This window comes from Rattus rattus, chromosome X (genome assembly GCF_011064425.1).
Source record: "Rattus rattus isolate New Zealand chromosome X, Rrattus_CSIRO_v1, whole genome shotgun sequence".
NCBI lineage: Eukaryota > Metazoa > Chordata > Mammalia > Rodentia > Muridae > Rattus > Rattus rattus.
The window spans coordinates 5,955,229-6,099,407 of NC_046172.1; the positions used below are offsets into that span (position 1 = coordinate 5,955,229).

At 38.6% G+C, this 144,179-nt stretch overlaps 1 long non-coding RNA gene and 1 pseudogene across 3 annotated transcripts; one reads left to right on the top strand and one right to left on the bottom strand.

Moving 5' to 3' along the window:
• Positions 1-8,664: 8,664 nt before the first annotated feature.
• LOC116888273 lies at positions 8,665-82,896 on the bottom strand. Of its 3 annotated transcripts, none has more exons than XR_004386297.1 (5): positions 82,718-82,896; positions 80,592-80,691; positions 78,049-78,129; positions 12,061-12,228; positions 8,665-9,558 (listed from the first exon to the last, which is right to left on the bottom strand). It is a non-coding gene; the product is annotated as an uncharacterized LOC116888273 (long non-coding RNA). The 3 variants fall into 3 exon arrangements; XR_004386298.1 differs by having other exon boundaries at positions 79,858-80,691; XR_004386296.1 differs by lacking the exons at positions 8,665-9,558; positions 12,061-12,228 and having other exon boundaries at positions 77,622-78,129.
• A 15,816-nt stretch (positions 82,897-98,712) lies between these two features.
• LOC116889167 lies at positions 98,713-99,475 on the top strand (annotated as a pseudogene).
• Positions 99,476-144,179: the final 44,704 nt, after the last annotated feature.

A 144,179-nucleotide genomic window follows, 5' to 3' on the forward strand; every position in this document is an offset into this window, starting at 1 on the left:
CTAAGATGGGATAATCTTGATTTAACCAAACAAGGATATTTTCAAACCCTCCATCTACTGTAACAACGATATCTTGTTTTCTAAAGATTTTTCTAAAATTGAAGAATAACCAACATGCAATAAACCACACTAATTAAATTAGATGATTGGGAAGTTTGCAAAAAGAATCGCCCATGAAACATTAACATAAATAATAAAGTGAAATTATCCACTAGATCTGGTTTCCTTTTGCCCTTTTGCAACCCTTCCCTCTTGCTACCCACCCCTCTATTTACTACTTCATATAATCACTTCTGTAATTTTTGCCATGAACAATTTCTAGAAATTGATGTAAACAGAATTACATAGAGTGTGTTCTCATAAGGGCCCTCCTTTTATTTAAAGTAGTAACATGTTCTATTACTGAGCAGTATCCATTGAGATACATTGTTCTCCCATTAACTTGAAGTTCAGCATTTGTGCTTTTCTAGTTCTTAACCATAACTAATAAAACTGCTGTGAGCATTCATGTACAGCATCGCTTTCTTGTCTCTCGAAATGGGACATCTGGGTCACATGGTAAGTGTGTGATTGACATTTTAAGAAATCGTTAAATTTTCTTCTAAAATACTTTCACCATTTCACATTTCTTCTTAAATATCACTGAGAGCCCTAAATCCGTGCATCCTCAACTTCTACTTGATAGTCAGCCTTTTTACATTTCAGCCATTCAAAGAAAATGTAGTTATTACTTCTATTTCCTTAAAAACTAATGATGTAGAACACCCTCATGTACTTATCTACAATATATAGGTATCTTCTTCAGTGAAGGGTTTGTGGAGATCCTTTGCTCATGTTTTAATTTTGCTGGTTTTATTATTGAAAATGTTATCAGTTTTCATGAGTGGTTGAAGGCTGGAAATAAACTCAATCAGATTTTACAGAACTTATAGTACACAGTAAATAAAAAAGCCACAAAAGATTTTCTAAAGCCCATGCTGAGCTAAACTATTCTGTTTTTGATGAGCTTGAAACTTCTTCAAAGCTTGCAAAGAATTTAATTATTTATGTGACCACTGCTGCAAGATCGAGAACATAATTATTGAACGTGGTAATCCTATGTACTACAAGATATCTAAAAGTGCCCCTTGGTTATTCCTCAGAAAAATTACACAATTTTTATCCATAAGTCACATTTCAAATCATCTCCTAATCATATTATAGTCTCACTGGTTCTATTTTACATAAATAATTAATACTTTTTCTTATTCAAACTCAGACCAACATCCAAAAGTAAATGAAGTTAAAATCTGTGTCACAATGTTTGTGTAAATGGTGGCAAATAAAATGTGACCTGCCAACAAGAACAGGACTTCCCATTGAAAATGTGTTAGGAGCAGCTAAATTTGTGGATGGTTCTAGGCATTGCTCTAAGGGAAAATAGGCCTTGGTTCTGTTGTATGGCACCACCAGGTCGGAGCTCAATTGTTACAGTTGATGTGGGTTTCCTTTTAGATGCCTGGAAAATGACTCTGCTGACCACATCCACATTCTGAAATACTTTTTGAGAACTTGTAACCAAACTGCAGGAACTGACTCATTTTGCAGTGCCCAGCCACCACACAATCATTTCAAAGAGACTCAAGTCAAAGTCAGAAACACCAAGGTTTCAGAATACAGGCAGAAAGTTGTCTGGATTTACATGGCAGGAGGGGGAAGTCCCAGGGTACAGAGGACAAACAAGAAGGACCAAGGTGAGGGAGATTAGGCCTCGGAGGAAGGACACAACAATTCTTACAGACAGAATGTGTGCTGTTGTCCTCAAGGCAAGAGGCAGCTCTCTATTTCTAGATGTAGCTTTGGTGGAGAGATATACACAGGATGATTCGTACAAAATGGTGTCTTAAAAGGCCATTCTTGAATTCCCCATCCTCTTCAGTTCCTCAGCAAAGTGATGCTCAGTCCTAAGCACTCCCTTGCTTCATAGGATGGAAGCAGGAATGGACAGTATGTCTCAGACACCAGGAATAATGAAGGGCTGACAACTAGGCTTGGAAGCAGTGGTTTCATTTCTACTTACCCACAAGTAAAACAGATTAGTCAGTTTCAATCTAAGACAATGATGCTATCCAGCCCAGCTGAACAAAACCATAAATAACAAAAGCAGTAACTCTTTTATGCAGATGGGCCCCTTGCTTAACAAAAATATAGAGGTTAACAGGAATGCATCACTAACTAGTCAGGCCAGATATAAGAAAGTTTGGATAAGGGCTCAGGTATCATGAAATAACATCTACTCAGGCAAGATTTATGAATAGCTATCAAACCCATTTGTTATCAGGCATGATCTAGTCCAGGTGTCTATATAATGGTGTGCATATCTTTTATGTCTGTTCTCACCCATACCATATCTCTTAATATGCAAACTCCCAGATGAGAGTAACTGCATATACTTTAGGCACAAATCAAGACTTTCAGTATCAGATTAGAAAAAGAACAATAAGGAGTCATCTGTCTACCTTTTGGGAATGGCAAGTAGTTGTTTTCAAAACAACTTTAAGAGAAAAGGTATATGAATTACCACCCTTCCCAATTCATTTTATTTTCTTAGGTTCCCTTTTTGTCTCCAGTGGGAAAGTCAGTATGCTTTAACAATTCCTAACTTGTGAGAAACATAATTATATATATTGGAAGCAGTGGTTTCATGACTCCTCTAGGACCTCCCTACTTTCTACACTGTCCATTTTTCTATCTTCCTCTTGGCTCCATATGCAACTCATCCAAGGAAATAGATGTGCTCATAAAGTCCCAAGCTTCCCCCTATTTCCACACTGAGATCCTGAGTCAGGTCAGGGAAGGATGAAAGGCAGCAAATGTGCCCTTTCTCCCCCACACCACACTGTTCCCAAAGTAATATATATATATAGAACCGAATATAAAACAGAATTAGTGGAAAAGATAAGTTGCTTCAAGTTCAAAACAAAATGTACAAAGACATGCCACATGAGAAGAGAGTTGCAGATAAATATAACTCAATCAAAATGCACCACTTTTAGACAGTCAAGCTACTAGTCACCTCTCTGAATACAGAGGATAGGAAGAACTACCTATATTGAGCTTCTTCATCTTTGTTTACTAGGAGCTTCATAGTAATCACCATAACTAGAATCATGAAATCAGCATTTTACTAAAAGAAAGTCTGCTACAATTTACATCCACCCTGGGTTCATACAGTGTAATAAGATTCACCTCTCTAGGTTACCTATGAGTATCACAAACATCCTTGGAAATATCCCTCTTTTAGGTAGTAACTACATCCTACCTTCCAGAAACATTTTGCTACGGAAAACAGATTCCTAAATGATTAATTTGATGTGTCCATTGCAGTTCTGTTTCTTCCTAGAATAATTTTCCTCTGACTACCACCATTGCTATCTCTCCTCTCTCTGTGTTTCTCTGTATAAATGTCATTATATCAGAGAGGCATTACAGTCAGCTGTAGATAAGCAGATGAATTCTCTAACCCGACACTACTCCCTCTCTATCTGGGTTGCTTGTGCTTTCTGCCATGACATTTACTAACATCTGCCATATATTTATTATCTTCCATCTACCATATGAGCAAGGACTTTGTCCACTGCCACATTCTCAGATGCAGAACACTAAAAAGAACCTTTTCTCCATGTGGTATCTTTGCCTATTGATTCTCCTACATAGTTATCAAGTGTATCAAGTGTAGGTGGCTCCTGAGACAACTTTTATCAACACCTTACTAAAAAAGTCTGAACTTTAAGGGTCAGGAGTAAAGGGGTGAATGAATGATCCATTTACCCAGTGTTAAGTGAAATTGTACACAGAAGAATGAAAGGAAGGAAGGAAGGAAGGAAGGAGGATGATAGAGAAGAATGAAGGAAGGGAGGGGGGGAGAGGAGGGAGGAGGAGACATACACACAGAGAGAGAGAGAGAGAGAGAGAGAGAGAGAGAGAGAGAGAGAGAGAGAGAGAGAGAGAAGCTTTTTGATAACTTCCCCATCATACAGGGACAGAAAAGCCAAGAGGAGTTATTGGTGCATGGTTGCCAAACAAAATGTGGGAAAGTAAGAAACTCTGTTGACTAATTTGTTTGCTTACCTCTGATCTACATGTGTTTCCTAGGAATGCAGATCTCACAATTCACACTGAAATTGTGTCTTTTCAATGTTCTTTTCAATGTCTTATTGGATAAAAGATGCAGGTCAGCCTATTTCATTGAAGAAAATTTGAACGATTATTAAAAAAGAATCTGTGGGCGGTGAAATCCAGTTTGAACATAGTACTGAATTACAAAGTAAACCCTGTCTTCATGAAGAATATTCCTGACTGCAGTGTGGTGAAAAGTACCACTTGCTCTGTAGTGTTAGTAGTATTACATCTTCCTCTTCCCACTTGCAAAAAAACATCCCTCCTTACTTTTCACAGCTATACTTGAAGATTGAAAACAAATAAGCAACAGCAACAACAACAAATCAACCAACCAAACTTTACCCTCAACCTTAGATCAGAATCAGAATTCAAGTTCATTTTAAATTATTTATCTTTTAGGAAGGCTTCTGTAAATATTTACTCTTCTGTAGAGAAGTGGTTTGAAAGTTTAAGTGACATGAAATCAGATTTATAATTTGGTCATGAAAGAAGGAAGTCAGTAAGTCCATTCAGCCAGCCATTTTTGCTATATAGTTTTCTCTCCCAAGACTTCTTCTTCATTTAAGCAAGGAACCTGGTTGACAGAAGATGTTTAACTGTCTGTGAGAGTTACAGCAAATGAAAAGCATCAAACAAAGACCTTTACTAAGGAAAAAAAAGGGGCAAAAGTAAGTTTATAACTTACAGCTACTCCTACTCTATAAAACTTTAATCCCGTTTTATAGACTTTTATCCTATCCCTTTTTTTTTCTTTCTTTCTTCTGTCTGTAGGAAGAGCTTGAATGGGTGAAAATAAGGATGAATGAATGAACAGAAAAATGATGGAATGAAGGGATGCCTCATTTGCATGTCTTCCTAGAGGTAGGATTAGTTCAAGAACAATGAAAATTTTAAGAGATTCACAAATCTTTAAACCCATGGCCTTGGATGGGCTGCCCTCACCTGCCCTCTACACTGAATTCTTAGCATTTACATCATTTACATCGAGAGGAATGTATCATCCTTGAAGCTACATTTCCATAATCTGAAACTAAACTCCTGGTACAAACAGGACATTTTGTTTTTCGTGGGCATCAGTGGCTGCTTTTAAGCTGTTCCTACAGAAAGCTTTCAGAACTAGACGGAGGTAAAGGAAGCATATATTCATAAATACAGATTCTGGTTCCCTTTACCTTTCTACCAAAAGGTCACCAGTGATTCAAGTGTTCACATACTTCTTCCCTCCACCCCCACATTCAAGTGAAAACTTGAGGGGGAAAAATAGGGGAAGTTAGATGAGTAAATTTATTAGTGCTTTAGATCAACTGAAAACAAGGAATTCCCCCTCCTGGATTTCAGTGGCTTAATTCTAACTCATAAAACACCAGTGACTAAGATAGTTCCCACTGATTTGTGAAATAAGAAGCAGAAAAAGTCAACTGTGTATTTCAACATTGAGAGGCCCAGGTCTGAAATATGTTACACTTTCTACAACAGAATTGAGAAGATCACTACTGAAACTTTTGGCTTCAGCCAACTTTTACTCTGCCTTTGGACCCAAATTACTTCCCATCTGTGCAGCCAACAGCCTATTTGGATTCAGATTCCGTTTCCACAACAGACAAGTGGCCTGAAGTAAGTTCCTTTGTTTCTCTGTTCTTTGGGCCCCTCACCTATAAAATAGATATAACGCGATAGTACCAACAACTTGCTATGAGGATCTACACAAATCATTGCCAGTAGACTATCTACAATAGCAGCTACCTAAAACACACTCAATCTACAATGAATAGTAGCCAAAACTTTTTGCAATTTTAGTTAATCTACTATGCAGACAGTCACATAGAGTTTACCATAAACACATAGGCCTGGAACTAAACTGAAATGGTTTGGGGAATACAAGTGAGTAGAGAACCATCACTTCAGGTTCCCTAACATGTTTTTTTAAATGTAGGATTAAGTAAGTGTGAGGTCACATAACTCACTATCCAGGCTCTGTGATTTAGAGAACCCAATAGACTCACTTAACTACCAAGGGGAAAAGTAAGCTTAAAACACAAACAAACTTGTTCCCTAACCTTGGGCCTCTTACAGAATAAATAGCTCAGATTTGGAGGTGATTTTGTACGACGCAGGTAATCAAAACTATCAATGCAAGCAGCAAATCGTGGTTGGGTCTACATAAATTTAACCTATTTTTCTTAGTTAAGAACTCTACCATTGTTTGTGTGTGTGTGTGTGTGTGTGTGTGTGTGTGTGTGTGTGTGTGTCTGTCTGTCTGTCTGTCTGTCTGTCTGTCTGATGGGGGTACCAATGGATTCTCTTTTTAAAATATTTTTTCATTTAAAAAATGGTGAAGGCAGAAAAAAAACCCTATAACATTAATAGCAAGGTCTCAGCAGAATGAGACAGATTTACTTTAGAAATCATTTTTTTTTTAATGGCAAGAAGAATATGCTTTAAATGAAACCCTAGCCTGGCCTTCATTACAGACAATTCCACCCTGCACTTCAAAAGAGTTATTTTAGTTTTTACGTACAAAGTTATCACTATATTTAGATTAGTATTTTAAAGTGATTTCAAACAAAATAGGTGCTATTTATAATAGCTATTTACAATAGCTATTATAAATGTTTATAAGAAAAGTAAATGTTTATATTGTTATACTGACTTAAAAAGACATCAAATCCAACTTTTGTATGCATCAAATATTTTCCTTCAGAGAAACTAAGGGAAATGAGCTATAGTCCTATATTTATATAACATAGTTTACTGCTAATAGCTCGTGTGCTGTGCTTTATGTCTAAGAGTAGTCTAAATAATTTAAAATGTATAAATTATAATAAACAGAGGAGTGAGAGATAAGTTATAGCTTGGAATCCTAACAAGTTGAGCCAGCAGATGCTAAGATTAAATCACTGAAATTTTAAATATATAGTCTGTATAACAATTGTTTTATATTGATCATTTTTCAAAGAAACAAGGGTAGTTTACTAGGTAAGTAAAAGATATTTTAGATGAAATATATGTTCTAATTCAGCTGCTCATCTTTGAAAGTAGTTAATAAAATGACATTACTTTGCATACCCTCCTTAACTCTTATTCTTCCTGATATCCAGAAAATAAATGGACAATCCTTAATATTATATATAGAGTAACTACATTCAAACTGGTTTAGGTTTTTCTTCTGAATAAAAACACCTATCCTCCAAATTTAGACTATGTAATCGAAACAGTTTGTTTAGGAGAAATAAGTTTTCAGAACTATTACTATAAAAACCAGTACACAACAGTAAAAAAAAATAGTCACCAACATTTTTTTTTCTTGTCTATAGCATTTTGAAATGGACATAAGGAAATCAAGTTGAAGACAGACATCAAAATATAGATCCAGAAATCTTTAAGTGTGTTCAGTGCCAACAATACCAGAAGCAGTTGACTAAAATGGCAAGCAAGGACATAAACTGTACAACATGCCAACAGGAAGTAATTGCTGAAACCCTAAACAGGGAAGAAGTCACAGTAACATAAAATGGGGAGGTTTAGAAAGAGTTTATTTTTAATGACTAGAAACATATAGGAACAAGAGAGCCACTTTGTACATGTTTGTTTGTTTGTTTGAGAAACACTTTTAGAAGTCTCCTTTTCTAGATTCAATCATGCAGTTCAATTTCCTGGGGCTGCCCAGTTTGCCCAAAGGCACTTACTTACTTTGCCCAGCATGACTCTTAAGCTAAAGTGTCATTCCCTCTAAAGTGTCCCTTTCTCCCTTAACGACCTAGACAGCTTTCTGGGTAAAAAGTTTCAGAAAATAGATATGAAAAGACTTTTTGTAATTATATGCAAAAATTCCTTTGGAGTTAAAAAAATTTTATTTCTTTTGTCTTAATTTGTCCCAATTAAAAAAGTAGACTCACTGAGAAGGAGCTTGGATTCATGAAACTCCTGTAGTCCACCCCACCACAGACCTGTGAACAAACATTTCACACAGGGGAGAGAGGACCCTGTTAATGACCACAGTGGTAATATCACCATCACCTTCACAGGACATAGGCACAGGGCAAGCAGGAATGCAGGAAACAGGTGACACACCCCTCTGACTCAGCCAAGTTTCACTGCTTGCAAATCCTGGCTCTATTATTTCCTTCCTATATCATTTTGGGAAATTGGCTTCACTTCTCTGTGCACTATTCTCTCTACAGTAAAATGGAGTAACAATCATACTGGCCTTTCAGTTAATACATGTAAAGCGTTTTACATTAAAATCTATCTCCTGGGTAACCATTAGAAACTGGTCAGCACAGAACTAGATGCCGGGGATATATTTAGAAAAATATCTAACGTATAGCATGAGTTTAATAAACAGTAATTCAAAAGTCAAAAAGTCTTATCTGGCACTCTGATGCTCATATTACTACAAATGTTTATAAGGAGACTGATTATTTAACATACATACATGCATACATATATACATACATACATACATACATACATACATATACATACATACATATGTAACTCCAGGAGAGGTCTGGTACTCTATTCCAGAATCAAGTATGTGAATATTTCTCTGATAAAGCATACAGACTTAGTGAGCTAAATAAAGACTACAAGTGGCCTCATGTAAGCTCAGGTTAGGACTTGCCATCAGTTTGTGATATGAACTTTTTCTTTATTTGTCAGAACCTTTTGGACTTTAGAAGAATTGGTAGGTTTCTCTTTATTAAGTAAGGGATAACCTTCAACTAAAATTTTTCTTCACTAGTTCTTGAGGTATGAGTAACAAAATAAATTGCTAAAACCATTGTGGAATAGAAAATACCTTCAGGCATGGAAAATGCAATAGTGCATAATTAAATCTATGGGACATATTAGTCTAAACAGTCTTGCTCTGAAACAGTGTTTCCGAGATTCTCATCCTGCCAATTCATTCAATAAACACCTCTTAAAGTCTCTTTTTAAAGAATGTTAAAAGATAAAATACTTATGACTGCTTGATAAAATGCTCCTATTTATTCCATAGGAAAAAAAAGACAAAAGCTAGGAAATGCCAAATGAACAGTTGGTTGGAAAGCATGTGTCTCATAAGAACACCGAAGCCTCCGCAGTCATCCTTAGAGGGAGAGGAATAAATACTATACCAAACTGGTAAGCCATCCTGCTGCTACCAAAGGAATTCTCTCCACATTGCATTTGAAGGAAATATTTGCAGCTCTTCAAGAACTTACAATAATTGGTTCAAGATGTTCTTCTCATGGCTGGTCAACACTGGATAAAGGGTGAGCACAACCTCATGGAGGTTGACTTTTACTCATTACTCCGTATGTTGGTACTTATCTCTCCCAATTTTTTACATACTGATTTTGTATTATAGTATGGCTTCCTTCAAGGCCTATGCTTCCCACTTCCATGGTGATCCTGTATACAAAGGCAAGTCGAGAAGACCCAAAAGGAATGGAGATCATTATAATGACTCATGATTTTCCCCCTTCTTGTTATACTTCTACTCATTAAGACTATAGCAGGAGGTCTGAATGACATTTATGAACTGAGACCTTAAAGCTATATTTCAAACCAACTACTCAGTTGTCAGAGAAAAAATATTTCAAGGCTTATTTGGGTTCTAACAAATAGCTGTTGTTGATTTAAGGCCCCCCTTTAAAGTAAGCTCACACACACACACACACACACACACACACACACACACAGACACACACACACGCACACACACACACACACACACACACACACACACACACACACACACACACACACACACACACACACACGCACACACACTACACACACACACACACACACACACACACACACACACACACAGACACACACACACGCACACACACACGCACACACACTCACACAGACACACTCACACACAGACACACACAGACACACACACAGATTTGAAAGTATACAGTATACTTATCAAATACTATTGGGTAGAAATGATTGAGGTATATCTCTTAAATGGCGTCCTTTAACATTGTTGTTTTGCAAAACCTCAAAGATCAAATATGCTAAAATACCAGTATCTTCAGGAAATCTGGGAGAGAATTCAGAACAATGCTTTTAGATATACATTTAAAAATAATAAACTCAGAACAAAGAATGACAAATTAAATTTTAAAGATGAAGCTTTTGGGACATACTTTCTAACATTTACCATTCCAATTTTTATTATATCCCATTTTTATCACTTAAGACAATGGATTCTAAACGTCTGAAGAAAATCTAAAGCTTTTATATACTCTTTTTCCTATCCTGCATGTATTTAGCTCAATATTAAATTACCATGGTTTTCTACCCAAGTATTTACATGAAATACGGAAGTAAAAATAAGTATTAGTCGTTGAATATATACTAGCAGTAGGATATAAATTAACTAGAAATACTATCATGCTTTTTCACCATTTTTCTGTCTCCTCAAATCTAGAAGTTCATGTATGTCAGGAGGGCACGCCTTAATTAAGCCAAATGACATGTGACATCCATATAAATTTGCAATGCCAATGTACTGATTTATGGCTGGATTTGCATCTCACAACCATGATTGTGTTTTAATGAAACTGAAGTCTTGGAGATATTAGCCTAAGAAAAATGATCTCCAAACCTTTAAAGTATGTGGGTGGGACATAATTTATAGATTCCAACACACTCACCTTCTTCTTCCCATCTGCAGCCCACTCAACTAACAGAAACCCACAGTTCTGCTACCCTGTTATGGCTTTCTTTTGTTAAGTTGAGAATTTTATGATTTCAAAAGGAACAGAATGGGAGCCAGAAGTCAAGAATGTACATTCAACTTTAAATTTAGTTGGAGGTACTTAACACAAAATAAATAATATTACATTCTTTATAATTCAAAGCCCAGTTCTGTTCATGTCAAAATTGGACATTTATACTCAGAAATGAAGATTGCCCACAATACCTATATGTAAGTACTGACACTAAAAATATTTCCATCTAAATTTACGTAAGTATATATCACATCATTACTTCTACTGACCAATAAGAAACAGACAAAAATCAAGCAGCCACCTATTATCCTAATCTGCTTGTTGGACTCAATCTTTATGCAATCTTATTTCAGCAAAGTCACGAAGTCAAACATTCACACTAATATAAAACTGCTATCTCGGTGTCCTTTGGAACACAGATATTCACAGCTTTACTGTCTTTTTCTGGAATAGGAACAGCTCAGATTCAAAACCGGAAAACTGAATTTTACATTTCTGAGAAAAGAAGGAAGGCAGGAACATGGGTATCACACCATTAAGAGTTAGTTGCTCATCACCATCTTGAAAATGTTATGTACTGTATGGAAATCAGCACCCTTTTGCTTTACTAACGTAATCAAATAGAACAGTCTTAAAATCATGACATGAATGCAAAACAAATTCTATGACAAACAAAATCTGCCGTTCACAATCAGATGTTTTGGGTATACTGCTTCAACTTTCATTTTGTAAAGATCTAGATAAAATAAGACACAATGGGAAACAAAGGAGCCGACTAATTCTGAAAGTATCTCTTCAAATTTCAACTTGCTAGTCAGACTGAATGCAAATCTCTATCCATGGAAAGTTAATGTAAGTAACTCAAGCAAACAGCCCATTTTGATTTCATGCTTTGCCCCACTGAAAAGGAAATCACGTCCAAAAAGTAAGATCTAGTTCTATTACATATGTTTGGCTGAACTAGTAACACCCAGCTCATTTTGTTAATTACCTGGTTCCTTCTCAGCCTTTATGCTTTACTATGGGGTTACCTGCTTGTAAAATTCCTACCTTTGTTTATATATTCTCTGTTCTACACACTTTTTAGGGGTTTGTGAATAATTTTGCAATTCTCCCACACACCATATGATATCTATTAGGGACAATGCCACTTTTCACTTACCAATTCTGGAAAATGCAGTGTTTCCTGGTAACAGAATGCCGGGAGCTTCCGTTTGCTGAAACTCCCTCTTCTCAGCTTGGTAAATCTGATTATAAAACGCCTTTGTTCTGCTCGCATAAGTCACTTCTTTCCACAAAAGTTTTCTAACGAGTTATCTGCATTTCATTCCTGTGACAAAATGAATCAGACAAAAGGAAAAAGGGGGACAGGGAATAAGTCCATACAAGTTCTTGGCACACATTTTCAGCTACATTTTTCTCAGTTTAATCAGTAAGCTGCATTAAAGTGACAGTTACCAGTTCAGGAAGCCAGAGTTTGATCAAATCAGCTACAAGCAATCTCAGTGTCTTGCTGGTGTGCAGACCCCATGGCTGCAGTCACTTGGTCATCTATCACATGAGGAATCACTGGACAGTCTCCACCCCCATCCTGCTCCTGATGAGCAGCAGCCAGCGGGAGAGTGGAAAGTGGACAGTCGTCTAACCCGGGACTTCTTATAGGGACCTGACAATTAGCTGCTGACCAATGGCAACCAGCACCTAGTACCTAAGTCACATGACAGGGAAGTCCCTATGCCTGTAAAATTTTTGAATTACTGGGGTTATACAAAGGACACTCATTCAGGAAAAGGTGGGGTTCATAAGCCGAAACAGAAAATGCCCTGGCTGTGACAACTCGAGCTTTAAAACAAGTAACACCCTAACCTCACCCAGACAGAGAAGGAGCTGAGACCCAGCCAGGATGGGAATCAGAAGAATGTCTGGCATGTATTAAAAAATAATCCCAAAGCAGAGGCTGAGTTTAAAAGCTCAGTTGAGCTATAAATGAAACTGCTCATCCCGCTTCTGACAGTCTCTCGTACAATTTCACATTCTAAGCTTCATTCTGCACAGCTCCACAGAGGCTTGCAGAGCCACCATAGGGAAATGGGTGAGGTGCATAAGCCTCTCTTCCCTTCGCACAAAGGGTCCCAAGGGAAGATTCCTAAGTCAAACACATTTCTTTTTAAAACAATTGTAAAAATTAAGCAAATTTAACCATACTTGGGATAAATCTTTATGCTAACTACAAATCATGCCCCCTTCCATTTTCATTTGTCCATATCAAGAATACTCTTGTTAAGTAAACAACCCACTTCATGAAGTAGCTGCCAATTTATTTTAACACCCCCAATTTTTCTTAAATACCGCTTATGTCTCAGAAAAAAATTCAATCACAAACACCCTTACAATTTCTTCATTCTTTGAAAATAGTACTTACAAATATTCTTTGTTTGGATCTGTCCATTTCTTCTCCCCCTCCCCCATCATCTATAGTCAAAACACGGGCTCAACTTCTTCTTTTCCAAACCAGATGCCTAATTTTACTCAGGCAAAGCTGTAGTTTTTTTTTTTTTCTCCAAGGCAAGCCCAGAGATAATTGTGCTGCTTAATATTCCGAATTTATGGAAGGAAGCATAATGTCAAACAAAACCAGGTGATGACTCACATCGCCTCCTGGCCATATTTCTCCCAGAATGGGAGGGTAGTGGGCACAGCCCATTTGGATGTGACTCAGTTTTATTAGACTGGAGGTTGTAGTTGATCTGACAAGCTCCCTTTTTTTTTTTCTTTTCTAGCTCATACATTAAGGACCAGAAAGCATGTTTTAATGGGTTTCAAAGCATTCAATCAGGTAAACAAGAAAGCTCTGAGATTATATTTTAAGTGTCAGCTAAGCTCTGGCCCTTTCTAATATGTAATGTTTCAGAACCATATGCTGTAAATTTTACAACTAAGGCCACTAAACAATCAAGTTCACACAACAGTGGAGAAAAGGTTTTCTACATACAGGTCTTCTGCCTCATGTCTTTACCATGGGAGGAACCCAGTTTTAAATCTCTTTTTCGGGCCCATGTGGCAGGTTCTTCAGGAAGTGGTCAGGGACATGAGAGCCGAGCCGTGTAACAGGCTTTCACTTTTGCATGTACTGCAATTTGCACTCTAACCTGAGTCATTCACATAGAATCACCAATTCTACAATGGCCCCACCCCACCCCAACATCTGAATAGTCTTTTGATGTCAACTTGTTTAATAGCTGAAGACAAAAAACCTTAAAAATCACCAAATAATCTCTGGGGAAATCCCAATCAAGTAAACTGCTTCTAAGTCTCCTCTTCAGTATGATGTTTAACTACCATGATGAGAGTGGCATTACATGCAAGGAATTAATTACTCTCAGGTATTTGGGAGATAGGAAGAAATGGAATAATAAGTGCAAACCTCCCCCCAACACACACACAATCTGAATGGCTCAGGCAAGCAGTCAAACTACAGTTATCTCTTTTCAGCATACTTCCTTTAACCTTGAGCAAAGTCAGCAACTGCTTTGACAGAGGCTTTTACTGTTGATTAAACCTTGATGGATAACTAGTTATGTTACAATGTAGGACATACCTTCTATTTTTAAAATACAAGGCAAATAGCGAATTCTCCAACTCACAGATGAAGACACAGAAAAGATACACACATGGAAATATTATTTAAAAAGCTAATACGGAAGTTGATCATTGACTTTATAAATATATAAAAAATTCCCTGTAAGTTTTTTTTACTGAATAAACACCAATCCAAATTTTCATATAAAGATTCAGATTTCAGAAATGAAATTTAAAAACTACTTGGAAGTACATCTCCAAATTATACTAAGTCTTTATATTTTAAGTACATACACATATTTCTCAACTACTTATTAAAACCTGTTCATATTTCAACAGGGATATATTAATCTAGCCACTGATATTTTCTGAGTAAAGCTTTATTGGCTTAGAGACAGTTACCTTTCCATGGTACACAGAGAACATCAAGTCTATAATTACTTAGCTTCCAATGGAAATTAACACACAGTGTGAAAGCAGACACTAATAAAAATCAAAGAACCAAAACTCTGGCCTCTGAAGAAACCTATAACATCTGTTAAAAGTCTGTAGAATGGCTAGTGTTTCAATTCCGGTTTCTCCAGCCCTTCAGCTTTGCACCTGAACTGAAAAGGGTTGACACGGTGTTTGAGTCACACACAGCAGTTATACTCTCACTTAAAAATAATATTTAAAACTACTTTATTAGTGATGACAAACATCTGACCAAGCCATCATTTCTATAGAGCATTTCAGAATCTGTTGGGGCTTTTTTCCATTACATTTTCTGGAGTATCCTTAAAGTCAGTGCAGAAGGGAGCTATGACCAGATGGAACCAGTCAGAAAAGATATTCAGAAATTCCCATAGCAGCCCAAACATGATGAGAAAAAGCCCGCCTTCCCGCACACAAAGGAACATGCAAGGTTGTGTAGGGTTGTGGCAAGAGGATAAGGAGTTAGTTCAAGGCCATCCTAGGTGAAACCCTGCCTCAAAATTAAAACAAAACAAAATAAAACAACAACAATAACAAAATAGAACTTTCATTCTTGTTGGCCCAGACATCAGAACTGTCACTAGCCAGGAAAAGATACATGAGTCAAAAAATTGGAGGAACATTATAGTCCTGTTCAGGGTAGAGCACTGTCCTGGGCACAGTGCAGAGCACCTCCAAACAGCCTCTAATCAAAGGGCAAAAGAGTACAGACCCAGAGTAGACCCATGGTCTACTCTTCTGCTTTGTCTTGTTTTGTTTTCCTCCACAAGGCCACCACATAAAAGCCCATGACATTTACCCTAAGGGAAGCCCAAGTAGTTAGGTGAAGAACCTCAGTATATGTTCTCTGTTAGATTGTCTTTCATTAAGATATACATAAATGGGAGGAGAAGCCCTTGGAACTGCCAAGGCTCGGGTGCCCCAGTGTAGGGGAGTGTCAGGGTTGGAAGGTGGGAGAAAGTGGGTGGGTGGATGAGGAAAGACCCTCATAGAAGCTGGGGGAGGGTGTGGGATAGCAGGTTTCTGGAGTGGAAAGTGGGTAAGGGTTAACATTTAAAATGAAAATTTTAAAAATACGATAAAAAAAAACTAAAAAGAAAAAGATTAAAAAAAGAAGAAATTCTACTTCTGAGTACTCCAAGCTCTGGTTCCATCTGAAAGCTCTATGAAGCAGTTCAACCATCCCATAAAGCCTCCAGGAGCAAAAGCTAATAGTTTTCAGTCAACATGTAACAGAGTTGATGGATAATTAAAAAAAGACAGCAGGCAGACATCACTGAAGTACAAGTATACTTTAAAAATATGCAGATCCTAGGCTCTCCTGAAGAGCAAAGAGCAAGCAACCAATCCAACCTGTCTTTAACGTAATGGGCGCTAAGACAGCAAAATGGAGGGATGGTGGTGATGTGGGAAAGCTCCAGGACTCACTGCTTTTGGTGGGACCTTGGGTCAGAGGTACATATCTGCTTCAATTCTGAACTAAAAGGTTGTTTTTGGAGAAACAGCAGAGAGTTCTCTCTCTGCCAGAAACCCAAAATACCAAACAATGTGACTCTTTCATTTCTAGAAACCCCAACTATAGGTCAAGGTGAACACAAAGAGCCCAGGATCCAATACTGGCCCTGGGATGGTATTGCCTATAGGAACATGGGGGGAGTCACTTCCTTTCTGTTTTTCATCACCTGGAGAATTGGCATAAAGAAGAAAATGCTGGGACCAAAAAAAAAAAAAAATCAATCTCTCCTTAAGTAATGCTTACCACATTACCAAGCCTGAGTAGCTACCCCCAATAGTTCTCTTCCAAGGGAGGCAAGAATAGCCTCAAGCTTCCATGTCATACTGTCCATTCAAGCAAATTAAGTGACTTCATCAATTATATTTTGTAACAATCAAAAATCTTTGGAGAATGTCAAGTATGACAAGGCATGTCCATAGTTCCCTGCCTTGGGAAGCAGAAGCAAGAGGAATACACACTCGCTCTGAGCCACGGAGTGCGATCCTGGCTACAAAACATCAAAAGTCCATTTCTTATTTAGCAAAGTATAAAAAAATTTTATATAAACTATACATCAAATTAATGTGCTCTGAAAGTACTTTGCACCTGAACTGAAAAGGGTTGGCATGGTGTTTGAGTCACACACAGCAGTTATACTATCACTTAAAAATAACATTTAAAACTACTTTATTAGTGATGACAAGCATCTAGTGATGCTATACTTCTGAAAGTATAGCAAAGTACTTTCAGAGCACATTAATTTGATATATAGTTTACATAAAATTTCCAGGATCATAATTCGGTATGTGCCTCCATGGCTGGGCAACATGAAATGCCTTGACAAACATGTACACAAACTACATGAAAATTTATGTAGGACACTGGGAGCATGTCTTTATGAGGACTGGACTGTGCTCTAAGCTTTTCATGTAATAGAAGGAGCCGCCTGTCTTTTTGCAGTGATTTCACACAGAAGCTGAATATTTCACTTAGAAATAAAATTTCTTTCTCCTGTCCCCCACATTTTAAAGAACTAACTGGACTCAGTTCTTGATGACAATAACATGGTGGGTGGGGAGGAATACAGGGAGTGGGCAGGGTGGGAGAAGAAGAGGGGGACAAGGAGGAAGAGGAAGAGGAGAAAAAGAGAAGGGAAAGAGAAAGGGGCCAAAATCTGAATCATGCCATGTGAATAATCTTAGGTTTTTTTCTTCTTCCTAAGGATATAAATCAAATTAAGCTTGTTTTGCTGTGGGCGAAGGAAAGAGAATACATTAATATCATGAATCAGAGCAATTATCAACTATGTAACACTCATTAAAAGTTAACTACAATCACTGCTTTCTCACAAGCTGTCCAAAAAATGCAAGAACACTTGTTAATCAACATAATCCTTGACAAAAACCCCTCAAGTTTCAATTAGATTATAACCTTCTTCTCTAAAAACAATAAAATTATTTTTGCACATATATTTCAGAAGCAATATTTACTTCAGAGACCACTGTGAGACAGTTTTTTTTTTTTTTATTAACTTGAATATTTTTATATACATTTCAGTGTTATTCCCTTTCCCCAGTTTCGGGCAAACATCCCCTCCCTCCTCGCTTCCTTATGGGGTGTTCCTCCCCACCCTCCCCATTGCAACCCTCCCCATTCAGTCTAGTTCACTGGGGGTTCAGTCTTACCAGGCCCCAGGGCTTCCCCTTCCACTGGTGCTCTTACTAGGATATTCATTGTTACCTATGAGGTCAGAGTCCAGGGTCAGTCCATGTATAGTCTTTAGGTAGTGGCTTAGTCCCTGGAAGCTCTGGTTGCTTGGCATTGTTGTACATATGGGGTCTCGAGCCCCTTCAAGCTCTTCCAGTTCTTTCTCTGATTCCTTCAACGGGGGTCCCGTTCTCAGTTCAGTGGTTTGCTGCTGGCATTCGCATCTGTATTTGCTGTATTCTGGCTGTGTCTCTCAGGATCGATCTACATCCGGCTCCTGTCGGTCTGCACTTCTTTGCTTCATCCATCTTGTCTAATTGGGTGGCTGTATATGTATGGGCCACATGTGGGGCAGGCTCTGAATGAGTGTTCCTTCAGTCTGTTTTGATCTTTGCCTCTCTCTTCCCTGCCAAGGGTATTCTTGTTCCCCTTTTAAAGAAGGAGTGAAGCATTCCCATTTTGATCATCCGTCTTGAGTTTCATTTGTTCTAGGCATCTAGGGTAATTCAAGCATTTGGGCTAATAGCCACTTATCAATGAGTGCATACCATGTATGTCTTTCTGTGATTGGGGTTAGCTCACCAGGATGATATTTTTCCAGTTCCAACCATTTGCCTACTTAATTTCATAAACTCGTTGTTTTTGATAGCTGAGTAATATTCCATTGTGTAGATGTACCACATTTTCTGTATCCATTCCTCTGTTGAAGGGCATCTGGGTTCTTTCCAGCTTCTGGCTATTATAAATAAGGCTGCGATGAACATAGTGGAGCACGTGTCTTTTTTATATGTTGGGGCATCTTTTGGGTATATGCCCAAGAGAGGTATAGCTGGATCCTCAGGCAGTTCAATGTCCAATTTTCTGAGAAACCTCCAGACTGATTTCCCAGAATGGTTGTACCAGTCTGCAACCCTGCACCAACAATGGAGGAGTGTTCCTCTTTCTCCACATCCTGCTAGCATCTGCTGTCACCTGAGTTTTTGATCTTAGCCATTCTCACTGGTGTGAGGTGAAATCTCAGGGTTGTTTTGATTTGCATTTCCCTGATGACTAAAAAGATGTTGAACATTTCTTTAGGGTGTTTCTCAGCCATTCGGCATTCCTCAGCATGGAATTCTTTTGTTTAGCTCTGAACCCCATTATTTAATAGGGTTATTTGTCCCTCATGTCCCTTTTCTTCTTGAGTTCTTTGTATATTTTGGATATAAGGCCTCTATCTGTTGTAGGATTGGAAAAGATCTTTTTCCCAATCTGTTGGTTGCTATTTTGTCCTAACCAGTGTCCTTTGCTTTTACAGAAGCTTTGCAGTTTTATGAGATCCCATTTGGTAGATTCTTGATCTTAGAGCATAAGCCATTGGTGTTTTGTTCAGGAAATTTTCTCCAGTGCCCATTTGTTTGAGATCCTTCCCCACATTTCTTCTATTAGTTTGACTGTATCTGGTTTGATGTGGAGGTCCTTGATCCACTTGGACTTAAGCTTTGTACAGGGTGATAAGCATGGATCGATCTGCATTCTTCTACATGTTGACCTCCAGTTGAACCAGCACCATTTGCTGAAAATGCTATCTTTTTTTTCCATTGGATGGTTTTGGCTCCTTTGTCAAAAATCAAGTGACCATAGGTGTGTGGGTTCATTTCTGGGTCTTCAATTCTGTTCCATTGGTCTATCTGTCTGTCTCTGTACCAATACCATGCGGTTTTTACACTATTGCTCTGTAATACTGCTTGAGTTCAGGGATAGTGATTCCCCCTGAAGTCCTTTTTTATTGTTGAGGATAGTTTTAGCTATCCTGGTTTTTTTTGTTATTCCAGATAAATTTGCAAATTATTCTTTCTAACTAAATGAAGAATTGGATTGGTATTTTGATGGGGATTGCATTGAATCTGTAGGTCGCTTTTGGTAAAATGGCCATTTTTACTATATTAATCCTGCCAATCCATGAGCATGGGAGATCTTTCTATCTTCTGAGGTCTTCTTCAATTTCATTCTTCAGAGTCTTGAAGTTCTTGTTGTACAAATCTTTCACTTGCTTGGTTAAAGTCACACCGAGGTACTTTATATTATTTGGGTCTATTATGAAGGGTGTCGTTTCCCTAATTTCTTTCTCGGCTTGTTTCTCTTTTGTGTAGAGGAAGGCTACTGATTTATTTGAGTTAATTTTATACCCAGCCACTTTGCTGAAGTTGTTTATCAGCTTTAGTAGTTCTCTGGTGGAACTTTTGGGATCACTTAAATATACTATCATATCATCTGCAAATAGTGATATTTTGACTTCTTCTTTTCCGATCTGTATCCCCTTTGACCTCCTTTTGTTGTCTGATTGCTGTGGCTAGAACTTCAAGAACTATATTGAATAAGTAGGGAGAGAGTGGGCAGCCTTGTCTAGTCCCTGATTTTAGTGGGATTGCTTCAAGTTTCTCTCCATTCAGTTTAATGTTAGCCACTGGTTTGCTGTATATGGCTTTTACTATGTTTAGGTATGGGCCTTGTATTCCTATTCTTTCCAGGACTTTTATCATGAAGGGGTGTTGAATTTTGTCAAATGCTTTCTCAGCATCTAATGAAATGATCATGTGGTTTTGTTCTTTCAGTTTGTTTATATAATGGATCACGTTGATGGTTTTCCATATATTAAACCATCCCTGCATGCCTGGGATGAAGCCTACTTGATCATGGTGGATGATTGTTTTGATGTGCTCTTGGATTCGGTTTGCCAGAATTTTCTTGAGTATTTTTGCGTCAATGTTCAAAAGGGAAATTGGTCTGAAGTTCTCTTTCTTTGTTGGGTCTTTCTGTGGTTTAGGTATAAGAGTAATTGTGGCTTCATAGAAGGAGTTCGGTAGTGCTCCATCTGTTTCAATTTTGTGGAATAGTTTGGATAATATTGGTATGAGGTCTTCTATGAAGGTCTGATAGAATTCTGCACTAAACCCGTCTGGTCCTGGGCTCTTTTTGGTTGGGAGACCTTTAATGACTGCTTCTATTTCCTTAGGAGTTTTGGGGTTGTTTAACTGGTTTATCTGTTCCTGATTTAACTTCGGTACCTGGTATCTGTCTAGGAAATTGTCCATTTCCTGAAGATTTTCATGTTTTTTTGAATATAGGCTTTTATAGTAAGATCTGATGATTTTTTGAATTTCCTCTGAATCTGTAGTTATGTCTCCCTTTTCATTTCTGATTTTGTTTATTTGGGCACACTTTCTGTGTCCTCTCGTTAGTCTGGCTAAGGGTTTATCTATCTTGTTGATTTTCTCAAAGAACCAACTTTTGGTTCTGTTGATTCTTTCTATGGTTCTTTTTGTTTCTACTTGGTTGATTTCAGCTCTGAGTTTGATTATTTCCTGCCTTCTACTCCTCCTGGGTGTGTTTGCTTCTTTTTGTTCTAGAGCTTTTAGGTGTGCTGTCAAGCTGCTGACATATGCTCTTTCCTGTTTCTTTCTGCAGGCACTCAGCGCTATGGGTTTTCTTCTTAGCACAGCTTTCATTGTGTCCCATAAGTTTGGGTATGTTGTACCTTCATTTTCATTAAATTCTAAAAAGTTTTTAATTTCTTTCTTTATTTCTTCCTTGACCAGGTTATCATTGAGTAGAGCATTGTTCAATTTCCACGTATATGTGGGCATTCTTCCCTTATTGTTATTGAAGACCAGCTTTAGGCTGTGGTGGTCCAATAGCACGCATGGGATTATTTCTATCTTTCTGTACCCGTTGAGGCCCGTTTTTTGACCAATTATATGGTCAATTTTGGAGAAAGTACCATGAGGAGCTGAGAAGAAGGTATATCCTTTTGCATTAGGGTAGAACGTTCTATAAATATCCGTTAAGTCCATTTGGCTCATGACTTCTCTTAGTCTGTCTACGTCTCTGTTTAATTTCTGTTTCCATGATCTGTCCATTGATGAGAGTAGGGTGTTGAAATCTCCTACTATTATTGTGTGAGGTGCAATGTGTGTTTTGAGCTTCAGTAAGGTTTCTTTTACGTATGTAGGTGCCCTTGTATTTGGGGCATAGATATTTAGGATTGAGAGTTCATCTTGGTGGATTTTTCCTTTGATGAAATAAAGTGTCCTTCCTTATCTTTTTTTTGATGACTTTTAGTTGAAAATTGATTTTTATTTGATATTAGAATGGCTACTCCAGCTTGCTTCTTCTGACCATTTGCTTGGAAAGTTGTTTTCCAGCCTTTCACTCTGAGGTAGTGTCTGTCTTTGTCTCTGAGGTGTGTTTCCTGTAGGCAGAAGAATGCAGGGTCCTCCTTGTGTATCCAGTTTGTTAATCTATGTCTTTTTATTGGGGAGTTGAGGCCATTGATGTTGAGAGATATTAAGGAATAGTGATTATTGCTTCCTGTTATATTCATATTTGGGTGTGTTATGTTTGTGTGCTTTTCTTCTCTTTGTTTTGTTGCCAAGACAATTAGTTTCTTGCCTCTTCTAGGGTATAGCTTGCCTCCTTATGTTGGTCTTTACGATTTATTATCCTTTGTAGTGCTGGATTTGTAGAAAGATATTGTGTAAATTTGGTTTTGTCATGGAATATCTTGGTTTCTCCATCTATGTTAATTGAGAGTTTTGCAGGATACAGTAGCCTGGGCTGGCATGTGTTCTCTTAGGGTCTGTATGACATCAGTCCAGGATCTTCTGGCCTTCATAGTTTCTGGTAGAAGTCTGGTGTGATTCTGATAGGTCTGCCTTTATATGTTACTTGACCTTTTCCCTTATTGCTTTTTAATATTCTTTCTTTATTTTGTCGTTTGGTGTTTTGACTATTATGTGACGGAGGTGTTTTTTTTTCTGGTCCAATCTATTTGGAGTTCTGTAGGCTTTTGTATGCCTATGAGTATCTCTTTTTTTAGGTTAGGGAAGTTTTCTTCTATGATTTTGTTGAAGATATGTACTGGTCCTTTGAGCTGGGAGTCTTCACTCTCTTCTATACCTATTATCCTTAGGTTTGATCTTCTCATTGAGTCCTGGATTTCCTGTATGTTTTGGTCCAGTAGCTTTTTCCGCTTTACATTATCTTTGACAGTTGAGTCAATGATTTCTATGGAATCTTCTGCTCCTGAGATTCTCTCTTCCATCTCTTGTATTCTGTTGGTGAAGTTTGTATCTACAGCTCCTTGTCTCTTCTTTTTGGTTTTCTATATCCAGGGTTGTTTCCATGTGTTCTTTCTTGATTGCTTCTATTTCCATTTTAATTCCTTCAACTGTTTGATTGTGTTTTCCTGGAATTTTTTCAGGATTTTTGTGTCTCTCTCTATGGGCTTCTACTTGTTTATTTATGTTTTCCTGGAATTCTTTTCAGGCATTTTATGATTCCTCTCTGTGGCTTCTACTTGTTCTCTAAGGGAGCTCTTCACGTCTTTCTTGAAGTCCTCCAGCATCATGGTCAAATATGATTTTGAAACTAGATCTTGCTTTTCTGGTGTGTTTGGATATTCCATGTTTGTTTTGATGGGAGAATTGGGCTCCGATGGTGCCATGTAGTCTTGGTTTCTGTTGCTTGGGTTCCTGCGCTTGCCTCTCGCCATCAAATTATCTCTAGTGTTACTTTGTTCTGCTATTTCTGACAGTGGCTAAACTGTCCTATAGGCCTGTGTGTCAGGAGTGCTGTAGACCTGTTTTCCTCTCTTTCAGTCAGTTATGGGGACAGAGTGTTCTGCTTTCAAGGCAGTAGTTTTTCCTCTACAGGTCTTCAGCTGTTCCTGTGGACCTGTGCCTTGAGTTCACCAGGCAGGTTACTTGCAGCAGAAAAGTTGGTCTTACCTGTGGTCCCGAGGCTCAAGTTCGGTCGCGGGGTGCTGCCCACGGGCTCTCTGCGGTGGCAGCAACCAGGAAGATCTGCGCCGCCTCTTCCGGGAGCCTCCGTGCACCAGGGTTTCAGATGGATTCTGGTGCTTTCCTCTGGTATCAGCAATGAGTGTAGAGAGCAGTCTCTTCTGGTTTTGCAGGCGTGTCTGCCTCTCTGAAGGTTTAGTTTTCCCTCCCACGGGATTTGGGTGCAGAGAACTGTTTATCCGGTCTGTTTCCTTCAGGTTCCGGCGGTGTCTCAGGCAGGGGTCCTGCCGCTCCTGGGCCCTCTCCCCCGGGAGCCCAGAGGCCTTATACAGTTTCCTCTTGGGCCAGGGATGTGGGCAGGGGTGGGCAGTGTTGGTGGTCTCTTCCGCTCTGCAGCCTCAGGAGTGCCCACCTGACCAGGCGGTGAGGTCTCTCTCCCACGGGGTCTGGGAGCAGAGAGCTGCTGCGGGCCGGGATCTGCGGGTGTGGGACTTCCGGTAAACACAGGACGTGCCCGGTCCTAGAGGAATTCTGCCTCTGTTTGTCCCGATTTCACCAGGCAAGTCACTTGCAGCAGATAAGTTAGTCTTACCTGTGGTCCCGAGGCTCAAGTTCGCTCGCGGGGTGCTGCCCACGGGCTCTCCGCGGCAGCAGTGACCAGGAAGATCTGCGCTGCCCCTTCCGGGAGCCTCCATGCACCAGGGTTCCAGATGGATTCTGGTGCTTTCCTTTGGAATCAGTAATGTGTGCAGAGAGCAGTCTCTTCTGGTTTCGCAGGCGTGTCTGCCTCTCTGAAGGTTTAGCTCTCCCTCCCACGGGATTTGGGTGCAGAGAACTGTTTATCTTGTCTGTTTCCTTCAGGTTCCGGCGGTGTCTCAGGCAAGGGTCCAGCCGCTCCTGGGCCCTCCCCCACGGGAGCCCAGAGGCCTTGTACAGTTTCCTCTTGGGCCAGGGATGTGGGTAGGGTGGGCAGTGTTGGTGGTCTCTTCCGCCTGCAGCCTCAGGAGTGCCCACCTGACCAGGCGGTAAAGGTCTCTCTCCCATGGGGTCTGGGAGAGAGCTGCCAGGCCGGGCGAGAGACAGTTTTTTTTTTTTTTTTTTTGCTTTTGAAGTTTAGTGACAAACACACAAGGGTAATACTAGGTAGAAACCAGGAAAAATTACAGAATTGTAAGATTGATTACTTAGAAAATAACTTTAACCTATCAAAAGCATCCCACTGGAAATGGTGACTACACTAGTGGGACAAGGTGAAAGTGAGCATCTCCATCCTAATAGTTTGCAGTAAGAAGAAAGTTACCTCATGAACCTTAAACTCAAATACATGACTTCTCAGGACTCATGGACTGGTGTATTTATTAGGAGTAATTGGAAAAAGGTAGACCCAAATCAAATACAAATCAAGCTACTAGAAATATACACAGGAGTATTACGTAGAGGAGGATTATCACTCTGAAGGCACACCTACAATTCCAGAGCCTGGACACAATGGCAGGTGAATTGCTAAGTTGAAGGCCAGCCCATATATGCACAGTAAGATTCTTTGTTAAAGGAAAAGTGGGTATCTTGAAGAAAAAGCTTTTAACCCACCAAATTAGTATCTTCTTGTCTGAGGCAAATATAACTAAGGAGTTAAAGGGGCATATCCTCTCCTTGGCAATGTTGAATCTGAAACCCAGGTACTCAGGCGTGCTAGCCAAGTGCTCTACCACTTAGCTATGCTTGCTGCTTTTGCTAAACAAAACAATGGAGCTAACAAGACAGTGTTTTGTACAAATACAGTTCCTTACAGAATGATCCACAGAGATCAAAGAGGACAGTGCTTTTATCACATTGTTGGGTTTTTGAAAGTTCATTTCTATTTATAGGATAGTATTTTTGTACTAGTATCCTTAATGGAGTCTCAAATTATTTCAAGATAACTTTGAATATGCCAAGGCTTTTAAGTTTCTTGGGTTCTTTGTATTCCTCGATTTAGAAATTTTAGTTAGTAACAATGAGATCTTTGTGGATAACAATTTGTACACTCAAGTTTACCAATCTGCAAATGGGTCTGAATAACAGAAACAAATCTTAGGTTTATATAAAATGAGCCACATCTCTTCTTAGCAATGTACCTATCTACACCCTTAGCCTTCAAGTTCTCTGCCAAGCTTATATGACTTATTTTTTCAGTCAGCTTTCTCCAATCTCATAATCTTAAATTTCCTACATAACAGAAACAATACCCTCAAGTCCAATTTTGCCACAACCTATTCTTCTGTAACTGCTGTAAATGGATAAAAGAAATTTCCAATTCATATTCTAATGTTTCTCCCCCCACCTCCCCCCTTTCTCTCTCAAATAATAAAATAGTTTACTTCGTTTGCAAGCACAAGGATCTAATGTCAGTCATTAGAGTCCATGTAAAAAAGGTTGCACAAATCTATAATCCCAGTGCTGGGTAAGCCAGAACAACTGCCTTCCGAGGGTACACTGGCTAGCCTGGTCTAGCCTACTTTAGTGAGCTTCAGGCTAGTGACAGACCCTATATCAAAAAAAAAAAAAAAGATGGATGCTGCTCGAGATGACAAGTTCCACCCCTGGCCTCCACACATGCATGTGCACCTATGCACACATAAACACATACATGCAGATCTTCTAAATATTGATTCAAGGGGAAAACGGTGAAAAGAAAAAAATTAAGACAGATCTCATCGATCTCCAGAGTAAAACACTCTAAACAGAAGAGGCACCGAATAGTCTGCTTAGGTACTTTCTGTTCTATACTACACTAAACATTTGGAGTGGAAGCCAGGATGGGTATAGGGGTTGCCAAGCATTTGTCAAGTGCTGGAAATCACGGGTCTCACAAGCACCATGGATTAAGTGGAAGTGAATTCCAGACTGTTTGTAATTGATCATTAAGTATGCAATAAGAGATGAAAAATATAGTCCTAGAGAAGATGAATCTGGTTAAGGGCGGTAGATGTGTGGGTGGTAGAGTGGTGATCTTTGTTGGGAGTTAACAAAATAAAGGAGTCAGTAGAAGCACAAAGCAAAAAAATGGTGAGTAGGTAGGTCAGCATTCCAATGCCTCTCACAAAACAAATCACATCTACTCTTGAAATCTGGCTTTGATAGGTAGAGAACAGTGTAATGCCAGAAAACACAAATGAAACAGAGTAGGGAATTAAACAAAATAAGAGAAAGGGAGTTTCATAGACAAGGGGTGAAAGCAATTAATGGTCCTATTGAGTAGTGACATCTCTACATGGTACACATGCATAAAGGTTCAATGGGTTGCAGTCACATATTGGTGGCAATCAGCAGTTGTCTAATTGGACTTATGCTCCACTCAACAGAAGGGAAATTATTCCTGGTACTAGGGATTTTGGTCCTATCCCTTGAAGCTGACTGAATTTATTTTGACCTTCTGCCAAGCCACTTCCTCTACTATGATTCCTCACTACATTCTAAATCTTATCTTTATACCCACAAATAAGTGTAGCTACCACCCCTCATCAAAGAAGCCTTTCTTTATAGAAAATGGAGACCATCACAGAAAACCACAATTGGACACAATACAGAGATGAACAGACCATGGAAAGCTTACACCTAGTGGATATGAATACATCACACCTCCTGCATCTACAGCTCAGGGAACATAGAGGACAAGGAGGAAGAAAGATTCTAAGAGCCAAAATACCAGGAAGCTTGCTGTGAAAAGCTTGTCTAGAAATTGGCAGAACAATGGCATTATCAATGGACATGTTAACATGGAGGTGGGTGTTCCATCCCTAGACAAAGAACTACAGGTAACCAATGAATGTTGGGATGAGAATCAGCCTCACCCAGGGATGAGGCCCCTCATTGGTTTTCCAGTCCAGAGCCCTGCAGTCATATACACACCATAAACAAAAACTGACTTGGTGGATGTTATTTACAAATATTTGTGCATACCACAAACATATATGTAACAATAATAAAAGAAAAAGAGGTGATCAACAAGAATGAAAAGGCCGTATAATATTCAGTGTTGAGCAGATAACAACTGATGTCCCATCCAATTTTAGAAATGGTAAGATCTCAGGAAGTGTCCAAGAGAAATCCCCCTAGACTCTGAAAAATATACATACATGTTGTGTTTTCCTCTCCAATTGGGTGAATCCACATTCCTTATCATCTATTTCTGACCACACTGTCCAGTACACACATTCAGTCATTCAAAAATCTTACCAAATACTCTGTAACTCTTAGGTACTGTGCTGGGTGTAGGGAATATAGTCTACAGTTTCCAGACTATAGGAAAAAGAAATAGAAACAAAGAAATACAAAGTAGACTAGCTAGTGATAAAGTGCTCAAGCAGAATATGGGAGGTATAGGGAGAGGCAGACTAAGTAGTCATGGGATCAGATTCTATAAATATCTGGGCAGTGAATGAAGAAGGCATGGCAGAGAGAAAAGAACGGGAAGTGGAAATATATCTTCTCAGGGATTAGATCAGTAAAATGTCTAGTGTCACATATCAGGATGAAGAGGTAGAAAGAAGAAAGAAATGAGTCTGGTTACACTGAACAGGCACAGGGAAGCAGGTTACAAAGGGCTTCCTGGAATAGACTAATTCTTAGCTCTAAGATACAAAACCATAGAAAGTTTTGAGTCATGAAAGTGAGTTATTCAAGGATTTTTGGAGGGTGTTTTATAGCAGCCTTCTTTTGGTTACTATGGCAAACTATTTGACATAACTTACATAAAGGTTTTCATTTGGCTCAAGTCTTCAGGTTTTAGGCCACAACTGGTTTGTTCCACTACTTTAGGTCTGTGCTGAGAGTGAGGGCTGTTAGAGAAGTAAACGTAACATGGAGGACTGAGGCCTTTGAATATGAAGAGGTCAGAGCAATAATAGGGAGCTCAACAAAGGTGTGCTGGCTAGTTTTAATGTCAACTTGACACAAGCTAAGGAAACAGGCTAAGTTGAGGAAACATGTCTCCATGAATGACCTCAATGGCTACAATAAGCAGGAAAAGTGCCATGGAATATCTCCCAGAGAGTTGGCAAGTACCAGAAAGTATCTACCCATAGCCATACAACAAAATCTGACTAGAGTTCTTGGGAAGTGAGGACATAATATCTTACCATCTTACCTTGAGGACTATATAGAACATAACTGCACATGAAATTATGATTGATTGATTGATTGATTGATTGATTGATTGATTGATTGCAGGAATTCTACATTCCTGTTGCCTGAGAACAGCAGCATCAAAATGCTTAGGGTGTTATCAAGGAGAGACACACAAAAAGCTGGGTTACCTGAATTAGTTTATGACAGATAAGGACAGGCGAATGGGTTTCAGAACACATATTGCCCAGGTCAAATGGCAGCCCTACCCAACTCAACTGGTTACAGGATATATTACCTTGGAATTAGCAAGAATTAGCATAAGAACCTTTCAGGAAAACCACAAAAACAGAGCAGTAGAATGTTACCCAACGTTAGGATATCAAGTGTATGATAAAATTTGAGAGCAAAAATTCTAAAGTTGCAAAACTAACTTTTAGAGTGTTTCAACATGCCAACACAGCTGTAGTGAAGACTGAATACATACAATTCACATTTTAGAAGAGAATAACTGGAAATAGATTGTACCCTTGCCTCAGGTCCCCTTTGTCCGTGTCACCTCTGAGGTTCTCTTCTGGAACTACAGAGGAAAAATGACATAAAACACTGTCTACTAAACTGCTGAAGAGACTGTATCCTGAAGGGAAATGGCCCTCTGAGTGGCTCTCCACTGTGAAAAGAGACAGATCTAAGCAAGATCAGCAAGATTAGGTTTAGCAAGTAAAAGAAGGCCACCAACTCTCAATTTTACACCTTATCATGTGATTTGGAGCCCCTGTATAAATACAGGATTTTTTTTCTTGTTTCTCATCTTTCTTTTGTTTGGTTCACTGCTATGCATTTGTGGATTTTGAGGTGCATGTCTACAGCATTGCTGGGGATAGTATATTTAAGCAAGTGTCTGACAACTGAACTACATCTTCATCCCTATAAACTAAGAATTCTAAGAGGAGTGTGGTCTCTACACAAAAAAACTCATCAATACATCATCCCTCCCTGTCTTCCCCATCTCAGGTGACTAAGAACTCCCAGTGATAACCCAGTCATGCCTGTTCCCACCTGTTCTACCCCAGATGGAAAGAAACTGGTGTTAGATACTAAATAGAATAAGATGGCATAAACCGGTTTCCATTTTCAAAACTCTAGTATTAAACAAAGATGTGCCCAAACAGAGGGAAATGATGTCTCAGCATATGAAACTGTGTACTTGTATCACCTATACATGATGTGTTCTGAAGACCACAGAAGTACATGTTCTTGACAAAGATAATTTTTATTGTAATTAACCTTACAATGTGCATGGCTAGGATCTGGGACAGGAGAAACATAAATGATAGAGACCTTGCCCTTCAGAATTCATGATTCATAAAGACTTAGTACAAAAGTGAGGAAAGATCAGACCTGGTATGTAGCTCTGGTCCAGTATGTAAAATGGTATAATACATGCAAATCTCTAGGCTCTATCCCTAACACCACAGCAAACAAATCAGGAGGAGACTGTACCTCATCTAAAGAAGCATATGGAAATCAAAGGAACAGAAAGAGCACCTTCAGCTTCTCCATGCTTTCTTCAAGTGATCTGGGGGATGGGAAGTGAGGTGGGTGGGTGGGTAGCCCAACATTGTAACCTGGACTAAGGCAAACTTCCTGTCAGAAGCTAGAAGAGCCCTGCTGGCAGCTCTATTCTTTGCTGCCTGCCCCAGCCTCAAATTCCCATAGTACTCAGCCTTCAGAATACTCAAGTATGTGTGCTGAATAAGGTGAACAACACTTGATTGAGCTGCAAGGACTGCCAAGACACAAGGGTGAGCTAGGTGTAATACTGCAGGAGGGCCTGAAAAGAATAAAAGAACATGACTGGCAGAGATAGAAGACGCAAGGACTTGTACCAATTTCTTTGTTTTTGCTGTTGCCTTCTCCCTCGTATCCCCTTCTAAAGACAGATCATCTCTGTAACCTAGGCTATGTTTGAACACTATTCTCCCACTTCAACCTCCCCCACATGCTGGATTTACAGGTGTGAAGTACCCCACCAGCCAAAATGACTTTTAGTCTTTGTGCTTATGTTTCTATCCCTAAAGAGAATGAAAGAACTGCAGGTGTGGCCAATGAGCCACACAATGGTGACCTATAAAGAGCTCCATAAAGAGCATATCTCAGGCATTATCTACAAGTAGGGAGTGAGTCCTGCATCCCTTCTCAAGCCAGTATCCTGACCCAGATCTCACCTAAGATACCTCATCCCACAGAAAGTTCTCTGTGAGAAGAAACTTGTGAAACAGGGAGATTTCAAGCAAGATCCCTGTCCTAAAGTCCAAAGCCATTAATACCAACAAGAGATGGAAGTAAGCCAGGGCTGATAATGGGACATGGACTCTCTTTACCAGAAAAGGCAATTCTCCACAGCCCCATCTTCTTAATTTAACCATGTATGGACACAGGTCCAAGAAGCCCCATATCCCAGGTTAGGGATAAGAGGGGATTATTTGTTTTGTTTTGTTTTGTTTTGTTTTGTCACAGGGTCTCTCAATGCAGTCCTGGATGTCCTCAAATTCACTATAGATAGATAGATAGATAGATAGATAGATAGATAGATAGATAGATAGATAGATAGATAGATAGAGATAGATAGGCTGGCCTGGAACTCCCAAAGATCCGCCTGACTCTGCCTCCTGAATGCTGAGACTAAATGCACATGCCATCACACCAAGTCCAACTTCCCAGATTTTCAATCAAGAAGCACACCATAGCATTTCTAAGTATATAGAGTTAAATAACATATAGAGTTCCTTCACTGCTAATACCTTCTTGCCCATGGTCTAACATATGTTTGAGCTAAAAATATAACATAAAATCAGTAAACAAACCAGATATCACATTAAGGAGCAAATTATATGCCAATGCCTTTCATTTTTCCTCCAGCAAGATAACTGGAAGTATATATCTGTAACAGAGTTCTGCCTAGCATATACAAGGACTAGGATTGAACAGGGGCACCATGTGCTACAATCAAACAAACAAGCAATAACCATCACCAATAAAAGCCACTCCGTGCTGTCAGCAGGGAATATTTATACAGTTTTAAGTCAAGGTGATGAAGTATGGCATGTGTCTCTAGACTTACAGTAGTGCTAAGATGTGGGCTGGGTGCCTCCTCAGTTACTGGGGGCATTTATTAGTGTATATGTTGCATGCATGTATACATGTGGGTGAAGGCCAGAGTTTGAGGTCAAGGATCTTCCTAGACACTTCTTTCTATATTATTTCTGAAATAGGGTATCTCACTGAACTTGGAACACATCAATTCAGCTAGACTGGCTGGCCAGCAAGCTCCAGGGATTCACCTGTATCTGTCTCTCTAGCACCAAGGTTCCAGCTGTGTGCTAATGTGCCCAGCTTTTGCATGGGTGCTGCAGATCCAGCCTCTGGTTCACATGCTTATGTCACAAGTACTTTACCAACTGAGCCAGCTTTCCAGACCAAATTTCAAGGTTATTGAGTTGGACTGAGTGAAACTTCTATCAAATGGAGGATCCTACAGGTGGGAAGGAAACAAATCTCTGAAGGTATTAAGAGACTGACTTCTTGGAATTGGAGAGATGAATCTGTGATTAGGAGCTCTTCATTGGACTTTTGGAGAACAAAGGTTTGATTCCCAGCAGAACAAAACTACAAACATAGGAGCTATGGGATCTGATGCCCTCTACTTGCTTTTGCAAGAAGCAGGCACACACTTGGTTCATAGACAAACATAAATGCAAATATTCATACACATAATATTAAAATCTTAAAAGCATTAAAGACAGTGACTACAACCATTAAGTAAGAACCTTAACTGGAGCTTCTCAACAAAGACCAGCGTCCTTGAAATGAGCAGATTCTAGGAAAGCTAAGACCAAATAGTCTTTTTTTTTTTTTAAATCCACAGAACTATGGAGTTTATACTACAGAAGGACAATGACCAATGTAAATTAAACTTTAGAGGACAGGAAAAGAATAGGGCTGAAAGAGATAAACGGAATAGGCTACATAAGACAAGCTCATGCAGTGAAGGATTTCCAGCAGCAAGGTCAAGATGAATCATAATTCCCTCACTATAGCTAATAGATTTCCATGAATGATCCTCCTCATTTATATTCCCTTCATTTTCCATGCTTGCCACAGATAATGAATCAGTTCTACATGCTACAAGCTATTGCAGGTATACCTCAAGTTATGGTCAGATCTTTTCCTCCTTCCTTTCAAAGATCAATGTATTATCTACAATGTTTTTTTCTCCTATCTCTGAGACAACATCTCTTTATAGCTCAGCTAGGCTTTGACCTCATAGAGATCCGCCTGTGTCTGCCTCCCAAGTGCCGGAATTAAATACATTGGCCACTACCACCTGGATGCTTCTGCTTCTTTTAAAAACAGTTTATAGTAGAAAACTTCAAATTACATACAAAAGTTAAAAGAATAGTATATAAGGTATACCTGTACCTAAATAAATTTCATTTTTTTGTATAATAATAACAACTATAACAATCTCACCTCAGATGGTTAAAAATACACGAGTAGGCAAATAAATATGGAAGCTCATATGTAAACCTTTCTCAAGGAAACAAATAGATTTTGTTTATTGTTTGTTTTGTTTTGCTATTGTTTTTCAGACAGAGTTTCTAGTTCCAGGCTAGCCCAGAACTCACTATGTAGCTCAGGCTGGCCTTAAATTCACAGAACTCCTCTTGCTTCACCCTATAGCTGTTTGAGTTATAGGCTATAGTCATCACACCCAGTAAGAGATTTTTATTTTTTAATTGCATTCATTTACTGTGCACTATATGTGGGGACATATGTTATGGCATGAGTGTGGAGGTCAGTGGACAATGTGTGGGAATTGGTTCTGACCTTCTATCATGTGTGTCTGAGGATCAAAACAGGTTGTGGGGCATACACCAACTCACCAACCTGAAATAATTTTAAGATAATTTTCTGGAGTGTTTGGATTTTTCTCATGGTTAAAGTTAAATTATTATCAGATGAAAGTTAATCTAATTCAATTAACTGCATCATTAATCTCTGGGTCCATAGTCCACATTTTTCTTTAAAGATATGAAAGTTTATTTTTAAATAAAAAGTGATTCTTTTCTATTTTCCCATACTTCTTTGTTGTTCATATGTTTAGTAGAGTCATGTTGGCATCTTCTTTAACTAAAATTTGAAAAGAGCACGGATCATTTTTCAGATATCAAAGCAGATGCCATAATTTAAAAAGGAGTTATCATTTCTTCTTCCAAGGACTAGAATAACCTGCATTCCTTGTATAAAGCCAGCAGCCTTCAGCTCTAATTAAGCCTCATCCTTCATTTACTTTGCATCACTGCTCCTAAAGTTCCTAACTCCCTGTTTACTAACCATGTCTCACTCAGCACAGTGACAGTACCTCCTCTTACCGAAGAAGGATGACATGTCTCCAGCATGCTGCAGAAAGTAGTTCTTCTGGTGCTCAAAATCCCTACATTGTCCAGTGGCTGCAGGAAGTCCATGTTCATTCTCTTGTCTTGTCCACTTTAAATCATTTTTAGATGACTTTGCTCAACATGAATATGGCATAAACAGTTTGGATCATTAAGAAACAACTTCATGTTGTATAAAAACATAATTACTTTCTTTAAATATTTTGGGGCTCCTGAGTTGCTAATCTGCAGCATTGCAGGTGTACTCTCCTGTGCTGGAAGATACTTCGGGTATGCCAGACAAACAACCATTAGTCCATGTGAGTCTCTTCCCTACTGTGCCATTCATCACAAACTTTACCTTTGATTTCTAAGTTTCTCCTCTCCTACAAACTCTTCCCCCACCTCTTCACTGAGGTTTTAAACTGTGGTAAGTATTCTGAAATGTCTAATAATGACAAGATCATACTAGAATTCTTGGTTAGGTTCTTTTACAGCTTTGGCCTCTTAGGATACTATAGAAGAGAAAGGGTTGTGGGAGGTGGATGAACATACTGGGCCTCTAAACTGCTATCATCTTGCAACCCAAGGTACAATCTAAACACATAAAACAGATCTTTGTGGAGCTGGAGAGGTGCCTTAGCGGTCAAAGGCACTTGGTTCTCTTCTGGAGGACCCAATTTTGATCCCCAACACCCACACCAGGTACTATATAACCACCTATAGTACCAGTTCCAGGAGATCCAACACTCTCTGCTATTCTCTATGGGTACCTACACACATGGTGCACATAAAGTCACATGGGCACATGTACAAAAAAAAAAATGAAAAAAATAAATCTTTTAAAATAGATCTTAACAATTGGCTTATATTAATATTATGTGTGATGCTCACAAAGCAGTCTTCTTACAGTATGATACATTTTTCTTTGTCATCCCACTGGTTTTTTTGCTTACCCACAATCTCCTTAATGCTAATTAATGCTAATCCAATGTAGTGCTCCTCAGTGCTTTATGTTACTTAAGGCTCAGAGACAATTTAATAGTGGCCTTTACATATCTATATAGTGCATTCAGACCTGGTCACCTCCATGACAAAGAGCTCTAGGCGAAATAGAAGACACCTATGTGTTGGGGGGGAGGGGCTTGAGAAAAATAGAATAAACCTATCCTAAACATGAAAATGTTTTTAAAGGTAGCTTACACCTAAAGCTTTAATGGTAGTGAACTTCAGTGTCTATTCTTTATGATGTCTCTTCCAGGAACCTGATTTCTAATGCAAGCTCATTAACTTCAAAAAATGGCATTATATCCAAACTAAAGACCATATTTCTTAGGAGAAGTTATGGCAACAAAGTTTGGAGCAAAGACTGAAGGAATGACCATTCAGAGCCTGCCACACCTAGGGATCCAGCCCTTATATAAACAACCACCAAAGGTAGACAATATTGAGAAAGCCAAGAAGTGCAGGCTGACAGGAGCCGGATGTAGATCTCTCCAGAGAGACACAGCCAGAATACAGCAAATACAGAGGCAAATGCCAGCAGCAAACCACTGAACTGAGAACAGGTCCCCCGTTGAAGGAATCAGAGAAAGAACTGGAAGAGCTTGAAGGGGCTCAAGACCCCATATGTACAACAATGCCAACCAACCAGAGCTTCCAGGACTAAGCCACTACCCAAAGACTATACATGGACTGACCCTGGGCTCCAACTGCATATGTGGCAGAGAATAGCCATGTTGGGGCACCAGGGGAAGGGGAAGCCCTTGGTCCTGCCAAGGTTGGACCCCCCAGTGCAGGAGAATGTCAGAGCCGGGAGGCAGAAAGGGGGGGTGGTTGGGGAGGGGAAACACACTTATAGAAGAAGGGAGAGGGAATGGGATAGGGGGCTTATGGATGGGAAACTAGGAAAGGGAATAATATTTGAAATGTAAAAAAAACAAAACAAAACAGAAAAAAAAAAACCCCAAACAACAACAACAACAACAAAAAGACCGTGCTTCTACCTTCTATAATTTCTCATCATAGAAAGGATTCTTAAGTTTTAGGAAGAAACTGAACTAAATAAATACTTCAAGTGCCTTTTCCACTTCAATGAACCCTCCCAGGCAATCATAAAGACACAGAACCTTAACAAGGATGTCTAATAATAGCAGCTCATATACCCCCCTCCAGTACTTACAACCTCCCACCCAAGTTTCTATGGTGATTTTCACTTCTCTCCCTCATTCCTCCTAGCATATTGTATAATTTATTGGGGATACATAAAATACTGAACATTTAATGCTTTTCATAATAAATTTTTCTCTTAGAACTGAAAATTTAGGCCAGAGACCTCTATAAGATCTTAAATTGATAAAGAATGGTTATGAATCCTAGGATGCTTTTCTAAGATTCTTTACATTTTACACTCAGGAAACACTAGAAATTGCTCAAGTGAACGCCAAGTTTCAGCATGCCATGGAGTTGGAAAATCACCAGTGAAATATTAATTACAGCTTAAATCTGACATATACCCCCCTATGTTCCCTGGGTACAATATATTTCCGTGATTAAAAATACATTCTGTTTCCTCAAAGTGCAAATTCAATCTATCAAACTACATGATAAGACCATAAAGCTGCTGAAATTCTGTAACCTAACCTGCTAAAGGATTGTGAACAGTGCTTCTCCAAGGAAAAGTTGAAAGAAATCTAGTGTATCCTTTACAGCCATCCACATCTGAAAATTACAAAAGTTTTTAAAATCATTCCCAATATAACTGCTAAATGTGAACAGGACCACAAATTCACAATCTAAATTTACATCTCTATATGTGTTATAAATGACACCAAAATAAAAAATTTCTCTTGTACTTCTACGAACACCAGAGTATTTAAGAGGTCTGCAAGATCCCTGTAAGCAGATATTGGCATAAACTCCTGCATACTGTAGGTTATAGCTTTAAAAGGTGTCATAGGAAAGGCATATGAAATGCTGTGGTCTCCACCCACTGCCACTTAAGACTTACTGCCCACGCACTGCACAGCCCCTGCCAGCATCCTGCATCCACCCTTTCTTTCAAGCCTACTACATTAGGCCATGGAAACTTAGGATATGTGGCCAGAGGCCCCTGCTTTGAATCCAGCTGGCCTGCCACGTGGCATGGACATGACCTTAGTCACACTTCCCCTGACATCCTGTGAGTGGGCTCAAGTTGGAACCAGACCTTCCCACTGTGTAGCCTGCCCTGATCCTGAAATGCAAACCCCTGCTCCCTAAAACATTCCATTCTCCCTTCTACAGCAGGGCTTCCTGTTCCCCACCCCTCAGGAACAACAGGTCTTTGAGTATCCTCACCACTCTGGGAACACCTTATATCATTTATTTCATCAGTCCCTATCTTACTTGAGATTATCAGAGAAGCTTGTTCCCAGAGCCTCACTAACCACTACAGTCACAATAACTATTTTATAGGCATTATAAGCATATTTAACACCTAAATTCCAGATGTGAGCTTATGAAACACGCACAACAAAACTCTTCTCATGAAAGAGGTACCTGTTCATTCAGCAGAGAATGAACTTACTATATTAGTCACAGAAGCATTATCTCCACAGTCCTTTTTCTAAACTGGAATGAAAAGATTTCCCAAATTCTTGAGTTTGTCTGGGCCTGATTGTGCATGCCTATAAACCCAGCTACTTGGAAGACTGAGTCACAAAGACCCTAAGTTCAAAGGCTGCCTAGACCACAGAGAAGGATCTTATCTCAAAACAAAAAGTAAAAAATAAGAGTAGGCATATAGTTCAGTGGTTCAATCCTCAGTGAGGATAAAAGAAAGTGAGAAGGAAAATCTCTAATCTCTCTCTCTCTCTCTCTCTCTCTCTCTCTCTCTCTCTCTCTCTCTCTCCCTCTCTCTCTCTTTCTGTGTGTGTGTGTGTGTGTGTGTGTGTGTGTGTGTTTGCTTAGGTTGGAGCAAAAAGCTTTTTTGCATATTAGGCAAAATCTCTACCACTGAGGTATACTCGCAGTCCCTTTGCCTTAATAGTAAGAAAAAGTAACATAAAATATTAATAAATTTCTCCATTCCAATGTAGTTACTGAGGCTTTGTTTATGAGCCAATAGAACTAGGACTGCTCAGTGACAAAAGTACACACATCTTCCTCCAAAATTTTGAAAGTAGAATGTAGGAATTATTTTTCAAGCAAGGATGCAAAGCTTTGAAAAGCTACAGTCAAGGAGCAGTGTATGCCCACACCATTTAGCCTCATCATCATCAAATTCACAATCCAACACAAATGGAGTCTTTACATTCTGTCTCCTATCTTAACCAGGGTTTACAATTATAAAACCTCATGTCATTATAAAGTTGCGTGAGGACTTTACAGTCAATTATAGCAGACAGCCTACAAAAGACAACCAGAACTTGAAATACCAACAAACTGGCAGTATCCATTATGCCCAAACTGGACTCAACACACAGTTACCAGACACCAGTTGCTGGCAGAGGAGAAGCAGGAGATAGCCATAGCTCTGATGCTTGGAGACATGTGGGGGGGGGGGGGATGCGCGCGCACGCGCGCACGCGTGTGCACATGTGTGTTTGTAAGCCTCCATGTCCCTCCTTCTCCCTGCTATCTGAAGCTACTACCATGCCCAAAATATCCCAGTGGTGTATATGACAGCCAGCAGCAAGAGAAACTTGCAAAGCTAAAACCAAAGCTCCCTCTGGGTTTATCAGAACTGTGGTTCTGAGAAGGTGGGGCTGAATCCCATTATGGCTTGCTGTCCAGTCATTTGGCTGCAGAAACTTAGGCATTGCTGTGCACTTCATGACAGATGACATTAACTGAAGTCCAAGTTTCCTGGCCAAATGACCAGTAACAAAAGTCCCATAGAACTAGAAGGGATCTAAAAAAAAATCACAGAAAGGAGGAGCTTAGGAAACAAATATACCCACTAATTCTTATAAACACCCAGGCTTACATCTCAGGCTTGAATACATAGATCTCATCAGAAATAACCTACAAAGAATTGGCAGTGAAAGTGCTGAGACTCCAGATTGACCATCTGGAGTAGATACACTAAAGGCAATGGCAATGGATGATACCACAACCACAGCTTACTGAAGGTAAAATAGTAATTGCTCACTGGGCCTAACCCTGTCAACTGCAGGATAAAAGGAAAACACAACTATCCAAAGAGTTAAATAAAATCCAGTCTCAAAATATCCCAGCTATAATCAGTATTACTCAACATGAAAGGATAACACATGCTAACACAAAAATGGCTAATCAGAAAAGTAAGGAAGATATAAAGAACTGTTGGAAATCTGAGAACTTAATAACCAAACAAACAAAACTTGGAGATAGAGCCAAATGTTAGCTCATTTGAACAGTGAAGAGATAAAAGATCTGAAACAAAGCAAAATAGAACCTCAGATGTCAAGAAAATAGTAACAGAAGGTCTGCCATGTTGCATGGGAGAATGGTGGGGAGAAATGATACTGTTGAGGGAGAAAAAGTTGACAACATATTGGCTGAAGACATATATTTCACAGGCTATGGAAACACATAATTTCAAAAAGTAGAAATCAACCTTACAAAGAGTAATCTCAAAAGCTGAATGAAACTCATTAGAATAATCCCAAAGAAAATGAAGTTGAAAAGTAGATAAGATAACTGATAGTTTTCTGTTGTACAACTTTATCTGAACAAGTCAATATTCTACTCAGTAATATACAGAAATAGAAAACTACCAATTAATCAAACCTTAATACTTAAAAAATATTCTAAATAAATACAGAATATGCATTCTTTAAAAGGAAAACAAAATCTTTATCTAGATGGACTATGTTCTGAAGATGACTTTAAAAATCCATAAGAATTAAACTAATACAAAGTATACCTTGTGTTCAAGATGAACTTAAATTAGAAATCAATAGCAGAAAAACAAAAGGAAAATGTCCTTGGACATTTTTGAAAGTTAAACATGCTTCTAACCTATGGATCAAAAACCCCACTGTCTTGATGGAACAAAATAAAAATACAACACATCAAACTGTGATGCATCTAAAATTGTACATATGGGGAAATTTACAGCATTAAATCTTTTAATTTGAAAAACACATACTTGCGCGTGCACGTGTGTGTGTACATGCGCGCACACACACACACACACACACACACACACACACACACACACACACACACCCCACAACCTATTAATACCAAGAAGAAAAAGAGAATAGCATTACAGATCTCTAGATATTAGAAATGGGATAATACAAACAACTCTACATATTTCATGAAGACTGCTTGATGATTTCTTTTTTATGTTCATGAAAGGTTTTGGTCTTTTGAGTGTTATTTTTAAACCACCAGGTTCAGGTTACTGCAGTCCTTATAAAATAGGTCAGAATATTTTCTCTCTCTTTTTAGAAGAGACTAAAATAGGTGTTCTTGCTTCCTTAAATGTTTTCACTAGATAATCCCAACATCAAGATTGGAAAATTCAATTTTTGAGAGATTTTAAACCATGAATCCACTTAGGGCTACAACTATTCATGTTAACTATTTGCAATGATTAATTTTGATTACTAAATTGGCTGAACTGAGAAACATCTATAAGATTAAACCAAAGGACAGCTCTGGGAGAGTCTGTGAGCACATTTATACAGAGTCCTTTTTAATTGATCCAAATGGTTTTACCTATTAATGGATGTAGAAATCTAAGTAGGGTATCAGGAGGTGGTAGAATTAGACAAGGTAGGATTTGGTTGGAGGAATTTTAACATTGGCTTTGTGTCCTGTAGGCAGTATATTGCTCTGGTTCCTACATGCTACTGGTCCACTGATGAGCCAAAGTAAACATTTGTTTCCTGAAGTTTTTTGTCAGGTATTTAGTCACCATGATAATAAAACTAATTATAACACTATTTCATCAGAAGGAACTACTAGAGACAATCACAAGATCCACACCAATTGAAGAAGATACCTTCTGATCTGGTATCTTCTTAATTATTACAAAAAATTCTCCAGTCTTTTAATAGAAAACAGAAAGTGGGGTGGTTTTGGGGAGAGAAGGTAAGAAGATTAACACACACTACTGTGATTATTACCATAGCAATCCAAATCCCTCAGAGTATAGGAAATATTTTATGAAGTGAAGAGGAATCAGTGTGGCTGGAAGTAAAGACAAGAATAGGTTATGCTAGAAGAGGCACCAGTTCTAAGAATAAAGCAGGCTGAGAAGACCAAGGAATTCTCTCAATACCTTCTCAAATCAGAGAAACCGTTTTTTTTTTTTTTTTTTTTTTTTTTCTGAATCAATTCTGGGACTCTCCTGAAATTATTCCATCATCCATACACCAGCTCTCTGGTTATTATCGTATTTTTTGTCTATACATACCAAGCAACTTACTGTATTCTTTATTCCTTTGGAGGAAATTTAACTTCTCTAGAAGTTTGAAAAGCACTGTTCTCAGATTTCCCACAGGGGGTGACTTCGAATTCTGCCATAGCTTCCTCAGGAGAGCTATGGGTCAGCCATACCCAACCCAAGGCAGGGACTTGTATAGAGTCTGTTGAGATTTGGAAAAAAAATCACGGTAGCCAACTGACTGGCTACAGTTCTCACTTAGACACAAACAGAGACTCATAAAGTTGAAAGCAACCTCATAAATCTCCTTGACCATGCCCTTACTTCACAGATGAGGAGATTGTGGTTTAGCTACAGGAAGTGATTAGTCCAAAGCTGCATACCTTCTTGAGGTAAAAAAGAGATTGAACCCAAGTCCCAGTGTCTCAGCACAGTGGCCTTTATACTACAAATAAAAGCAAACATTGAACAGCTAGTAAATATGAAGCAATATGCTGTGGGGGAAAGAAATTTACTACCACAGAATTTGAATTTTAGTGAATAAATATATCTAATTACTACACAGAAACTAAGAAGGAGATGAGTATTAATTATTAAGGAGAAATGAAGAGAGCAAATAAATTATCAAAACAAATCTTCCAAAGACATACGTGACCACCACCAACACAGGCATAGTGATCCAAACCAAAAAGTCATTTGGGAAATGAACACATATGCCCTTTGTTTTAGTGGTCAATTAGGAGATCATTCTGTCTACAAGGCTACACCTCACTGAACAATTCTGCCCAATATAAAATGTATAATCTGAGAGGAGAGCCTTGACGTGATATAATAAGGAGCTAGCCCCAAAACAACGTCCATCCAAAGTAATGACTCTAGGCATAGACAACATTTTAAGACAAGCTATGGGTCAGATACTACCGAAGAGGTAATCTTGGAACTAAGAAAGCATGAGAAGAGAGCCCAGCCACCAGCAAGACAACAATCCAGATGAAAGGGACTCTTTAACAGTTCTCTACTTAAACACAGAAAGAAAAAAAGAAGACATGATAAAATGTATGCATCTCATTTTACTAAACAATTAATATAATTAACACATGTAATGGAAATTTTCTACCTAGACTTAATAGTTATTCCCCTAGAGGGGCTCTCAGCTACTGGCCTTCTCCCAGTGGAAAACATTCTGTCTCTCTCATGTTGCCTTATGAGGAACAAACCCATCACAGAATCTAAAATTTGAGACTCAAGTGGCTGCCATGGAAAACTTATACATGGCAAATTACGACAAGGAAGACTTTAAAAAGACAAGAACTCGGGTTTCAGCCCATAAATTATAATTCTAATACAACAAACAATCCAAAAACAGGTATGGTGGCTCAGGTCTTTAATCACAGTGCTCTAGAACAAGAGATTAGGAAGAATTTAAGGTCACCCACTGTTACAGAGAGAAGGCAAAACTGAACTACATGAGACCCTGCCTCAAAACAAACAAAAAAAGAGGTTCAGCTTTGTTAAACACAACTATTAACAGAAAAACAAACTTAGTACACAACTCTCTATGAAACATAGAGCTTTCTGAAAGAAAAAAAAATAATCAAGTTACCCACAAGGTGGCTAAGGCAACCACTCAAAAGAAAATCCTAGACTTTTCTAAACCATACTTCAAACTGGGGCAAACTGAGACCTATCAGCCTTGGAAAGAAAAAAATAAATAAATAAAAATCTTGTTTAACAGGTTACCAATTTCAGACCAAAAAGATTTGTGACCACTCACCTGAGTTATTTGTTCATCCTTTCTTAACCTCTAATACAGGCTGATGATACTCACAAAGCTGAGTAGCATGGGATCTTTGAGAAGATGTCAGTCAAGTAGAAATATCACCTTGCACTTTTCTCAGGCTGCTTCTTACTACTTTTTTCCTTGGGTAACTTCAAAGATGATGAAACCTTTTAGGACTCAGTTCTCTATCTTTTTTAATCAAGAAGCAGACAAGTATGGATCTAGCTAGAAAGCAAACACTGGTACCTCCTGTAAGCCAGATATTTTATTATCAAATATGGTTATCCTCAAATATGTAGCCCCTGAGAAGGAACAGGTTTTAAGATTATATACAATAAATAATCCATGTTCAAATGGAGCTTCTTCTAGATGCTTCGTTCACCCTAAATAAGACAGTCCATTACAATAACCTCTCCTTCTTTCAATAGAATGTCTACTAACTCAATTTCTCATGTGCACTAAACCACTCATACTATTAGCAAAGAGTGTCTTAAAATGAGTCTAGTTACAGGCTGGAACTCTCTTGCTACTGAGTATATAGTTGTTTTGATCACTTTAGGGAAGTACATCATCAATGTGATTGATATCTTCACATTACAGATGATGTAAAAGGAACCCAGAGCTTAGGAACAACATTGTTCAGCCCACACCAAAGATTGTAAAATGTAGACAAAAGGAGTCTGAGGATTTACAAAAATCACTTTGTATGACGTGTTTATTCATGTGTGTATTCATGTGTTTATGGTATATGCAAATTTCAACTAAGCCACCAAACCAAACATCCTGTTCTAGAACATTCTCAAATAATAAAGGAAAGTCATGAAAGTAAAGGTACTTTTGAGTCAATAAGAAAAACAAATTCATAGTTCCTAAAGAAAAAACAGATTTTTTTTTTACAATAGATCAATCTGTAATTTAGAGAAAACATTAGGACTTGCTAAATACTGCATAAATTCATCACATAGGTCTGAAACTTAATATTACATGCTTAGGAAAATCAACTTAGCCATACACAATTTAACATTTATTAAGTACTAAGAACTGCAAGGAACAGTAATGATGAGACCTGCTGCCTTACAGAACAAAAACATCCAAAAAAGCAAATTAAAATAAGCAATCTTGGAAGCAGCTAACTCCCTCCACCTAACAGCTTTGCTCTACAATGTTCTTTCTTTGTGGTTATAAGGATGCATTTTTTAAGAGTGGAGAAAAAATAACTATAACCAAAGGTTAATAAAACACCTACACTGAAAGCTAACAAAAGAAACTTAATTAGGAGGAATTATACTAACACACCAAACTTCACCTTTTAAATTTCTACAGGAGAAATACAAACTCATTTTCATAATCTACCTCATGTCTTAGATCCTTAACACTGTCCCTAGAATGTCTAACTTACACCATTTTGAAAAGGTTGTCCTAGAAAAGCATGAAGCCATTTTTAATTATAGACAACCACAAGAAGAACTAATACAAATTTCTATTCACTAAAAGAAGAGAAATACATGAAGGGAGCCAAAATTCTATTGAAATGCTTGATGGTGGGTTGGGGATTTAGCTCAGTGGTAGAGCGCTTGCCTAGGAAGTGCAAGGCCCTGGGTTCGATCCCCAGCTCCGGAAAAAAAAAAAAAAAAACATTATACACGAAATGCTTAATGGTAAACTCCAACTGTCAAAATAAAATGGAGACTTGTGAAAAACAATCACATCCCTGCAGACCATTAGTTCAAATGATCTTCCTAAGGATCCAGACTCAAGCGAACTTTTAATATTCAATAAAAACAGAGCAGGCAGAGTTTCATTTCTTTTATTTCTTCAAAATGTTCTTATATGGGTGAATAGATTTACTTGGGAGGCTGGATTTCACACACAGGCTTGAAAAAAAAACTTGTTTTCTTCCTGTGTTCCAAGAGGTCATTTTTATAATTTGTACATTTTGTAAGTTTATTTTGTGTGTTTAGAAGCACTGGCAGGGGTCAACCCTGGTATGAGGAGCAACAGCAAAGAGGATACTCATGCAAAAGCCTATGGGGTGACACTAGACTGAGACTTCAGAATGACCTCAAGGCCTCAGTGACCTTCTATCTTAGCTTACAGGAGTAATAGTTAACAGTTACAAATATCAACAAAGGTAAGAGCAAGTGTCAAGAAACTTAACTTAGTTGGGCTGCTTGGGTAAAAAAGAAACAGAATGAGAGAGAAAAAGTGGAGAGGAGAGTACTACTGTTGAGTGAATGTCATCATCTGCATTTTTTACTTGGCTAGACTTAAATCTCCGAGAAGATACACATCTGGCCATATCTGAGAGGACATTTCCAGAGAAGTCTAACTGTTCATCACCCCCAGTATTTTCTGTTCATATATATATATATATATATATATATATATATATATACACACACACACACATATAAAAGAACAAATTAAACACATACTAAGAAAAATTTCTATAAAGGCAACAAATTTTCATTTTCCCAGTCAAGAAAAACATTCAAGGAGAGCAAGCATGAGAACTGCCAAAAACCTTCTGCCCCCACAGCTTGGCTGCTCGGAGCTCCAGGCCTGTTGGCATCTTTGGCCAGAGAGCATCTATCCTTCTCCTCACAGTCATTAACTGACAGCAAGCTTTCCAAATTTGTCTCTGCTAGCCCAGGCCTCTCCAGAACCATTCTTTATCTGGGAGGCAGTTTCCCTTCATACATGACCTTTAATGGAAATGATTTTGTTAAGATGGGTGAGGAACCATAATGGAAATCAGAATCTCCTCGGGAAACACCAGGCTTTTTCCCCAGCGTTCAGGTACATGAGCATTCACTATGGTCATTAACTTCAGTGGAGGTTTAAAGGCTTACAAAAGGTAGGATTGTGAAGAATGAAGTTACAAACCACAGAGTGACCGCAAAACTGTATTTTACCTGATTTACTATTCTATTTTCTGAAATACAGCCTGGGGACAACAAAAAGGGGTAACTTCCAAAGGTCACTTCTAACATTTCATAGAAATTGTAATGGAAATGTTTCAATATATTAGGTTTGAACTTTAGATTAGATGGACCAAACTATTTAATAACTAGAGTAATGTATGTTTAAATGTTACAATTATTGAAAAATATCATCCTGAGTGAGGTAACCCAATCACAGAAAGACATACATGGTATGCACTCATTGATAAGTGGCTATTAGCCCTAATGCTTGAATTACCCTAGATGCCTAGAACAAAAATGAAACTCAAGACTGAGGATCAAAAATGTGAATGTTTACCCTTCTTTAAAAGGGGAATAAGAATACCCTTTGGCAGGGAAGAGAGAGGCAAAGATTAAACAGAGACTGAAGGAACACCCATTCAGAGCCTGCCCCACATGGGGCCCCTGCATATAGAGCCACCCAATTAGACAAGATGGATGAAGCAAAGAAGTAGAAGTGTAGATCGCCTCCTGAGAGACACAGCCAGAATACAGCAAATACAGAGGGAAATGCCAGCAGCAAACCACTGAACTGAGAAAGGGACCCTCTGAAGGAATCAGAGAAAGAACTGAAGAGCTTGAAGGGCTCCGAGACCCCATATGTACAACAATGCCAAGCAACCAGAGCTTCCAGGACTAAGCCACCACCTAAAAGACTATACATGGACTGACCCTGACTCTGACCCATAGGTAGCAATGAATATCCCAGAAGAGCACCAGTGGAAGGGGAAGCCCTGGGCCCTGCAAAGACTGAACCCCCCAGTGAACAGGATTGTTGGGGGGAGGGGGGCAAGGGGGGGAGGAGGGGGAGGGGAACACCCATAAGGAAGGGAGGGGGAAGGATGTTTGCCCGAAACCGGAAAGGGAATAACACCAAATGTATATAAGAAATATTCAAGTTAATAAAAAATGTTACAATTATTTTAGATGTCTGAAACATATACTTTAGTGTTTTAAAAAATATTTGAGGGCTGGAGAGATGGCTCAGTGGTTTAGAGTGCTGGCTTTTCTTCCAGAGGACCCAGGTTTAAATCCCAGTGTACACACAATGCCTTACAACAATAGGTAGCTGTAGTTCCAGGAGAGCTGATACCCTCTTCTGACCTCCACAGGCACCAAGTACACAAGTGGTACAGTTATATGCCAGCAAAACACACATAACATAAAAGAAAATAAACCTAATTTTAAAAAGAAAAAAATTGATGAATTAGGTCATGTCATTTTTAGATTTCTTTTTTATTTTCAAATTTTCATTACCATCAAAACAAAACACTGTTAGCAAACTGAGGTTTACTTTGCAATGGCTTTGTGATGTCTTCCTTTTCTAACCTGCTGTGTATATGAGACCAATGGCCAAAAGGCAAAATGTGAAATTCTCCCAAAGGCTCAATTTTCTTTTTAAGTAACATGACAAAACTGTCAAAGACAAGTAACTTAAGTTTTCAAGGCAAGCAAAAGCTAGGAAATCCATTGCAAACATATAAAAAGGTGAGTGATGTGTACAAATAGGATAAATATTTTTAGATCAAAATCTTGTTTCATTACCTTTATATCCTTCTAATTTTGGGCTATTTTCAAATGAATTTTAAAGCAGCCATAATCTCCAGAAGTATTTTTAGTAAAGAGCCTTTAAACTGATGAAGAAGTGTTTCAGATTCTGGAGTTTAAGGAGACATGAGTAAAAGCACTGTGAGATCCTGGATAGGATCCTGGAACAGAAAAAGGCTTGAAGTGGAAAAACTCAAGTCTACATTGAGTCTGGAAGCTGGAACTTTTGCACCATGTTAATTTCCTGGTTGTGATATGTGTGTATGTCACGGTTAGTTGAGGGAGCTAGAAACTCCCCACCATTTCTTTAACTCTTCTGCCAGTGTACAATCAGTTCAAACTAAGCAATCTTTAAAAACGAACACTGCAGGAGAAAAAAAAATAGTATTCCATGCTATACCAAGAACCCAAATCATGTGGCAGTGTAGGACTACATGCTTATAATCCTAATTCTCTAGAGGCAAAGGCAGAAGACTGTTGCAGGTTCAAGACAAGCTTGGTCTATATAGGAAATTGAAGGCAAGAGTTAAACAATGAAACTCTTAAAAAACAAAACAAAACAAAACAAAAACCTAAATCTCACTACAGTGCACACGAGTGAAATGACTCCACTAGATGGCAGTATATTTTCTTCAGTGACCAGCCTCATCCATCTGAATAGAAATGTTTCTTTTCTCTAGCTAATTCTTAGCATATTAAATAGGCACATTTATTTATATAATAGATTCTATGGTTTCACTGACTATACAAAATAAGTTTCTGCTTGATTTCCTAGAAATGTCTTCTTTCAGGATTCAAACTTCATTATCATTCCAAAATTCTAAGATGAGGTTTATCAATCCAAGCATGTAATACATTAAACATTCCTTTGTGCTACCAGCCTTTGTATGATCTGAAGAAACCCATTCCTTTTATTGTTTATCAACATGGGAACATTTAGGCCTCCTACAGACTTCAAAACCCTACCCCATCCAGACAGCAATTCTATGAAAAGCAGTGAGCAGTTTCTTTTCACCTTGTTTACAGGTCTCTTGGATGCAGGACACCTCTCCCTGCCAAAAGTTTTCTCTACTACTCAAAAATAGCAAAAAAAAAAAGAATCCAAAACATACCAGAGTATCACAAACAAAAAATGCAAAACACTCATACTGCCCATCTCCTATTTTCAAAGATCTAAACTTGACAAAACAGGACAGCGCTCAATCTTTTAATTTTACAGAAGAAACTGCTGCTGTACTTAAAAATGAACTGGGGGCTGAAAATGCCAATCAGCTTTTCTATATGACACAGGTTTTATTCTAAGCACCCAAATGGTGCCTCACAAACAGCTGTAAGTCCAGTTTGAGACAATCCAACATCTTTTTCTGGCTTCTTCGGGTACCAGACATGTACATGATGCACATATATGTATGGACGCAAAACATGTGTACATAAAATAATTTCTAAGAAAGGAACTGAAAGTTAGGCATGGTGGTACAAGGCTATGGTCCACTTATAAGAGTGAGGCAGGAAGATCACAATTTCTATCCTTGTAAAAATGTCAAAGAAAACAAGTTGGCTGTGGAGGGGAGAAGAATTATTCCCAATTTCCCCAAAGGGAATTTCTTATGACCAACAGTTTGGCTGCCTTTTATATAGAAGCAACCTTTAAATAGGTCCCTTCTACTTATAGCCCTTCTAAATTCATTAGTGTTACTCATTATGAGTTCACCAGTATTAGTCAGCACGTTGGTTAGTCACCAGTTTTTTAAACCACCAACCATCCCCTCCCCTTTCATCTTTTCCTTTTCTTCTGGTATTTCGAAACATTAGAGAGGATGAGTAATTATACCCAAGAAATGCTGCTGGGATTTTTTTGTCTGTCTGTGGTCTAAACAGCAACCTAACCCCTATTAATATAAGGAATGCAACGCTTCACAACCACTTTGCTTCTCCATGAAAAGAGAGACACACCTGGATTTTAGGGAATCACATTCAGGTTGAAGATTTTTTTCCAAGTATCTTGTCCAGCCTTTGTTTTCTGTAACCTTATTAGTGACAGCTTACATATTCAAACTATTTATGACTTTCTTCATATAATAAGTATATGGGTACCATTCTTCCAAGAGGAGGGAAAAAATAGGCCTACTCTAGGAATGGAAAATGATCCCAGATATGGGTCTTTCCTGTTGTTAAATTTTTCTGTCGAGTAAAGACCAACAAAATCAGTTCTTATTTATCTATCCATTGGAACAGCGTTCCCCAAATCTACCATCCAATCCATAGCCAGCTTAATAGCCTGAAAGAAAAGGGCTCTCTCAATTCCCAGCAACCACATGGTAACTCACAACCATCTGTAATGAGATCTGATGCCTTTCTGGTGTGTCTGAAGACAGCGACAGTGTACTTATATATGATAAATAAATCTTTAAAAAATGTTTTAATAAAGGGTACCCCTTCTCTGGGGTATATACACCTCGAAGCAGATGTTTCACCAGAAACAGTAATGTTAAAGGAAAACTACCCTAATCTTGGAGGCTACCTACCAGCTACCCTGCTCTTTGGAGTCTTTATCCTTCCTAACCCATCCTACAACAGAATCTTCTCTTCCTAAGGGACCTATCCTGTTCCTTTCTGGAGACCTCATCCTTAAGGTTAGCTATTTTACTCGAAATATCTAGCATTCAGGTATACTCACTATATACAAAGCCAAATCTCTCCAACCCCCACCTTCCCTTAGAGACTGGGAGCAGCTTCTTCACCTACCCACACCCATGATTCCTTTTCCATCATTCAAGCAGCCTGGCACAGAAAAGGTGTGACAATTAAAATAAATGATGCAATGAAAGTTCTCCAGTGAAAGCAGTAATAAGCAAAAGGTACTGTCAAGAACACCACATTTTCCTAAAGTTTATAATACTAAGGTAGTCTGCTATTGCAAGGAAACTATTTAATCCTACATGGATAAATGCCATGATTAACTGCCCTGGAATTGTAAATTGGGTATATTGAACCAAAGGAGGATTTTTACATGTTATGAAATACTATGACAGGACAGCTTCTCCTTACATGTCTTAGCATTTAAAAAAAAAAAAAAAAGCAAGACATCCTTTCAGATGAACCCTGGAAAAATATTCAATTAACTGCTAGTCTCTTTTTTGTAGTAAGGGCCAAAATAAGAGTCAATTGTAAGATAATGAAGTAAAGGGTGGAAAATCCAGTGAGATACACAGACATCTGCTAAAACAAGTGTATTAAGACGACAGTCATCTAGATGGTGGGCATATTCATACTCATTAAATTTTTCAACTCTGGTAAAGATTTACAATGTTAGGGGAAAGAACAACCATAAAATTATGTTTCTAAAAAGATACATATGCATATCCAGATGTGACAGTGGACACCTTAAGGCAGAGGCAAGTGGATCTCTGAATTTAAGGCCAGCTGGTTTACAAATTGAGTTTCAGGACAGGTAGGGCTACAGAGTAACACAGTCTCGATAAAAGGAAGGAAGGAAAGAAGGAAAGAAAGGAAGAAGGAAGGAAGTAAGGGAGGAAGAAAGGAAGGAAAAAGGAAGGAAAGAAGGAAGAAAAGAAAGAGGGTAAGAAAAACAGAAAGATACAGGCATAAAACACAACACAAAAGGACTTGGTAAATACCTCTTTAAATCAGGAGAAATGGCACACACTTGTATTCCCAGAACTTAAGAAGTAGATCCACAGAAATCAAGTCTGAGGCCAGTCTAGGTTATATTGTAAGATTTTGCCTAAAAAGAAATGTTTCTCTAAAATATTTCTTTTGAGCTGAGCTCAGTATCTCATACCTGTAATTTCAACACTTGGGAGCTGAGGTAGGATGATTGCTGAGAGGTCATAGCCAGCCTAAATTACATAATGAGACATTGTCTCTTTTTTTTCTGGAGTACATGTTGGCATCAGTAAATAAAGCCCATGGCTCTCACTCACCTTTCTCACTTTGGAGGATGATTGATTGGTCATGATCCTCACATGACTTATAAGAATCAACTGACAGTCCTACCATCTGTCAGCGATTTAAGAAGGCATTTCTTCCTCCTCACTGTCACCTGAGGCAGGACCAAATCAGGTGTCATAGACACAGAATGTTGCTTTTGCTATGACAACATCGCCTTCTCTTTCCATTGTGCCAAAGCTAGGCCCTATATGTGTACCTGTCAACACTGGGCACCTTTCACTGCTTCCCTCTTTCTTCACTGACCTGGGGGGAAGCCTGACATGTTTTCATAGGAAGACATCAGACAAAACAGGGGAAAGCAGAAGGGAGGCATTCTCAGTGATAGCACAGTAACAGTTCAGAGGTAGCCCATTAAGTGGCAAAGCACACGGAAAAAGTGGGCCTCCGGCGTTTGATAACTCCAAATGTACATCCCCAACCATCAGAGGGACAGAGAAGGAGAAAGGAGGATTTTTCTCACAGATTCTGTTAGGCACTGAAGCACCTAGGCAAACATCAATTCCAGTTGCTAAGGAGGAGCCTGCTTAGCCAATTTGCAACAAAGTGAAGAAATAGTGAAAGTAACACTACATCATTCCAATTCTTCCCAACACCGTCAGTTCCTTGAAGTCAAACCTTGTCTTCGTCTCTGTACCAGCACTCCTCAGGCTTAGCACCAGGTCACTGAGTTTACTTCCCATGCACTTTCACTAGAGGCTGGGCTACCTCATCTCTGAGTTGCAACTAAAATCCATATAAATTAGTGAGAAAACCCCACAGCATCCAATGGGAAAACCCAGTACTAACCCCAATGAACTCATAGGTCTTCAACAACCCCATTCCTGCCTTGCCCTTTTGCCCCATTTGCCCGCAAAACATTCTAGAGAAACCCAAACAACTTGAGGAGAAAAGGCCACCATTTATCATGTGAGCAACTGAACTGCTTTCATCTGCTGCCCTCTCCAGGGGACAGTCTGTAAAAATGTAATTCTAAAAATAGGGGAATGTCAAGGCAGGGGAGGCAGGAAGGAGTGGGTGGATAGGTGGGGGAACACCCTCATAAATGAAGGGGGAGCGTATGGTGATGGGATAGGGGGTTTATGGATGGGAAACCCGGAAAGGGGATAATATTTGAAATGTAAATAAAAAAATCCAATACAATAAGCTATGGAAAAAAAGAACATTGGAAATAAAGTTAATTTTTAACAGAAGAAGAAGGAGGAGGAGGAGGAAGAAGAGGAGGAGAATGGAGAGGAAGAGGAGGAGAAGGAGGAGGAAAAGGAGAAGGAGAAGGAGAAGGAGAAGAAGAAACAGCAGCAGCAGCAGCAACACTACCACCACCACCACCACCCCACCCCAGTGAGCATGTGGGGAGATGGGTACGGGAGCAGTGTGAACCTAAACTACGATTTCAGCTGAATGACTTCCATATTTTCAGAGTGTGAACGTCTGACATTAAATATCACACATAGAAATTGGGGTTCTTATCATGTGTGACTTTGATTTGATGTTTCTATGTTTGAGATTTGGTTGCTTTACCTTACTTTACCTCCAAAAAGAAAGCTTCCAGAGAAACAGTTGGCAAAAAGTAACAGTAACTATAGAAAGGAATTAAGAATATGTGCTTGCTTGCACTTTTGCATGTATGCACACATGCACACACACACATGAGTAAGGGGATATGCACTCAGCCTTAAAAAGACAGAAATGTCATCATTTTCAGTAACATTGATGAACCTGGAGGACATCATAAGTAAGTCAGAAACAGACAAATAAGCATAATTCCCCTTATAATGGGAAATCTAAAGTAGGTGCTCAAGTAGAATGTGCTTGCCAGGGGGTTGGGGGAAGGGGCTTTGTTTAAAGTACATACATGATTTTACAAGAAAAAGAGAGTTCCATGTCACATCAAGGTGAACCCAAAACATTATAATAGCATGCATTCAGTATGGTTTAGATGACAAATTGAACCTTTTCTGTTTCTGTCATAGAATAACAACAAAAAAAAAATCAAAGTACCACCTTTGTTCTCCATCACTAAACCTACAGTTCAACATTTTGTATTTAAAAATAAAAAATATTTAGGTGATATCTTTGAAAAATGCAACAGTGAGAAATAAGTTGCTTTGAAGACTCAAAACAAATCATCTTAAGACACTTGAAACTACTGCGTGGGACATCCTTCCCAAATGGTAAGCATAGTTTGCTAAATTAGCTTCTAAATCAAATGTGGCTTTTAGCAAATGGATATATTACAAGACAGTCTTGGAAACTAAACACTGCGGCTATTGTAACAAAGGCAGCAATGTGATACATTCGTTCACTTACTGATGGAGAGGGAGGATGGGTCAAATAACCTCAGTCCTACTTTTTTACTGCCTCCAGCTTGGGTTCCCCCTCTACCACACCTCTCTCTACTCTCTAATTACTCTGAACACTGATCCATCATCCATTCCTTTGTACTATACAAGTCACTCTAAGGAGAGAAGACTGGTAAGAACAAACTTAGGCTGGTGGGGCAAGAAAGCAGAGCAAATTCACCCCGGCCTTCCTTCTCAAGACCTCAAATTGATTTGCTAGAGCTCCCAATTTCAACCTTCCACCACTGAAATCATTACATAAGGGGACACATTGGACTGCTCAATGCTGTTATTCCTATAACAGCAACGTTGTACACATTTCTATATCCTGACCTAGAGATCACAAGACAAGTGTTACATAAGTCAGTTTCCCAGTAGTTCAGGGATTCACAATTTACAAATATGCTCCCTAGAAGATTTCTCCAGATAGGTTTTATTATTCAGGTATGTAAAGCCATGAACGTGACAGGAAATGCATTTGCTTAGTTTGCAATTTGCACACTCATCTGTAAACTATACTCTGTTGTAAAAACAAAATAGAGAAGTAAAATTTGCTTTCTGGGTGGGCATGCCATGATTCTCCCTGCTTTGGCTCTGCCTCAATGTCAATGAAAGGATACCTGATGCCACTATAATACACACCAAGCCCTGCCCCCAGAAGTCCAAGTGAGAGGGGTGGCCCTGGCAAGCATTCAGGTGAGATGCTGGACAAAAAAAAAAGGCTGTAGATGGTGCCTATCGTGGATCACACTGGCAGTGGTCTAAAGAATAAAGGACAAAGACATAGAGAACAAGGCTCAGGGATGCAAGATGAAATGAGCAAGCTTCCTAAAGTCTCTACATTTGGGCTGAGGATGTGGGTGAGTGGATAGTGGATAAGTATTTGCATGGCATGCACAAGGCCCTGGGGTTCACTCTCCAGCACCACAAAGTACATCAGTACAGGAGAATTAGGAGCACCATGTGTACAAAAAAAAAAAAAAAACCTGCATAAAGGAAGGCACTTTGAATCCCCAGAGATTCTATTTAAACCTACATAGTCAGGAGTATACTATGCCCAGAAAACTGACAAGAAGAGTTTGGGACAATCCCTGCTGCTTATACCCAGCACTTTCTGAAATGAGCACTAAAGCCCCAAGTAAAGAAGAAGGAAAGTCTGCTGAGTTGTAATAGCACTTGGGAGGCTGAGGTACAAACACTATGGAATTCAAGGTTAACCTGACCATTACAATGATAACCATGACCCTGTCTCAAAAAAAATAAAAAATAAAAACTAAGGGGATAGAGGTAAGGAGATGGAGATAATAATAATTCTCCATTTCCCTGTCAATATCACAAGAAACTTCAGGATCCTTCACTTAAAACTTAGAGCATTCACAGCTTATCTGGGGGATAAAGTATATGTCTTTATTTCTCGTAAATTTTTAAATTGTCAGATAAAACTATATTATCCATCATGTATTAGAGCACCATGTTTGAAAGTACACATCCTCTTACTATCTTCTCTTGCTCTTGCCCTCTTCCCCTTTGTCCCTTCTCTCCCCATTCCCCTCCCCTCTTCCCTCCATGTGCTCATGGCCAGCCTTTACTCCTCTCCTCTTTTACTCTTCTTCTCTCGTTAAACCTTTCTACATGGAAAAAAAGAACATACACAACCTGTGGGATGGTTAATGGTAGCTAGTTACTACATGCCTTACTCTATGCAGCTACTAACACTTTTGTGGTGAGAACACTTAATTAACAGCCAAGTTCTCTGAGTTTTGCAATATAATACCCCATCTACAATAGACTCCGTTACTTAATTGCTCCTATCTAATCACATAACCTTAATCATCATTACAGCTCCTTAACCATCTTCAGGGACAGCCATTAATACTTTCTACTTCAGTGAGGACAACTTTTCATGGTAGGTGATTTAGTATTTGCAGATTAAACACCCAGACAACTTCTGGGTGTGGTAACTAACCTAGTCCCACTTATCTTATCGTCCTTTCTCACCTGCTGAAAAGAGCTATCCCTACCATAATAAAAAGTTAAATCAATTATCAAGGATGGACCAAAGAGATCATGGTCAAACAGTCTCAAAAGGAAGTTCATGAGGGAAAGAAAGGAAAGGAGGAAAAAGAAAAAGGAAGTCACCATGACAAGGACTGAATGAGGGACAAAATATGAACATGGATGGACACAAGAAACCTTTCTTATGTTGAACAAGAGAAGAACTGGTCTGTCTCGTTGTTCAACTCTACTTACTGACTGCCTTTCGTCAGGTTCTTCTACATACCAAAGTGCTTGGAAAACATTAAAGTACCTACTACGTGACACCCTAGGATTTTTTCCTATTCCTTTCAGTCTCAATGTTAAACTGGCCTGTCTCACTTTGTAAGCCACAGTGGTGAAAACCCAGTCCCTACTGAAATATAGCCATTTGACATGAAGTCAGCACTCTCGACAGTGAGGGACTTACATAGCCAACTCTGCTTATATGTAGTATTATCAACTTCTAATGAGCTACTAAGATATTGACCAGACAAAAGTATGTTTTATTGGTCCAACTCTCAAACTTCTATCTTCTTACAGTTCCAATGCCTGTCACTCTCAGCTTGGCAGCTTACTTTCCTTAGCCAGGAAGTCCATCATTATGAACTTCTCAACCAAAAGCCATTAAAAAAATTCAGAAACTCAGTGTATGAAGAAAGTAGTTGATAAGTCAGAAGAAAATGTATTCACAGTAAATTAGAGATAAATAGAGGAATTAAGCAAAAATGCAGAAAAGAAGAATGGAATTTACTTCCAAAGCCAGCTACAATCCTCCAGGGTTCCTTGTATTATGATCCTTCTGTAATCCCCAACTAGAATACATGGAAATCACCCCTAATTAAACGCCTTTGTGATTGAAGAAAAAGTATGCTGCTAGTTACAGGTCTGTATCTTAAGAAAGGCTGGAAGGATTGCCCTGCAATGCAAGGCTTATAGAGAATTCAGAACTGCCATTGACTCAGATATAAAAAGAGTGAAAGACTTTTTAGCTGACCTCCAAGAATACCTAACCTCCCTCTCAGAGGTAGTCCTTCAGAATAGGAGAAGATTAGACCTGATATTCCTTAAAGGAGTCTGTGTGCTACACTGAAAGAAGAATGTTGCTTCTATGCAGATCATTCAGGAGTAATTAAAGACTCCATGAATAAACTTAGAGAAAGGTTAGACAAAAGACAGAGAGACAGAGAAGTGCATCAGGGATGGTTCGAGAGCTGGTTTAGTAGATCTCCTTGGATGACTACTCTGATATCTTCCCTTATGGGACCCTTCTTAGTTTTGCTTCTGCTTCTGATTATAGGTCCATGTGTGTTAAAGAAACTAGTTAATAGGTTTGACTCCTACAAAAAGATAGAGACGGTCAACAAGGTTGGTTTGAGTCTTGGTTCACTCGGTCTCCTGGATGACTACCCTACTTCTGCTATATGGCTGGGCCATTACTAATAATTTTCTTGGTTTTAGTTTTTGGACCCCATGTGACAAACAGGTTAATTGCTTTTTGTTAAAATCGAGTGAGTGCTGTGCAGTTGATGGTTCAGAGACAACAGTACCAGTCAGTTAGACAACTGGTGAGACCAAACACGAGACTTGACATCTAAAATTCTAAGATTAGAATTACTTAGTAGAAGAAGAGGGAAATGAAAAGAAAAATTATACAGATTTAAGGTTTGAAATATAAAAATTAAAAGAGTAAGTTTCTAAACACTGTCCAGGCAGGGCGGGCCTGCCCTACAGCCAAGACTGACAGGCCATAAAGATACAGAAGGGCACCTCCCCAGCTACCAGAGTCACACCTTAACCAGATGTCCTTCAAACCCTGATACGCCTAGCTTCTAAAAATCCTGAATGCCCCAGTCAGCACGCACTCTTCTGCTGTGTTGTCCCTCACTGCCATGTTTGAATGAGCCAATCACTTATAGCCACGCCCAGAAATTAGCCAATTGTGTGTAACCGTGCCAAACCCCCTAGCCTTCCCTATATAAACCCCTAACTTTTGAGCTTCGGAGTCAACACCTCTGTCTCCTGTGCAGGATACGTGTCGACCTGGAGATCCCCGTAATAGATCTCCGTAATAAACCTCGCCTTTGCTTATTAAAAAAAAAAAAAAAAAAAAAAAAGAAAGGCTGGCAGGGGCAGTTAGGTGGCTCAGCAGTTTGATGTTAAACGTATGGCTTTATTGTTCTCCATCTTATCTTTAGAGACAGTGTCTCTCATTGAACCTAGAACTAGTTGCTTTAGCTATACCAGTTGGCTAGCAAGCCACCCAGGTCTATCTCCTCAGTGTTGGGATTATATTTTCATGGTGCCATGGTCAACTTCCTATGTGGATGTTGGTGATCTACAACACAACAAGGGGAGTATGCCTCATAGAAGATACAAAGACTTAAGACTAAGTAGCAATAATACAGATGGAGTTTTAATCCTAACTACACACTATAAATAGACCAGCAATTTAAAGTTGCAATGCAAAACACATGTCTCTTGTCCTATACTGGTGATAATGTCATTCAAAAAGCAGCACTGGTATCTGTATTTTAGTAGGCTAAAAATATCTAGGTGATGCTAATGTACGGTTAATTGATACTAGCAGATTAAGAGTGGATGGTGTGGGACACACATGCAATTTTAGTGGCGATGCCCTGAAAACCAGAATTCAATCCTTAGCAACACACACACACACACACACACACACACACACACACACACAACTTTGTGTAGTCTATGATCAACCAAAAGTGATTATGTGGCCTCTCTCCAATCCTATTAAAAGGAGAAAGAAAAATAAGGTGCAAGACAACACAAGATTCAGGTTGGTTTTAGTTTGTTTGTCTTAAAGAATCTTCTGATCCAGAGTTACTTGAGGGGTAAGGTTTTGGATTAGTGCTGCTTGTCTTGCATGTGCAAGACCCTGGGATCAAATCTTCAGAAATGCTACTTCATATAAGCAAATGAAAAGAAAACAATTCATGCTATATTTCATGTTAAGACCATTCTATGGAACTGACATGTTATGAAGAAAAATGGAATAAATGGCACAACTTATTTAGTAGTCTTATCAAAACTCCATAATGCAAAAATCACTCAAGATGTAACATTTTAAGTTACTCTTAATGAAAAACAGTGTCAGGAGCTGGGGCTTGTAGCTCAGTTGGAAAAGTCCTTATCTAGCATACCTGAAATCCTGGACCCCCTCCCTAGTGCCACAGTCATGGTGGTGCATGTCTATAATCCCATCACCAGAGGTGACAAAAAATAAAACGTAGGAAGTTCAAAGGAATCCTCAGCCACCTAGTTGAGTTTGAGGTTAGACTGAGCTATATGATACTGTCTCAGAAAATAAGAAAGGCAGGAGGCAGGCAGACAGGAAGGAATCAGACACGAGTTTTGCTTCCCTTATTCTCCATTTTTATGCAAAATCCATTTATTCTCAAATCCCATTGCTTGCTTTATTTTCCAAATTTCTCCCATGGAAAATAAGTTGTTACTATAGCAATATTTTCCTGTTTTGGTATCATTTTCCACTCATTTGTTCTTGGGGTGTTTGCACATAACAACTACATAAATCTGTTCCAAGATGCTCATAACATTAGAGTCCTTGGCAATATCTAGGGGATGAATATATCTTAAAGCTATGGAACCCGATAGCTCAATACCACAATTCTTAATGTCTCTGAAGTACTATTTGTGCTGTATGTGTCCCAGATCTATCGATTCTTAAAGTAATATACCTCTTTATCCTCATTCAAATAGACTACAGAAGGCTCCAGCTGTTAGCTTGCTAAATGGGCTTATTATCCCTAAATTTTGAAGCTAACACCATTAAGTCCCTGCTTATATACCTAAAGACTGATTATTCTGTTTTTATTTCCTGACAATTACAATTACAAAGTATAATTCTTACTTGGATTTTGAGAGTATCTTTAGAAAAGGGCTCACATATTACTGTAACAGCTATTCCAATCAATAGACTCTTTGTAGATGGGTATGTTGTATTAGCATATTCTACCCAGAACTAATGTAAGTAGAAAATTAAGAAAATAGATGTGACTCTTTATGTAAAGATTTGCTTGCCTATAATATCTGCTTATAAACTAGTTATTAAGTAATGGGTTAATGCCTGTCCAAAGAAAACTGGTCTGTTTCGTGAGAGAGTCAAATACAGAAAGTGCTAATAAAGTAACAATAACTGCCCCTGCTCATGAACTCCTTCAGGAATGAGACTTACCAGAAATGAGTTATGCATTCACATGTGTGAGCACATTAGATACTCAGATCCATGCATATATTCTAAAAAATATACAGCAGACAAACTGAATGGTGAATGACCGAAAATGTAAATTAAAGCTAAATGTCCCCCAAACTTCTATGACTTATTTTTTCCTGTTTTAATGTTCACTCAAGTCTATTAACAGTAAAGGGTGAAAAAAGAAGGCTGCCAATCAGCATGACAAGAGCCCTTTCTCAAGTTGCGTTCATCAAAAGGTTCCCAGTCTAAAGATCCACGAACTTGTCACTATCTTTATATGATAGGATTTCTTCTGGACAGGGTTAGCATTCAGTATGGAATTCAGTATGGAATCTATACTGTTTTTCTTTGAAGATCTCACAACCCACCACAAGGAGGCACCCCAGGGAAGAGTCTGAGGTTAGAGAGTTCTCTAGGAAAATACTAAATAGGCTGTGTTGCAGGGAAATATTATGTATCTGTGAGATATATAATAAAAATAAGTCATACGAATGGGGCCCAATTTATGAGTAGAGTACACCTCTACCATAAACAAGGTTCAACAACTAGTGACTTGGAAGTAAAAAGGGAAAACAACATACAGTTGACAGATAAAATTACACATTTATACAATAAAACCTGTATCTGGTAAAAAGCATCAACTTCAGGACTTTGAAAAGAATTGGTTGGTTGGAAGAATTAAGGTTGGAAGAATTAAAACAGATGCACAAAGCACCAAATGTCATTTTAACCAATGGTCAGGGCCTTAATACAAACATAATTTGGCAAAATATCAGATAGACTCCTTTTAATGAAAAAATAAAATCAAGATGTATAGAGTACTTCTCTCAAATATACATGTATACCTACAAAAAGTCTATCAATATTATTGGTACCTGAGAAGCTCTATCCCTGTAACACAGAAAGACCCATGGGCAGCTGCTTCCAAACATATACTGATTTGGCCCCACATACTACAGTTTGCCTTAAAACCAAACAAATAGCTTAGGTTTGTTGCATAGCTGAAAATCTGTAAAGAATTTTCAACTTTTTCTTCATTCAGTGTCCATAGTGTCCTCTGTGAACTAGGTCCACTAACCCAGATCAACACAGAGAAATCAAGAACAAGATTACTATCAAAGACAAGGAACAAATTCAAGAAAAAAACCTTATTCTCCAGTTCAAAACTGAACAGGTCTGTTGCAAAGACTCCCAAGTATCATGTGTTAACCTACTTTGATGGCTGAGTCTGCTATTACAAAATGAAGCGTTCCAGTAAACCAAACAATGCCACAGACTACCAGTATGAATTCCAAATTAAACCTTCTAAGTAACACTTTCTTACAACATTTAAAAAAAAAACTGTTTCTAAATTCTTACTGTTCTAACTATGCCAAATTCTAAATATTGCCTATATGAAGTTTTTATAATACTAACTATAGCATTTATTTCAGTCATATTAAGAGGCAGATAATGACACATCTGCCATCCCAGCATGTAAGTGGCTAAGGGTGAGTTTGAGATCTGCTTGGCTACACACCAAGTTCCAAGCCAGTCAAGGCTATTATAGTAAGAAACAGGTCTATAAAATGCAATTACACATTAAAAAAAAACCAAAATGTTTGCTAGAGTGAATCCAAGGCCTAGGTGCAAATTCCAACATCAGAAAATTAAAATGTTTTCTAAGGATCACCTATAACCATGCTATCCAAACTTCATATGCATATAATGCCATTAGAGGTGTTGCTAAAATGCAGAAAACCACATTATGAGATGGTGTCCATACACAAAAATAATAGAATATAAAAGCTAACAACCTCCTGGGGCAATCTAGTTTCTAGACCGCCCTTTAAATAACAGAGACTCTGTAATAATGATCTCAAGTCATTTCCATGCTGTGTCCCTCCAAACTTTGACCCAAATACAAACAGAATCCAGAAATGGATACCTGTGAAGTGAGTAGGCCATTAGGACTATCAGAATCTCTGGCGCATGTTGGCACTTTTTGGCTTTAGGGATAAATCGAAAGGGTGCCAACTAAGGAGCAAGAGAACATGCCTCACCAGTTGATTGGTCAATCAGTACCTTGACTTTAAACTTCCGTCATTTTTTTTTATTATTTACAAATTCCCAGTATTCTCATTTGTGTCTCTGTGTGTGTGTACACATCTGTGTGTGCATGTGGAACAAAGGTAAAATATCAGGTATCTTTCTCAATTATTTTGTACTATAGTTTTTGAGACAGGGTCTCTTACTGAACCTAGACTTCTCCAGTTCATCTAAGCTGTCTGGCCAATGAGTTCCAGGGATCTACCACTCTCCACCACATCCCAGCATTCAGTATATTGTTAGCAGTTTTTGGACGTTGGAGCCAGAGATTTCGGATATGTTCCCAAATAATGATTATGTGCTTTCTAGAAGGGTTTATACTGACAGTGTAGTTCAGTGGTTGAAGGCTTGCCTAGCAATATGAGACACTAGGTCATTTCCAAAAACACAGCAAAAATAAAAAGGATTTAATAAGTGTAAACTACAAATTCAGCCTGTCTTTTTCATAATTAGAAAATCCACAGCACTATGTACACTTCAGTTAAAAACCTAAAAAAGTCAAGTTCCATCCAAACAGCAGCACCAAAATAGCACACTCAATTTCATGGCAAAATTACATCTCTGGAGGGAAGCAGCATTTGCTAGCAGTCTATCACAGTATGTCAGGTAAAGTGCATACTTCCCACACAGTTGTTCCCTCCATTTCAGAGGCATCAAGTGCCTGAAGACAGAGCCCTGTTTCAAGGTCAGAGTCTTGATTCAAAACCAACCAGTCTAGACCAGGTGAGATGTGAGCACCTATAGTCCAGGTTAGTTAGCAGACAGCTGAAGCAGAAGCATCACCATAAGTCCAGGAACTTAAAGCCAGCTTTGGATGATGTATTGAGACCTTGCCTCAAAACACAAACCAACTGGACAGCTTATTTTGTATTGGTTACTGTGTGTATGTACCCATTCATAGTTATGTATATTCACACAAACAAATGTGTAGTGGCTAGATATCAATGTTTAGTGTTTTCCTGAGTCTTTTCCCTTCTAATCTTTTCAGACAGGGTCTTTCACTAACTTGAAATGAAGATTCAGCTAGGGCTGGTTGGCTAGCATGCCTTTTTAATCTGCCTTTCTAATATTGGGATCATAGGCATGTGTCACCACATCCAGTTTGTTATGTGGATACTGGAGATGGTGGTTACACTGCAATCATTTTAGTGAGGAGACATCTGCTAGGTCTCAATTCTCATTTTATTTATTAGTAGTAGTATATGTATATATAAGTATATGATGTGCATGTGTAGAAGCCAGAAGATAACCTTGGGGATTCAGTTCCCTCCTTTTTCCTTTACATGGGTTGGGGGATCAAATTCAAGTCTCCCTGCTAAGTCATTTTGCTGGCCTCTACTTCTATTTTTGGAGAATAGTTTAGTTTGGAGAATGCAGTACAGACTCACCTCAAACTTGCCATCCTCCTGTTTTATCAACCCACATGTTGATATTACAAATACATGCCACTAAACTCTCATATTTGTATTGTATTTTATTAGTGAGATATTATATATCTCACTAATCCTAATCATATTTTGATTTTCTGCCTCTGATTATTATATCCCCTCTCCCAGGTAGCAGATGAAATTACTAGTTTAACTACTGAGATTCTTGACTAATAGAATCTTCCTGATATTCTCTTTTCTTGGCCAAATGGTGTATCCCAGACAGCTTTTAGTTCAGCATTACTTTTACAAGATAAAATTCTGAAACAATCTGTGGGCTACTTATGATAATAATTACAGAGACATCTAACAACTTGAATTAATAATGTAAAACTTAAAAAGTAGACCACTGATTACAGCTATGGAAACTACACCACACACATGCACAGAACAGTAAAGGAAATTATAAAATAGAATCAAGAATTTGCTGGAATTAATCTTATTTTGTCCTTTCTTCTAAGTGTATTAGAGTCATACTGTTTCAATTACATACACGTTTGTCTTCAACTTTCAAAATGCAGTCTGAACCACTTTGTAAAATACAGCTTTAGACCATATAAACTATGAGCATGCCCTGGCAAAAGTACAAATACCACACCTCAAAATTTTCCTCTTTATTGTGCAATAAAACCTCAAGGTCATTGGTTACTAGCAGTTTGACCTTGTGGAAGCTAACTACAATATAATGTTTCCTCATCCATAAAACGATTTACTATCTACTTCTTGACCCATTTAGCACATTAAACATGGCAATATAGAGAGCACCTGACTCATAAGCTTTCTTTCATGATAGCTAATATCAGAGAAAACAGATGTAATCATATCTCTTACAGGAAGGACATCAATGAGGCATTAACTAGGGATAATAGTCAAAGAAAGTTAAAATCCTCAGCAGTTCTTATACTCAGATATGAGGGCTGTGAAAGCACAGATAGCTTTTAAAGACCCCTATAATTACAATTGAGTCTATCTAAGATAATGTCTTTTAAAAAGAAGTCAGTCTTCTTTAGGGAGAGAGAAGTGCCGTTATCCGAATGGGAAAAGGGTCATAAGGTAGAAAGGAAGAGAACCCTAATATTTTAACACTAAAGAATTTTGGGGAGGGAATCCTTGATCAAAACTGTGTATGTGCTTTGCATGTTTATAAATCCTAAAATTCTTGGGATACTGAGGCATAAGGACTACGCATTTAAGTCAATCCTGAGCTACGTAGATGCTGTCTTAAATGAAACAAATACTATTAAGTAACTAAATAAATCAGAGTTTCAACTAAAAACAGGAGCTACTAGTAGTGCCTTAGTGGTGGTTTTGCCTTGAAGCAGCCCTTGCTACCTCTGTAAGTCTTCCTAAGCTGCATCTTTGAAGAGAAAAAAAATGAAAAATATGATTCCACTATCCCTTCTGGTCCTCTATTTTAGTGGTTTCTAAGAGACAGCTCTTAATTTGAATCGTGTCAGCTGGACTACCAAAACAAAAGCAACAAAAAACTTAAGGTGTGAATGAAAGTCAAGGTGTGTGTGTGTGTGTGTGTGTGTGTGTGTGTGTGTGTGTGTGTGTGTGTGTGTGTGTGTGTGTAAAATTGAAATACCCAGGCCATTTTCACATCTTGCTTTTGACAGTGACATACAACAAACAGATGGCTGCTGTTGACAAGGACTGCAACATTAAACCTAATGATAATTAATGTTTTATAGTTTTCTGTTTTTAAGAAAGAGACTTCACACATGAAGAGGTTCTACTTGATCCCCACAGCAGCACTGAAACCAAAGACTGTAACTAGTCCATCCCTGGTCCGATTGAAGAGACTAAGGCTTCTAGAAGTGGAGGCTAGGGCTGGTGCGTTAGGTCGGCAGGTAAGTGCACTGGCTCTTCCATGGCCCACGTGTGATTCCCCCACCTACATGCCAGTTCACAAGAGTCTGCAACTTCACTTCCAAAGACTGGGACCACGCCCCCTTCTGCCCTCTGCAGGCACCCAACAAACACAAGGGGCAAAAAAAAACAAGCAGGAAAAACAAACAAAAAAAAAAAAAAAAAAAACAAAAAAAAAAAAAAAAAAAAAAAGAGTGGAGGATTTGCCCAAGATCCCACAGCAGATCAGCAGATGAATAAAAAGCCTAGGACTGAATCTGAATACTCAAAATTTATTAGACATCCATATACCCTGACTTATTTCCCACTGGTGTCTCACAAAATGCAAATAAATTAGAGAAATCTGCATACTAATATTATCTGATTTGATACTGACAATATTTTTTTTGAAATCCCAAAATGACCTTAATTTCCAAGTGATAGATGGTTCACTGAAATCTGAAGGACTAAGCCAGGATTAGGAATCAACCAGTCATTTGAACCTACAAGGAAGTGTATATCAAAAATGGAAGCCTAAAATTCCTTCTAATGTTCAATTTAACACAGTGCATTACTCACATGTGTAGAAATGCAACTGCAAACCACCCTCTGGCTGGCAGTCTAGAAGTACAGTGTATACATCTATGTACAATACGATATTTGGTTACATTGCCTTGCTTTATATAAGGTAACATATGATGCTTACAAAAATGACTTAAGTAACCTCATGACAGACTTTTTAGAACTTACTTCAACAAATGTATGGGTGTATATCATCTTGAAGAAGCAGCAGCCCTTTCCAGGTAAAAAGGCTTATGGGAAACAGAGCCAAAAATTTGAACACAGAACCTCCACCAATTCTGAACATTTCTTACTCTGGCCAACTCTTACCCAGTCTCAAATAAAATAACTGAAATGCTTAACAGCCAGGTGTGGTGCTACGTGTTCCAGAAGCTGAGACAGAAGGATCTCCAGTTTGAGCCCAGCCAAGACTGCATAGCAAGACCCCATTTCAAGACAGAAAGTAATAATAATTGCTCCTCAACAATGAAGTGGTTCAAATTTAAGTAATCTGAGAGGCGTATGCTTGGCTTTGCACACACGCAAACCATGCACATTGCCTATTAGCAGTACTCATTCTCAGGAGCAAATTCACCTCCAAAAAGGGAGGGATTTTAATGACAGCCATGCCTCATTTTACTACAGGGAGAAGTGAGTGTATGTGATAAGAAATCCATCAGCTGAAAGTACCTTCATTACCAACTCCTATCTATAAGTCTTTTCTAGACAAATCAAAGCTGGGAAACTGAAAAGCCTGTAAAGAAAATATTTTGAAGAGAAGCATACTGTCTAATTAGTCCCATTTTCCTCCTTTGGAAATACTGTAATGAGTCAGCAGGTGCTTACCACCAAAATTACATTTTATCACAAAGCTAGAAACTGTTTAATATTTAAACAGAAGACCCGGGGACAGATAAGAACATGCAAATGGCACATATTATGAAACTGCACATCTCATCTGACAGTTTATGTAGAAAAATCCTATGAGATTGACATGAAATTACTGAGGCACTCAAAGACACAAATACAAGGAAAAAACCCTTCTGAGGCTACCAGATAATATCATTTCCTTCCTTCCTAGGCATATGGAGACTCCAAGCTCACACTGCTGTCTGCCAAGAAAAGGGAAGATTTGCAGTAAGGAGAATAATGAATGAAGCTTTATGGTACACCACAGGGACTAAGGTGAGGTGCTAGGGAGACAGTTTATCACTTACGAAGTGCTGCTTTGCAAGCATGGGGACATGAATTTAACCGCCAGAACCCTGTCTTTTTTTAAGGTGTGATAGTATGGGGAAATGGACAGATCCCTGGGGTCCACTGTCTAGCTAACTTAGCAAGTTCTAGGCGAATAAGACACTGTCTCCCACAGTTAAACACTGGGAAGAATCCTGCACAAGAGAAGAAGGACGGCTTGTAGGAGACAGAGGGAATGAGGACACCATGAGAACACAGTCAACAGAATCGACTAAGCAAGACTCATAGGGTCTCACAGAGAATGGGGCAGCAAATTCGTAGCCTGTGTGGGACTAAGCTAGGTCCTATACATATACCTTACGGCTGTGTAGCTTGGTGCTCCTGTGAGAGTGGGAGAGTATCTATGACTCATTTGTCTGTGCTAGGGACCCTTTTTCTCCTACTGATTTGCTTCATCCAGCCTTAATGAGGGTTTGTTCCTAGTCTTATTGTACTTGTAAGGTCATGTTTGGTGGATTAGCCTCCCTAGGAGACTTGTTTATTTGAAACAAAGGAAGAGTTGATCTGGAGGAGAGGGAGGTGGAACAAGGAATTGAGAGAAGTGGCAGAAGGAAACCTCTAGAAAAAGTCTGAACTATTAGGCAAGAGGTCTCTAGAAGTCAGTACAAAGTCTCTTAATAGTTGCACAGTATTTCCAAGTAAAAGGTTTTATTAGTAGTGCTCACCAAGCCCATGATTAATTGAAAGAATCAAATATTTAGTGGGCAGGAAGCTACAAAAAAGTAGCCCTCCTACAATGTATAAATGACTCTCCTACAGTGTATAAATGCCATCCAAGGTCCAAAAGTGCAAGATTCACTGTATTCACCCAACAAAGGAAAAGGAGGACACTCTATAGGATGACATAATTTGAAGCTAGTATCATTCCCTTAGGAATAAGGTTAGTGTTAGAGTAACATGCATCAGAAATACAATAAAATATAACTAATATTTATGATGCTGGCACTGGGATTAAACTTTGTGACAAGATTTTTCTTTTCTTAACATGAGTCCTAGTAATCAACATAGGTCCTTATGTCAGCACAGCAGTTTACCAACTAAGGTTATCTACCCTATATCCATGTTTGGAATCCCAGTAATAGTTTTATGCTAACATATTAAAAACACAGCATTAAAACCAACATTTTTTAGAATCAGGAGAGACTTTGATGTGACAAATGGTAATACCAAACCCCAGAACAATAAAGGTGAAGCTCATCTACCCAAGCCACTTAGGAACTGACTGGGAACCATTCTGATAGCCTCCTGACCTCTAGACCAGCTGCCTGAATCCAACACAAGGAAAAACCATGATCATATCTTCTCCCAAGATTCAAATTTTCAGTAAAACATTTCCACAAACATGTGTGATCTCCCAGTGATGCAAAGCAATGCACATTAGAAACTTATTCACCCTAATCACATAGGTATCATCCTCCATCACTAAGAGAATGCATGTGAAAACAGATGCTCACCATGAGACTTTTCCTGGGCAACAGAGGAGGAAGCCCCAGCTCTTTAATCCCTATGAACCTTTGTCTTGGGTGTGTGGTGTGTTTATCTACAGAACACACATACACATAGATGACTATACCTGGTTTTCACAGGCAAAGATACTTGTGTCAAGATGTGGTCTGGGACTATCATTTGAGCTCCAATAGTCAAGTTATTTCTCCCATCATGGAAGGAAAGGATAACCAATGACCTTGTTTTGTGTGGAGTCAGTCATCAGGACACAAGCTATTCCCTTGGTGCACACAGCAGTTAACCTTACACAGCTGTTCCAGGGTCAGATAGCATCTGTTCTTCCTATCCTACACAAACCTGAAGCTTTGGCACTGGATGAAGCCACCAAACCTTTCCTCTAGAGCAAACTTTTTAAGATTCCACTGTTTTCCTCTGCTCTTATTATACTGGAAAAATAACTGCTAGGTTTTGGTTTTGCTGCTATTGTCAAATTATAATGCAAGCTTCTCCTTCACACAGCTGGGCTGCTGGTAGACAAGCCAGCTCAATAGCCACAGATAACAGACTCAGAACTAAACCTATGCCCAGAAAACCATCGCATGGACAATGCCACAGCACCAATGCAGGAGGTGAAATGTACTACAAACATCATTAATTTGGAATAGGAGTACCAAACATGCAAATCATTCTTAATGTCCTCTAATATAAGTTCAAATTAAAGGAGAGTGATTAGCATGTACTCCATCTTAAGCGTGTATTTTTAAATCTCTACGTAAGAACCAACAGTATGCTCATTAATTCTCCTCAGTATTAACAAAGGTGCCTTCTGAAACTACCACCTCCACCTAGTAAACTCATTATTTGCCTCCTATATTTATCTTTATGGAAGACTGTGGTAGATAAGAGACTTATAATGATACAACAAAATTGTTAATCTCCGATAAAATTCAGTCCTGATCCTCTATGTATGGATCCACAAATAGCACTGCATTTTCTCATAGCTATTGCTAGAATATTGAGATTACTGCTGTGGTATAGCTATCTTAGAGGCATAACATGATCACTGCCATCATGCAGGAAGACTGTTGTGGTGACCTACAAAACAGCTTGGCCTCAAACTCATGGCAATGAAAAAAGTAGAAAACAGTGATAGCCACATCTATGGTTATGTTAAATGAATTAACCTGACCCTCAACTAAGACTCCATTCAACACTCCCTCCTGCCTACCCCAGTTTTCAACTAATCTTGGGGTATATAAGAATATATATGGTATAGAAGGCTAACTCAGAGTGGGACAGCACTAACAGATTGTGTGTGTGTGTGTGTGTGTGTGTGTGTGTGTGTGTGTGTGTGTGTGTGATGAAACTGGTGACCTATAAAGTAATTGCCCTTTTTATCCTTTTTTATTTTTCAGCTGCACAAAATACGTTCTACTGACTCCCTTCCTGTGGTGAACAAACATTCCCTTATACCCCCCACCCCTAGGAAAAATAAGGCACCAATTACAAAGAATGATGTAAAGATGAAAACTATATGAACACAATCATCTTTGCACTGTACATATTAAATGTGCGTACCAACAGACCACACAAGTAAGTGTCAATGGGTACATATATACCATGTATGCATGTCAATAACTACTACTTAAGAGTTCTTACTATGTAATATGTTAAAGTGCTCTTTCAGAAAAATAAAGCATGAGGACCCACAAATACTATCTCAATTAATACCCTATTTTCAAATCTATTAAACTACTTTGATTTCACTTATTACTAAAATACTGATCCTTCAACTAAATTATTGTAATCCTCTAAATGGGCATTGGGAGACTTAAATGTCTATAAATTTTTGTTCTCTGGAAAAAGAAAATTAATGAATGAATATTGGGGATGTAGTTCATTTAATAGACTTCTTGCCTAATTAGTATGCACAAAGCCCTGGGTTATATATCCAGCACATATTAACTAATGATAATGATGTCTATAATACCAGCACTCAGGAGATTGACACAGAAAAGTACCAGTTCAAAGTCATCCTAAGCTACACAGCAAAGTCTGAGGCCAGCTGAGAGCTGAGATCCTGACTTCAAAGCAAAACTTATTTTGCTAATATAAGTTACAATTCTTTGTTTGGTACTTGTGACAAAGTCTCACTATAACTTAAACTGGACTTATCACTTTCCTGCCTCCACCTCCAGAGTGCTGGGATTACCCAGTCATAGCCTCATGCAATGATTAAAATTCTAAATGTATCTACAAGCAAAAGTGTCTGATTTGGGTAGAATTAACAGGCTATGGATTATTTGGCTCCTGCTATGCCAGTGGCGAGTACTGGATTCACTACCTACTCATGAAAAAAAGTCTAATAGCCCTCGATGTGCTGCTCATTCCTCTATGCCTTTTGATAACATCCATTGACCATCTACAATTTGTAGAAATGGCTGTAGCTGTGATAAGTGTTATATATGGTTTTTGTTTTCATTTTTTTCTGAGACAGGATTTCTCTACGTAGCCTAGGCTGACCACAAAACCACGATCCTTCCATGTCTACCACCCTATTGTAAGGTATACAGATGGGTACAGAAGCCAAGTCCTAGAAGAAACTATCCAGGGGTAAGGTAGTTTACTCTCTTCAACACTAGTCACTACACACACACACACACACACACACACACACACACAACATATATACTTTAGCATATTATGCTTGTATCATAGACCTATGCAGACTTATCCTAGTCCTCAAAAAGATTCTTGAGTGGGGATCAGGCAAGTCAAGAACATTTAAATTCATGCTGCAAAGTTTCAACAGTTTCTAAAGGCTAGAAAACACACAAAAGTTTAAGATCAGTAAACCACTAACAGCAGATATTTTCATATAGGTAAACCTTTCCCTGACATTCTCCTAGGAGATGACTTTTAAAACAAATTCAAGAAAACCAATCATTGGTCAGTATTAGAGGGCACTCCACGACAACAAAGTTCTCTTCTCTCAAGGCTGCCCACTAGCTTAATGTAGAGGCAAGAGGAAAGCTGGTGCTCCTTTTGCTGAGCTAAGGAAATCCTTCCCCATACCATAGCATTAATGGTACTTCCACTTCATCCTGGGACATCAAGGCTAACAAAGTATGTTTTTGTAGATGTTTCACATCAAAAGATGTGAAAGTAGGGCCAACCATAAAGCCATCTTGGGGTACCCTTAGGCACAATTAAACCCATGGGTCAAGTCAAAATTGCCCACTGTGCTAGTGAAATAGTGAAAGAAGGCATCAGGCCCCAGCCTGGTCTAATCTCTTAGTCTTACTACTGAGATTGATTCCAGATTTCTTGCAACAAGATTGCAGTCCCCTTCATCAGGAGAGTCAATCTATTTTCTCACATTTGTCAACATTATCAGCACTTCATTCAGACAGCAGAAATATCTTTCAAGTCTAGATTTCATGTCCAAGGAACTCTTGTATGGCTTGGTTTGTTCTTAAAGTCTTGGGTGTGAACAAGCTTGACCTACCTAGTTATAGATTGGAAAGCATGTAGAACAAGTAGTTGGGGCAAGAAGAAGAGCCACTTTTTAAACCACAAATGAACATCAAAAGACAGGCCCAACTTTAACACCCCCTGCCCCAGCCTCTGCAGCCTACTCAAATTGCCCAGTCTTAAAATCAGGATCTAATTAAGTGATTTAAAAATACTAACTAAATTCAGTAGTTTGGTGGTCTGTTAAACAGTAAAATCTAACTCAGATGATAAAGAATTGATTCTTCAACAAAATATGAATTAGACCTTCAATATTTCAAGGACTGACCAGATGGTTACTGGGGATGAAAAATTAACACAGAACAGTGCTTGCAATTCCAGTCATTTTCACTAACCACACACATAGATAGCAGTAACATGATCTGCTTAGGAGAACTAAATCTACAAAAAGGCCATATTACAATGGTACAGCATCAAACATCTATAATTATAGCACTTGAGAGAGGCGGAAAGATGATGAGTTCGAGGCCAGGATGAGTTACATTCCAGGTGAGACCTTGACTTTAAAAATGAGGCCCCATGTGAGGAGGTTTTAAAAAGTCAAACACAATTTTGACAAGAACACTGGTACTTTCTAAATACTTGCCTAGAAGACACAATCTGGATTCCTTCCTCAGCAGAAGGAAAAGAAGACGAAGTAGAAGAAAGAGTGAGAGCAAAAACAGAGATGCAGAGCAAAGATGAAAGAAAGAACTCAAAGAATGTTCTAGGAATGGCAAACAGTTTAGGACAGATGGAGTGTAGAGAGGAGGTGGCAGATGATGGAGCAGGAAACCAGATGGAAGGCAAATCCTGAAGGGTCTAACATCTTGCTGTAGAATTTGAATCCCTCTTGTAAGACTTGAGTGCTACAGATTGTTCTAAAGAAATAAATGGAATAATTAGACCTGTTTTAAGAAAGCTGATGACTCTTTCTTTTTTTTAATATTATTTATTTAATGTATATGAGTACACTATAGCTGTCTTCAGACACACCAGAAGAGGGCATCAGATCCCATTATAGATGGCTGTGTTGGCCCGGAAACCGGGAAAGGGAATAACACTCGAAATGTAAATAAGAAATACCCAAGTTAATAAAAAATATATATATATAAAAAGAAAGCTGATGACAAGTGGAAGACAGATTAAAGGACAGAGTCCAATTTGACGTGGGGGGGGCAACTAGAAAGCAATTACTACATTGGAAAAGGGTCAGTGAGTGAGGGTAAGAAGATATCTTTTTAAGATGCTTCAGAGATGAGCAAAGTTTGATACTTGACAAACAACTAAGTATGAGTTGGGAGGGTAAGGAAAGTTGTGTGGGAAGATAAGTAACCAAGGCAAGTCTGTACTTTGGAACCATAGAAGCATGGTAAGCATATTAATTAAGGAAGAATAGAAGAGTAGACTAAAGGGAATGTCCATGTTTCCTAACAAAGTCACTTGTGTGTGACTTATCCCTAGGGACACAGACAAGAGACCATTAATGAATGATCCACATCCAGACCTGAAGTAGGGAAACAGATAGAGGGCATCTTTTTGTTATGTTGCATGGTAAAATTTTACTGTTTTGTTTTGTTTTAAAGATAGGGTTTCAGCAGGGTAGTGGTGGCACACTGCTTTTAATCCCAACACTTGGGAGGCAAAAAAGCAGGTGGATCTCTGAGTTGGAGGCCAGCCTGATCTACAGAGTGAGTTTCAGGATAGCCAGGGCTGCACAGAGAAACCATGATTCAAAAAACAAAACAAAAACGATAGGGTATCATTATACAGCTCAGGCTGGCCTCAACCTTCTGATCTGCCTGCCTTGACAACTTTGGTGTTAGAATTTGGGGGTTATCTTAAGAACACTGGGGGAAAGGAAGTTCAAAATATGACAGTGAAGGTGTGAATGCAGAATATTCAGGGAATGATAAAGATGCAGAAAACAAAATGATAAAAGATTTCAGTGGGAGGGCCAATTAAAATCTCAGGGGCTAAAGAAAAATAACTCTAAACGTCAGTGATGGTGATTGGGAACAGAGGGAAACTTGGGGCATCTACTTTACTCATTTTATTCTGTCATTTTAGCTGTCAGTCTTCCCCATGGGTTCTTCCCACTCTAACCAGGACCCGAATATATCAATGACAGTAATGCAGACAACATGAGTAGCAGTGTCTATGTCCAGGCAAAATATTGATCATTTTAAATAGTTTTATTTTGATTTTGAGGTAGAGCCTCACACATTAGACCAGGCTGGTCTCAAACTTGGGCTACTCCTTCTGTTTCTGCCTCATGAGCACTAGGATTATAAATACACTCAACAGACTAAGAAAGGGGCTGGGGCACATACAACTTTTAAAAGCATTTTTACGCCGCCTACTACAGAAAGGGCTATCAGCTTTGATATTTGTGGCATGTATTTGAAATGTGCTTACATAAACAGCTCAGGCTGGCCTCAACCTTCTGATCTGCCTGGCTTGACCACTTTGGTGTTAGAATTTGGGGGTTATCTTAATCCATAATCTGAATGCTACAAAATCTGAAACACTTCATGCCTGATCTCACATCATGATAGAGTCAAAACAAAGGCAAAATTAAAAAAATATTTAAAATCAAGCAGTATGGATAATTTATATAAATATGAAAGAGATTCATGCTTAATCTCAGGTCCCATTAGATAGGGATAAATATTCTAAAACCTAAAATATCCAATGTACTTTTGGACTCAAACATCTCAGAAAAAGGTCTACTTAACTCTGTAGCTATCTTAAAAAGACATCTACCAAATAGACTATCTGCATGTGCCCTTTACAATTAAAAAAAAACTTAAAAATAAAAAACCCTGGGAGTTTCAGGACCTGTAGCCAGACCCTGATGACACCAGTTTAACACAAAAAACAAACAAACAAACAAAACCAGGCTTAGGGGATGCAGCCTTTGTGTGGTAGGGGTTAGTTAATGGAGGCATACTCTGCTGGAACAAACTTGTCACTTCTGAGGATTGTCACCTGTTCATCCAAGAACTCCACTTAGGGGTTCTCAATGCTAAGCAAAGGCTTCTTGAGGACCTGCCAGCTGAAATTCAGATACTCCTACCATAGGTAGTCATAGCTATGAGATGCTTTAAAATATAAGGCCATCATGGTGATGCATGCTTAGAAACCCAGCATTCAGGAAACTAGGGCAGAGGAATCAGCTCAAATTAGAAGCCAGCCCGGGACTATACAGTCAGTCTTTATTTCAAAAAATAAAAATTTAAACAGGAAAAGACCTCTGAAGTAGGCAAAGATTTTCTACGAAGAACAAAAAGGCAATAGCCATAAAAGAAAAAAGAAAAAAATGTAAGTAGACTGTATTAAAAACATCAAAAGTCATGTTAAGAATTAAAAGGCAAACCACAGGTTGGAAGAAAAGAGGTGGGCTTTTCTGGTTTTTGTCTAAAACAGGGTATCACTAGTGGCCCAGGCTGTACTTGAACTAACAATCTTCCAACCACCATCTCCAGAGTGATAGGATTACAGGTGACTATAATCAAACCCAGAAATACACATACATCTCACAAAGGACTCACATGATGAATATGATATTTCTAATGATAAAATAAGGGGGATCAAAAGTGAGGAAAGAGTTGGGCATGGTGCTTCATGACATTAATTTCATTGCGAGAGCCTGGACCAAGAAAATTGCAAGTTGGACATTTGAAGGTCAACTTGAGTTATATACCAAGTACAGGGCCAGGCTGAGCTACTGCCTTAAAAACAAACAAAACAGCAAAAACAAAGCAGTAAAAGATTTGAACAGACCAGACACTAAGAAAGGATATACAAATGTCAATAGTAGTTTAAACTCACAAGGATCACTTCACAGTAATTAGAATGGGCACTACTGGCATGAGAAATCAGAACCTGCATGCTACTGTTAGTAGTGTAAAATAGTCTAACGCACTACACAAACCATATAGCAGTTCCTTAAAACAATAAAAATACATTCTTTCAGACAATCTTCAATCTTCTCTGTCTCTGTCTCTGTCTGTGTCTGTCTCTCTCTCTCTCTGTCTGTCGCTCTGTCTCTGTCTCTCTCTGTCTGTCTCTGTCTCTGTCTCTGTGTCTGTTTCTCTCTCTCTCTCCCTCTCTCTCTCTCTCTCTCTCTCTCTCTCTCTCTCTCTCTCTCTCTCTCTCTGTATTGAAAGTACTGATAATAGTCTTCAGGAGGTATCTGTACCCTTTATGCGTATGGCAGCATTATTCACAACAGCCAAAAGGTGGGACTAGTCAAGAGTCTGAAGACCAGTGAATGGATATTGTATAACATACATAGAAGCAGTATTCTAACTGAAATAAGATGACAACAACCCAGAGCACTTTAAGATTCTACTCACAAAGCACCTACAGTGCTAAATTCATAGACAGAAACTAGTATGTTGGTTGCCATATTAACAAAGTGGAACAAGGCATTATATTTTATCAGAGCTTTGTTTTTTTTAAGATTTCTTGTGAATAGTAGAAATACTTATGTAACAATGTGAACAAACTTAATGCCACTAACAATATACTAGAAAATAGCTTAAATAATAATTTACATGTATGCATATTTTAACCACAATTTTAAAGTATGTATTTTAAAACCTATGAAAATACAACTGTGCCCTCATCAAAAATAAGTAAAATTCAAATAAAAATTATTTGTGCGTAGTTTCCTGCTTGGGAAATTGGGATCACTTTAGCTCAGGCATTACAGACCAGCCTTAGCAACAAAGAAAGAACATAAAAAAAAAAAGAAACCACTATTATAGAAGAACCAGAAGTTTTTATATGCCACTAGTAGAATTTTAATTGGTACAACCACTATAGGAAACTGCTGGCAACATCTACCAAAGCTCAGTGCTATGAGTACCACACATTTGCCTACATTTATGTCAGGAGAACTGAGTAGGAATGTGCACCAGAGAAAACAAGCAAGAATGTTCAAAGATGCTTTATTCAGTTTAGCCAAATCCTGGACACTTCCCAAAGATGTAACAAGAAACAAGTACATTATCACTCAATTTATTCAATGGATCCATTAATCCCATAATCTGTGAAAGAAGACATACACCAGAGAGTTTCTATTATGTGATATTATTTATATGGACCTTAAAACCACATCAAAGCAATGGACTGACAATTTTTATTGTTGTTGTTTTAATGGTAATTTAGTTTACCTTCACGATGGAGTTGAGATGAATATTGAATAGATCAGGCACAAACTCTTCTGAAGTGCACCAGGCTTGATCTGTCACGGGCTGCATAGTCACAGAAAACATTGAGTGAGCAGTATACTTTGGATTAATGCACTTTGTACTTTTCTACATTTGTTAGACCTCAAAGGTAAATTATGTCTAAAACACCTCTGGTTTTTCAGTCGGGAATCTCTGATTCAAAAGTCAACACATCACAACCTTAATCTTTTTCCTTCTCTAGGTTTAGACCCTATCCTACCGGAACTTCCCAGTGTCTAATTCATCTGATAAATCTGACGCCTCCTTCAGAGCATACTTTCTGTTCCTCTATGCTTCGTTATTCCCTGTCCTAAAACCTCTCTTTACCGATTGGGTCTTTTCATAATTATCTGTTCTTCTTTGGCTTAGTCTATACCTGGAATCTATACTTCCTATTTGCTTTCCACTGGTCAAAAGTCCAACTTGACAATGTTTGCCTTTCAGGGTTTTTGGTCTGGTCTTTTGAGACAGGGTTTCTCTGTGTAGCCCTGCCTGTCCTGGAACTTGCTCTGTAGACCGAGCCATCATTTGCCTCCTACACACTGAAAGTAAAGGGTGTGCTACCACTCCCTGCCCTGCTGCTTTGTTTTGTTTTGAGGCAGGGTTTCAGTACATAACACAGATTTTACCTGATACTGCTTCCTGAGAGGCAAGACTAAAATTATATACCACCATGTCAGTCAAGGCCCTTTTAATTTTCAAAATCATCACAGAATTTTATTTTAGATTTCTTTTAGCTCATACCCAGCTTGACCCAAATGAAAAGGCATGTCAAAAAAATCACAATATAGGACTGGAGATAGTCAGGGTTAGAACACTTACCTGGTATGTATTCAAGGCCCTGGGTCCCATTCTTAGCAGCACTCCACCCCCTAAAACAACTCTGTGTGTGTGTGTGTGTGTGTGTGTGTGTGTGTGTGTGTGTGTGTGTGTGTGTGTGTGTGTGGGTGAGACAGAGAGGTGGGGAGAGGGAGGGAGGGTGAAAGAGAGAGGGTAAGTGAGAATGAGTTATCAAACTTCGGGCGAGGTTCATAATATCTATGCCAAGTCAGGTCCTGCCACCTATCCTCAAAAAGCCAGTAAAAAGAGCCAAATTAAAAGTGGTAAAGAGAAAGGGGAAATGTATGGAATGTAGCCACAATAAAAAGAAGGACAAATAGACTCAGTATCTCCCAAGCCAGTCAAAGTCCTAAAGTGAGATTAAAGGATTTACATATCTAAGCAATCCTATCAAGGTATTGTCCCACCTACCAAGGACCCAACATGATCTGGACTGAAAGGTGTTCTGACAAGTTGCTTTAACTGTGTAACATCTCTTTCACAGAGACTACCCTCTGGCTGATGGCTCTTCTTTTCCCACCATGAAATTCCTGGAGGACATTTCCATTTCTTCAGGGTCCACTCTTTAATAGTCTCACAGTCAGATTAAGACATACACTATCTTGTTAGAATATCTCCAATTTGCCAGTCAGGTTACAGTGTTGTCACATTCCAGCATTTGATAAATGCATGGCATCCCTCCTATCCCTATCCTTTCTACCCACCATCCACCCATCTAAGAAGGGAAACCTTGAATCTTTTATAAAGGAATATTTTATTGCCTACTTGTAATGAAATTACAGTCCATTAACACAGGTAACAACAGCTTTTCCTTCAGAAAAGAAAAAAATGATAATGTCTTCCTCATGTACCCTGGCTCCTGCCATTAGTAATAAACTGAATATTAAAGAGCTTCATATGCAAAAATCTTACCTGTAATAATAATCAGAGTCAAATCCTTTTGCTGTTACAATTTGCAAACTTGATTGCCTTTGCATTGCATATAACATGCCTGTACTTTAGTCAAAGGGCTGAACTGCCGGGCTGGAAAAGCAGCCAGATAGTAACTGCAAAGCAATGAGAAGGTTCTAAACACAGAAAGGCTAGTGTGAAAGAAACTACTTGGGCCAGGTTAACTGGTAGAGCCCTTGCCTAGCACACACAAAGCCTCAGCATAAACCAGGAGAGGTTGCACACACCTATAATGTCAGCACTTGGGAGGCAGAGGCACGGAATGGGAAGTGCAAGGAAGCGTTGTGACGCAGCTGTATTCTGATCAATGTGGTATAAAATTAACAGCAGCAGTTTTTATATTGCCTCGACAAGGCAAGTCAGAAATGTAAATTAAAAAAAATTTTGGAGCAGCTGGCAGATAAATGTTTTAAATAGATCAGATCATTCCTTAAAATATACCATGTGGACACAATGGAAAAACAACACTTCTCTTTTAGAACAATGAACTGGGATAATCTGGCATGCTGCATATTTTTATTTAAATGCACTGAAATAATTAGTCTTATTTTTAACTCTGACAGCACCTTGAAATATGTTTCACTTCAAGAAAGACTATAGAAATGTCAAAATATTTAGCATAAAAGCAAATGGGTTAGCACTATTGGAATGAAATATTTATAAAGACAGATAGATGGATTAATTGACCTACATACCTGTAGATTTTTGGATTCCTGTGTTTGCTTGCTCACTCATATACATTCAACTTTTTTTACAGAAACCACTTCTGGAAGCTTTTGGCTTCAACACTGCCACCTGTAGACATAAAAGAGAAATAAATCATGTATTATTCATTAGCGATGCATCTTTCCTGCATCTAACAGAGAAAACAAAAAGGAAAGTGAAAAAAGATTTGCTCCAAAAGAACAAAGTGTTCTTTCTCTCAATTCGACATACCTAAGCCATCCCCTTCAACAATGTTTTGATAAAGTAGTTGCTTAGAAATGAAAACGTACCTAAGTTCCAGGTCATCAACCAAATAGTCTTCTCTCAGTTCATTAAAAAAAGAGAGAGGGAAGCATTCAGGAAGCTTTTAGGAAGGAAAATGACTGAATATTTGAGAGATCATCCTGGGCTAGCTATCTGGTTCGAGCCCATTTTAGGGGGGTAAAAACAGGGAGAGTAGGGAGGGATTGAAAGGAGACAGCAAGGGAGGGTAAGAAGAATAAGGGGAGCAGGGAGAGAGAGCACATGCCAGCATAATTTAACAGCCATTTCAAGACCTACCTTTTAAAATTACAATACAACTTGCCCAGTACGATAATCTGGGGATAAAGAATCCTATGAATTAAACAGATAAAAAGAGATAAGGTACCTATGTTAGGGTTGTTTTATCAAAAGATCCTATGATGCCTATTTAAAAATTATAATTCCAGCCTGAACAGAACTTAGTTCAATCTAAACCGATTGTCGGTGGGTTGTCTTCATTATAGTGTTCTGGCCCTGAATAGAATACGAATCCTAAAACATCTTCCCTGCATCCTACTGATTAAAATATTGGTAGATTCCTTCTTTTGTCCTTAAAAAAAGTCACGGAAAGAACAGAGGAAATATACAGAAGCAATTACCAGAGTCCAAGCAGCCATAAGATAAAAGGGAGAGAAATAAAAACAAACCTTGAAATTCTGGAGTTAATTGGAAATAAAAGGAGGCACCTTGCCTGGCACTTGCATCTCAGAGCTGAACCTCATCTGATCACCACAGTGTTCCCAGGACAAGTGGCCACCTCCTCCCTGGCACCAATGTGTTCAGTTAAAGACACAAGAAGCACTTCCCGTGCCTACCGCTTGTAGACAGCAGAAGACCTCACCAAACCAGCCTGGCTCACTACCCTGCCAAGCCCATGTTTCTTACCCACACCAGAGATGCATCCCACTTACCCATAATTTACGTTAAAGCCTGGAGGCTTGCTATGTTTTAAGGAACTACATAAACCCTGGAAAACCAAGTCTCCTTGAGACACTCACCTCCTCCTTTCTAGGAGGTACACACCACCACCACCACCACCACCACCACCACCACCACCACCACCACAAACCTCTCTTCCTTCCCAATCCTGGACGTGCATTTGAGCCATCCCAAAGAATGTCTTGAGAACCCGCCAAGGACCAATACTGCCCACGTGTTTTCCAAGAAGCCCTCTTGCAACGCACGAGGGCTCAAGGCTTGTGGCGCGTCCAGCCCTCAGAGGGAAGTTCTGCACACCCACCATCCCAGCCCCCACGGCAGCTCGGACAGCAGGAGGGAGCCCCCGGGTGTGGCATGGCGCTGGTACACAATACTTTCAACTGTAGCCTTCCCTGCACTCTGGCCGATCGTGCCACTAGTTTCTCCTCACCTAGTCCCTCTGGTCCCTGCTGGCCCAGAGCAGGGGCATCCTGGATATTATTGAGTGGGGATCAGGAAGACTTGGGGCGACAGGCAACTACCACCCAGATTGCTAGTGGGTAAAAGGGTCGCAGTCTCCAGAAGCCTCATGGGTGCTCAGTTCCTCTGAAGAAGACAAGGCGAGGACGACCCCAAGAGACCAGAAGGAGGGAATCCTACAAGAGGTAGTCCTCCCACACCTCTCCCCTACCTAGCCTCCCGCACCGCTCCTCTACCTAGCCTGAGCGACCTTTCAAGCCCGCACCCTACCGGGCCGAGCACGCTCCTCTGGCAATGGGACCTGGCCAGTCCTTAAACCCGTCGGCTTTAGCAGCCCTGCTTCCCAGGCCGCAGCGACCCCAGAAGCCGGCAAGGCACTCCTGTTGCTGGAGCGGGGGTGGGGGGGGGGACCTACCTGAACGCGGGGTGCACCCTCCGGTTAGCTGTTTCCAGCAGCTGGAGAAGGCAATGACCGACGGGCTGCGGGACCCCACATGTGGCATCGCTTTCTCAGAAGTAGGCAGAGCTTCCCTAGAGCTAAAGGACCGGTCCTTCACCTAGCTCTCGCTCGCAGGTTCTGTTACTGGGTCTTGAGACTCGCCCAACCAGAGCTTTCATCCCCGCCCCTTTCCCGCCACCCGCGCAGCGCCACTCTGCGCTCCGCCCCTGGCCGCCCGCCCTGCGCTGCGGGGGCTGGACCCAGAGCTGCCTAGCTTGCTCCTCGTGGTGGAGTTCTGGGGCCCAGACTCACGGGAAGACTCGGGGCTGCCCTGAGATCGCCCAGACCCCCTCCCTCCTAACACTCCAGCACTCATCGAGCCGCCTAGGCTGTGGGCACTGCACACTCTGCCCTGTTCTTCCACTGACTCTTCACTCCCAGCCAGACACCTTCCAACACTGGGAGGGTTACTGCCTCTTGCTTCTTGGGAAACCAGGCGCAAGTCGCCGGGCGGGGCTCAAGTAAAGGGGAGTAGGAGTAGAATGATCCCATGAAAGGAGGCAAAGAAATAAACCTGTCAACTGCCAGGGGATGGATGCAAGTTGCAGCCTGCATCCTATTTCTGTTACTTTAAATACCTGGATATGCTGCGGACCCCTTACAGCCCCAGTAATGTTCAGAGGCATCAATCCAAATATTTCCATACTAATTGGTTTTGGGTTGTTGGTTCTCTCCTCTCTCTCTCTCTCTCTCTCTCTCTCTCTCTCTCTCTCTCTCTCTCTGTGTGTGTGTGTGTGTGTGTCACTTGAACATGCAATAGCAGAAGACAACAGGCTTTTAAAACTGCATTTCTTATATGTATTACATATACCACGTTTCTCATTTAAAAAGCAAAATATAAATAACAGAACAACTATGTTTTACAGAAATAGAACCAATGTATATGTGTTATTTAAACTCACTGTAATTTTATTGGTTTGGTTTAAAGTATACATTTAAAGTATTTTCTTAAACAAGCTCAAAATTTGGGGATTAGCAACTCCAAAGATTTCATCTTTAGTTCTAAAATGTCAATTTCATGGAGATTACTAAATGTAGTTATTTAGGAAAATGAATTATTTTTCATCCAGGTTAATTGTATTTTTGGATTTGGCAAAGCACGGATTATTTTTAATGCCAAGAAAAAATAAGATTCCTATTAATTTTCTAATGATGGGATGGCTGTTCTGGTAGCTTTCACTTGAATTCTTTCTCCTTCAGGCAAACTTCCTTTCTTTTTTTCTCTTATGTTCTCCCTCCAAAATTTTCTTTCAAACATAACATTTTGTGAGCATTTGTGTTCTTAAACAAGATAGGAAAATTCATGATCATTCATTATCAAAATCCATGTGAATCTCATGGTGCTGAATTTAAAATCCTGACTTTAGTCATTCATTTAACAGCCATTCATTTAACCTAATAATTGGGAACAGCGCTTTTCTGTTCTAATTGTTTAGAAACAGGGTTTGACCGTATATATAGCTCATCCTGGCTTTGAGCTTTGGGTTCTTCTCCTGCTCCTGAAAGAGCCAAGAATTGGTTTGGTTTGTTGTTGTTGTTGTTGTTGTTGTTTTTGTTTTTTAAAGTTTCCTCCTTCTAAGAATAAAGTGCATACTTTTAATTAACACTGTAAAACAGAATTAAGCTCATTGACTGATAAAAATATATTATTACTATGCATGTTTCTGGGTAAATCAGGACCACATAAATGATAAGTGGTCCTAAAGAAAAGACACTGAAGTGAAGAAAAGAGTTTATCGAAAACTGATAGTCCCCCTTTTTTACGGAAAGCATGACAAATGCCAGTGATTATGTCAAGAGTGACTGCTGCCTCTTCCTCTCTTCCAGTTTGATAGGCCCAATTTATCTCTTTTGATCATCATAATGAAAATCCATTCATCTATTCGTGATATTGCTTATAAATTAGCAATTTGAAAATGCTTTTATTACCTAATTAGTCCAAGTAAATGCCTCCGATAAATTCAGTTTTGTTCTAACATTTATTTCTGCCTCCAAAGAAACACTTGTAAGAAATACAAATGGCAAAGATAAAACTAATAGCAACTATACGTCAAATTTTTTGGTTGCATATGGGTTAATGAAAAGTTAATGTCAAGTGACCTTTGGATCCTAAGTTATATGTCAGATATTGGTTCTCCATTGCTCTTTGGTTGCTTCTATAATGAGTTCCAGTGTGGCCCGATCTATTCTCCAGAAATGTGTTTCATTTCTTTCTGTTTACCTTAGTGAATATTTGTCTACACTCTTTCCATTGAATCACCAAGAATTAGCCCCTGAACTATATAGCTCACTTGACGATTTTCATTGTTCTTTAGGTTTTAGTTCTTTGGTTTCAAAAAAATATTGGAATGATTAAGCATGTAAATCTGGAAAAAGTACTTCAGACATAGTTCTAAGAGATAACAGTTACATTTCTCAAAACCAGGAGGGTGTGACCTATTTGATTAAAAGAAAACAAAGTAAAAAAAAATACACCAGCAGAATTTGTGTTCTGGGCCAAAATTAAGCTAAGATCTCATGATATGTAAAGGGTATAATTCAAATAAATTTCCATGTGTTTTCTTCCACTCCGCTAACCAAGCACCATTATATCTCGTATTTAATTCCTATGCAGTTGACTTTTTTGGGGCTTTTAAATAAGAATGTGTACTAGACACTCACCCCCACAGTCCTCAAGGAATCCTATGCTATCCTCCATGTGGTTTCAGAAATTTTCTTGACATACCTGCAACATAGGTGAGGACAGATGTGGGCATCCACATAGAACCCTGAAAAGAGAGCTCTACTTGAAGTCTGTGTTCAAAACAATGAATTAAAGCAAAGCATGATCTGTTGCTCTGACAGTTTCATCCCACTGATGTCTTCGCATTCTAGTTCTTACACCAGCAAAGTTTCCAAGTGTGTTAATTTTCCCTACGTTAGAAGATGTCCGATGATAATTATTTTAGTAAATTTTGTCCATTTACCCTTTAAGCTGTGAGCCTAAACATAATAAACATACCCCTCCTTTTCCCCTTGTAATTAAGAATTGATTTACAAGGCTGCCATGGACAGTGTTTTTTGTCATTTGCTACTTTGGCTGAGAAAAAGCACTAAATTTCTTCACTCTGGGCAATTAGTATTGGTGGATAACATCATTGATTTAAATTTGCAGAATGTCAGTTACTTTAATTGGTCTCCTTTTCTTAGAGAAATAAGTCAGCAGTTATCACAAAAGACAATGAGGATAGAGACAATACCACTCATCTAATTCTAAAACTGGCATGTTACTGCTTTTAAGCAACTTAAAAACAGCCAACATCAACAATTCAATTGAAAGCTCATTCAACAGGAAGGAATTCATGCCTGTCACTGTAAACCTAGCCAATTACTAATGGTTGCTGAGGTCATGGACCCTAGAGGAGAATGTACTACTACCATTTCTTAAACCAGTATAATCCACAACCGATTTCTAAATACATATCCTTATACTCACAGATAACTGTAGCCCTCAGTCCTCATCAAAAAAGCTTCTTTTAGCAGCAGATGGAGACTACTACAGAGATCCACAACTGGTCAAAATGCAGAGAACTGTCCAGGGAGATCCTCATCCCCAATTGATACAGTACAATCCCTGTATTCAAGGCTCTTACAATGTTGGGGACAGAAAGATTGTCAGAACTAAAGAATTGGGAAGTCTGTTGCCATATAGTGTCTTATATATGTGACATGGAAGCTGTACCCATGAAATTTCAACAATATAGTCTCCTAAGCAAGATCTGCACAATGATGGCACCAGATGACATTCCAACATGGGTGGATGGAGGAAATCTCACAATAGCCACCCCTGGATGAAGAGCTACAATCCATATACATGTGCTTGTGTGTGTGTGCATGTGTTTGCAATTTATAGAAGGGGTCATGAATTTTGCTTTAATTTTGTAGTTTTTAGACAGGGTTTCACTATCTGTAGTCTCAGTACTCTTGAAACTCAACTTGTTCACCAAACTGAGCTCAAACTCATAATGATCCTCCTGCCTCTGCTTCCCTAGTACTGGAACTAAAGGTGTGTGCCATTGTGGCCAGCTTGAGGAAATGAATTGAAAGGCAAGTGGGGCATGAGAAGAGTTGTAGGCAGAGAGGATGGGTTGTTAAAAATAATGTAATTATAGTACTTACATATAAAATTCTCAAAAATGATATCCAAAACTTTAAAGTAAAAATATTAACATGTGCATGTGAAATAAAGCATAGCTAAATGTAAACTTGAAAACTTGTGACAAATCCTTCACCTATAAAACCTTTGGTAAGCTATTTCTTTCACTCCTCCCTCTTTCTCCTCCTCTTCTTCCCTTTTCTCTTTGTTGATGGTTGTTTCTGATGCACAAGGCAAATTAAAGAATGCATCACTATTTATCTTATTAACACGAAAGCATTTTTAAAAAAATCTAGACCCCCTACACTCCCACCACCATTTAACTGTATCATTTCATGGCTTTCAGGAAAACAAAAGGAAGGAAGGGAGAGAGGGAGGGAGGGATCAAAGAGAAAAAGAGACCTCCTGGAAGGAGATAGGAAGGTCAAAAGGCTCATGGTGTTAAGGAAACTTACAAGATTAAGCAGCTCAGAAAATAACAAGAATGAGATGTACCTCCCCAAAGTTATATTAGTGGTAAACAACTCAGAGTGGGGAACACCTGCTAGACCCACACCAGGACAGATCTTTGGGGAGTATTTAAAATGTTGGGGGCATTTTGTGATAAAGCTACCTTTTGAGTCTCCTGTGATTAGTTTCATCTTTGCATGCTTCCCATCAGTAACAATCAATTCATTGCTTCAGCAACCTAGACTTAGGTGTAACTATAGCTTTGGTCTATTGTGAAAAACAAGAGGATGCCTTCTCTGAAGTGAATAGACAATAATTCATGTTTATTCACCTGTCCTAGGAAAAGACATGCAACACGGTGGTTACATGTATGGTTCCTTGGGACAACTGCAAAGACTATCAGTTTAATGAACTTATTTTTTTCCATTGTGGACAGTTCTGCTTGATTTTTTTTCATGGTTGACAAATGTATTATTGGTCCATAAATGTTGTGCTTCTAATTTTGTCTCTCATAAAGATAAGCTGAAATTGTATTCTATGCTACATTAGAATGTGATATTATTTAGAAAGAAGGTCATTGAAGATGTGATTATGGCATACGTTAAGATGAAGTCACAATGGTATAAAATGGTCCTTTAATTCAATTTTACTGGTGGCTCTTGCAAAAGAAGCAACAGAATGAAGTCTCCCATGTCTAGTCAGAGGAACATTAAAGACTGCAATCAAATTGCCACAAGTCAAGAAACCTCTCAGAAAACCAGAAATCAGACCAACAAGAAGCATTACTTCTTACAGAGACTTTAGGGTACCTAACTCTAATAGCACTTGATTTGATTTTTCCAGCTCACCAGAACTGTCAAATGTTTATTTCAGTTTGGCCACCAATTTGAAGTACTTTTGTAGCCCCTCAGGAACCAGTCCATCAGGGAATCAGTACATCATCTATGTCCAGTTTGCAGTACATGCTCAAGGGTAGCATACTTAAGGATGATAGGCAAACTACTGGGAGGATGGCTCAGTTAGTGAAGTGGATGGACTTTTTATGAATATATGGACCTAAGTGTGAATCCACAGCATAAACACAAAAAAATTGTAACGTGCATGCACCTATAATTCCAGGGCTGGGAAAGCAGAGACAAGAATGCTTGGGACTTACTAGCCAGATAATCTTGCTGAGATAGTGAGAACTAAGTTAGATGAAAACCCCTTTCTCAAAAATAAAGGTGTTGTAGTGATGGTTCAATGGTTACAAGCATCCGAATACTCATGAAATAAGCTTGTGACCTATGAAATCCTGTGATTCTGGGTCCAAGGGAGGCTTGCTATCTTCCAACGTACTCAAAATAAGAACCCACATTCAGGGAGAGACCCTGTATAAATATACATAAGGAAAGAGTAACAGAGGAGGACACCCAATTGTGAGCATATTGTGCACATATATTTGCAAGCACACATAAACATATGAATGATTGAGTAAATTAATGAATGAAGGAGTAGATATTTAAAAACAAAGGTAGAGAGCAATAGAGGAATGCAGCTGATTGTGACACTGGCATTCATATGCTCACACACACATGTATATACCCTGAGCACATGTATACACCACACACATATAAAAAGATGAGTCACAGAGTCAAATTTTCTCACAACAAACAGTCACAGGGTTAAATCATCCAGAACTTGAATCTTTGAGAGTTTATATTCAGTAGTTCTCCAAACTGAATCCATTGAATTTGAATGCGAAATCTTAACATGTTTAAAGGATTTGTAGGGATTTTCCTTTTTTTTTTTTTTTTTCTTTTTTTTTTTTTTTCGAGCTGGGGACCCCAACCTAGGGCCTTGCGCCGCTAGGCAAGCCCCACCACTGAGCTAAATCCCCAACCCTGAGATTTTTCTTTTGAGATACATAAAGGGCCAGACTTTAAAAGACATTGAATGAGGCTCTCTTCCCAGAGTGTGCAATACCCAAAGTATGCCCTATTGATTCAATTCCACCTCTAGTTACTGGATTGTGATAGCTTCTTTCCTAGGAAACAATGATGAACCAAGGACTGTTTAATTTGCAAATTATGCTAGTTAGCCTGGGAAATCTTCCAGATTTATTGATATTTTAGTTTGAGACTACTAAAGATCAAATGCTTCTTAATACTTAAGGAAAGAGACTCAGCACATAGTGTCTCCTCCATAAATATCTGTCAGTTTAGCTAAGGAACCAAGACTAGCATGAACCAGGCAGAAGGATAGGGTAAGCTGTTCATGCTGCAATAACAAAATACCTGAGAATGAGTCATCTGTAAGAACCTGGCTTTTTTTCCCCTTAGTTCTAGGAAGTAAGAAGCTCAAAGTGCTGAGAAATTAGGTATCCAGTGACAGCCTATTCTACATACAAACCCTTATGTCTTTCCATGATAAAATACAAAAGGGATAAAGAACCTAATTAGCACTCCAGAACCCCTTTCCCTTTGAGACAGGATCTCTATCTCAGGCTGGCCTGAACTCCCAGCCAAACCGAGAATGTCTTTGAACTTAATATCTCCATGCCAACACCTTCCAAATTCTGTGATTTCAGATGTGTACCATCAATTCTGGGTTGTTTTTTTTTGTTGTTGTTGTTGTTGTTGTTGTTGTTGTTGTTGTTGTTGTTGTGTGTGTGTGTGTGTGTTTGTGTGTGTGTGTGTGTGTTGCTTGGAATCAGGCATTATGCATGCTAGGTACTCTTTCAACTAACAACCCCAGGTGACTTTTATAAGTTACTACACCCATCCATAAGAGCATAGCTTTTCTGGTTTAATTACCTGCTAAAGTCCTTCTCTTCTAATACTATTGCTTGGTAGATTAGGATTAAACAGGGATTTGTGGAGGAGACAACATAATTTTAACCATAGAAGATGCATGTGTGGAAGACAAAGAAAGAAAAAAGAAAGAAAGACAATCCAAGGAAGACTTAGTCCTAGAGCTTTATTTAAAAGAAGCCTTGAGAAAAACCAAGGTCTATCTGATTTTGATAGAAACATGGGACTGTAACATGGGAGCAGAAGGTCTCTTAGAAGCCTCATTCTTTTCACTCCTTCCAGTTTAGTTAGCATTTCAGGGACAATGATAGTGTCTGCACTATTTCAACCATCTTAGAACTCTATTGCTCCTTCTCCAGTCATCTCCCAAAAATATCAAAGTTGATAACTGTATGGATATACAAATGCAACTTGAAGCACACTTTCTATTGCCAGCCCCCACCTCTTAGCTTCAATCACATGCAACTCCTATGTCCTATGATCTTCTTTAATAGAAAATGCTAGAGCTGCCATTGCTAGTAAGAATTCATTTTGAAATGTATACCTGGTGTAGATTCCAATATAATCCAAAAAGCAATATGTGAAATCCACCCCCTTTGTGTATTCCCCACAAAAGAGGGCCAAGTGGTTTTGCAAGGAGTCTGTACCATTTAAAGATGAATAATGTGCCTTTTCAGACAGAAATGTAAGGAGAATTAGAAAGTATCACATCTCTGAAGAATGAGAAGCTGGAAATAATTCTCTGTAGCCCATTGTTACAGCTTAGTACCTAGACTCTTAAAACTTTTATAAATCTTTGCAATAGTCAAGAGCTGTTTGGAATTTAACCATATTTACTTTCACAAAAATGTACAAAGGTATTCCAACTATTGCCAACCAATTGATTCAAAGCAGTAGAATGAAAATAAATTTGATGTTAGCTTGCTTTTTAAAAAAATAATAGCTGTGGGACAATATCAAAAATCCAAAACTTGGTGGTCTGCTCCATGATGTTATATAGGTTGTATTTTTTGGGGTTGTTCATTTGTTTACTTGCTTGTTTATCAGACACTGTTTTCCATAATCAAGGATGGCCTCAAACTTGATATGTAAGTATGGATGACCTTGAACTCTTGATCTTACTACACCCACCTCCTAAGTGCTAAGATTATGGGCACATGCCACTATGTGTGCATGTGCTCAGGGCTTTTGATATGGTATTTTAGTAAAGAATTCTTTTTCATCATGCATATGAATTCCACCAACCATTAAACCAACCAATCAGAACATCAGTAAGAAAGCTGACTCCATCTGTGAAGATGTTGCCCAGAAATTGGGTCCCAGGTCATAAAACCTTCCCTAGCTTTAGGGTAGTGATACCCAAGAGACACAACAAAATTTCTTCATCACCCAAGAGCAAACAATTAGATATTGAAATGCAAACCCCCAACCCTGCACTTATCAGCTTTTTCTGTTTCTAGGATAAAGTGCTAGACCACATAACTTATAAAAGAAATAGTTTCAGAAAGATAAGATTCCATCATAGCACGGAAGCACGGCAGCAAGGAGCAGGCATGACAACAGGAAGCTGAGAACTCATATCTTCAAATGCGAGCAGTAGGCAAAGAAACTGATCAGAAATTGATGTGAGACTACCAATACCCTTCCTCAGTATTTCCTCCCACAAGGTTTCACCTCCCAAAGGTTCCAGAATGTTCCCCAAACAGTACTTCCAAATGAGGAACAAGCATTCAAATATCTGAGCATCTCAGGAACATTTATCATTCAAACTACTACACCCACCAACATCCAATATACAATAAATGCATTCACTGCTTTATATTTCTCGATAGCATTGATCCCCATCAATATCCCTTATCTTATTCCTATTCATCATCCATTCCTTACAAATAGAATATCCATTTGCTGAGAAAAAGGTTTTTGTTTAATTTGTTTATAACTGTGACCTGGCACATAGAATTGTGTCTGATACATTCTAGATGATTTGTAAATGTTTGTTGAAACATTGGCTGTTACAAACATTAGTTTTTACTACATTTGTTTATTTGTTCATGTACATATGTGGTTGTGCACACCTGCAGGTCAGTGGGAACTTATGGGAGTTAGTTCTCTCCCTCCACTACATGAGTTTCAGAAGTCAAACCAAGATTGTCAGGGTTGATGGCAACAACTTTTACCCACTGAATTATCTTACCAGTCCTGATACAAATGCAGCAAGTTCATATGTTAAACTGAGTCAGACCAAAGAATGTTCAGACTTACTCTACTTATTGATAAGAAAGCTAATTTATTTTTTGACCAATTTTATCTTATTGAAGCAAAGACTTGATAATGATGAAGGAGAGGAGGGAGGAGAGAGAGAGAGAGAGAGAGAGAGAGAGAGAGAGAGAGAGAGAGAGAGAGAGAGAGAGAGAGAGACTGACTGACTTATGGGGCCCAGACTGGCTTCAAACTCATAATCTTGAACTTCTGATCACCCTGCTTCTACCCCTCAATGCTGGGATTTCAGGTAACACTTGTCTCTTACTTGGGAATATATTATGTTGATCTACCTGATAATATCTGAATGATAAGCAGTATCTACATTTTTTTCCATAATCTAGCTTCTTCTCCCAGTTTTGTGTACTAACCCAGGTGATTCAATAACAGAGATGGGGAAGGGAGTCTTTGACTCAAAGAACACAGGAGTAGGTGACATTCTTCCGGAGAACAGGAAAATACCTAAACCCTAGTTCTAGACACTCAACTAGGAGATCTCTCTCACCTATGCAGAGATCAGAGTTACTTTCCCACTTGGTCTATTTACTGCAGAGCACAGAGCAAGAAAAAACAGTGCACATCTACTTTTCTAACTGTAGGTCTGTGCTGCAGATGTGGTGGTAGGCACCACCTTCATTAAGGCTCCCACTACATGGACCCTTGGCAAGTCTTTATTGAAATGGCAGGTTTACAGTGCAAGAGGATCCTCTAGGAAAGTGGAGTCCACCATCACTGAAGTCAGGATTCTTTTAGACTTCAGGAACTCTAGGCCCTCTTATCCACACTTCCAACATTAGCTCTTCTTTTGTGTTTCCTACACAAAAATTATCCAAGATGCTTTAAGATACAGACACACTTGGGAGACCAAAACAAGTTTGGGGCTATATAGTGAGTTTTGGCAAGCCAGGTGTGAATAATCACACCTCCTTTTTTAAAAAAAAAAAAAAGCATGGTGGTTTATATTTGCAATCCCAGCTCTTTGGAGATGGAGGCAGAAGGCTCTGGGTTCAAGGGGAAGGAAGGAAGGAAGGAAGGAAGGAAGGAAGAAGGAAGGAAGGAAGGAAGGAGGAGGAGGGAGGGAGGGAGGGAGGGAGGGGAGGAGGGAGGACAAAAACAACCTACATACAAACAAAAACACCTAATAAACAGATCAAAGGAATTTTAAGTAACTTACAGAGCAAAACTGAAAAGCACGATTGTTTGCACAAAAAATTCACTAGGAATTTCGATATACCAGAGTATTAAATCAAGTGCAGAGCCCTTTCTAATTGGACCCTTGTACAACTGCAGAGGCTTCTGGTCCACGAAACCAGCCCTGCATGCCCCTTCAATTCAGTAATTATTTGGTTTGATTATGACTAAGATTCATTAATATTTTCTGTATGCACTTAAGTTAAAAACCTTGATTTTACCACAGGGAAAAAGAAAATACAAAAGATTTTTACAATTGACTTTTTTAAATTGCAACTGACACATGCTTCCAAACTTATTCTAGTGCTCAAAACCCTCACTCTGGCTGTAGCCTCCCCAGGGTGAAATCATTATGACAACATTCTTAAGAAAGCCTTTCAACCCATACATAAGTTATAAAATGTAGTCAAGAATCCCCTTTTGATTCCCCCTTTTAAAAACAAAAATGGCATATTTTCTCATATGGAAAATTGATATGATTTGAAGTTTTATTACTCATAACTCACATGAAATTTAAAAGAACTCTAAACATGATTATTGCTGAATGTAAATTTATTGTCACAGCAATAGAATTCATTATGATTCCTGAAAAAAATTAAATTACTGTCAACCAGCTTCCTCTTCTCCTAAGCAGTTAAGAAAGAAAAGCAAGTACACTGCTCTGGCAATTTCATCTGGAAGAAAGGTTCAACCCCCAAACCAGCCTAAGCATCTTAGAGAGTCTATGTGCCCTCTCCCTTCATGGTACCTAAGATCTTCCTCAGAAGTATATCTTAAACAGATATTCTTTACTGCCCTGAGTTATGATGGCCATGGTTATACATGGAAGATAACTGAAACCTCCTTTTCTTCTCTTCTTTCTCTTCTATGGAAACCCAGTTTCTTCCTAGATAAGGATGCATGTTTCCAGTTTGAGTTCTGGAAGCCAGTGGGTGGTGCTATGTGAGAGAATGTTTGACACGTCCCTATATTCACAACTCATAGGTTCTCCTTGACCTAGATCTTCCATGAGACTATCCAATTAGTTGTTTATGGTGGGGCCATTCAGATACAAGAAGTGAGGTAACCAGAACCCTCTGAAAATACAGCATCTTGGAATATCATCACTCATCTTGACCCAGGATGTCACCTGCAGCTACATCCTGAACCTGAAGACAGGTATTTGTAGAAAACATTAATGATTTCTTCTTCCCTGGGATTTTAGTGGGTTCCAGAAAGGACTTTGTGGAGGTTGCTGCTGGTCCTCTGGCCAGATCCCCTGGCCCAATGGTTTTCAACCTTCCTAATGCTGCAACCCTTTAATATAGTTCCTCATGTTGTGGTGACCCCCCCCAACTATAAAATGTTTTCCATTGCTACTTCATAACTGTAATTTTGCTGCTTTTATAAATCATAATGTAAATATCTGATATGAGACTCCTGTGACAGGGTCATTCAACCCCCAAAGGCTGAGAACCAGTGTCCTAGATGTTCCTTTATGTGTTCTGTGCACCCGTGCTTTGATTCTAACACCTCGCACCTGTAGCTGTCTTTGAGGAACTACCATTTCACTGAACCTGTGAAAGACCCGATAGGTGTATGTCCATAACTATAGCCTTGAAAGCTTTTAAGAAATAGCTAACTGGTACAGAATTATGAAAATTCCAAACCCTTATTCTAAGAAAAACAAACTGAGGTAAAAATCAAGGTTTCTAATCTAACAATGCTATGGATTTACTTTGAAATGTTCCCGATATGTTCATGTGAGAATGCTTCTTCCCTAGATGATGGTTCTTTTGGGCAAAGCTGTGAAACATTTAGGAAGTGGAACCTAATGTGGGTAGTAAGCCACTAGGAGCTGTCCAATCCTTGAATCGTCTACCCAGGTCTGCCTCTAGCTTGAAGTCTCTGTTTCCTAGTTAAGCACAATGTGAGGAGCCCCCAGGTTCTCCCTGCCATGCTCCACTCTACCAGGACTCCTGTTCTATGATAGGCTGAAGTCCTTTGGAAAATAAGGTCAAATAAGCCTTTCCTTCCTTGAATTACTCCTGTCAGGTATTTTGACACTAGAACCAGGAAACAAATGTACCAGGGAATGAGAAAGGGGTTGAGATACCACCTAAACTCACCACCACTGACTTCTCCAGAATACTTCACTGGTTTCTTCCATACATACTCCTTCATAATTAGCTTTACCCAAATGATTTTTCATCCTAGCCCATGCTCGGAAGGAAAGGCATGTGTGATGATGATAAAAACACTGGTAAGTAAGCTGACTCTTAACTTAGTCTGCAGAAGAGGCAAAACATCATCCAACTTTCCACAGTCAGAGAATAATAATAGATCATCAACCCAGCAGTGATTCATTCCTCCTATTGTTAGAAAACATTCATTAAGCCCCAAGCGAACCAACACTAGAGCAATTCCTTTGTGGTTGTGGTGGTTTGAAAAAGAATGGTTCTATTGGCTTGTAGATTTGGATGCTTGTGGACTGTTGGAGGAAGTACATCACTGGGGGTGGGTTTTGGGAGGTCTCTCTCTTCCTGCTGCCTATCCATCAGGATGTAGAGCTCTCAGTTACCTCTCAACCCATGTCTGCCCGTGTGAGCCTGTGTGATGTCATGCTTCACACTATGATGATGATAATGGCCTGAACCTTTGAAACTCTAAGCCAGTTCCAATTTCATGCTTCCTTTTATAAGCACTGAGGTGGTCATGGTATCTCTTCACCACAGAAGAACATTGACCAAGACAAGGATATTTTAACATTTTGTATGCTTAATAGTTATTGTCATCTTGGCTGATTATCAGGCACTAGAGGCAGGTAACAAATCATTTCTCCCTGAATCACAAGGCCTTACACAAGGCCTTACAGCTCAGGACATAGTTTATATACTAGGCCATAACACCATTGAGAAATGTTTAGAACTTTCACCAACTCTAGAAAATATTCATCTCACTGACTATCATTTGGGGTTTTAGCAGCAGAAAGCAGAAGACAAAGGTGAATGGAATTCTGGAGAAAATTTAACAAGGGAATATTTACACAGGTAGGGGTGGAGAAAAAAGGACCAACAATGAAGGCAAGCAAGTTGGAACTTTTAAGTGGTAGAGAAGCTGATATTATTCTTAGGTCTAGGGCGAGGGAGGGGGAAAAGGAGAAACCATGGGAACCTATAATCTAGAAAATGCTGCTAGACAGGAGCCAAGGACTCCAGTAGAATAATATCACTGCCAACATAATGGAAGTACAGACAAACACTACGTTTTTCCCTTCAGCTCTCAGATCTCTTCCTAATGACTTGCTGTGGGCAAACACAGCTAGAAGGTACACCACAGAGAGACTTGAATGTTACAATCTAAAGCAGTCCAAATCAGTTTGGGAAAGCTACAGAATGATCTGGAAGGACAAGTGGGAAATAAACTTAACATTGAACAATAACTCGAACCCTACACTAGGCATGGCACTTGACTCCAGTTACAAGCAAGCCCTAGATAACGCTAGCTCTTGTTCTAGCAATTTGCATCAGAATGTTTCATATTTACTATTTCCCATCAGTGTCCCCTCCTACCTATATCTCTGTTTTTTAGGTTCCAAGATGTGTGCCTCCTTTTGCTTCTAGATCTGATATTATTTCTGAATCTCTTTTATGTGTTTACCCTTTCTTTATAAGGTCCCAATGACAAATTAAAGTACTATTCCATTGAAGTTCACTCTGGGGAACCTATGAATTTATTGAATTTATTTTAAGAGCACAGCTAAAGGTTTGCCTACAGCTGCTTCACAGGGAAGTTTTCATCTGTGGATGATGGCTTCCTCATAGCCACAGAGGCGGAATGCCCCCACACCAGTTACCTTCCCATGGTTCATATAATCCAACATCTCCTGAGACCACAGCCCCTTTACAATTAGGGCCCACTTACACGCAAATGGCTGGGAGATGCAGAAGAGATGAGCTTGAATGTGAAGTAAGGGTTTGAAGCCCCTTCCATCTCCACCTTCTGTGGAAACATTAAACAGTCAACATGCCCACTCCTGATGGTCTTTTGCAAGCAGGCACAGCTAATCTGATGCAAATGAAAGCTATTTCTCTCAGAGGCCCATGTTTGTATTTTCCCTAATTTATTGCACCTCACTTGTCAGTGGGTTACTGGATCTCGATGAGCAAGTCTCATTTTGGGAGTTTCTAGGAGAAATTTTCCCACAGTTGATTCAGATTTATGGTGCCAGCCCCAGCCACTCAGCAGCCAGTTGCTCAACTGCTAAAAATTCAATATTCAAAAATAATAGGGCATTTTTATAGTCAGGAGTAGACCAACTTAAGACAATGCCTTTGGTATGGTACATGTACACAAATTTAGAGGATTTTTAGCTTTTAAGGGGTAATCTATTAGAAATAACTTGGCCTAAATTTTGTGTGTTTATAGCGAACATAGACTAATCAAAAAACTTCCTTTCTATGTAGGGAATGGGTCTGATTTTTCTAAAGAGCAAAATAATGTGAACAGCCTTCCAGTCTCCATCTGCGTCGAGAGCTAAGGCTGTCCTATAGCCCTCCATACCCAAATCTTACCCTGACTAGAGAGAGCTGGTCTCCCAGAAGTGCTCTCACTCCTAAACCCACCAGTGAGATCACCACTTTCATTCCAATAGTTGTCCAAAGAGAGACCCTCCAGGAGAACACAGGGCACAGCAACTACACAGCAGCCTGGGATACAATCCTTCTGGTCTCCATCTCAGAACTAAGGCTTTTCCAAGCCCTTCCTTACCAAAATTCCACCTGGAGAGATCTGGTCTCCCAGGAGTGCTCTCACTCCTAAGATCACAGGCTCACAGGTCCACAGGAGGGACAAGCTCCAGTCAGAGACAGCAAGACCAACTAATACCACGAATAACCAGATAATGAGAGGCAAGCTCAAGAACCTTATCAACAGAAACCAAGGCTACTTGGCATCATCAGAACCCAGTTCTTCTATCCCAACACACTGGAAAAGCAAGACTTAGATTTAAAATCACATCTCATGATGATAGAGGACTTTAAGTAGGACATAAATAGGAGAATCTCAGCAGTCCTCAGTTGCTGCTGCATCCTCTGCCCATCGCCATGGATGCCTACAAGTTGGTGCTGATTTGACATGGTGAGAGCACCGGGAACTGGGAGAACTGCTTCAGCAGCTGGTTACATCTACCTGAGCCCAGCAGGCTTCAAGGAGGCTAAACACAGCAGGCAGGCAATGCAAGGTGCTGGCTATGAGTTTGGCATCTACTTCACTTCTGTGCAGAAGAGAGCAATTTGGACCCTCTGGACAGTCCTGGATGCCATTGACCAGATGAGATTGCCAGTGGTCAGGACTTGGTGCCTAGATGAGTGACACTATGGGGGTCTAATGGGTCTCAATAAAGCCAAAACTGCTGCTAAGCATGGTGAGGCACAGGTAAAGATCTGGAGACAATCTTACAATGTTCCACCTCCTCCAATAGAGCCTGATAATCTATCCCTTCTACAGCAACATCAGCAAGGATTGCAGACATGCAGACGTTGCTGAGTACCAGCTACCATGTGAGATCCTGAATGATACTATTGCTAGAGTACTGCCCTTCTGGAATGAAAAAATTGTCCCCCAGATTAAGGAGGGAAAAAGGGTCTTGATTGTTACCCATGGCAACTGACTTTGGGGCATTGTCAAAAATCTGGAGGGTCTCTCAGAAGAGGAAATCATGGAGCTGAACCTGCCAAGGGGTAGTCCCATCGTCTATGAATTGGAAAAGAACTTGAAGCCCATCAAGTCCATGCAGTTCCAGGAGATGAGGAGACTGTGCAGAAAGGCATGGAAGCTGTGCCTGCTTAGGGCAAGGTGAAAAAGTGAAGGCAAAGAGGCAGACTCCTACCCCAACATCCTCCCTGCCTGTTCCTGCTTCCTGTACTCTGCCCTGTATCTACCACATTGACTACATCTTTAGGATCTTCAGTTTAAGTTGTAGCTGCAGATGGGGCTCCCATTTTTTTAATATTTTATCCCCTGCACTTCTAGGGGTGCAGGTTCTTGGTACCCTGTACCAGGAGAATTGATAGTAAGTATAATTTTTCTTAGCTCTTTGTTTACTAAGAGTCTACTTAGGAAAAAGTCAGGGAGGAACTGCACTGTGGTATGACCAACGAGAAGAAACTGCAATCCAGTTTTGCCCCTGGAACCTGTCTGCACTCTTTTCAAAATTAGGTAACTGAGGGCATAGTAATTCCAGTGGAGAGTGAAAGTAACATCATGGTCATTAAAAGATCCTAGTTTCTCTTTGACCTTAAATGAGTGCTGGCCCTAGAAGGTTGTCAAGTCTATGTGTTACATTTACTTTTACAAAAAAAGTGTGTGTGTGTGTGTGTGTGTGTGTGTGTGTGTGTGTGTGTGTGTGTGTGTGTGTGTATATATCCCATTCCATTCCTCATATCAAATGGGATAAACTCCTTGTACCTCTTGCTGTGTTTGGATCCCTTTGCCTTGTTCTGTAGAGGTAAAGTACCTCTTGATCACGTCCAAGTTTCTGTCTTTTACTGTCTACATCATGTTCCAGCTGCTTGACACTACTGTATGGGTTCAGAACTCATTTGGCCATAACAACTAAGTCTCTTTCCAGATCAGTATAATAAAGGAGTGATGTGTAATTAGAAAAAAAGGACATAAATAACTCCCTAAAAAAATACAAGAGAGCACAGGTAAACAAGTAGAGGCCCTTGAAGAGAAAACACAAAAGTCCATTAAACATTTACAGAAAAACACAACCAAAAAGGTGAAGGAATAGAAAAAAAAATCTGGGATCTAAAAATGGAAAGAGAAACAATAAGAAATCACAGAGGGAGACAAACCTGATGATAGAAAACCTAGAAAAGAGATCAGAAGTCATAGATGTGTAAGACCCGACCTGAGTCTTAATGACCAGGAGAGTCCTATGAATGAGATATGGGACCAGGGACCAATGCAATAGTATGAGGATTATTATTATTCCAACAAGTTGGGATCTGCATAACTCCCTAGGACAAGCGACCCTGAACAATCCTTAAAGTACAGTTCTATACATTTCATAAAGAGCGAGTTACAGAGATGGAGATTGAGCATAGTGGAGCATTAGTGAGCTCAATCAACCCTTAGGTCTCTATAAACAAGGGCAGAGCGGGAGTCCTTGAAAGGTATTCCTTTAGGTAAAGTTGAGATAGTCCTGCTGTGAGGGCAGGGCTCCTGGTGACTTCCAGGAACTGCCCCAGAAGTGATTGCTGCACTCCCTCCTGGATGGGAGGGGCTGTCTGAGGCTGGTGGAAAAATACTAGCTCTCACAGATGCAAACATCACCAACAGACTATAAAAGATAAAAGAGAGAATCTCACAGGCAGAAGATACCATAGAAACCATTGACACAATAGTCAAACAAAATGCAAAATGCAAACAGCTCCTAACACAAAACATCCAGGAAATCAAGGACACAATAAGATCAAACCTAAGGGTAATAGGTATAGAAGACAGAGAAGACACCCAGCTCAAAGGACCAGTAAATACCTTCAATAAAATCATAGAAGAAAATTTCCCTAACCTAAAGAAAAAGATGCCCATAAACATACAAGAAGCCTACGGAACTCAAAATGGATTAGACCAGAAAAAAAATTCCCATCACATAATAGTCAAAACACCAAATGAACAACAACAACAACAACAAAAAGACAGAATATTAAAAGCAGTAAAAAAAAAGGTCAAGTAACATATCTAGGCAGACCTATCAGAATTACACCAGACTTCTCACCAGAGACTTTGAAAGCCAGAAGATCCTGGGCACAAATGCCAGCCCAGGTTACTATATCCAGCAAAACTCTCAATTACCGTAAGATGGAGAAACCAAGATATTCCGTGACAAAACCAAATGTACACAAAATCTTTCTGCAAATCCAGTACTACAAAGGAAAATAGATGGGAAAACTCCAACACAAATAGAGAAACTACAACCTAGAAAAGGCAAGAAACTAATCTTCTTTTAACAAATCCAAAGGAAGATAACCACACAAATATAAGTCCACTTCTAACAACAAAAATAAAAGAAAGCAATAACACTTTCCCTTAATATCTCTTAATATCAATGGGCTCAATTTCTCAATAAAATGACATAGGCTGGGCTGGAGAGATGGCTCAGCAGTTAAGAGTAGTGATTGTTCTTCTAGAGGTCCTGAGTTCAATTTCCAGCAACCACATGGTGGCGTACAACTATCTGTAATGGGATCTGATGCCCTCTTCTGGTGTGTTTGAAGATACCAACAGGATATCCACATAAATTAAATAAATAAATAAATAAATAAATAAATAAATAAATCTTAAAATAAAAAGATAAAGACTAACCAACTGTATATGTGAACAGGACCCAACATTTTGATGAATACAGGAAGTGCAACTCAGGGACAAAGATAGACACTACCTCAGAGTAAAAGGCTGAAAAACAATTTTCTAAGGAAATAGGTCCAAGAAACATGTTGTAGTAGCTATTCTAATATCGAAAAAAAATCGACTTTCAACCAGAAGTTATCAAAACAGATGAGTAAGGACACTTCATACTCATCAAAGGAAAAATCTACCATGATGATCTGTCAGTTCTGTACATCTATGCTCCAAATGCAAGGGCAACCACATTCATAAAAGAAACTTTACTAAAGCTCAAAGCATATGCTACACCTCACACAATAATAGTAGGAGATTTCAATACCCCACTCTCATCAATGGACAGACCATAGAAACAGAAACTAAACAGAGACAGAGTGAAACTAATGCAAGTTATAAACCAAGGGATTTAACAAATACGTATAAAACATTTCATCCTAAAACAAAATAATATACCTTCTTCTTAGCACCTCATGGTACCTTCTCCAAAACTGACCATATAATCGCTCACAAAGCAGGCCTCAACAGATACAAGAAGATTCAAATAATCCCATGTGTCCTATCAGATCACTACAGACTAAGGCTGGTCTTCAATAACAAAAACAACAGAAAGTCCACACACACAGGGAAGCTGAACAACTCTCAATGATAACTTGGTCAAGGAAGAAATAAAAAAAAAAAAAAAAAACTAAAGACTTTTTAGAATTTAATGAAAATGAAGTCACAACACACCCAAACTTATGGGACACAATGAAAGCAGTATAAAAGGAAAACTCATAGCTCTGAGGGCCTCCAAAAAGAAACTGGAGAGAGCATACACTGGTAGCTTGACAGGACACCTAAAACCTATAAAACAAAAAGAAGCAAATACACTCAAGAGGCATAGATGGCAGGAAATAATCAAACTCTGAGCTGAAAGCAAACAAGTAGAAACAAAATGATACAAAGAATCAACAGAACCAAGAGTTGGTTCTTTGAGAAAATCAACAAGATAAACTCTTAACCAGAATAACTAGAGGGCACAGAGACAGTATCCAAATTAACAAAATCCAAAATTTAGGGAGATATAACAACAGAAAATGAAGAAAATCAAAAAAATATCAGATCCTACTAAAAAAGCCTATATTCAACAAAACTTGAAAATCTTGAGGAAATGGGCAATTTCCTAGACAGATACCAGATACCAAAGTATTATCAGGATCAGATAAACCATCTAAGCAGTCCTATAACTCCCAAAGTAATAGAAGCAGTCATTAAAAGTCTCCCAACCAAATAAATGCCAGACCTAGATAGGTTTAGTGCAGAATTTTATCAGACCTTCAAAGAAGACCTAATACCAATACTCTTCACAATATTCCACAAAATAGAAACAGAAGAAACACTATCCAACTCATTCTTTGAAGACAAAATTACACTTATACCTAAACCACACAAAGACCCTAAAAAGAAAGAGAACTTAAGATCAATTTCCCTTATGAATATTAATGCAAAACTCAATAAAATTCTTGCAAACTGAATCAAAGAAGACTTCAAAATGATCATTCACCATGATCAAGTAAGTGGTCCTCAACCCAGGGATGCTGGGATGTTTCAATATACAGAGATTCATCAATATAATTCAATATATAAACAAACTTAAAGGGGAAAAAACACATGATCATCCCATTAAATGTTTTATTTGACAAAATTCGACACTCCTTCATGATAAAAGTCTTGGAAAGATCAAGAATTCAAGGCCCCTTCCTAAACATAGTAAAAGCCATATACAACAAACCTAGCCAACATTAAATTAAGTGGAGAGAAACTTGAAGCAATTCCACTAAAATTGGGGATTAGACAAGGCTACCCACTCTCTCTCTCTACCTACTCAATACAGTACCCAAAGTCCTACCCAGAGCAATTAGACTACAAAAAGAGGTCAAAGGGTTACAAATTGGAAAGGGAAAACTAAAAATATCAATATCTGTAGATGATATGATAGTTTATTTAAGTGACTCCAAAAATTCCACCAGAGAACTCCTACAGCTGATAAACACCTTCAGCAAAGTGACTAGATATAAAATTAACTCAAACAAATCAGTAGCCTTCCTCTACTCAAAGGATAAATAGGCTTAGAAAGAAATTAGGGAAATGACACCCTTCACAATAGCCACAAATAATATAAATTATCTTGGTGTGGCTCTAACCAAGCAAGTGAAAGATCTGTATGACAGGAACCTCAAGTCTCTGAAGAAAAAAATCGAACAAGATGGAATGACCACCCATGCTCAGGGATTGGCATTATTGATGTTGTAAAAATGACCATCTTGCCAAAAGCAATCTATAGATTCAATGCAATCCCTGTCAAATCCCAACACAATTCTTCTTGGAGTTAGAAAGAGCACTTTTCAAATTCATTTGGAATTACAAAAAACCCTAGATAGTGAAAACCATCCTCAACAATAAATGAAATTCTGGGGGAATCACCATCCCTGACCTCAAGCTGTATTACAGAGCAATGGTGTTAAAAAAAACAAAACAAAAACAAACAAACAAACAAACAAAAAACTGTATGGTATTGGTACAGAGATAGGCAGTTAGATCAATGGAATAGAATTCAAGACCCAGAAATGAACCCACACACCTATGGTCACTTGATCTTTGATAAAGGAGCTAAAACCTTCCAGTGGAAAAATGGCAGCCTTTTCAACTGGATCTGCATGTGGAAGATTGCAAATCAAGCCATTCTTATCTCCTTGTACACAGCTCAAGTCCAAATGTATCAAGGAATTCTATATAATACCAGATACACTGAAACTAGTAGAAGAGAAAGTGGGAAAGAGCCTCAAACACATAGGTATATGGGAAAATAATGGTTCCTGAAAAGAATACCAATGGCTTATTTTCTAAGACTGAGAATCGAGAAATAGGACCTTATAAAATTGCAAAGCTTCTGTAAGGCAAAGAGCACTGTCAATAGGACCAAACAGCAACCAACAGATTGGGAAAAGATCTTTACCAACCCTATATCCAATAGAGGGCTAATATCAAATATATACAAAGAAACCAATAAGTTATACTCCAGAGAACCAATACTATTAAAAATTGGGTATTTTTAATAAATAAATGAAATGTTCAACATCCTTAGTCATTAGGGAAATGCAAATCAAAACAACCGTGAGATTCCACCTTATACCAGTCAGAATGGCTAAGATCAAAAACTGAGGTGATAGCAAATGCTGGCAAGAATGTGAAGAAAGAAGAACACTTCTCCCTTGTTGGTGGAATTGCAAGCTGGTACAACTGCGCTGGAAATCAGGATGACATTTTTTCAGAAATTGGACATAGTGATACCTGAGGACCCATCTACAGCAATTCTGGATATATACCCAAAAGATGCTCCAACATATAACAAGGGCACATGCTCTACTATGTTCACAGCAGCATTATTTACATTTCTAGCCAGAAGCTAGAAAGAACCAGATATTCTTTAACAGAGGAATGGATACAGAAAATGTGATACATCTACCCAATATAGTAGTACTCAGCTATTATAAACAATGACTTCATTAAGTTCTTAGGCAAATGTATGGAACTAGGAAATATCATCCTGAGTGAGGTAACCCAATCACAAAAATCACACATGGTATGCACTCACTGATAAATGCATATTAGCCCCAAAACTCTGAATACCCAAGGTACAATTCCCTGATCATATTAAGCCCAAGAAGAGGGAAGACCAAAATGTGGATGCTTCAGTCCTTCTTAGAAGGGGGAACAAAATACTCATGTAAGGAAATACAGTGACAAAGAGTGGAGCAGGGACTGAAGGGAAGGCCATCCAGAGACTGTCCTACTTGGGGATCCATTCCATATGCAGCCACCAAACACAGGCACTATTGCTGATGCCAGGAAGTGCTTGCTGACAGGAGCCAGATATGGGTGTCTCCTGAGAGGATCTGACAGAACTTTATAGTTACAGATGAGGATGCTTGCAGCTAACCATCAGAAGGAGCACGGGCACCCCAATGGAGGAGTTAAAGACTGAAGGAGCTGAAGGGGTTTGCAACCCCATAGGAAGAACAACAATATTAACCAACCAGACCCCCCCAGAGCTCCCAGGGACTAAACCACCAACCAAAGAGTACACATGGAGGGACCCATGGCTCCTGCCATATATGTAGCAGAGGATGGCATTGTCAAGGGCATCAATAGGAGGAGAAGCCCTTGGTCCTGTGAAGGCTCATTTCCCCTGTGTAGGGGAATGTCAGGGTGGTGAGGTGGGAGTGGATGGGTGGGAGGGCAAGCGTCCTCATAGAAGCAGGAGGAGGGGGTGAGAGAGGGGGCAACTGGCAAAGAGGATAACGTTTGGAATGTATATACATAAAATATCCAAAAAAATGCAAAAAATAATGCAAACAACACTTTTTTAAAATGTATCCCTCCATTAGGAAGTGGGAATAGATAGCTACAGAACTCTCTATCATGTGACTGTTGATACAGGAATTCTTAACACTATGTAATGCCAAAGAGAAAAGTATAATTCACTTATCAGCTATATGTGATTCTGTAATTTACTTATCTACTGTTATATGAAAAGGGGAATGGAATCATGCAACATGGCTCAACATAGGGTGAAATAGGAACTGTCTACTATGGTTAGCTGCTGAAAGAAGGTTAAAGACAAACAAAAATCACAATAGAGGCAATGGCTTTAACATGTACTGCTCACAGATTTCAGTGAAGTTCTGGCAAGTGTCACATCAGGACTACACCATGAGATATTTACAATCCTTTAAAAAATAAACACACACCTTCCAGAAAACCAGAAAGGCTGGTCTACAAACCTTCTTCTCTCCCTTTGTTTCTCCAGTCTTGTTCCCAGAATTTCAACAGAATACCAGTTGCAGCCTTTCTTCCCCACTGCCATATCTCCTACAGATCCCACAAACCATCCATCCCCTTCTATCTTTCTTCCCATCCAGCATGTCTGTTTCCTTTCCTCCAACTCCAGCAGATACCTCCTGACTTGCGGTCTCCATCAAATCCCACCCTTCAGAGTTCAGGGAATCCTGTGCTAGAGGAGGCAGTAAGTGTAAGAGTCAGAGGTGATGGAGAACACCAGAACAAGGCCCTCTGAATTAACTAAGCAAGGCACGCATGAACTCACTGAGACTGAAGCAGCAAGCACAGAGCTTAGGTGGGTCTACAACAGGTGCTCTGTGTATATATTATAACTATTAGCTTGGTGAAACTATTAGCTCCTTATAAATATAAGGAGTCCTGACTGAGAATGAGTGGGTCTGTCTCTTGTACATGCTTTTGGGACTCTATCCTCCTCTTGGGTTGCTGTGTCCAACTTCGATATGATAGTTTTTATTTCACTTTATTATATTTTACTTTGTCAAAAAATAAAATACAATTTGAAAAAGTCCTTTTGTATGCAGCTGCACAGAGCCATATTGGATTTGGGCCTAGCTGCTTTTTGACTGCATGGCTCAAAGTGACTAGGTGACTCTGGGCTGTTTGGCCACAGATATTCACCCCTAAGATGACTGCCATAAGTCTTAAGATTGTTAGACAGATAACATTCAAGGGATGCCTCAGCTCCCTTAGCAGATACCTGTTATCTCCTGAATCAACACCCAGTGTCTCTACCGCCTGACCTCTTTGCCTCCAGCTATCACTACCTATATCCGCACCTCCCCCTCCTCTGTGTTTCACAAAGGTCACTCCCCCTACCTGAAAGCCTTAAAAGCTGTAACATTCACCCCAATAAACGAGACCTTGTCAACAGAACTTTTGCTTGGTCTCCTTCTTCTCTTCACCCCCATTTTGGCCCAGAGGTAGAAAGCCTCTTCGGGACCCTGAATAACTGGGTCCCTGCTGGCGGGGACATGCAGCAAATTTTTATCATTTGTGACACAGAAGTATAAACACTGTTAAGTCAGTAGGAAGTCAGTGACTGATTTTCACCAATTGTCCAAAAATCTTTTTGTTTGCTTGTCAATGTGAACAAACACCATCCAACAATTTCACTAACCAAATGATTGTACCCAGAAATCAAATACTTTCTCAAGAAAACAGGTTGCAGATTGCGATTGCTATTTGTAGCATAAAAGCATCACCTGATCAAAAGGGTTTCATATTCAATGTTTTTGGTAGTCATACAGAGATTTAACTCATTTAACACATCTTATTTGAAATTTTACTCTGTGCAGGCACTGAGCTGTAAAATAAAATTGTCCTAGAAAATTGCTATGAAGAATTAAGAATTCAGATCATGGATCTCTCACAAGCCTGGCAATTTGAATATGTACCAAGTTATACTAAAACCAAAATTAAACTGATAGTCATGGGATGGATAATAACATGTAACTTTTAATAAGAAGTATGGAGCTGGGGACATGGCTCAGCAATTTAGAGTGCCTGCTGCTCTTTCAGAGAACCAGAGTTTGGGTTCTATTATCTATGTCAGGTGTCTTACAATCTTACAGCCACCAGTCCTGGGGATCTGACCTCTAATGTGGTCCTGGGTGTATGGGTGTGTGTACATGTCAAGAGAGAGAGAGAGAGAGAGAGAGAGAGAGAGAGAGAGAGAGAGAGAGAGAGAGAGAGAGAATTTTATTTGGTTTAAGAGTTTCTTCTTGGACAACAATCACACAGCCCTCACCCCCCAACCTCACCCCCATATTATAAAATGCTAAAATGCAGTATAAAATAACCAAAAAGTTCTAAAGCCAGGCAATCCACACTCCTCAAAACATGACCCTGGAGATAGAGTGACAAATTCAAAGATTTCCACATTTCATGCCTCATCCTGGGAATGTATTACCCTTGAAACAGTTTTAAGACAGTAAGTTTGTTTTTTACTAGACCATCTAGGAGGGCTTAATGTAATTACAAGGGTTCTTTTAAGAAAAAAGAGGAGGATAGAGAGGGAGAACTAGTTGAAGGTGAAATGTTGCCAACTTGGCAGACTAAGGGAGTTAGGAACCAAAGAATGTACACAGCCAATGGAAACTTGGAGATAGAGACAAATATATCTCTCCTGGAGCCTCCAAAAGGAAAGCATCTCTCCCCATACCATGATTTTAGCCCTATAAGGTCCTGAAGTAATTTCAGACTGTCATAACTACATGTTTGAAGTGACTAGGTATGAAATTAACACAAAAGATATCTGAGAAGTGCTCATAGGAAGTAACAAAGAACACAACTGAATGGTGACTATGGCTACATCAGGCCCCAAGGAAATATTCCACAATTTTTCATGTGAAAAGTTTAGAAAATGGTCATAAGACCTACCTTTGAGGGGCATGGACTATTTGTCCTACTTCGGAATGTGGGCCCCATTCCTTTTGGACATTTTTGACTTCTACAATTTAGAAAGGCTGGTCTATGAAGTTTGAAGCTAGGTCACAGAAAGTCACAGTTTCTAGTGAGAAACATGGCTGTTCTGCAGTTTGGTGGATGATCACATCTTTTAATGAAAGTACCAGTATGAATGTATTTTATTATGGAAAAAGAAATCCAGCTGCATTCAGTTTAAGATGACAATACAAATAATTATGGGGACTTTCTTTTTTTTTTGTTATTTGACTCTTTTTAAAAAAATTTTTTTTATTAACTTGAGTATTTTATTTACATTTCGAGTGTTATTCCTTTCCGGTTTCCGGCCAACATCCCCTAACTTCTCCCCCCCTTCTTTATGGGTGCTCCTCCCCATCCTCCCCCATTGCCACCTATTTTAAGACCTTGTAACAGTATTTGGGTCCATTTTCTTTTATCAGCTTTGGAGATACTCCTTCCTTTCACCCCCATGTTTTGTTACTTTTATGTGACAAGATTTTGAGCATGATGTCCTTCATTTGTTATGACAAAGGAGCAGAATGCTTTTCACTCTCTAATTCTGAATTTAGTATTCAAGGTTGTCTCTAGCAATGATGAGTTTTTAAATTATTATTTTGGTGTGTTCTCATTATCCAGATGAGATCATTTAAAATGTTTCAGAAAACAATAGTAATAAAAACAACAAACAAATGTGCATGCATACTCACACAAGCATATGTAAATGACACTGAAGTTTGAAATTATATCAAAATTTAAAATTTCAAAAATCTATCTAAATCATAGTCCCCTTTTGATATTAACTCTTTTAAATGACCTATAGATGTCACATTCAGAGGTTTCTGAAACTGAACTGTATGTACTAACCATGACAGTTCTGGTGATTGTTTTTTCAGAGCCATAGAAAGACATCATTTCCATGGAGCTCCAAGCAAAGCTCATCTCTTCAGTTAAGCAAAGTTGAACACGTCATCAAAAATGATTTGGAATTAATTTTGGAAATAATTTTGACCAGTATGGCCAAATGTCCCCACAAAACATGATTGCTTCCCACTGGAAAAGAATGAGGATGTTAGGTAGAGATGAACTTTCTTGCTTCAATGACTTGCTAGAGGATGACTCTTTAATCTTATGAATATTTAACAAGTGTACCAAAAGGCAGTACAGTAGTAGTTCTCAACCTTTGGATCAAGACTCCTTTGGAGAGGGTCGAACAACCCTTTCACAGGAGTTACCTAAGACCATCAGAAACCCAGATATTTACATTACAGATCATAACAGTAGCAAAGTTACAGCTATGAAGTAGCAGCAAAATGTTATGGTTAGGGGTTGCCACAACATGAGGACCTGTAGTAAAGGGTCACAGCATTAGGAAAGTTGAGAACCATTGCACTAGATGCTACCACAGACATCTAAAATGGTTTACCTGTTTGTTTGATTTGTTTTACCATTCACTCTGTATGTTTATGTATACCTATATGTTTCTTGTTATTGTTTGTTGAACCAGTTTAGAATAAGTTGATAATATTATATCTCATTCATCAGGATGTTTCTAAAAATAATGACATTCACTTACCTAAACAAAATATATTGTCCATAATTTTAAATGGATTTTATGATCCCAGTCCTCACAAAATTCTGAGTAAATAAAATCTTATTTTGAGCACATTGCTGTAATCAGGACAGTGTTGTGGACTTTTGGTCCTGGAAATCTCTGACAGTGGAAAACTCCCCCTCCCATATAACAGATGTGCAGATTTAGTCCTCTTACTTTTGTCCCTTCCTGAAAGGAGGAACAGAAGGAAGAAAGGACAGAAAACTGAACTCAAAAGAGTGTGACTCATGACTCCCATTAGTACTATCACACTGTGTTATCACACTGTAGTACAATCAGGTTCACTGTCTTTCTAGGTTTTTAAAAGTGTGTTCTCAAAAGGCCCTGAACTGCATTTAGCTCATTGGTGTGTCTACCTGAAACTTAGAAGATGATCCCTTTCATTTTAAGTGTTGCAATGTCTACTCTAGTCAGATTTCAGTAAGATTTACTTTTTCTGGACCTAGATAAGTATTCTTTTTTATGATCATGATGGGCTAAGCTTGCAAGATACTGATCTATGTTATCATACTCCAGGAAAAGTTTACTTTTTAATTTTCTACAGCTCTCCCACTTAGAGCTCAACTGCCTGATACAGTATTTAGTTAGTTCCCTGCTTATTTGGATATGGGAAGTCATTTTAAATACACTTTATCTGCTCCTTAGCTTTACTTGAGTTACTTATCTACCAGAATCAGTAAAAAGTATTATTCACAATGTTCCATGATTTTGCTACTTAAGAACTTAATAAACTCTATCTACCCAGAAATGAAAACACACAATATTAAAATAATCGTTTTAAATAGCAAGATAGAGTTGTTTAACATTTAATAAAGTAAAATCTTTCATTTTACTTTGTATAATAAAAACAAGTTGTTGGCTAAGTGAAGACATTTACTAGATAGAAAAAGTACAATCAGAAGCATGGAGTATGTAGTGGTGTGTGTGTGTGTGTGTGTGTGTGTGTGTGTATCTGTGATAGCATTTCCCTATACAGTCCAGGATAGCCTTGAACTTGCAGCAATCCTCTTCCTACTATCAAGTTCCATTAGGTCAATTCTAAGTGTGTGCTATCACAACCAACTTAGAAATGTTTAATGCTGAATACAAATGATGAAAGCAAATATCTTTCCTTTTTTCTTTTTGAGATTAGTGTTCAGCATTCTACAGTTAGGTATGATCTTGGTCATAGACTTTTCATACATATCATTTTATTGTTGGTTTGTGGAGGATTCTGTTACTCTTAGTTTTCTTAGAGGATCCATCAGAGGATGCATAACTCAACAATTAGCCCAAATATTAAAAATCAAGTGGTTTTGAGGAAATTTGCAGTATGTGAAGCTGCCATAAACTTGAACTTAAGAGACTTAAGTAAACCCAAAGCTGAGTTTGTACTCTGAACCCATAGTCCCATGGTGTTTCTCAGGTCCTTTGAGAGATTCCTAAGCAGAAAATATCTGTTATTTTAAATATATTTCCATGCAAAAAGTCTTGATACAGTCTATTAAAAACGCAGAGAAGTGCCACCTAAGATAAAAAACCCTTCCAGTTCTTTCTTCCTACCACAAGTCTTACCTTCAATCTAATGAAGGAAAAAAAACTCCAGAAAACAAAAGAAAAATTCCTTGTCTCTTGTGCTATAAGGGGCCATTGTAGACAGGGCTTTTATGGATAGTGTTACATGAATTTCAGCTGAGGTAACACCTAAGACCCTTTTACATTTGGAGCACTAGGATTAGAAATTAGACATCTTTCCTGGGGTGCCAGGGAAGGGGTATGCACAGGGGTATCCCACTCACTCTCAGAAGAGGGGAAATAGAGGAGGGATTGTGCAAGAGAGTGACTGGGAAGGGAGCAATGAGCAGGATGTAGAGGGAATAAGTAAAAAATATTAAATTAAATTGAACAAATTAGAATAATTAAACATACAGAAAGGTTGATGAAGGCCTCTTGTGGTGGCACAGATCCATAATCCCAATATTAGAGAAACTGAAGCAGTAAAAAAACTGAGTTAGAGGCCAGCCTGAGCTACTTAGTCATAGTCTGTCTCAGAAGAGAAAAAAGAATAGAAAGACAAAGAAAAAAGCTGGATTTTTAAAAAAATGACAAATCTACTATATAACAAATACCCTGCACAACTGTGTACTAGGTAACCAGTCATATTTACCACCAGATTATCAACCTAGGTTGTAACATTACATACTGATTTACTCTGCCCTAAGAAATGTTTCCTCATTTATCTCCTCAGTTAGATCTCTGATTCCTGGCCAATAAAAAATTATAGGGCAAAGCTTATTTATTTCTCACACAGTAAATGAGAAATTCTTCTTTTCAGCTTCAACAAAGAAGTACATTAAAAACTCTTAAGTTATGGTGATACCTAGTAAGAGGTGAAGAAACAGGGTAAAGGAAGCTGTCAGTTGAATAGTCTCCACTTTCATAAAGAATAATTAACAGACAACACATCTGCATTAATGGAGGTGCTTAATCTGGGTGTATTTTCTGGATATCCAAGATGTTCAAATAAAACAAACTTAAATGATTGGGCATCACCATGGTGCATTTAACAGTTCTAAGTTACCTTGTTGATTTACTGAAGCTGATCTTAGCTACTGGTGTTAACTTTCTAAAACTGTGCAGATTTTCTATAACCTCGTGAAGGTTTTTTTTTTTGTTTTTTTTTGTTTTTTTTTTTTTTGAAAAAAAAATTTTGAGAATTTTTTTTAATTGTGTGAATATGCGGAGGTCAGGGGATTGTGCTCATGAGTGTAGTACTCACAGAAGCCAGAAAATTGGCATTATCAGATCTTTTGGCATTGAATTTACAAGCAGATGTGGGTGCTGGGAACCTCGAGCCTCCTGGAACCTTTGAGCTATCTCTCTAGTCCTTATTTCTCACAGTTTTAAGAAAGGACTGAATGTTCTTTAGCATTCTCATTATCAGATGTCACATTTCTTAGTTCATATTCTGGTAATCTATTTCTGTGAAATCTATTATAAACCAAACCTAACAAAAGCAATGGACATTCTATTACATTGATGAATCTATGGGTTGGTCACTCAGGTAGAAGACCATGTGGGTATGAACATCTTGGATATCTAGAGAACTCATAAGTACCTCCATTAATAAAGATGTGTTGACTTTTCTTTATTCTCCAAAGGTAAGGGTACTTCTAAATCTTGTGATCTTACAAGCCTATGACTGATTGAACTGGTAGAATCAGGAATGGTTCTGTGTGGCTTTCAGGGCTAGATCCAAAGTTATGATGCAGCTTGTACTCTGTCTACCAGAACTTTCTCTCTTGGAGCTCTGAGCCATCACCTAAGCTGTCTGAATATTATGAGATATCTGGTTCTGACAAGGCCCTTAGTTTCAGTTCATTTCCATTTCAAAGTCATTCTAGACTGGGTGTCAGACATGTAAGTTTAGAACTTTCTAGAATATAGTCATTCCACTTACAACTATCTTAGTCATTCCCATTCATCAGAGTGACTTATAAACATAATAAAAGTTTATTTTTGTTAGGTATGACTGATATATTTCACAGAAATATATAATCAGAATATTAACCAACAAATTGGCTTAGTAATTATACCTATGTCAGGCATTATATATTTAAATTTTTTAAATCAATTCTTTGTTCTCAGTGTGTCTCTTAATCACACTTCAGAGGTAAGATTGCTGTTATCTGTCATGGACTTATTCCCCCAAATGAATTCACATCAGAAGGGTAGATGACTTTGTGAACCAGCTAATATTACAAGCACCAAAGTACAAAACAAAGACTAATTTCCTTTCAGAAGGCAACCAGCCTAGCTTTAGGTAGTAAGGCACTGTATTCATAAACACAGTGCAGCTCAGACCCAACATTTCGGCTCAGACACTTTCCCTTTTGATTGTATACCTTTAAACCAACTACTTAATGATTTTGTACCTCTCTCTTATCACGTGAAAAATGAGACCATCAGTATTACCTTCTCAGAGGTAGTTTATGTGGATTACATGAGATAGGCATAAAGTACACATAAGTCTTAATATATATCAGACTTTACCATACAAATGGTTGAGAGGGTGACTGTGAGGTTAAGCATAGGTTATTCAGGCAAATACTGACTAAAGCAGTTTCATTAGAAAGAAACTAAGCCTTGGTTAAAGAGCTTCATGCTGACATCTAAACAAAATCCCAATTCATTCACCTCTCCAGTCACCTAGCTATAGGTGTGTTAGAAGCACTTCAGTTCTGGAATCAGAAATATGAATGGGTCTTAATCTTGTTACTTATGCCCTTGAGCATTCACAAATTAGCTAGGTTTCTAGTTTCACTGCCAAGGAACAGCCCTCGGTTTGGAGAGGGCTTTTGAGGGAGGGGTGTCTGGGTGCTATGAAAGAATGCCTCAAAGTCAAATAGCCTGTGTTCTGCTCAAGACAGCTTCCTTTGGAGATCTCCAGACAGCTTCTCCAGATAGATCAACTCTCACAGACCAAGGCCCAGTATTTTATATGCATGTCAATTCCATCATTTACTCCAGGTTCTCTTTTGATTATCCCATGAATTAGCATTCCCTCACCCCAGGCCCTGATTCTTAGAAAAAAAAGCAGCAAGCACATTCTTCTTTTTTTCTTTCTTAACAATGCAAATGAATTCAGAAATCTGCCTGCCTTTGTATACACAGACAATAAGCTAGTTGGGTGGGATCTCACTTTGAGATCACTATTCCTACCATGCCTGAGCCTAACCTCACTCTGTCCCAGGCTGACCTTGAACTCAGGAATCTGGCTGCCTTTGTTTCTGCCTGTCTTTGTATCTTTCTGACAGACTGACTCTCACGTGCAGCTGCCTCTGCTCTTCTAAGTCTGTGAAATACTTTATTCAATTGATATTGCATCCTTATATTTTGCATAGTTGAAACATGTATTTGTAACTCATATTTTAAAAGTTCCTTCCCACCACTTTAAGGGCCGTTCTGAAGGTCTCAGCATTCACCATTTTGCTGAGCCATTAGACCCACCCTTGCTGTCTCTGGTTATCATGGAGTCATTAACTTTGGCAGAGAGGATATTTCCTGATAACCTTGGTAAGGAGAATAGGTCTTGATAACCTTGGCAGGAAAAATATTTCCTAAAGGAATATATATAAACAAGTCTCACTCGCAGCAAGCTTTAATACTCCTGGAGGCCCACGCACTGCTGCCTCTATCGCAGGGGCAGGAAACTATGCCATACCATCCCTCCCACATGGCCAAGCAAGACTCAGCATTTCCCCATGGTCACATTGATAAAACAATAACTACATTTATGGAGTATTGTGAGAATAAAAGAGATAAAGAATCTACCATAATAACACTTGATAATAGTTCCTGCGAGGGCAGATTAGGGAATATACTTTAACTACATTTTTATAAATGCTTATTTATGGACAATTCAAATATTCTTGAGTTACTGAGGATCTTATACATGATAGGCAAGTGCTCTACCAATAAGCTGCATTCCTTATTTACCACAGATCAACTATTTTTGTTCTATTTTTGATGTTAGAGTTGGACTCTTTTACATGATAAACACATGCTCTGCCACTGAGCTACATCCAAGGCCCATAATGGAATTATTTGTCCTCCACTCACAGTGTTGTTGGCCTTTGCTGTGATAGATCCCATGAACATGTGTTGTTTGCTTTCCCAGCAAGAATAGAATCTAGAAATTCAAGCTTTCAGGCTTGACTTGACTTTTAAAACTCTTTAGTGCATTTCTTACAGACATAATGTTGAGTGGGGAAAAAAAATAGCACAAAAGAATATGCACTGTGTGGTTTCATTCATAGGACATTTGGGAAAAGGCAAAACACTATGGCAACTCAAGCAGAATTGTAATTTCTTTTGATGAGGTGCTGTCTGGAAAAGGAAATAAGGAAGACTTTGGGCATACTGGATATGTTCTAAACCTTGATCTGGGTGTATATGTATTTGAAAACTGGAGCACACTATACTCGTGCACTCTCCTGCATGTGTACTGGATCTCATTAACAACGAATGTCCCAGGAAGATGCTTCCATTACTCCCTTCCTTTAATTTTCTGCTGGTGGAGGCAAGGAAGATGAGAGCAATACAGAGGCTTTTACATGTGTCTCATCATAGACCAAAGCCTTCATTTTGGTAATTACTTTTAATTTAGTAGAAAAGGCTTGATGTGGCAACAACAGTGTGATTCAGCTCTCTGCTTTCCCACAGCACTCTGTGAAATGAAGGCACAGCAGGGGGAATATATGTAATTCTTTTCTTCATATACAAAGGCCTTATAAATCGTAATACCAAGCTCAGTGCTAGCCATTTCCTGGGGAATTAATAGCCAGCTGAGGTTAACAGTCCTTCGTTCAACTTTAGACCATCAAGCCTTCTTGCGGCTCATTAATTCGCAGAAAATACCCTGTGCCTTGATGGTTATTGCTTAAATACATTAAAATAAAGTTAAGGGGCTGACTTAATGTTTAGCTGTGATAATGTAAAACACAAGGAAGCACTCCCAGCAGACATATTCACTGCTGTGTGTTTTTATTTAACTTGTTTTCCTCTGTGTTTTGTGTGATGTGATGGGCTGGTATACGTGGACATTTTCTTCAGCTGTTGCAGCTGTTTGTGTTATTTTGTGCATAATGCTCAACACTCAGTTCAATGAATTTATGCAGGAGCCTCACCAAAACCTTTACAATGGGTTCTTTTTATCAGAGAGCATTTTGTATTTGAGTCCAAGAAAAATGACTTAGACACAAGAGAAAAGTGTTTTGGAAAATATGGGATCAGTAAATTAACTGCTCCTTATGAATTTGGCACAAAGGCTTTTTTTTACAAAAGCAAGAGTTTGTGGTTAAAGCAGGCCAAAAGGAAGCCTGTGAAATAGGAGGAGTCTTTAAAACTGCATTTTCCATGTGCCCTTTGGAGGGTAGAAAAGAACCTTTCCTAGGGCCTTCTGTTTATAGTCCCTAGTGAGGCAAATATCTCCAGGTAGTTCTAAGCAATTCTTGAAATAGAAAAGCACATACACTTCTAGTTTTTAAAGTTCCTCTTCACTTAATTCAATAAAATGAACATTTGGTACAAATATATGTAAAAACCAAAAAGGAAAGAGATAGCAGACTATGAAGTCTCATCATCTGAGGTTCATAAACAAGTGCAAGAAAAGGACAGACAAGTCCTAGCTGCAGGGTGGACGGTTCATCTCTCTAAGGAAGGCAAATAGCACATCTGTTCAGAAAACATATGGAGGGCTGAGGACTCAGAGTTCAGGTCCTGGATTCCATGTCCACCAACAGTGCAGCAAGAAAAGAGAAAAAAGGCAAGATGGAACACTCATTGGGAATAGAAAGGAGTTATTCATTGACCAGCCAAATGAGAGTACTCAAAGCATTTGGACTAATTTTTTTTTCCTTTTACCAATTAGAAGCCCCATCCTCTAAAAGGATGTGACTAGACCAACAAGGCCGATAAGTAAAGGACAGTTCCTTGCAAACCATTCTGAGAATGATATGAACCTCACAAACTAATTCTTTGAATGTATGGAGTTACTGCAGTGGTTTTCAACTTTCTCAATGCTGTTACAGTTACAGTTCCTCATGTTGTGGTGACCCCATCCATAAAATTGTTGCTACCTCATAATTGTAATTTGGCAACTGTTATTAATCATTATTTATTATCATTATTATTATTATTATTATTATTATTATTATTATTATTATTATTATTATTATTATTATTGGTTTGCCAAAAGGGTTACGACACACAGATTGAGAACCACTGTGTTAAGGGATAAGAAAGTTGTCAAAAAAGTCAAATTCATCAGTCCAGATTTTAAAATAAGAACATCTCAGGCAGTTTTTACTATGCTGAAAGAAGTCACAAAGATATGAATCTTTCAAATTAAAAGATAACTTTTTGTCTCATATAAATCAAAAAGGGCTATAAAATCTTAAATAAAGAATCACTGCTAACCAACAAAACAGTTTGTCTTGAGAGAAACTAAATTCTTAGCATTGTCTAAATTTTTGTAGCCCAAGTCCACTTTGAATCTATTTTAAATTTTCTATGGCTCAGAGATTTCTCGGTGTAATAGCAAAGTACTTAAAACATTAAAGAAGTATGTACCCCAGGCTGTCCTGTAATTCATGTGGCCGAGGCTGTACTTAAACTTGCCATTTTCTTGCTTCAGCCTCTCAAGTGCTAAGATTACAGGTGTGTACTACCAAGTCATATTGGGTTAGTAGAAGAAAGGACAAATTAATACAGATAAATTCATATTTCAGTGGCCAGCACTCCTCTTTCAAAATATTATCATGATCAAAATAGCACATAAAAGAGACAATAAACTGGGAATAATCTGTACTTTGTTAGATTAGTAACCACCAGTGGATGTATGTATGTTTCAAATCCCTGGTTTAGACGACATTCTTGGTAGAGGTTGTTTCATATAAAAAAACGTGTGAAATTAACTGGCAACATCTGTATTAGTAACATTGAAGGAACTTATCTGTAGCAACGAGAAAAGATGCAACTAGAGTTTGCATCAATGTGAAATTTAATTGTTTACATAAAAACTGAAAATTAAAACGACATTACAACCTGAGTATCCCTTATCTGAGAAATTTGAGACAAGATACATTTTGATTTTTTGAATTTTTAAATTTTGGAATATTTCCACATGCATAATGGAATATTTTATGGATGCTATCCAAGTCTAAATATGAAATTAATGTGTATCACATGTACCTTGTCCACATAACCTAAAGGAAATTTTATGAAGCATTTTCTATGAATAGGTTCATCACATGGTATCCTATACTTGTAGCATTTTGTTGAAGCTCAAAAGTTTTTAATGTGGGATCATTTTAGATTTTGGATTTAGTAATTAGGTATATTCTTTCCCTTCCCTCCTCTGTCTATCTCTGTCTCTTTCTTATTATCTACTACTATCATCTTTTCTTCTCATCTTTCCCTATACACTATGAATGGCAATTATACATTTTCTACCTCCCAGATTAAAGGAATGCATAACATAAATGAATTTTCTACATGGCACAGTGTTATATAAATACTAAGGCTTATTAAGATTTTGGGTTTTTATTGGTAAATATTCTTGTAGCAACTATCTTATCCATGGATCTTTCCCTTCATAGCATACCACAAGAAGTCTGTGACCTTCACTTCAGACTGTCTCTAGGATAAAATAAGATGATTTTTAATAGCAGCCAAAAAAGGAAAAGAGAAGAAAAGAAAAAGTGACAAGACAATAATACTAAGTAAAAAGGACTTTTAGAAACATCTTTTTAGATAATCCATACATTTTAACCACATTTAATCATGAACACATTCCATATTGGGCTCATAACTTACAGAGGTATCACCAGAAAGAAAGGTGTTGTACTTTGCTTTTCTCCATTTCCAGATGGTTCTTTTCAGCTAGCCCAGTTATTTTCATCATACTCCCTTTTATCTGAAGTTCACATAACCTCTACAACATGAATCTAGGGCAAAAGAGGAGAGATTAGATCTAACACTATTGATTCATTGATGTGGGCTCTGTTGGTTTTGATTTTAGAAGGTCAATGCCCTATGGGCCAAATTTGTTCAAAGGACACACACGCAATAATGGTATAATGCTTTCTGCCTTCAAAAATCCAACCACCACTGTTTAAATGTAGGTATCCGTGAGAAAATGTAATGTGTGCTTTTAAAAGTAAGTCTCTGTGTGGGATAGGGTCATTCTATAATTATGTTTTAAATAAATGATGAACCTTTAAAACATATGATAATAATAATATTATTGATACTTCACATAAATGGTTCGTGTTTCATTTTTAATGTGTTGTCAACTTACTATTATTTAAATTTTAGCCATGTTTTTAAAAGAATTCACAGATGGAAATAATATTATATTAGTAATTTACTATAGAGCAATGAATTTCCATTATGCTTATTTAATAGTACATTATTAGTGTTGTGAAAATTCCTTTGAATGCAAAATTATTACTTAGTTGTGCTGAGTGGTAGGCCGGTAGAAAATGAGAAAAATTCCAAGTAGAGTAATTGAGGAATTGTGACAATGCCTTAGGGAAGAGGCTTTCAAATATATTTCAAGAGCCAGGGACATAGCTCAGTAGCAGAATGCTGTACCGGCATGCACAATGTCATGGATTCTGTCCTTACTATCACAAAAGTACAAAATTACAGAACATGAATAAATAAATACAGCAAACTCTATTTTGGAACTTAGGTATAGTGGTATATCTAGTGGTTCCAACACTTAGGATACAGAGGCACAACTATATCCCACAAATCAAAGAGGAACATGGTTGAGAGCTAATCTAGGCTTGGGTGAGCTTTCCTGGTTGGCTTTGTTGAGATTACTTACAGGAAAATGAGTTTGTCTCATGCAACAGCATCAGTGAAAAGTCTACTCTGGTATGGGGCTGACAGCAAATAAAAACTGTAGCACATCTTTTAGGGTGCTCCACTGAATTCCTTCTTGTCTTCAAGCAATTGCTTACTAGTTATATAAGCTCAGAAGGAGCTTCTCTGCTCCTCTTAGGAAGGAATACTTCAATTCAAACAGAACAGGTACATAACACCTGGTCTATGGATCAGAATTCCATATGGGAAATAACACAAAGAAAAGGCAACAATCTAGACTCTAGGTTTCTGAACATTTGGACACAGTTATTCCTGCTTCTGTTGATTTCAGAAAAGTCCTCATAGTACTGAGTGTGTGTGTGTGTGTGTGTGTGTGTGTGTGTGTGTGTGTGTGTGTGTGTATGGGGTTGGGGGTTAATTATTACCTTGAAATGTATTAGAAATTGATTGTTCTTCTTTATGAATATTCTATTTCTATGATTAACTCTCATTTTTGTACCAATGAAATTTCACAGACCCTTTTTATGTCCAAAAGTCAGGATCCACTTATTTTAAAGTTAAAAGTATTTATTTTTTCTTCTTTCACTCTTCCTCATTTTCTGAGGTTAAAAAGGCAATCATAAATTTGATATGATAAATTTTCCTTTCATTCCCTACCTCTCTTTCAATATGCCAATCAAGCTTGCTTTCTTTGCAGATTCATAACACTTCACCTTCGGTCTCATTAACCGATTTGGCTTTTGTTGCACATGAAGAAAACTCATCCTAACACTTAAAACCCTGGGAGTTACAATTCAGAACTTCAACTGTCCTTTGGAGTTTTAGCTCCTTCTGTTTATTCTTCATTTTCCGTCTTTTAGGGGGAAAATATCCTTTACCTTTTAACCATCTTTCATTAACCCCATCTTCCAAAATCAAGTGAGATTTACGCTCATAACTTGTAGATGGGTCTACTTTTGCAAATTTCAAACTGCAGTCAAACTTTACTCATGTATTTGCATCTTGGTTTTTTTTGAAACTTAAGATTTCCTCAAGTGCTGGAATTAAAGGAATATGCCACCATGCCCAGCCAGAATTGTTCTTAAACCTAAGCAAACTGAATGCAAATCTTATTTTGAAAATATTAATGAATAGATGACCTAATGGCACCTGATGATCAGTTTAAGTTAATGTAGCTACTTGATTGCTGGGGGGCAGGGACAGGATGAGATTACTCTAAAACATAGAAGTTTAACTTAATGTTAAGGACACAGTGTTAGAGTCAGATTATCTACTTTGGAATCCTTGCTCCACAATTAGAATTTTCTGTGTTATCTGGGAGCAATTACCTCTTGGAATCATAATTTATTATCTATAAGACATGAGAAAATACTGCAAATACCTCCTAGAGTTGTCTAGAAAATTGATTGAAATTAAATATATAAAATACTTAGCACATTGCCAGAAATGTAGCTTGTACATTGGCAGCTGACCAAGTCTGTTTTTACAAAATTTGATCCTGAAAAAAGGATTTGTATATAAACTGTCTATCTGGTCAATAGTCCCAGAGAAATCTGAGAACAGAATGTAGAGACAAGTGAAACCAGCCAATGCAGTATGTCATTTATTAAGTTGTCATTGTACGTAACTGGGGCTCATACAGTTCATGATCTTGATAAACCGGACAGCACACATCTCAAAACTGTGCCCATACTCCCTGCCAGACAACAAGGGAGACAGGGGATTTGTTGCTTGAATCTTTTAGAATCTTTTAAATATTATTTAATAAGCAGTTTCAGTGATGCATGCCTTTAATCTCAGCACTTCAAAGACAGAGGAAGGCAGTTCGCTGCAAATTCAAGGCCAGCCTGGTCTACAAAGTGAGTTCCACAACAGCCAGAGCTACAACAACACAATTATGTACTATTGTGTGTGTGTGTGTGTGTGTGTGGGTGTGTGTGTGTGTGTGTGTGTGTGTGTGCAGGCATGCAGATGTTATAGTGAGTCTGTGAGGTAAAGGGACAACTTTTAGAAGTCACTTCTTGATTTTCTACCTTGGTGAGGCAGGATCTTGTGGTTTCTGCTGCCTTACAGCATACTCCAAGCTAGCTGAAACATGGAACTTCCAGATGATTCTCATGCTTTGCTTTCCATCCCATCATATGAGCATTATGCTCAAAGTTTAGAGCAAAAGCAGAAGGAACACCCATTCAGAGCCTGCCCCACATGTGGCCCATACTTATAGAGTCACCCAATTAGATAAGATGGATGAAGCAAAGAAGTGCAAGCTGACAGGAACCAGATGTAGATCTCTCCTGAGAGACACACCCTGAATACAGCAAATACATAGGCTAATGCCAGCAGCAAACCACTGACTTGAGAACAGGACCCCGTGAAGGAATCAGAGAAAGGTCTCAGAGAGCAGGAAGGGCTCCAGACCTCATGAACAACAATGCCAACCAACCAGAGCTTCCAGGACTAAGCCACTACCCAAAGACTATACATGGACTGACCCTGGCTCCAACCTCCTAGGTAGCAATGAATAGCCTACCTAACGAGCACCAGTGGAAGGGAAGCCCTTGGTCCTGCCAAGACTGAACCCCAGTGATTGTTGTGGGAGGGTAGTAATATGGGGAAGATGTGGAGGGGAAGCCTATATAGAAGTGGGGGGCTAGGGGGATGTTGGCCGAAACCAGGAAGGGAATAATAATTAAAATGTAAATAAGTAAGGTCCTAGCATTATGCAGAGAAAGTGTAAGACCTCTGAGGAAGCTGGCTTGTAGAATGACTAAAAACTAAACTAATTGTGTCACTGGAACCAAAGTATCAAAGTAAGTGCCACAGAAGAGATTGTGGTGATGTCATAACAATGTAGAAAGGAGAAGAATTGCCTAGGGGAAGTGTCTTTGTTATTCACATTTGAGCTGAATTTTTGAATGAAGGGTATGTTGGGCTTTCTTTAAACCTTTTAGGTCACCTCAAGTTTTGAAGATTTGTCACTTAGACATACAAAACAAGTCATTTTTGCTATTTTTTCTGGGTTGAAAAAAGCCTTTCATTTGAATTTCACCTACTTAACAGAATTTCTCAGAGAGAAAGTTTTTAAGCCAGTATAGCATGTTCTGGACATGACTTGTTAGCTTTTCCAGTTCTATGGTTTTGTTTTGTTTTGTTTTGTTTTGTTTTGTTTTGTTTTGTTTTGTTTTGTTTTGTTTGTCTTAAATTGTGGCAAGTACCTACCTTGGTCTACTTGCCTTGGCCCACAGTCTGATTCTCACAATGCTTCCTCAGTTTCCTACTCTAGCATTGACTTTTCCTATAAATTTTATATATCCTCTTTAAAAATTTTTCTTAGGTTTATTCATTTCATTTCATGTATGTTTTGCCAATGTATGTATACCATTTGTGTGCTTGGTGCTTGCAGAGGTAAGAGTATGAAATCAGACCCTATGGAACTAGAATCATGGATGCTTGTGAACCTCTATGAGGGCTCTAAGAAGGTAATTCTAGTGATCTTTGAGAAAAGCAAGCATGCTTAACCTCTGAGCTATTTCTTCTGCCCTTTCACATATTCTCTTGACAACCTTGCTTCAGCCCTGGCTGTCCTGCACAGTTTTGATTCTGTTTCAGTGCCCTGCTTCCCTGAACTTGCATGCACAAGCACGGTTGCCTGTGACTGACTACAGCTTCACTGGGAGGACCAGAGTTTCTTAAATGTATTCTATTGGAACTCTAAGAGTCAAGTTAAAACTGTAAAGTCCACAATAGCCAAGATATCATAGGTAGAACTCATGGTAAACTCTAAGAATTAGGTGGATCTCTGTGAGTTCAAGGCCTGCATGCTCTACAAAGTGAGTTAGAGGACAGCCATGGGTGACAGAGAAACCCTGTCTGAGGGTAAGAACTTGGGAGAAGGCTCAACAGGCAGAAACAGTAGCTGTGCCAAACAAACAATGTGAGTTCTACCCAGCAATCTGAGCAAAAAAAACCAGACGTAGCTATGTATGTTTTTTAATGTTTATTAACTTGAGTATTTCTTATTTACATTTTAATTATTATTCCCCTTCCTGGTTTCCGGGCCAACATTTCCCCTTTTTGTAGGAAAATTCATAAGTTGGGCCTTTCGAGCCTTGGCATTACATGATTGGGTAAAAGAGAAAAGGTATGCTATCCTTCAAACTAATAGTTTGCTCTGACAGCAAGGTAGGACCATACATCTGGAAAAGAAACTCTTTGACCTGAGAAAGAATAACTCATCCTGCTATCAGTGACCAGTACTTTCTTTCCTGTTGTTGCCAGTTTGCCACAGCTTTCACCTTCTGGGAATGCTTGGTTGTCTCTTTTCCATAGCTTAAGTGTGGGGACCTTATCATTTCAAGGACATTAATTTTCTGCTTTCTCCAAGGACAGGAGAGAGCTGAGCCAGGAGGGAGTATGAGGGAGTGCTGCTGCTAAACTCAGTGTTGGGGCCTGCTCCTGAAGGGAGGAGGATATGCTGGCTGTGTGCTGGTTGCGGGTGGGGGAGAGAACTGGCAGTGAAGGGTAGGGTGGGGAAAGTGCTGGTGCTTTTTGTTTTTTTTTCTTTTAATGGATTTTTTTTTTTACATTTCAAATGTTATTCCCTTTCCCTGTTTCGAGGACATAACCCCCCTATCCCATCCCCTTCCCTTCTTCTATAAGGGTGTTCTCTTCCTCCATCCACCTACTTCCCACCCCCCAAAATTCCCTTACACTGGGGGATCCAACCTTAGCAGGACCAAGGGCTTCTCCTTCCATTGGTGCCCAACAAGATCATCTTCTGCTAAATATGCAGCTAGAGCCATGGGTCAGTCCATTTATAGTCTTTGGGTAGTGGTTTAGTCCCAGGGAGTTGATCTCAACTTGTTCCAGGCTACTTGACTGATTTAAGTTCCTCCTAGGCAGTGAAGCTGGTCTCTGCTTCTTCTAGGAAGCTGGGTTTGTCTGAAAATGACTCTCAACAGCTTTTACTGTTTATATATTCTCAGGAGATGAAGGGGCCTAGTGAATCTAGTCAGTGTCAGGGACTTCCTAAAGACATACTGAGTTTTTTACTGTCTTAATGAGTTTGCTGCAGGATAAAGTGTTTCAATCTCGAGGAAACTGCTAAAAAACAATGGCTGATGGGCAACGTGAACATCTAAATTTGTCAAGTTATTGGTGCAGATTAAACTCTGATGCCAATTTTTGGAGAATGACTATTTACTCAGAATGTGTGAGAGAGACTTATGGAACATCTCTGCTTTGCTACAGACTGTTCTTGCCTTGTCTGAACACTCAAACATCTGAGATCCTTTAGTTTAGTTAAGTAACACTAGTCCCATTGTGATATAATTCAAATTTCAGTCATCATGATGATTCTAATGCTGACAAATGAAATCAAATATTAATTTGTACTTAGCTGTATGGACCACAGATTTGTTCTTAAATAATAGCTGAATATCACAAACAGAAACTGGTCATATCACCTCTTTCAAAACTTGATGACTGGTCTTCATGAATTTGTTATTCACTTCATGCATGGAAAACTTATGTTGCCTTATCAAATCCTAGTAACAAATATGAGTGACCTTATGCAGAATGTGAAAATAAACCATGGAAATTATCTAAAAAATGAAAGTGAAGCAAAGAAAAGTGGAAATAGAGAAGTGAGAACAATCCTGAGGGCACAGATGAGACCACCACTTCTGCTTACATTCCTAGCTCAAGAAGAACCTGTCTGGAACCCTCTGGACACAGGAAGTGAGGAGCAGTGTGGGATAGGATCCTTCCGGTTTCAGCCTGCATCCAGACCTGACCCTGGGCCACAGCTCTCTGTACCCAGATCCCACTGGGAGAAAGCTGGTTTCCAAGAGAACCAAAACACAGGTTTAAAGGAGGATCATGCCACTGTCAGACACAGCAAGACTAGTTAACACCACCAGAGATAAGCAGATGGCAAGAGGCAAGGGCAAGAACCTAAGCAACAGAAACCAAGGACAATTGGCATCATCACAACCCACTTTGCCCACCAAAACAAGCCCTGAATACCCCAACACACAAGAAAAGCAAGATTCTGATTTAAAATCACAACTCATGATGATGTTAGAAGGCTTTAAGAAGGACACAAATAACTCCCTTAAAGTAATACAGGACAATAAGGGTAAACAGGTAGAAGCCTTTAAAGAGGAAGCACAGGCTCTCAAACCCTTGAGAGAGAGCCACCCCACAGGTGGGCACTCCTGAGACTGCAAACCCGGGAGAGACCATCAATACTGCCTAACCCCTGCCCCATCCCTGGCCCCAAGAGGAAGCATGTATAACGGGCTCTTGGGAAAAGGGAAGATAGGGCACAAGAGCTGCAGGTCCCCTGCAGGGGTCCAGACACTGACCCAGGCCTGAAGGGACCACGGTCAACAGTCCCCCTGCACCCAAACTGGGGAGGAGAGCTAAACCTTCAGAGGGGAACCTTCAAAGCCAGAAGAAACTACACTCTGCCCACATTTGACTCCAGAGAAAACACCAACACCATCTGGGCCCCCTGGGCCCACGAGAGAAGCTGCACAGGCCCTCCTGGTTACCACCCTCGCAGAGAGTTCAAAAGCAGCCACTCAAGAGCAACTTCAGCCGTGGAACCACAGGTAAGACCAAGTTTTCTGCTCCAAGCAACCAACCTGGTGGACTCAGGACACACAGCCATAGGTACAGCTGAAGACCAGTAGACAGGAAAGAATAAATGCCTGAAAGCAGAACACTCTGATCCCATAACTGGCTGAAAGAAAACAGGAAAACAGGTCTACAACACTCCTGACACACAGGAATATAGGACAGTCTAGCCACTGTCAGAAATAGCAGAAAAAGGTAACACTAGAGACAACCTGATGGCTAGAGGCAAGCACAGGAACCCAAACAACAGAAACCAAGACTAAATGGCACCATCAGAGCCCAATTCTCCCACCAAAGCAAACACTGAATATCTAAACACACCAGAAAAGCAAGATCTGGATTTAAAATCATATTTGATCATGATGCTGGAGGACTTCAAGAAAGACATGAAGAACTCCCTTAGAGAAACTCAGGAAAACATAAATAAACAAGTAGAAGCTTATAGAGAGGAATCACAAAAATCCCTGAAAGAATTCCAGGAAACACAATCGAACAATTGAAGGAATTCAAAATGGAAATAGAAGCAATGAAGAAAGAACACAGGGAAACAACTCTGGATATAGAAAAAACAAAGGAAGAGAAAAGGAGCCTTAGATACAAGCATCACCAACAGAATACAAGAGATAGAAGAGAGAATCTCAGGAGCAGAAGATTCCATAGAAATCATCGACAAAACGGTCAAAGATAATGTAAAACAGAAAAAGCTACTGGTCCAAATCATACAGAAAATCCAGGACTCAATGAGAAGATCAAACCTAAGGATAATAGGTATAGAAGAGAGTGAAGACTCCCAACTCAAAGGACCAGTAAATATGTTCAAAAATCATAGAAGAAAACTTCCCTAACCTAAAGAAAGAGTTGCCCACAAACATGCAAGAAGCCTACAGAACTCCAAATAGATTGGACCAGAAAAGAAACTCCTCCCGTCACATAATAGTCAAAACATCAAATGCACAAAATAAAGAAAGAATATTAAAAGCAGTAAGGGAAAAAGGTCAAGTAACATATAAAGGCAGACCTATCAGAATCACACCAGACTTCTCACCAGAGACTATGAAAGTCAGAAGATCCTGGACAGATGTCATACAGACCCTAAGAGAACACAAATGCCATCCCAGGTTACTGTATCCTGCAAAACTCTCAATTAACATAAATGGAGAAACCAAGATATTCCATGACAAAACCAAATTTACACAATATCCTTCTACAAATCCAGCCCTACAAAGGATAATAAATGGTAAAGCCCAACATAAGGAGGCAAGCTACACCCTAGAAAAAGCAAGAAACTAATCGTCTTGGCAACAAGACAAAGAGAAGAAAAGCACACAAACATAACCTCACATCCAAATATGAATATAACAGGAAGCAATAATCACTATTCCTTAATATCTCTCAACATCAATGGTCTCAACTCCCCAGTAAAAGGACATAGAGTAACAAACTGGATGTGCAATGAGGACCCTGTATTCTGCTGCCTACAGGAAACAAACCTGAGAGACAAAGACAGACACTACCTCAGATTGAAAGGCTGGAAAACAACTTTCCAAGCAAATGGCCAGAAGAAGCATGATGGACTAGCCATTCTAATATCAAATAAAATCGATTTTCAACTAAAAGTCATCAAAAAAGATAAGGAAGGATACTTCATATTCATCAAAGGAAAAATCCACCAAGATGAACTCTCAATCCTAAATATCTATGCTCCAAATACAAGGGCACCTACATACATAAAAGAAACCTTACTAAACTCAAAACACAGATTGCACCTCACAAAATAGTAGTAGGAGATTTCCACACCCCACTATCATCAATGGACAAGTCATGGAAACAGAAATTAAACAGAGATATAGACAGACTAAGAGAAGTCATGAACCAAATGGACTTAACAGATACTTATAGAACATTCTATCCTAAAGCATTCTTCTCACCATCTCATGGTACTTTCTCCAAAATTGAACATATAATTGATCATAAAACAGGCCTCAACAGATACAGAAAGATAGAAATAATCCCATGCGTCCTATCAGACCACCAGCTAAAGCTGGTCTTCAATAACAATAAGGGAAGAACGCCCACATATACATGGAAGTTGAACAATGCTCTACTCAATGATAACCTGGTCAAGGAAGAAATAAAGAAAGAAATTGAAGACTTCTTAGAATTTAATGAAAATGAAGATACAACATACCCAAACTTATGGGATACAATGAAAGCTGTGCTAAGAAGAAAACACATAGCTCTGAGTACCTGGAGAGAAACAGGAGAGAGCATATGTCAGCAGCTTTACAGCACACCTTAAAGCTCTAGAACAAAAAGAAGCAAATACACCCAGGAGGAGTAGAAGGCAGGAAATAATCGAACTCAGAGCTGAAATCAACCAAGTAGAAACAAAAAGGACCACAGAAAGAATCAACAGAACGAAAAGTTGGTTCTTTGAGAAAATCAACAAGATAGATAAACCCCTAGCCAGACTAATGAGAGGACACAGAGAATGTTTACAAATTAAGAAAATCAGAAATGAAAGGGAGGCATAACTATAGAATCAGAGGAAATTCAAAAACTCATCAGATACTATTACTATATTCAACAAAACTTGAAAATCTGCAGGAAATGTACAATTTCGTAGACAGATACCAGGTACCAAAGTTAAATTAGGAACAGATAAACCAGTTAAACAACCCCATAACTCCTAAGGAAATAGAAGCAGTCATTAAAGGTCTCCCAACCAAAAAGAGCCCAGGTCCAGATGGGTTTAGTGCAGAATTCTATGAGACCTTCATAGAAGACCTCGATACCAATACTATCCAAACTATTCCACAAAATTGAAACAGATGGAGCACTACCAAATTCCTTCTATGAAGCCACAATTACTCTTATACCTAAACCACACAAAGACCCAACAAAGAAAGAGAACTTCAGACCAATTTCCCTTATGAATATAGATGCAAAAATACTCAATAAAATTATGGCAAACCGAATCCAAGAGCACATGAAAACAATCATCCACCATGATCAAGTAGGCTTCATCCCAGGCATGCAGGGATGGTTTAATATATGGAAAACTATAATTTTGTACATTGATTTTTTAGGACTACTGTGAAATAGGGCTATACTCACTGCTCTTGCAGAATTCCTTGGTTCAGTTAGAATACCCACACCAAGCTTACTATCACCCGTAACATTGTAATAGTTCCTGGATATGCAATGTCTTCTTCTGGCCTCCACAGATTCCTGCACACACATGGTTTACTTAATATACACATATATGCCCACAAAAATAAATAAATTTAAAGGACTTCTTCATACATTTTGACAACAAGGACTATTAGTAATTTGTTGCAGTAGAAGACAAGCATGCCCTTTTATTTCTTCTCTTCTAAAATATATCATGACTATATTTCCCCCTTCCACTACTCCTGTTTTCCCACATACCTCCCCTCTCCCTCAGAAACACTCCTTCTCTGTTCTTCTTCAGAAAAAAAGCAGGCTTCCAAAGGATATCAACAAAACACAGCATAACAAGATACAGGAAGACTAGGCAAAACACTCATACCAAGGCTGGGCAAGCCAACCCAGTAGAAGAAATAGAGACTCAAGGGCAGGCAAAAGAGTCAGAAACACCACCCACTTCCACTGTTAGGACTCTCACAAAAACATCAAGCTAAAATTCAGAAAATACACAAAGAACCAAGCACAGACTCATGCAAGCTCCATGATTGCCTCTTCAGACTCTATGATCACTCATTAGCCCTGCTTATTTGATTCTATGGGCCATATTCTGATGTCTTCCACCTCTCTAGATCCTACAGTTCTTCTTCTCCATCTTCCATAAGGTTCCCAGAGCTTCAAGAGGATGAACCCACACAGATCTCCAATTTGGGCTTCTTTCCTGCTTACTGTTTGGCTGTGTGTCTTGCATCTGCTCCCATCCAGAGGGGCCAGAGGAGGCCCTCTAATGGTGATTGGGCCAAGTGAGTATAGCAGAATATCATTAAAGATCTTTTTTCTATCCCAGGTTCTAGACTATGGATCCTGATTTCTGGCCATCCAGGCAGGGCTGGGGATTATAGGTTCTCTGGCATGGGTCAAATTAGAAAGGTCATTGTTGGGCCACTCATGCCCTCTGGGCTCCATTGCTGCAGCACGTCTTGCAGGCAGGATAGATTATAGGTTCAAGGTTTTGTAGCTCTTTTGGTGTCCAAGTCCCTCCACTAAAAGTCTTGCCTTGTTACAGAAGATAGCGGGTTCAGGCTCCTTTTCTTCCATTACTAAGAGTCCTCTGTAGGGTCATCCTTATATAATCCTGGGAGTTTCTACTATACTTGTGCCCTCCAATACCAGTTATCTATCTCTCCTTGTCCTCTCTCCCTCCACCCCGCCAACTGATCACACATGTTCCCATTTCCTTCTGCCCTCAGTGCATCCACAAAATCTATGCTGTTTTCCCTTCCCAAGGAGATCCACGTGTTCTCTTCATTACTTAGCCTTTCTGGGTCTGTAGGTTGTAGCATGATTGTGATTTACATAATACCATGCTTGTCTTTCTGGGTCTTGGTTACCTTATGATGATTTTTCAATTTCCATCCATTTACCTGCAAATTTCATGGTGTCATTTTTAAACAGCAGAGTAATATTCCATTGTGTAAATGTACCTCATTTTTTATCTCTTCTTCCTTTGAGGAATATCTAGGCTGTTTCCAGTTTCAAGCTATTATTCACAATGAATAAAACCACTAAGAACTTATCTGAGATGATTTGGGGGTAGAATGGAGCATACTTTGAGTGTATGCCTAAGAGTGGTATAGCTGGGCCTTATCTACTGCCAGTTTTCTGAGGAAGTGACATACTGATTTCAAAGTTGTACAAATTTGCACTCCCACCAGCAATGGAAGAGTGTTACTCCATACCCTCACTAGCTTGAGCTGTCACTTTTACTATTGATTCGGACAGGTGTAAGATATCTAAGCAGTTTGATTTGAATTTCCTTGATGGGTAAGGGTTGGACATTTCTTTAAATATGTCTCAGCCAGTTTCATTTTCTCTATAGAGCATTCTCTCTTTAGATCTGTATCCCATTTATTAATTGGATTATTTAATGTGATAATGTCTAGGTATTTTTTTAGTTGTTTATATATTTTGGATACTAGCCCTCAAATAGTTGTGGGTTTGGTGAAAATCTTTTTCCCATTCTGTAGACTATTCTTTTGTCCTATTGACAATGCCCTTTGCCTTACAGAGGGTTTTCAGTTTCATGAGGCCTCATTTATTAATTTTGATCTTAATGTCTGCCTTATCTGTGTTCAGAAAGTTGTCTCCTGTGTCAGTGCATTCCAGACTATTCCCCACTTTCTCTTCTATCAGGCTCAGTGTATCTAATTTTATGTTGAGATCTTTGATCCACTTTGATTTGTGTTTTATACAGCGTGATAGATATAGAACTATTTGCATTCTTCTACATGCAGCCATCCAGTTAGGCTAGTACATTTGTTGAAGTGCTTTCTTCTTTCCATTGCATCTTTTTGGCTTCTATATCAAAAATAATATGCCCATAGGTCTATGTGTTTATTTCTGGTTCTCCAATATGATTTTATTGATCAATATGTCTATTTTTTGTCAAAACTGTGCAGTTTTTTTTTTATTATTGCTCTGTAGTACAAGGATGGTGATGCCTCCAGCAGTACTTTTATCACTCAGGAATTCTTTAGCTATCCTGGGTTATCATGTGAAGTTGGGTATTGTCTATTCAAGGCCTATAAATTATGTTGGAATTTTTATGGGAATTGCATTGAATCTTCAGATTTCTTTTGGTAAGATAGCCATTTTTGCTACATCAGTGCTACCTATCCATGAGCATGGGAGATCTTTCTATTTTCCTATGTTTTCTTCTATTTCTTTTTTAAAGAATTTAAGTTTTTCACTTGCTTGGTTAGAGTTACTCTATTTGTGGCTATTGTGAAATGTGTTGTTTCTATGCTTTCTTTCTCAGTCCATTTGTCATTGGTATATAGGAATTTTTGAGTTAATACTGTATTTAGACAATTTTCTGGAGGTGTTTCTTAACTGTAGGAGTCCTATTATAGAATTTTGTGGGTGGTTTATATATTCTATCATATCATTTGTGAATAGCATTACTTTGACTTATTTCTTTCCAACTTGTATTCTTTGATTTCCTTCAGTTGTCTTATTACCATAGCTAGAACTTCAAGTACTATTTGAATAAATAGAGAGTGGACAACCTTGCTTTATTCCTGGTTTTCAGGAAATTGTTTGGGTTTCTCTACATTTAATTCAATGTTGGTTATAGCCTTGCTGTAAATTACCTTTTTTATGTCAAGGTATTGCCCTTGTATCTGTGTTGTCTCCACAAATTTTATCATGAAGGGGTTTTGGATTTTGTCAAAGGCTTTTGCGGAACATCTAATGAGATGATAGTATATTTTTATCTTTCAGTTTGTTTATATGGAGGATTACATTAAATTTTTGTATGTTGAACCATCCATGCATCTCTGGGATGAAATCTACTTGGTTGTGTTGATAATCTTTGGGATGTGTACTTGAATTCAGTTTCTGTGTATTTTATTGAATATTTTTGCATCTCTACTTATAAGAGATTTGTTCCCTTTCTCTTTGTTGAATCTTTTGTGGTTTGGGTATCAGAGTGACTGTGGCCTCATAAAATTAATTTGATAATGTTCTTCTCTTACAGTTTGGTGGAATTTGAGGCATACTGGTATTAGTGCTTCTTTAAAAGTCTGGTAAAGTTCTGGGCTAATGTTGTTTGGTCCTAGACTTTATTTGGTTAGAAGAGATTTTCAATGACTACTTTATTTTCTTAGGGGGTTGTTTATCTGATCTTTGATTTGTTGGCAAATGGTACCTTTCAAGAAATTATCCTTTTTTTAGAATTCCCAATTTTGTGGAGTATAGATTTTAAAGTATGGCCTAATAATTCTTTGGATTTCCTGGGTCTGTTCTGTCCTCCCTCTTTGTAATTTTCTTAGTTTAGATAATATCTTTCCATCCTTCAGTTAGTTTGGATAAGGACTTGTTATCCTGTTGATTTTCTCAACAATCCAACTCTGTTCCCTTGACTCTTTACATTGTTCTTTGTTTCTATTTTATTAATTTCAGCAGTCACTTTGATTTAATTTCCTCCTGTTTACTTCTCTTAGTTATGCTTACTTCTTTTTGTTCTAGAGCTCTCATGTGTGTTGTTAGTTGTTAGTATGAGATCTTTCCAAATAGTTTTAAGTAGACAGTGCTATGAACTGTTCTTTTAGGGTTCATTGTGTCGCATAAGTTGGTGTGTGCTCTGTGTTCATTTTCACTGAAGCCTTTGGCTTTTTTTTTTCTGTATTGACCCAGTTTTCATTCAGTAGACATTTTTTTCAGTTTTTGGAGTTTGTAGGCTTGCTGTTGTTTCTGTTGTTGAAATCTAGCTTCAATCTGTAAGATCTGATAGGATACAGGGGTTATTTTCCAATTTTTCTTTTTATCTGTTTAGATTTGCTTTGGTGGACTGAGTGTGGGTCAATTTTGGAGAAAGTTCTCAGGAGGTGCAGAGAAGAAATGTATATTCTTTTGTGCACGATTGAAATGTTCCTAGATATCTGTAAGTTCCATTTTGGTTCACAATATCTACTAGCTTGTATTTCTTTTTTTTGTTTAGTTTTTTGTCTGGATGACCAGTCCATTTGTAAGAGTAGGTGTTGGAGTCTCCCATTATCAGTGTATGAAGGTCAGTGTGTGATTTTAGCTTTAGTAATGTTTCTTTTTTTTTTTTTAATTTGGGCAGTGTTTTATTTTCCTTTACAATTTAATAAATACTTCATGATGACTGCACATGGGGTAAGACTACTTGGAAATTCAGAAAGATCCCAGTGATGGTGTTTTCCTGACAGTATGTAGTCTTCAGTAGTGTCATAGAATGACTTCTATGGCATCACTGTCAAACCAGCAAGACTGCATTTATGCACCCATTGTTTTCAGGATTCTTGGTAACTTGGGCATACTTTCCCCAAATCACCTTACCTCCTTGTGTCACAAGGCCCAGCTCATTCACATTCACTTCAATAACTGTACCTTTGATGATCACAACCAGGGTTGTATATAATGGAGATGATGGATTCTTTTTCACAGTGAGTATAGGCAGTCAAACTTTAAGCTCAGGATGTGTGACATGAGCTTTTTTGAAATATAGATCCATTAGCCTAATGAACCTTTCATATTTACGTGGTTTTCTTGTAAAACCATCACCAACAAAGCAGACTTTTGTAACCATTCTCTTCCATGCCTTCTTTTTTTCTTTTTCCTGTTCAAATAACTTTCAATACTTCTATTTATCCTTGGGCATGAAATTTGGGTAGAGGAACCTCCCATTTCTTTTTTGTTGTTGTTGTTTTTTAATCATGTTGGAAAGTACTTTTGCTCTCAACTGCCCTTTTCTCATTTGTATTTTCTTGTGTATATATGGGAAGGCTTACCTTCAGGCCAACTTTTTTTTTTTTTTTTTGCCTTTTTTCAACGCTCATGGGCCTCCAGATGTTCTTCTTTTTTTTTTTTTCTCTTTTCCTCATGGTAATCCAAACAATATTCATATCATTACAGTGCAATTCAATATATTCATTTTGTGGCATGATAACAGCTGCAGAGTAACCATCTGCAACCTCCCGGGTTCCAAAACCCTCTTAATTTCTGGGTGTCACTGGCCCATGAGCCTGCTTTGCAATAATGTTTCTTTTATAAACATGGGTGCCCTGTGTTTGGGGCACAGACATTAAGAACTGAAAGATAATCGTGGTGGATTTTTCTTTTGATGAGGAGGAAGTATCCTTCCCCATCTCTTTTGATTAATTTTGGTTAGAAGTCAAGTTTGTTAGGTATTAGAATGGCTGTACCAGCTTGTTTCTTAGATCCATTAGGTTAGAAAATCGTTTTCAAACCCTTTCTCTGCTTATCTTTGATGTCAAGGTGTCTTTCTTGGATGCAGCAGAAGGATGGATCCTGTTTTGTATTCATTCTGTTTGTCTGTGTATTTTTTTGGGGGAAATTGAAACCACTGATATTGAGATATAGCTATAACCAATGATTGTTAATCCCTGGTTTTGTTGTTGTTGTGTTTGTTCTTGTTGTTGTTTGTGGTGGTGGTGGTGGTGTTTGTGTGCTTCCTTTATTTTGTTTTTATTTTGTTAGATCAATTATTTCCTGTGTTTTCATGGGGGTGTAGGTAACCTGCATGGGTAGGAGTTTTCCTCCTACTAACTTCTGTAGTGCTGGATTTGTGGATAGATATTGTTTCTATTTAACTTTACCATGGAATATCTTTGTTTTATTATCTATAGTGATTGAAAGTTTTGCTGCCCATAATAGTCTGGCCTCATATCTGTGGTCTCTTAGAGTCTGCACAATATTTGTCCAGGCTTTGATAATCTCCATTGAGAAGTCAGGTATAAATCTAATATACCTGTCTTTGTATTGTACTTGGCCTTTTCTCCTTGCAGCTTTTAATATTCCTAATTTATCTCTACATTTAGTGTTTTCAGTATTATGTGACAAAGGGACCTTCTTTTCTGGTCCAACTTTTTAGTATTCTGTATGTTTCTTGTACATTTATTGGCATCCTTCTTTAGGTTAAGAAAATTTTCTTCTGTAATTTTTTGAAAACATTTTCTGGCTTTGAGAATTGAGATGATTCTTTTTCTTCTACATGTTTTTGTCCTTGTTTTTATTTTCTTGTGCCTCCTCCTTGTCCTCCTCTTCTTCTATTCCTATTATTCTTAGATATGGTTTTTGCATAGTGTTTTATATTTCTTGGGTGTTTTCTGTCAGAAACATTTTACATTTAATATTTTCTTGACATTTATATCTATTTCTTTGATCATATCTTTAGCACCTTGGGTTGTCTTTTCCAAGTCTTATATTTTGTTGGTGATACTTGCCTCTGTTGCTTCTGTTCACCTACCTAGACTTTTCAATTCCTGAATTCCCTTAGTTTGTGTTTTCTTTTTTACTTCTATTTCCATTTCCAGGTCTTGAACAGCTTTATTCTTTTCCTTCAACTGTTTGTTTTTCTCATATTCCTTGGTTTTCTTTAAGGGATTTATTCATTTCCCCCAATTTTTGTTGGTCTTTTTCTCAATTTTGTTAATTGATTTATTCATTTATTCTTTTTGATCTCCTGTATCATCTTTCTTATAAAGTTTGCTTTTTATAGTCTTTTTTTTCTTTGTGCTTCTGTGTGGGAATAAAACAGGGCTTTGTAGTAGAGCAACGTCACTGTGCTCTGGTGGTGAGCATATTGCCTTGACTGTTGCTGATTGTGTTCTTATGCTGGTATCTAGGCATTTTGGTTGGGACAATTATAGGTCTGGGTGTTCATTTTTTAGTTTGTCTTTGCTGAATGAGTGTTTTATTCCTTGATATGTTTCCTCTCTGGTCCTCTGACTGGTATGGCCTGTGGTTGAACAAGGAATCTCTATTGAAGTTGGAGGGCTATACAATGATGAGTTGAGGGGATGAGGGATAGCTTGGGGAGCATCAAAAGAGTTGGGAATTGGTATGTGTCCTACCTGGTAGTCTGGTGCCTGGCATGGCCTCTGGTTAAGCAGGCTTTTGCTCAGCAAGGTCTTTAAGAACTTCACCAGTATTACAACACTTGACTAACTAAAAGTCTCATGAAATCAAAGCCTTGTATTCTGGGAGCAAGGCCCAATATGCAAGGCCCAATATGTACAGTTGTGATTCTACTGGAAAAATAAATCTACTAAAAAATATTAGCAAAATATAGAGGACCTAGAAATTCATTGTCTCCATTTTGTTTTTCTATTTTGATACTGAGAAAGGAACTCAGGACCATAAACAAGCTAAGCAAGCATGCTACCGCTGACTGCATGCACACCAAAACCACATCATCTCAAACTGTAATACCACCATGACTGGCTAACTCCAAAGCCCCTGTGTTTACATCGAGTATGTACTAAATATTAGGAAGGAAGTTTAGAGTCTTCGTAGTACTGAACAAAAAGGAGTCTAAAACATATTTTATTGTCTTTATGTCTTAAACCCCCCAATTATACAATTACACCAAATTTTAGATACATTGCAAGGACTGTCATTAAAAATCATAAGATATATTTTATTTTAGATAATTCTGTATAGCACCTGATTTTGATAAATATGAGTATTTGGATATATATGAGACTTGTAGACCTTGCAGCTAAGAATAGTCTCCCTTTTGCAATAATTTCTGACACTGTCTGAACCCATCTTTCATTGCCTAATCATTATATGTGCATGTATACATATAATGTATGCACATAATTTTATATATACACACACATGCGCACACCCATACCCCCCCACACTTCTCAGAAACTGAAGTCCTTAGTTCCAACTTGAATTGACCAATGTCTACCAAACATAGAAGTGGCTCACTACTATGAACTAATTATCATCTATAGAATTTTTATAATGTTTTTTCTTCTTTAATTCATCACTTTTGTCAGGACAATCACAAGTCTTCTTATAACCCCTAGTATAAGTTCTTCCTCTTTGGCATAAGCTAGTACCTAGTGAAGGAAAGTCAAAGAACTCCCCAGAAAAGGATGGAGTGTTGCTTCAAAAAGCCTCTTGTTTTCTGTTTTGTATATAAGCATGGTTCATACATATTTGTGGATTTAGTAAAAGTTTATGATTTGGTGGTTTGTGGGGACAGAGTAGTAGGATCCTGAGGTAAGTAAGAACACATAAACTCACATCAATGGCTCTTAGTTGGCTTGGTAAACATGTTTGAATGTTGTTTAAAGTAAACACTGTGGTTTTATTTCTTCATGGCTACTGTAGATTAATAGGGATCAGAACACTATGAACTCACCCAAATGGCAGGTTGTGAACAGGGTGATGTGGGAGAAAAGAACAGAGGCAGTTTGGGATGCAACATGTTGGCATATCCTCCCTTTAATTTTCTAGCCCCCCCTTTTTTTTTTTTTTTTTTTTTTTTGCTTATTGCAGAAGTATAAGAAAAGCATACCAGGCTGGATGGAATGGGGAAAAAAAAGAAAAGCATACCAGGCAAGCTCTAATTGACCCCTAAATACATTGTAACAGTAATATAAAGGCAAGCATTGTTTCTATTGGCTCATGTGCTTTTATTTGTTTTTACCTCTTATTCTTTGAATAGCTCTCAAATTTACTGTGTAGCCAAGGATGGCCTTGATGGTTTTATCCTCCTGTGTCTACCTTCTGAGTGCTAGAATTACCATCATGTGCCATCACAGCTATTTAATGTAGTGTTAAGGATCTAACCTAGGGCCTCATACATAATAGGCAATGTTCCACTAATCTAAGTTACATCCTCGACTCTAGTCTTTTTATATTTAGCATCTATTGAAAATTTGTAATAAAATATACATAACATAAAAATTATCTTCTTAACCACTTTAAAATGTCAAGTTCAGCAAACCAGGCATGATGTACATACCTGTAATACCATTGCTGGGGGGGGGGCAGAAGAAGGAGAATCAGCAATTTGAGGTCACTTTCGGTTACATAACAAATTGAAGGCCATGATGAGTTACAAGAGACCCTGTCTCAAAACAAAAATATATAGGATTTAGTATGTTCACATTATTGGCCAATCAATCTCCAGAACTCTAGTTTCCAGTATCGATACTCTGTGCTCAATTAAACAATAATCTTTCATTTCTTTGTCCCTCCAATTCTTCAACAACACTCCTATTCCCATCTACAAAAGAGTGAGGATATTTTAAAAAATGTTGTGAGAATTAAATGAGATAATTATAATGGGCTGGATATTTGTATCATGTTGAAATCCTAACTCCCAATGTGATGATAAAGAGGAGTCTGGTCTTTGGTAGGTAATGAGGTCATTGAAGAGAATTCATGGCTTTATAAAAAATAAAAATAAGACAAATCCCAGAGAACTCTCTTGCTTTCCTTTCTGACATGTGAATATAAAAAGAAGCTAGTAGAAAAGGACTCTTACCAGAAAGCTATCATACTGGTGTTCTGATCTCAGATTTCTAGCCTTTACCACTCTCAGTAGTACATTTTTGTTTATTAACCCCCAGCCTATAGTATTTTGTTGTAGTACCCCCACAAAAGAGAGTAATGCATATAAATTACTTGCTTCATACAGTTAAATCTAAAAAAAGTAGATAGTACACAAAGAATTAATAACATTGAAATTGAGTTCATATAAATACAAGCACAGTCTATAATTAAAGAAAATGGGTAAAAAGGAAGAAGGCACAAAGAATTTTGAAAGAATATGAAAGGGAGTACAAATACCCCTATCAAGAGTTTTTCTCTACTGCAGTAATTTATGCCACGTGGCAATAATGCTGCCGAATAACATCCAGTGATCTCAATTTACATTGTCTTGCATGGTGGCCATATTTTAATCCTTAATTTTCTTTTGGCACTGTGCTGTGTGCAAGTGACTCACAAGATCTGAATAATTTTCCACTTATTATGATGGCCCATAGTAGTAGGTCTTTATTTACTCTAATGTAACATGTGCTACTTAAAAGTTGAGCTAGTTCTTAACATTTATTAGTCAGGATATTTTATTAAAAATCGAGATTTTAGGTTTTGTTCATTTAATAGACTTATTTTAAAGCAGTATACATTTGTGTGGATGACAATTGGCTGAGCTGTGGAGGTGGTCCCATATTGGCTCTTGTTACTTAGTTAGCATAAGTCTTTGAGAAAAGTGGACTGTGAGGTTAATGAGCAACTTACTTTTTTTCAAATATCTAATCAATCCATGCTTCAACTGAAGATTACTATCACTAAACATCTGATATAATGCTCAGCCTACATTCGCTAGGCAACTAGATAACTTTGAACCCAGATGTAGCTATAGATTATGTTTTTCCAAGACAGTACATTCAAATGTTTGTGAAATGTATATGAATTTACTCTACTTATAAGTTAACTATTAGCTTAGTATAGTTAAATGTTAAGTTCATTTCTCATAGTGGCCTCAATAGCTAGAATATTAGCATTTGTACTATCAAAACTTATGTACTCACAACACAGAAAAAGACTGCATTATAGGAGAGTCACCCTGAGTTTAGGGTACTTAAATGGTTTTAAATGATCAGTGAGTCACTGTTCATAATTGACCTTTGCTCCAGAGGAAAGGCATTACCTTTCTTATAATGGGACAGCAAACAAATATAGTCTCATTTCTAATGGAAGACATCATTTCTATCATCTAAGACACTTTATTAAGCAAAACCCAAGAACAGTTAGTCTAAAAGAAAGATATGTAATACATATCTCTATTTGAAAGATATATAGAAATGCATACAGAGAAAGAGGCATTGAGAATTGTCTTCCCAAATGCATTCCGTGTCTTTTATTCTGTCAAATTTTCTTTTACTTAAGAACAAGTTCCCATAAACTTAAAAGAAACTGTTTCATTACTTTCTTAGTTTATGTCTAGCATAATAAGAATGTGAATGATTTTCCCACAGTAATCATTTCTGCAACTTTCTGCCCAACAGGTGTTTGACACCTAGCTACTTACAATTAGTGTAGACCTGGCAGGTTAAGGGCTCAGTCTAAGACTTCTGTTTTGATAGCTTATCACAATCAGTGAACCCTCAGCTCAGATCAAATTCTAGTCAGCTTGACTCTATACCAGCAGTTCCCATAGTGCCAGCAATTTGTTAATATGGCTCACAGGAATAAGGGAACCACTTAAAGTTTCATTATTAAGGCTATGATTCATCTAAACAGCCAGGTGAAGAGGTGCCTAGAGTGTGATGTAGATGCACAGGAGCATCTTTTGTTGTAGAGACGGGATACAGCAGCCAACTAGGCATGACAATGTCTTCCAACCCAAGAAGTCTCGGAACCTTGCGCTTTTGATATTTTAATGGCTATTTCATAGTGTATATATGATAAATAATCAATTCAATCTCTACCCTTCTACTCCTTTTTTCTGTCAATTGGGGAAATAGTATCTGAAATTCCAAGCCTCTATTTATGGCCTAGTTTTTCTGTTGACCAGTCCCCACGCACCCCCAAATCTTATTACAACACAACATTCCTTTTGCCCAGAAAATTCCAAGGGACTCATGGGTCCTAATAGAAATGAGTCAGAGACCAAATATCAGAACAAAAGATGCACTTAGCAAGGAATTTAAAAAAATTAGGAGCTTTGTGCAAAAAAAAAAAAAAAAAAAAAAAAAAAAAAAAACTAAACACCTCGAAACAAAGTCCTTGATAAGAAAGTCCTCACACACAGTACCATCACGACCTTACTTGGGCAGGCGATTCAATATTGGTATCTGAATGAAACAAACTTATGAATGCTAAGTATGAGATAAACTGGGTATTGTTTCTCTTGTTAGCAAATATTTATTACAAATCTTACCTCTTTGACAAAAGAGGGAATAGCTCTTGAAAATACAGTGTTTAAAAAGAACCACTTTTCCCAGACAAAGGTTTCCATCTATAGATGATCTTTGATTTACAACAAGGTTTCATAAGTTGAAATATTATAAGTATACAACACTTTGGAAAGTATTCTAAATAGACAAGTACACCTCACATACCTTCTCTTGTGACCTGATGTGGGCTATGTCATTGCAGCAGGACAAAAGACCGGATTAAAGCCAACAGAACATCCGAATTCAGTACTCTGTGTATATTTTCTACTGAATATGTTGGGGTTTGCATCATCATAATGTCCCAAATTATAAGTCAAGCTGTCATCAATTGGGGACCATCTGTAGTTTGTGAATTAGGAAATTATCAATTATAGTTCACTGAAATAAATGTTACCCATGAGTGATCAGCCTGGAAGTGCAAAGAAAGATGGGAAAGATGACTGCCAGGGCTCTAAAACAATAAAGTATAGAGAGATGGAGAAACAGTTAAGAGCAAGTGCTGCTTTTGCAGAGTACCCAAATTTGGTTCCTAGCATCCATGGCAAGTAGCTCATAACCATCTGTAAGAGTAGTTGCAATGAACCCAAAACTCTCTTCTGGCATCTGTGGGTAGCTTCATTCACATGTGTATCCCCCTACTCCGGGCACATACCTACACATAATTTAAATTAAATTGATTTTCTTTCTGAAGAGTAAGAATAGAGGTAAGGAATGAGTCACATGGAAAATATATTCAGGATGACTGACAGAGAGGGGAGGATCAAAAAGGACTAGAGATATGAAA